The sequence below is a fragment of the Micropterus salmoides genome, unplaced genomic scaffold (assembly GCF_014851395.1).
Source record: "Micropterus salmoides isolate LMB-PRFRI ecotype aquatic unplaced genomic scaffold, ASM1485139v1 Ms_hic_scaffold_20, whole genome shotgun sequence".
Taxonomy (NCBI): Eukaryota; Metazoa; Chordata; class Actinopteri; order Centrarchiformes; family Centrarchidae; genus Micropterus; species Micropterus salmoides.
In genome coordinates, this window is record NW_024041151.1 from 23,399,550 (window position 1) to 23,543,728 (window position 144,179).

A 144,179-nucleotide genomic window follows, 5' to 3' on the forward strand; every position below is an offset into this window, starting at 1 on the left:
TAGGATGAGGATTAAAAGCCTCTTTTGGCAAATGTTACAATTTCTGAGGTCACATGTTTGGCAAGGATTGCACGGGTGTAAACTTTACCAAGTCAAAACTAAGAGCAGGACAGGACCGCTACCATTAGCTTATTTTCTGTTGCCCTTCTAAACTGCCCTTCTAAACAGTAAGGAAGTAGTGGATGTGCTAGTGAACAGTTTCTTTTACATAACCAGTAACCCCATACAATGTTAGATAATGAAATGCTCTTGGGCCCAGGAATTAACACAGGGTTACTTTGTAGTAACTTAATGCTAGTGATCTACTTATGCTAATAGTTACAGCTCACGTCAGATAGACACCACGTTTAATCCATTCCTTTAGCGTTTGGGTTTCTGTTTTTTGACACCCTCTTTCAACACTTTGTAATTTGCAAGACTAATAAAACACTTGATGAAAACGATCTGTGGATATTAATGCGAACACATGCAATGGTTGGACGTGATCAATGCATGCTCCTGTGTTTTTATTCATTAAGTGAACAATCATTTGAACAATGATTCAGAATCACGTGAAAAAAGATTGAAGTGCTTGCCTTGTTTATTCTCTTTAAGTGTCCAACCAAAAGGAATAAAATGGTGTTTGTCCCTTCAGTGTTCAATAACATATTCAGCCTCTTTCATGTGAACGCACATGGTCCAAGAGGAGGTGTGAGCACTGAGCAACACATTATGTAGAAAATCTTGTTCTGGTACAATCACAAGAGCATAGGGTCAGGGACAGGTGTAAAGACTATTGCAGCTTCCTGAATGCAGCAAGACACCGGTAATGCTGTGAAGAAATACAAACACGGAGAGTATACATGCTCTTTGTACATAGTAGTAATTCATGAATAAATAACGAGAAAACAGAATGAAACAGCATTTCAGCAGTGTTTGGAATGAAACTTGAGAATAGTGCATACAAATCTATAGGATGAGATCTTGTGCATACAGAAAGAAACCTGAGAATAGTGAATGAAACATGACCTACGCTGAATGATAAATTAATGATTATAAAGCTGGGGGAAAAAAAGTGCATCTTGACTTGGCAGTTATGCTTAAAATATATTATAAGTATTATACTCTTTTGAGACTTTCCAGGACCATCACCTGTTTTAAATGTCTTAATATATATATATTAATTAAGATTTTACTAATTTTATCCCATAAAATGATTTAATCCGAAATAAGCCAAAATTGGAGCACAGCGCAGCTCTGTCCTGGCGGACGTGTTACCTCCTCATCTTCCTTTTGTAACAGTACTTAGGATTTTATGTGAATTAGTAAATCCTGTGCAATCATTGATACCACTCTCATATTTGTAAATATGAAGTTACAGCGAATAGGTGGTTAGCTTAACTTAGCACAAAGAACGGAAGCTGTCCAAAGGTAACAAATCCACCTAGAAGCACCTCTAAGGCTTACTAATCATTAACCTTAAAGGGACCATGTGTAGTTTACAGTGGCCTATTCACAGTTTTCAGTCACGTGACATGCGCGGTGACCTGGAGGGCAAAACAACAGACCAAGATAGCGGCTCACACCGAACTAACTCGTAGAGACGCCGCAAAAGCCATTAAATTTTATTTTAATCACCTGTAAATTCAAGAAAAAGATAGATATAGCCGTATTTCTGCCATTAACAACTGCCTGGTCCCTGCAAGCGCTCGACTGTGGTAACGTGTACATTTACCTTGCAGGGAATCCCTAACCTAATACAGCTCAGACTTGTCTCCTCGTCAATTAGTGCATCCAAAAGCACAACAACCATGCAGCATTTTGGCAACGCAAAAGTAACAAACTCAAAGTAACAGTGTATCATTTGCTTCCTGGTTGGCAGGCAGCGGAAAATAATTATTAATATATTATTAATAATTTACTCCAAACTTAACTTGTACTTGTACTTGTACTTGCGAAGATGTGTAGATATTGTCCAGCGTGCTATTTATAGACAGTCCCATGATATCACATTGCTTGAATTGACCAATCAGGTGCCATCCGGTCTACTGTTCTCATTCAGGACAGTCCTTCAGGGCTGAAAAGGCAGTGATTGCAGAGATCCAAAATCCAACTCAAATCCATGGGAATGCTATTACTGAAAGTACGCAGTTGGACTGTGAATGGACTGTTAACAGTGACTGACTGCTCCACTGAGACAAATACTACTATTCTGAAAGAGAAACTGTGGCCATATTCACTTTCCCAGCTTTAAAATACGTTCCAAGCCTGGCTTTGCCTCTGCCACTTGTCTTCATTTAGCCCATTTCTGTAAAAAAAAAATGTTTTAATCATGAGCTTATTTGCCCTTTTCTCTCCTCTTAAAGACTCATTTACCCTCAAAGTGCGAGATGTTTTTAACTTTAATACTGCAGACAAAAACAGATAAAGATACGGCATGAAACATTCAGATCGTCAGAAAATGTAAAAAGAGTTTCACTGAAATATTTCATTTATAATATTTCAATGTTTTTTTTAATGTCACTCTCATCGAATAAGAAGTCTGTAGCAGTCTAAAAAAATCTAGCCAACATAGGAAACAAATACATATTTACATACATATATAAATATGCTATTTTTGTTGTAAAGCCATGCTTTAGGTGACTGCGGGCGGAAAAGTGTCACAGGCAGGTAGGTGAGGGGTCAGGTTTCTCCTACCAAAGCTGGCCATTTCTTCCTCTTCCCTCCTGCTGAGAAAAGAGGCCAAGCACCTCAAAACCAATGGGTCAGTGTGCACTTAATGTCTTCATTAATAATGCATGGCTTTCCATTTTAACCAGCAGGCTATGGAAAAACACAGTGGGACACTGGGTACATAAGGTTGTTCATACATCAACCATGTATGTCCTCCTGTGGACAGGCACTGGAGAGCCTGCCTTTCAGACTGCTGCAATCATACTGACTCAGCTTTTACCTTTGTGAACTGTCACACTACATATACATATATTTTATCAATGCTTGGATTTTTATAGCTTATGGGCATGTAGCAACACATTTATGTTGTAATGGGCTGTATGTATGGATGTCCTGTGGGAATGATTGTATTAAAAAATGCTGACATACAGATAGATGTTAGGTTTTACCTTTCTCCTTGTAGAGGATTATTTATTATTTTTGCACGAACATGTTAATATATGTATATCAGTTTCATGTGTGACTGATTCTGGAAGGAACCTCACATGTTATTTAGCGTACCAAGCAGAGGTTATTATATTATATTTTCCCCACTCATTCATTCTGCTAAAACTGAGATATATCTGTATCAAAGCTATTCTGTTGGTTTTCTGTTAATGAAAGAAAAAAACATTTCTATTTTCTTTGTTGGACCAAAAAACACTATTTTGGGCAAAATTAACCCCTCCCTGTATGTCAATAGAACTGACATAAAATATCATTTGGGTGTGAAATTCACTTGCATTTTTTTAATTACATAATAGGAGGATAATATTCAATATATTGGATATTTCCTGGAGCTTAAGGAGAACAACACAAGTAGTTATCAAAACTCATATATGGCAAAGTTTGAAATCATCTTTTATAAGATTCCCTCACCTCAGCATCATTGCAGTACATTTAATCTGTCTTGTGCTGATGCAGCTCTACATGCATATAATGTGCACGTCACATACACTCACCGGCCACTTTATTAGGTACACCTGTTCGATTGCTTGTCAAGATGCAAGCATTTAGGCAACCTGGGCCCCGATTCAGAAAGTGGGATTAGTGAAAATTCTGAGTATGTTAAGCCTGAGATGAGAGAAACTCTTCTCCGTTTCACAGAGCGAGATCAGATGATCCCTAGATCAGTAACTGTGGCCCAGCCGTCTCCCGTGCTGCTGATTACCCTGCCAATCGTATCCAGGTAGATAAATAAATCAGTCTTTGTGTTTCTGTGGTTTGTCACGATGTGCTGACTACAAAGGTCAAGTTGTTATTTTTGCGGTGAAAAAAGTCCATATTTTCTAGGTTAAGGTACTGTGACGGCCCACTCTGCTGGGTTCATACTGCTATTCATATGCTTTCTGTCTCCAGGGCTGCAGACCTGATTGGCAGGGTAATCAGCAGCATGGGACACACCTGGGCCCGGTGTGCCCCATGCATATCAGCCAGAGCGGCAGTCAGTCTTGTTTGGATCTCCTCATCTCAAGGCTTGATATGTTGTGTTTGGTTTCTTGTCTTTGTTTTTACAGCACAAAATCCATGCAGCACATGTTCACCCATCCACTCCCTGCACCATTGATTTTTCTTATTTTTCTTATCAATAAGTCAATTTGTTATTTAGTTTACCCATGTGTCTCCCGTTTTTGTTACAGTCTAAGAGCTGGGCTGTGACAGTACATACACATGTTCACTACTGTAAAATAGTATATTTATATAAAAGTATAAAAGTTGAGGTTTAGGCCTTTTTAATAATAAAAATCAAAAAGTCAACTACAGCCCATCTCTAATGTGATTGTAACGTTCCAGTACAGTCCTTCTCTTTAGCGCCCCCAGTGGACATTTGTTTTTTAAAACTGTGGCAAAATGTACCTGAGGTTACGTTTGTGGCGCTGCAAAAACTACCTACCTGAGAATTGTTGGTGACCATGTCCATCCCTTTATGACCACAATGTACCATCTTCTGATGGCTACTTCCAGCATGATACTGAACCATGTAACTAATCTCAAATCATCTCAAACTGGTTTCTTGAAAACGACAGTGCTGTACTCCAATGGCCTCCACAGTCGCCAGATCTCAATCCAACAGAGCACCTTTGGGATGTGGTGGAACGGGAGATGCGCATCATGGATGTGCAGCCGACAAATCTGCAGCAACTGTGTGATGCTGTCATGTCAATATGGACCAAAGTCTCTGAGGAATGTTTCCAACACCTTGTTGAAAGTATGCTATGCCACAAAGAATTAAGACAGTTCTGAAGGAAAAAGGGGGTCCACCTCGTTAGCCTACTAGTAAGGTGTACCTAACAAAGTGGCCAGTGAGTGTAAATTCTGACTTGCTTCCCTTGCTGTAAACCCCCCCGTTCGTGTGAAATAATTGGCTGCTGTGGAAGCATCTTTCCCAACGTCATTATTTTGGGAACTGCAGGGTGCTGGTGGTCCCGGCCAATCAAGACACTCCGGGTTCAATGATCGTGACAAACTCACGGGACTCTCGGGAGGGGGGGGGAGTGGAGCTGCCAATACGACGGTTACATCCGTGATTTAGCCTATAACTTCAGCGGCCGTCTGCGAGCCTGCATGCGCCAAGGTCTCCTCCTGCCTCAGCTGCCAGCAAGCTGCGTGCCTCCTCAGATGCTGAGGGAGTAGCTCAGGAAGGAGGGCTGGGGGGAGGAGATACAAAAAAAAAAAAAAAAAAAAAAAAAAAAAAAGGAAAACGATTTCAGCACCGGAGCTGTCCGCGGCACTTGGAGAAGTCTCTATTCCTGCCAAGGGTGAAGCTGCTTCCGACTGTAAATTTTCTCCGTGGGACTGTGAGGGGAAGGAATAAATAAACCGCCGTGCCATTCATCTGGACTGGCAGGTTAAAGGCGCACATACTTCATTCGAGCAAAGTCTTGCCATGCTGGACGGCCGGGCGTGAGACTGAAAGGATAAAGTCAGAACACCAGCCTTTACTCTTTAAGGTGAGTCCACATACAGCCTTCTTAGCTTACCGCCCTTCAAAATGTTATATAACAAAGTAAAAACCGATGGGCTATATTCATTTTTTTTTTTTGTTCATGTTGCAAACACGGGATGTGATGGGACTCCTGTAGGTGGATTTGCTGGGAAGCCTCATTACAGATTCTTGCATGGGAAGCCTATTTAGGTCAGCATCCACATGGGTGTGGATAGCAGCGGTTGTTATCAAGCTACAGGAGTTCACATTGGTATTCCCGGTTGCTTTGGCTGCTTTTGTGTCCCCTTCTTTTCCTAACTGTGGGAAAAATCAACAGAAACTGGAATGAAAAGACAAGAAGTTCTCAGACTCTTGGTGTGTGTAGGTCATTGGGAGGATAACTGTTAAAGACCTAGCTACTGCCTTTTTCTCTGACCGTATAAAATAAGTTGTATTATTGAGATATTCTGCAACTAATGGCATGTCTGGATAATTTCTCTCTGCAGCAGACATACTGGTTTGCTCCAGCTGCTCTGTCCACTTTTCTCAACACTGTCCCACAGGAGAGTGCTGCTGTACATTAAGCCCTCCATCAGTCTTTGTTTACAACCCCATGGTTTTTATCTTGTAGTCCATATGAGCCCACAAACAAGCCAGTGGTGGGCTTAATCTTTGAGTGAGTCCTGTTCCTCAGTCTGTGACAGATCCCTGCAGCCTGAGATGCTTCACTGCCGCCTGCTCTGTGGTTATTGTCACACTCTCTCAGAGCGTTTGGCTGGCACAGGCTCTCTGCCTGGCAGCGTCTGAATGCCAACGTGATGTCTCCAGTCTAACGATGCATTGAGATTTAAATTCCTCCTCCATACAGGCACTTTTTCCTTTTGGTCGGTTCACAAGCTGAATTTCAAACCCCCACATGCATTTGCTGAACCTCAAGCAAATGATGCTGTTTTGTGGAGAATGTTGTTGTGCTCCAGTACAAGTGCAGGGATGGGAGAAGAGGCAATGAAATGCCAGAGGGAGAGTTGCTGCTTTATGCACGTAGCAGTATGTTTCTTCTGCATCAGTGCAGACCAGGGGACAGCAAGAGAACCATACTTAAGCCCTTGCATTTGATTTATTTGGCTGTGTGTGTGTGTGTCCAAATGCACGTATGTCTGCATGTTTTAAATGACTGTTAATGATTCCACTCACTCGCTATTACAGGGATCTGGGTGAACTCGTTAGTGTAATTAGTTCCAGGTCTTTGCCTCCCTGGTCTGTGGGTGAGATCTTTAGCTAAAGGGGGATTCATTCCCATGAAAAGGCATGCTTTGTGGTGCTTCCATTCAAAAAATCCCCCCACCCCACCCCCATCTGAAACGAGGAATGAAAGGGAGGGCTGGTTGGGATTCTAATCAGCGCACAACAGTGATATCCAACAGCTTTGGGAAGGGACTCGTACAGTACACACAACATGCGAGTAAAGCCAGATACAGATTAGCTTCCTTGTCATACTATTCTAAAATGTATGAGAAAAATAACAGTGTGTCGGACAAATGTGGTCTTTTTATGACCTGTTGTCTAGTAGGGTAAAAAAAAAAACCCTGAAAACTGCAGATTACGCATTAAAAGACTGTTTTGTTAATCATGTAAACCCATCCAACCACAACTCAAGGAAGAAGAAAACTATTTCAGCTACTTGTGAAGAATTGGACACATTTCATTCTTGAAGACCATGAAAATACAACCCGAGAAGGACAAAACACTCCTTGGTTGAAGTGCTAGCAACATAAACAACAAATTTTCCAAGATCCACTGATGTAATTGTTGTGCTGATAGGGATTATTGAAAATAATACTCTGGAAAAAAGCAATCTTTTCACTTTTTGTCTTTGTTCTTGTTAGGCTTTTTTTGTCACATAAAAGAAGAAAACATCAATTGCCAGTGGATTATGTGTTTTTTCAATCAATTTAAGTTTTCTCTGGAGAACATTTTTCATTTGCAAAGTTCATCTTTAAAGGTGAAGTTATTTTAAGTGCATTTTTGAAGGTGCCAGTCTGTCACGTTATCACAGTGACCTGGTGCAACATCTCAAAGCAATATCCTCTCAGGTCTTCTCAGTGGCACCTGGCCGGCTAAGTGTACCTACAGTATAATGACAACAGACCTGGTTATATAAACATTTCTAACTGAAAGAATAATACATTTCGGCTTAAGAATTGACATGATTGAGTGTTGACATTGATATTTTTCTTTGCAGCCTATTTTTTCGGTAGACTGATAAATGGCTGTTATATGAGCTCCTGTAGATCTCAATAACACCCCCATGGGGACACTTGGGCAGCAGAGGACTGAATACTAATATAGACCTTAAGGTGTCCCCATTGGCCTTTAATGTACTGCTGCTTACAGGAGAAAATGGATCCAATTCCAACTAAAGATTAATTTCCTGTTTAAGCACAATATACTCAGCTCTTGTCATCAGTCAATGTGACAAAAATAGATCCACCAACATGATTTGTTCTCGTCTGTCTAGGATGCATAACACTCAAAAAATGACTTCAGCTGGATTCAAGAATTACATAAACACAGTGATGATGGAATGCCAGTCCAGTGGGCTGGATGCCATTGTTGTTGGTAACTGATATAGTAGAAGTGTGCTTTGTCCTCCATGGTCTGGTAGTGTTTAATGAACGAGTGAAGTGAAGACAGACTAAAAGACTACTCACTCAGAGGAGCAGAAAAAATCACATGGATTGGAGGACCACTTTGTTGCCACCACCCTCAAAAATGATCAATATTTGATTAAACCAAGATGCTTTCATGAGCCTCATCGTCTGAGAGCTCGTCACACTCAATTGCTGACATGAATAAAGAGCCTCAATGCGTATTGAATTTTTTGACTCAAAAAAGTCAAGACACAAAAAAGTATATAAAATGTCAGAGAAAATAGGTAAACAAAATGAAGGATTCACTTCTCTGTTTACTCATCCAAAAACTGGTGTTTTCTCTTTGGAATATATATGAATACAGGAAAATCCTAGATGTTGTCGCATAACACAAGACATAAAAATGAGTGAATTGCTGTTACACTATACCTTATCGAGAGAATTTGGTCGCAGAGCAGCTTGACAGAATAACATTTTCTCAGCCATATATGTCAGGTTCTGCCCCAAGGAGTGGCCCTGTTTTCCTTTCCTTGGTCCAGATCTTTTTTTATCCAGGGGCATTTAAATCATTCAGAGGGGTCCGGGAAGGAGAGCAGAGCAGCAGAGGCAGCTGCTCCTGCAGGAGTCTAGTGAACGTCAAGCCTGAGGGAGTTTCATCCCATCCTCCTCAGCTTGTATTGCCCTCAATGTAATATGAAAGGTGAATTTGAGTGACTGCTGAGGCTTAGTGGGATCACTTTTTTAAATACATTTAGCACTTGAAGGAAAATTTTTATCACAACACATGTCTCATTTTTGAAGTTTTGGCCATTCTGAAAGGTATGATAACACTGTGCTCACCAAAGTAATTGCTGATATCTGGGAATGTGGCAAAATCACTATAACGAAGCGTGATGGAGCAGGAAACAAGAGCAGTCAGATGATGAAACCGGTTGTAAAGAAGCAGGTAGTTCAGCTGCATTATCTAAACAACTTTATTTAGAGCTAAAACCATTCCTGGGAGAACACAAAATATCTGTAATATCCCCTTATTTCACATGAAATCTGTGCATCAGTAATTACTTAAATTACTCATTACTGTGGTTACTCAACCCAGCTCTGTCAAAGATGTCTCAGCTCCAAATCCTTTACACCCACACATCACATATTCTGGATTTTACACATTAGAAAAAACAAAACAAGCTAGCTACAGTTTTAGAGTATACTACTATGAACAACTAGCTTGACATTAGCCCCAAAGTTAGTCCTCACAGTGACCGAACACAACCAGATGATTAATGTGATTCCTGAAGGTTTACCAGTGGTCAACATGAGCAAGCTAGCTAAGAACCAATAACATATAGAGCATAACTACTTTGAACTCAGTGGGAGATTAGCGCCCTTCCCACTTTTCCAGTCCTTACACCAAGCTAACATAGTTATCCAAGGAAGATTAAAATCAAGGGCAATTGGACTTGGTTGAACATACGCAAAGATCATTTCGTCCCTCATTCAAGAGACTTGTGAACTATGACCTGGATGACTGAGAACCGTCACAGACATCTAATGTAGGATATGTAGCCTAACAGACTAGTCTTTTAACTCACTATAAACCAAACTGATCTCAACCAGACCCATAAAACAGCGCTGGTAAAACAGTATACAAGCAGAGCCCCAAATTATCGAAAATAACAGAGCATTACTGGGATTACTCACTATAATGTATTTACTAAATCAAATCATAATCCCTTACACTACACTACTCATCACTGAAACATTACTGTACTGTACCGTATCACTAAATATGGCGATTCTGCCCCTCTGTAAATTGTGATGGATGTTTGCAACGGACAGTTTGGATAATAATGTTACAGTTTGCCTTGATTGTGTCTTCCCTAATAACTTTGGCTAACATGGGGATGCGTTTTAAACCTGTATTATTCTCTGCTCTGGTTTCTTGTCCCTGAGGCATATTTTTAGCATTGTCAGATTTCAGCAATTAACTTGGTGAGTACGATGTTATCATTATAGATCGGGATAATGGCCCAAACTACAAAAATAAGATTCAGGTTGGAATAAACAGTTTGATGGATATATCTCTCTTCTTCAAAGAGTATTTAGTAGTCTTTGCTGTAGACACTCACTAGAATGCTGTCATGGATGGAAAACAAATACATCACCTATCTCTCATGTGAGCATGAAGTGCACGCAGGCGTTGAGCTGCACAAGTGTTGCTGTCAGTCAGACAGGAAAAGGGTTGAGCAGTCTGACAGGCTCGCGGTCAAAAGCTTTAAGATCTCAGACTTGTGAGGCAACCAAGTGGCAGGTTACTCAGCGCTATCTAATAAACCAAGGTATCAAAGCCAGGCACTGACCCATTTGTGTCAGAATCAACTTGTGCACAGAGAAAGAAAAAAAACACACAAGGCCCTTATTTAAAATTCATAAGTTAACCTGAAAATGACAAGGTCGTCTGTGCACTTGCAAATGTTGAGAGGTACATGCTTTTTTAGCATCCTGTCTTCATCTTCCCTCTGGCATTATAGACTATCCATTTAAATACATGAGTAAATTTCCATTTAAATCTATTTTTAAGAAATCAGTTGCGGCATAGTACTTATTAATAATGCAGGGAAAATAGGCTAGGAAAATAGTGATAAAATAGATTTTAACCTGAGTTATGAGTGCTTGACTTTCAAAGGATAATGAAGTTATATTTGTGCTATTTACTTCTGGCATTGATTTGAAAGAGTGTCCTTGGGGCTTGTAATAGCACTTAGTTTATTGTTATTGTGTCTTATTTTCTCCCTACTGTTTATGAAGCCTATTCACTTTGCTGGCCATTAAAGAACAATTTGTTTATTGTTGATGATCTCATTTGAAATGGCACGGTCCATTATCTGCACTGCACAGTATTCGAGGATCCAGCTGTGGTGGCATCATTTAACCAATATATCAACCACATCGTTGTTTTAAGAATTGTCTTCAAGCATGCAAAAGCTTTCAAACTTTCCTCAGGTTTATGTAAAAGAGGCGGCGCTTTACAAGCTGGTCCTCGCAGGCATCTCTGGCATCTAAAGACTGTCACTGTCCTGTCTAATGTCTGTGCCAGCGCTGCTCTGAGCTGGAATGAGAAGGTCACTTCAGCGGATAATTAAGTCCCTACAATAATCACTGTGCCATCCTGTTTTGTGATCACCATGCACATTGCCTGTATTTACAGTGCATGTATGAGCTACTTAGGAGCTTCTGTAAGAGCTTTTTAAAATATTCATGTGGTTTATACAAGGTTCAAGCTAGTGCTATCTTGACTTTTTAACCATGCTAGCTGCATGACCCTAGGAAGGTCAATCTGATGGTCGTCCTCACTTTGGTCCAGACAGGTGAAGTACTCAATGGCGTGCCATATAATGCTATGCAGACATTCATGGTTCTTAGAGGATGAATCCTAATGACTTTGCTGATACTCTGACTTTTCCTCTAGCACCACTGAGGTAGACATTTGTGGTGCATTTGGCAGATTATTGTTTAATCAGTGTGTTTGGAGATAGATACTTTCCAGAAAGAGATACTCCCTGAGATATGTACATTTGATTTCCGTTATTGTAAATTCTTCCTTTATTGTACATGGACATTATGATGAAACTCATTTTCATTTCCTCCTTTCCAATCGACCACTGCATTACAATAAAGGAACAGAACCTTTCAGGCTGAGCTCATCTCTGCTAAAGACAACCTACTGAGCTGACCGTCATTCCTGCAGTTATGAGAACAGTCTAGCAAGTATTCCAATAATTTCACAGACCTGCATGTGTATTTTAATCATTGTAGATTCTCATCATGCTGCTATGATTTCTTAGACTGCAGGAGGGCGTTGTTACTAGGAAGACTGACCTTTTTAAATGAAGTGGTTGTACTTGAGGAAGACAATCAGTGTCTCCCAATTTTTCCACAGAGCAAAGCTTAGCAGTTAGTATTAATGAATCTTGTTTTTTCAGTGTGGAATTACAACCTACCCAAAACATTAATCTGAGAGATGCCAGCCAAAATAGATATTCAGTGCAGTAGGGTTAGGGTTATAAATAAATATCACTTTGACTCTGTTTTGTCTGCATGAAAGGAAACCAAAATAGAACAAAGAAATCAAGGAGCTTTTAATTTAGATTTTCAGCTGTGATGTCATTTCATTGCTTGTATCTCTTCGTGTCTTTCTTTATTTTTTGGATTGGTTAAACATATGAAACCAGAGACAGTGCAGCATGTGTTGAAAGTCTGTGCAATACAAATGAGTGTTGTATCTTCTACAGTCTATGAAGTCCACCAGCAGCCATATAAAGCCTGGCAGGTTATTAGAGTCTTACCCTGGGAAGAAGAGAGAGTGAATGACTCCCATTTCACTTCAGATAAATGCGATTGAATTTCACACAAGCACTTATGTGGAGCATGGATGGATGGGATTGCATTTGAGAGCAAAAACACATGTCCCATAAGTACCATGTAATCAACTTGAACCCACGACAGGCGCCGTTGTTCAATAATGGAATTCACAGTTGTCTCGCTTAAGTGGAAACAAAAACTAAGTCAGTTTCAGAGTATTTTTTTCCTTTCTAACTTTGCTGCACAAAATCAAATTGTCTTGCTTTTTGTAGACAAATGCTCAGCAGTCTAAAGGTGTTTGTTTTAATAAGCAAAAACTCATTGAAAACCTGCAGGGAGTGAAGTAAATTTTGTCCTCCGAGATCAATAATCTTACCTACCCCGAGTCAATTTCATTTGTTGAACAGTTGGAGTTGAAGAGAAGTAATGTCAAATATCTAGCTCAGCAGGTTGGGGTGATTGATGAATATTCTACTGTGGGACCATTAAGAAGAAGCATACATATCACATGCACACACACACCGAACGTGAAATCTCTTGCAATTCTCTGAACTCCGAGCAAAATCTGGCCTCCTGACATAATTATGGATATCAATTTACTAGTCACCAAACAGGTGATGTTTCTTGTTGGCCCACAGGTTTGAAATAGGTGACTTTAGGGACCTCTGACCGTTGGAAATTGAGGGTTGAGGAAACACCTTACGCATTGATCAGAGTGAAACCTATGTAGAATAAAAAACATGGGCTTAAAGAAATGTTTCACACTTTCAATCTTAGTTTGATGTAAAGGGTTGATTCTCTTGCCACAACACAATGGAGGTGAATGGAATCTCATCTTTGCTGCTCAAAGAACTGACAATTTTATCTACAGTATTCATAGGGAGTATTTCTTCAGTGGAACGTAGCTCCAATGAAAACTCTTCCCTAGGTCTTGGGGCATTGTTACTGGAAAGACACACTGTTGGCCTTTCAAAAAAAATTCCATTCACCTATATTGTATTAGGATGAAGGCAGAAATCTCAGAGACAGATATCTCAAAACCTTTATCCCTTTATCCATAGGTCAAGATGATGGGGGATACATGACCTTTCAAAACCTTACAAATCTTAATGACTTCTGTTCGGCAGTCTTATACTGTTAAGCGTTGGATGTCTCTGAAATTTGACAATCAGTAATTTAGTGGCATCCGGAGGCATGGCATCCTTCCTATGATGAGTTGTGGAGAGCCATGGACACATTAGAGCAAAACAGATTTCTGCATCATTATGTACAATATCCCTTGAGCCCTGTTCACACTACACGAATTTTAGCCCGATTTGCCGCACGGTCAGCTCGGTGACCGTCAGACTGTGATCGGGAGTAAATCAGTGGTCGATCGGCAGTCGGCAGTCGTTATGTGTGAACTACACAATGACACATCAAAACGGCTCCCCGACACATTTCTGACACATCGCCAACGTCTGCCAGATATCTAGCATGCCAAATATCTGGAAGAGTCGGCTGACTCGACATCCACATCCAGCCAATGAGAGCAGGCAGCTGGCAGAGCAGGCAGCTACTTTTCACCGCAAAACACTTTTTACTGACCTCCAGCTCTCTCTGTAGCTCAGACAATCCCTGCTACCTGCGTGTGCTAATCCATTATTTCACCCAGATTCTTTGGCCTTATAATTGCTATCTTTATAATAACAACAGCTGTTTCGCATGTAGGTTCGCGTCATTTCCCATTTAACATTTCACGTGTGTTTTCTTGACAAAACATGGTTTGGAGACCAGCGTTGGGTGACAGAGTCTTTGTCAGCTCGTGTATTGTGACCCCCTGTCACCGATCAGACACGTAGTGTGAACACCACAACACCTTCAAGACTCCCGTCACAAGACCGCAAGTTGTGTAGTCTGCACGAGACTTTAATCACAATGATATGAAGATGAATAATTGTGTTTGAAGGAGAACCAGAAAATCCTATTCAGGTTGTCTCAGATGTCCTGCCACCAATGCAGAGGCCCTCAGGTCTTATTTTGTATATGAAATCTCATACCTGCCGTTTCAAAATATGCAATGTAGTTTTTTTCTGTGTGCTGTGAGTTGTGGGACCATACTTTCTTAGTTTGACCCTTTTATATTTGCCTTTTGAATGATGCAAACAACAGCTCAGTCTCAGTCAATATCCACATCTTGTGGAATACTAGCAGTGAGCCTACAGAAAACTTGGGAAAGGGAGCAGATGGGCAGGGTTTATTAGGAGAGGAGTTCTGGGACGTTATTGCTGATCAACAGAGATTTGGGATGTTTGAAAGGGGCCAAGCGGTTCAGTGAGTAAAAAAGGAGGAAGACACTCAGTAACAGTAAGATCTGATGTGCAAAGAGAGGGCAGATAAATATTTTCAAAGATTGATGATCTTATATCTATGTTTGACTGAAGCCGGACCTTACTATATTCATCCATCTTTTACAAGAAAAACATTTTAACACCACAGAGCCCTTCGGTTAGTTTAGTCAGTGCCAAAATTTGAAACAAAGATTTCAGGGGCTTTAATCTTAAATAATAACAGTGCAGGGTTGTAAGTCAGGGTTATGATATTTTGTAAATGCAGCATACTTGTGTAACTGTAACCATGTTTTTTTCTGTCTGCAGCCATGGGAGTGCTCATGTCAAAGAAGCAGCAGGTGGAGAAGGTGCAGAAATGCAATGCTGTCGTCTCTGCCTTCCAGGCGGGCATCAAGGACCGTCCTGCCCCAGCCAAACAGGCAGAAGAAGAAGTGGAGGAAGGTGAAGGCCCTGGCAAACCTTCAGCCAATTCTGACGAGAAGAAAACAGAGGAGGCAGCGCAAGAGGAAACGGAAAATTGTGCAGGCCCATCAACCTCCCAGCAGGCCTCAGCAACAGCCAGGGAAGACAATAAGATCAACCAGGAGGCTTGGTCCAGGTTACGGGACGGGAAAGGAGTGGAGCCTGAAGACCTTGACAAGAGCCATCAGCTCACGCCGCCAGCGTTTGTGCGGCCCAAAAGGGAAGCCAATGATGACCAGCCTTTAGAGGTGGAGCTGGACAAGAAAGAGCAGGTATAAAAAAATTATAGAGCTGTGACTAGTGATTTGAGTATGTATCATTGAGACCAGGGTTTTATTTGAATCAAGAATACATATAAAAATACTCTACATATAAAATACTCTATAAATCCCCAAGTCCTGGGATTAAAGCGATGTCTGAGAGATGTCAAACAATCTCCATGGCAACAGCAGCGTATTAACACATTTCCTCCCTCAAGTTAGGCATTATGATGAAGCAGTTCAGCCAGGCTGTAAAGGGACTCTTGAGCTTTATCTAAACACCCTTGTTGAAGGTGAGAAAGTACAAGTTCAAAGTAGTTTTCTGCAAGGCTTTTTACTTCCACACTAGCTGTGAGTTGCGTTGTTGTGCGCGAGGGCTCTTCACAGCGTGTACAGCTTGTGGGTGGGCTGCTTTGGCTGGCTCAGAGAGGCGACCATATCCAGGGCGACGCTGACTAACAGGGGATGGAGTTCACAGGAGCACTGACACCATCAGGTTTTTCTATTTTGCAAAGAGTAAACATTGCCTGGCAACTTGCTGTACCGCCGATGCTGCACTTCATCAAGAGGTACAGAAATAAAAGCATCTACTTTGCAATAATAACTGATATGTACTTGGGAATTTTGAAAGGGTGAAACTGAACACAAATGGACATAAAAGAAATGATATAGAATGGTTCTGCCACACAAATGCTTCTAATGGGTGGGTTTGTTTGGTATGGCAGTAAGTGTTTGTCCTTCTGTCACATGCAAAGTTCTGTTTCTCCATTAGAAACAATGTCTTTATTTTCTTATGCCAAGTATGTCAAGGGTCAATTTTGGGACAGATTTTTCTCCTCATACGTACTTCTCGACAACGCCCATAGACATGGTGTTAATTTTTTGTGTTATGCTGATGACACTCAGTTGTATGTCAATGTGTTGATGTTGGATGTCAAAAGAAAAATTCCACACCTCAACATTAAACTAAACAAACGGATATCTGAAATCCTTACATTATGCTGCATTGAGTTGAGTTGTATTTTATTGTAGTTGTTTTTAACAATTCTTATTTTGCCTTATTACCAGTGGATCCATTGCTCTCTCTTTTGTTGTTTGGTTTATAATACATTGTTCCTTGAACTTGAAACAATTTTCCCAACTGTATGCAAAGAAATATCAAATCTTAAGATATTTCTTAAACATTTCTGAGCGCATTTTCCCACTTTTGACAAGCAATAAGCTTTACCCTAACAGTACCCTCCGGCCAAAATATCAACCGTGCACACACTTCACAGGCAGACTGCAAGGAAAGTTGCTGAGCACAATCAACAACCATCTGGATTTTATTGACCCCGTGGCCTTTCATTTCATACAATTGTTATTATGACAAGTGCTCATTCTCTGTATGATTTAAGCACGGCTTTTGTCAGAATACTGCCAACACACAATTAGTACTGTGTGACATACTGAAAATTGAAGCCTGTGGGGCCACTTTAATTGTTAGTCTTGCTTTTTAGATACATTGCTGTGTCGTAGAAGCTGATGCTCTCCACCAGTTATAGTTATATATATATAATAAGCTGTGACTGAGGAAATTTGACAAGGTCTCATCTGTTATGTGTCTACAGCCCTGAAGCCGGTGTGTGGCACTGAAATAGAGATTTAAAAAAACCAGGAACTGACAATGTTTGTGTGGTTCATCTATTTAAGACCATGAACACAAACTACTACTACATGACACAATACCCATGCCACCATGAAACCACAATCCTGCTACTGATGGACTGATGCTGTCAGGGTGCGTGGTTGGGTGAGCAGGTTAGAGGACCCAAATGCAGGACACAAGGTTGACAGGTTCAGTTCAAAGGTTTAATTAAACAAAAGGGGAGCACACTTACTGGCAGAGTGGCTGAGACTAATCCAAAAATGAACATAGAAAACCAACAGAAAATCCAGAACGAATGTAATCCAAAATACCAGGAACTAACAGGGAACAGGCAGGTAACAGGACAAGACAGCACAAACTGCAACCATGACGAGGGACAGAGCATATACACGCGACAATAACCGAACAAAAACTGAAGAGAAACACCAAACATATATACACCAGGGACTAACGAGCAGGGCGGGAGCAACACAGGTGACAGCCATGAGACTAACGTGACACAGGCAGGCAGGGAGAGAGCAGGGGAAAACAGAGAGACAGCCAGGCAGAGGAATACTGGAGGAACAATCAGAACACAGGTTACAGATCAGAGGAATATAAATAACAAATGAATACAGACAGATAACCAAAGAACTACAACCAACAATGAAGGGGGTTAACAGAAACACAAGACCAGGAACCGAACCTCAAAACAGGAAACATGACAACTGACTAACAGAATGGAGTAGGGAACAGAGACGGAACCGACTGGGAAAAGGACAACAATAAACATGGAACAGAACAGCAAATAAGGGGAATACCCAAACACAACAGACTATATAGCAGATACTGGACAAAGGACAACAGATAGAACCGAACCAAAAACTCAACTCTAAGACAGATACTGAACAGATCAAAATAACAAACACTGAAGTACACGGACCAGGAGTAAATACTAAGACATTAACACCGGACTGGGAACTAAGACATGGAACCAAAACACAGACTAAATAACAGATACCAAACTGATAAATGAATAAACTCAGAACTAAACGGAACATGCAGATACAAAACCAACCCCAGAATCAAAAACCCAAAAACACAGCACTCAGGACAGGATTGTGACAGATGCCTAATGTTTCTTCCTGTTATTAAGAGCTTTAATGGACACAGGAGATAAAGCAGTGATTGTTTGCGTGTGTTTGTAATCCTCAAGTTGGCCCTACTAAGATGACCAAGTTTGCAACGCCAATCTGACTGACGCGCTCTGTTTTTGCCTCAGCCACCCAGTGATGAGATGTGTGACGTGTGTGAGGTATGGACAGCCGACGACCTATACCCCTGCAGGATCTGCACCCGGGTGTTCCACGATGGCTGCGTAAGGGAGCTGGGCTACCTGCGCGCCGAGGCCCTGCAGGAGATGAGAGATACAGCCCACACTGTTACTGGCTGGAGCTGCTACTATTGTGTAAGTCTGCACTGCCATCATCATTGCCACCAAACATGCAGTTTAAATAAATGCAAATGGACCAACATATACCACAAACTACATTATATAGGTTCCAGCGTTAACATTAGTTCCACTGGCCAGTGGGTTATCAAAGAATTATTATTTCAGCAAACCTCAGCCAGCGTCTTTCTTTGTTTTCTTGATTTGACTGCTGTTTGTTACCATTTCATCCTGTTTTATCACTCAAGACAATGAGACAACTACCTTGCCGGGAGCATTTGTGGCCACATCTATACATGTAAAAAGAGGATTGAGGGATTCCACGAAAACAATTAGCATCGTGAAGTGGATAAAGGCGATTCGGGACATCCTAAGGCTACAGGAAATGAGGTTTATTGTGTCAATTCACTTTGAGCATGCTGAGATGGGCAAGTATGAAAAAAATGATAAAGCTGTACCAAGCCTAATCAAAAGCTTATCTTGTTTCTACATGAAAAGAATGGGATGAATTCAAATACAGTCCTCCCAGGATTCTTATTTAAACCAGTCAATTAGAGGAAAGTTAACTTCAAGATATTTGTCATATGATCATGACATTCAAAAGTGCCACAATATTTATCGATGGTTAGCTAGTTAGCTAGTTATGGTAATAATGACATGCTGCTGACCGACGACACCTTATGTTGACAGGTCAATACTGTAACGGCTTGGATTAACCTTAGCTTCACAGAGTGGCTGTGCTGAGTCACAGCCCGCAACCCCCTGAAGTCCAAGTTCAGAACTTTAAGGGCATTAAGCATTAAAACCATGATATGATGTGTGTAATAGTTTCACTGGGAGATTCTGACAATGTGTGGACATATGTCAATCATTTACTATACACTACTGCTGAGCTATACCTGCTAGCTACCTGTCAGACAGAGCTCATCCATTTTTAAACATCAAAAATGATCCTGCCAGGTGGTTCTTCTTCAACAAAACCATCAGATATGGACACACAGAGAGCATATTAACCAGACATTTAGCTGACGTTTTAGCCAAAGCAACTTAGAATTGCTACACATGTCAGAGGTCACACACCTCTGGAGCAACTAGGAGTAAAGTGTCTTGCTCAGAGACACAATGGGGAATTGAACCCAGGTCTCTCACACCAAAGGCATGTGTCTTAGCCATTGCGCCATCACCACCCCGCCAATAGCCTTTTTTCATTGCAAAATTTTTGACATGCAGGAAAAGCACAGGTGGAACTAATATCATGGCTACTGGCTCTGTTTTCTTTAAGTGTCAGTCACAGTGAGTTAGCCGCACGAATTAACCACAGCTGAATACATTTGCCAACGACAATTGACATAGTAGAAAGCAAAATCAACTGTTGCTGCATGTGCATGTTCCAAAAGTTGTGGAAAGTCATCATAGGCTGAATGCATCAATTCTATATATAGCCCATTATGTAGGCTAACTACAGTAGGCTGTATGTTTTTCAGCACAGGGGAAATGAGGGCAGTGAGCTCTTTGCTTTCTATCAGGCAATTGTAACTGTTGAATTGCAGCACATGTTTTATGTATAACAGCATTGAACTGTAACGCTGATAAACTACTTCAACTAGAGTTTTCAGCTTTTTATAATATAATAAAACAAACGCCCAACTTCTCATCAGGAATAGAAGGCCAATACCAAATCTGATCTCTCTCTCTCTCTAGTGATCAGCCCTGTTAGAGGCATAATGCAATCTATTTTAATTCAAACAAACAGCTGAAGAGTGCTTTTTTCATGGAGAACCCTTCAGAGTAGGGGCTTTGCTGTCTTTCGCCAGCCCTGAGAACCGAAATCACCTGCCAATGTTGCGCTTAGAGGGGAATGTTTTCACACAGTGTGAGAGAGGACACTGAAAGGTCCTCTTTCTTTGGCTGGCTCCTTCTGTGTTTTGGGAATGGGTGGGGAAGAAGACAATTCAGTGAGGGAGAGAGAGTGAAAGAGAAATGTTTTATTTAAATTGTGAATTCCATTCCTCATAGCTAAAGAAAGCAGCTTATTTGTTAGCGCATCAATCAGCTGTTAAAAATCTTCACATCTGTCGCCTTCAAAACAGGCTGCTGCATGTGTGGCTCAATGGCAGCCAATCCCAGACACAGGAAGGGTTCATGAACACGAGTGACCCTTCTTTATAGCACTTTTTATACTTGCTGCTAGCTCGTTTGGGTCCGAAGGGATAAGATCCTGGGGTCATGCTTCAGTCAAAGTTGAGGAATTCCCTGTTGTGCGTTTATGGGTGCATTTATATAGCAGATATGTGGGATGTGTGAATGACATAGAAGAAGATAAGCATACATTTTTGGGTCCTTTTTGTATGATGAATGTACGTCCAATATTCTCTTGTGGCTCTGGTTCGCCTCCACCAACTCCTGAGAAAAATCTGTCACTCTTTAGCTGCATGGTTTCTGGGAAGCTAGTGTGCAGGTTTTATCAGAGCTTTTTCACTGAAAACATCTGCTTCTGCTGCAGCTGGAAATGAGATTAATGAGAGCAGAGTTTGTAAAACTCCACATACATAAGTAGAACAGCAAGGTTTGGTGCTAATTATCTTATTGTATGACATAATCTAGAAGTTGTCAAGATGTCACCTTTCACATATACAGTCATCTGAATTTTGTTCACATAGAAACAACAGCTTTGAAATCAATAAGAAGATTTTTTTTAAACTTCCTGCTCTGGTACTGAGTCTAACTTTGGGTTATTTAAAGCTGTTTGAACACACAATCAGTGCTGTCATTTTCCTGGACAGCACAGTCTCAAATTTATGCAACCTGACAAAATAAGATTAGAACGAATTGTTATTATTATACTTTCTTCCCCAGGGGCCTTTTGTGTCTTTGAGAAACTATTTTCCAAATGCTGTCATTAGGTGTTGCATAAACCCTTAAATCACTTTTAAGGTTGCTCATTTTTGACATACCAATATAAGTATAGCATCCACAGCAGATGGCCAATTTCATTGTTTTGCAGACAGTTGGTAGTACTTATTGTTATTGGGTAACGCTTGAAGAACATAATAACACTGCAGATTAGAGATACACAGAAAGGATGTCATAGATCAAACAAAGGAAGCAGTTTCCTGGTGATAGCATGATCCTTTTTTTTGTTCTTCATTGATTCTCATTTCAATTTATGAATTCCTGTGGGAATTTTAGATCAATCAGGGAATTAATAGGATGCAGCGCACACACACATGATAATTAAAAAAAATAATAATTTAAATTAAAAATAGAACAAAGGTAGGTTGGATAACACAGATGCATAATTTTGACTTTTTTCCACATGGCTTAGGAAAATCTGATTTATATTTTTGGAGGTGGAATATATACAATAATATACTCAAGTTATCCACTTGAAGATAAAAGGCAGAGATAGCTGGACTGGAACAGAAGGCATTGGAATCAACCGGTTGCTGAAAGTGATCTGCTGCATTTTGAGCTTGATATCTGACTGTGCATGAGAGATGAGAAACATAGCTGTTTCATTAAAGAGGTGGTATTATGCTTTTTGGCTTTTCCCCTCTCCTTTATTGAATTATATATCTTTTTTGTGCATACACCAGGTTTGCAAAGTGAAAAAGCCCAAAGTCCAGCCCAAAGGGAGTTCCCATCTCCCACAGAAAGCTCTGCTCTGAACCGCTTGAAAACAGCTCGTTTGTAGTCCAGCCCTTCACTTCCTTTACTTGTGACGTCACAATGAAAACGCGTCATAAAGCTTGCCAAGCGGCTAGCGGGGTCAGGCACAACGTCAAACCAAGCTAGTCTGAGCGGAGGCCCTTTGGCTCGACTCGCCTTTGTTTGGGTTTCCATTGTAGAAATTTTGCATCTGTACCTGCTTCCAGGTACTTTTTTTAGTTTCACCTCCATCAAGGTTCCAAGCGAGCTGAGGGATACTAAAATGTAACATGAAAACACGACAGACTGCACTATTCACTGCATCATCATTGCATGTGCCAGACAGAGGCCAGCAACAGAAAGTTTTATATTTTACATTTTCGTATGGAATTTCATCACTAAATCCACTTCTGAGAAGTTTTGAGGTGAGAAATCAGCTGTGTAGATACGTACTATCTCTGGGTGCTATCTGCAATGGAAAACGGAGCAGGGACGAGTAGAGTCCAGTCTATCGATTTGCGCTATGGTAGCATTTTTTGGCAAGGCAGCATAGATCATCAGAACCTAAAAGACGATGCAACTCTGACTCTGTTTGGGCCTGGAAATTCACAATCACAACCTGAAAGTATGCTTTATTGGTTGTGAATTATATTTAAAATAAACACGGCAATGTAACTTCACAGACTGTTCAAGTGCGGAGTTGTTGTAAACGTTGGCTAACACAGCTAAAGTTATAGCTATAAAGCTAATGTTACACCCGATGTGAAAGCTACTGAGCAAACGTTCAAATTGTTTGGCCAATTTTTATGTAAAATTGAGTTGAAATATGGTGACTTTTGTAGTGGTTTAAGATAAGATGTGGAACAATGATGCTGTGTGGTTGTGGACTTGTGAGTAACTTATACCATCTGTTACGGTCGCAGTCTGAAGCAGCTTTGATTTGGATCACACTACCTTGTTTCTTACGACCCGCCCTTCTCTGCTTCTGATTGGCTAGTAGTCCTTATCTGGGAACTGCGCATGTGCAACTTCCAACAAAGATTTTATACAAGTAAGATGCATCACTCTGTAGCTCAAGAGCGGAGCGTACAACACATAGGGTGAAAAGTTGAGCTGCAGCAATGTGCAGTATGAGAAAAATATGGTGATTTTTGAAAATGAAACCATGTAAACCTGTTCTGGTACAACCCCTAATTAAGATTTTGAACCTGAAAATGAGCATAATACCTCTTTAATATTATTATTAACATACATTGCCCACAATAATGACATTCAAATATATATAGCTCAGCAATACACTATAGATTTGAAGACATTGTCCCTAATGGCGCTACAGCTCTGTTTCACATACTACTGTTTATTCTGAACTGGCTTTGCTTTCTTGAAATGTATCTACATGTTGGGCTTTTAAATGGCCTTTGTAATTGTACAAAAACTGCAGAGAGCAGCCACTAGAGAGTAAGTACAAAGCAATGTGGAAGAAAGCATGTAAGGTTTTGACACCAGCAGCCCTGTGTGGCCATAGCTCTCACTCTGCTTAGGCACTTTATACTAATAGGTCCACTTTGTTAAAATGATATATATCAGAATTTTAACAAGGACACAGTGTCCCAGACTGCATCCCTACACTTTTTCAGAGTGTTGCAGACAGGACGTGAGTCTATTATCCTGGTTCAGTGTTTCATTCATTATCTTGACCTTGGAATGGCCACTAGAGGGAAATATGACGTAGGTTTAGCACAACAGCTCACTTGCACCACCCAGATATTAGTAGGAAGAACGGTAGTATTCAAGGCAGTGCAAATAAATAAATGAATAATTAGCTACACATACAGTACGCACTCTTGATCTGTAAATGCTGCAGACAGTTGGGTAGCAAAGTGTTGGCAGTTACTGTGATCTTGATGACAGGTTGAAGAAATGCAGAACATCAGACAGCTTGTTGGCGCACATGTTCAGCTTCCAGTGGCTGATATAATGAGGCCATGTGGCCTTCCCTCTCATTCTTACTTAATTCTTCAAATCTCGTTTGTTTGTGGGTGAATCAAACGTTAGAAAGGGATCTTATTTATTTCATACTTAAATATAAATTCCAGTTGTCATAGTGTCATGGTTTTGTTCATTATTACCACGTGTCATGATTGCATTGTACTCACATCTTCTGTTGTAGATATTTAGGGGAATCTTTTAAAAATTACATTTAAAAGAAATCATCTCCAACTCCAACCAACTGCTGCCTTGACTTTTCTTTTAGAGTCTAACTGGAAATAAACAAAAGAAACATCTTCATAGTGCTATAATTCTTGGTTGACACTGACATATCTGCTTATTATCCATTTCTCTATTTCATATTACATATCCCTTTCTGATTTTGCTGGGCATGAGGGTGTTTTTTTCATTTAATTTCATAATGTTATAAAGCCCTGACAGATTGCATTAGTGATTAAGAACTATGTAAACAAACTGGAATTGATTTACCTCAATAATCCCGAAGGGACCATTAAAGTTTCATCATGCCACTTATCTGATAAATAATGTACAAATAATATACAAATATAAATGTTCAAATCAGTGTCTCCTGTGATTTTCCTTGCCTGTGGATTTGCTGATGTCAACACCAGGCCGGGAAGAAATGTATATATTACACACATCTTCACATCAGACATGACTTTCATTTTCCATAACTTTAATCAAATGCCCAATATATTTTTTATCCACATTACCTTTTGATATACTTACTTTTATAATTGAAATCTGCGCTTTGTGTATTTTAACCAATCAGATGCTCACACTTAATTAAACTTTGCAGTTTGCTATGAATATAGGATTAGTGCATTATTTCTAGACATCTGGACTGAATTGTAAAAAATTGTGAATTGCGTGAAAAAACATGGTACTACGTACTAGCATGTACTGGCACAGCACATGACATATTTTTGGAAATTACAAGTTGTTTGTTGTTAAATGAAAATTTGTGAAATGTCAAGCCTCTCTGCACTCAAATGTCATACCTGACATTAACTGGAAACATACCCTCTTCCTGGGTTTCTTTTACTAACGACACAATTATGAAGAGAGTGTGAGATAAAACAGCACATCATGTGGATCACTTGAGAAACAGAATAGTTGCTGAAATTGACTCAATAATCCAGTACTTTATATGCTTGTCGCTAATTGCAGGAGACCCATCTGGGACCAACTCCATATAATTAGTGCACTCTCACTCACTTATTAAACATTAAGTAACGTACCACTTTGCTATAAAAGAAATGGGTAAGCATCACTTTTTTATTAAGTGTAATCCTCTGCCCTCATCTTGCCCTTTTCTGCAGGATAATCTGAATCTACTCCTAACGGAGGAAGAGATGTACAGCCTTATGGAGACATTCAAGCAGTGCAAGATCATCCCAGGTGAGTCACTGAATAAAGGTTAGGAAATGCAAAGTTTGGCATAAGGTGGTGACACTTTTTACATGAAACATTTGGAAGTTAGGGAACTTGGTAAAATATTTTTAAGGATGGTGATGCTGGTTGGTGGGTTGGTAAACCATTTTGGTCAAGACTGAAATGTCTGAAATGTCAACACTTTCCTTGACCAATTAACTGTAAAATAAAGACATTCCCATCAGCCTCAGCTTTACTTACTGTTTAGTGCTAGATGCTTTATTGAATCTTGTATGTTGTTCCTCAAAAGTTGCTTTGGATAAAAGTACATATGAATAAATGTAAATGTGGTAAGTGAATGTTAGCATGCTAACACACTAAACTAAGAAGATGAACATATACCTTTCCATATACCTGGTAAAGACAGTCATGTTAGCATCATCATTGTGAGCATGTTCGCTTGCTGACATTAGCATTTTTCTAAAAAAAAAAGTGCTCTTCCTGGTTCTTTTTAATCCTGACCATATGTCTTTCAGAAAAAGAAACATTTTGGGTTACCTCACTTTCTTCTTGCATTCTCTTGCCCATTGCTGTACTTCCGTTGACACCATGGCCAGATTCCCCAATTTGTTCCCTTACACAGCATAATTTTTATGTTAGTTGAGTACCTGCTTTCTTCTTCTTCTGCACACCCCTGCCTTGTCTGTCAGGCCAATAAAGTCCTACATTTAGCGGAAGAAACAAATTAAGACCCATGAGGTGAATACATTTCTGACACCTTGGTCAGAAATGTATTCACTCCCACATACACTGTTTTGTTCCCTAGATTTTTTAAATTGGATTGCTCAAATAAAAGTTATTACATTATTTGCCCGCACCCTTGTCTACTTCCAAATGTGTGGATGGAGGGCAATAAGGTGGTCCAGCCTTTGAAGAGTATGAGTCACTATACGTTAAGTATATCTGGAAGACTGCTTGGTTACTAATTGGGTCATAATGTGATTAATTTTTACTTGCCCCTGTAGAGTCATGCTTGGTGTCAGATGAGCTGCTGCAGTACCGCCACTTTGCATCCAAGCAACAATTTGATAAGGACTTGACTGATGAGCAGGAGGAGGAAGTCCTGGCCCAGTTTGCGGCGCTGGATCCTGAGAAGAAGGGTCACATCGAATGGTCGGACTTTCTCTACTTTGAGTCTCTGGTAGTTTTGAGGAAGTTTCGCACAGAGGTAAAGTATTAGAATGAGGAAGCAAGTTGACGTTATTCAACACATAATTATCAAACAGCTAATACACCCGAAAATCCCCAAATTTCCTCCTAAGTGGTAATGCCTTGAAACTGAGCCATAACCTGTGTTGCACAGCAAATTAGCAAGAGAAAACTAGGAAGAAATCCAACGAAGGTTAAAATCAAGGGCAACTGGACTTGGTTGAAGATACTGGAAGATGTTTCATCCCTCATCCAAAGGACTTCTTCAGTTCTGTTCTAGGAAGAAATATTGGGATTTTGCGGAGTAACTGTGCATTACAAAAGGTGCTGTAGGGTACTATAGAGGAGGCTAAGAACTACCTGACGCAAAGCATCACCCTTTACAATCAGGGAACGTTCAAAGTGGTACTATCCCGCTTATGCCATGCCTGCTTGCTAACAAAATGCCATTTGTAATCAAAGTAAAAATATTATATGTTTATTTAAACAACTAATTTTAATCTCTTATTTTCTGTTTTAAACACCATTAAATAGTGTTCCTTAGTCTCAGAATTTCTGAAGAATAACAACAACATCAAACTACACAGGAAGAAGTTCACAAGGCTGAGCTGGGAGTAGGTGAAGTAATTTCCACCACGGCAGTATGTTGGGGCTCAACAGTATGCGGTATTATTGCATTTTTCATCAGTGAAGTAATTTAGTGCCATATAGCAGAGTAAGAATGTCTGTATCTGTCACCTCACTGCACAGCGAGCCGCTAACAGCAGCTTTATGGTCTGAGCAAGCTAGCTGCTGCATGCTTATCAACAATATTGCTAAGCAAACACCTTTTTGTGGCTTGACCGTGTCTTTTTCAGACGTAGCTATATCATTACCTTCAGGGCATGTCTATCATGTCAATTTACATACCACAGCAGCGCGCGCGCGCGCCCACACACACTCACACACACACATGCGCCGGTGTGCAGCGGAATAGCTGTCCACAACTAAACTGCACTGTAGTAACATTGTAGTAACTAAATTTCCACAGAAAGCAACATGAAAAACAGCTGCAGGCTCGCGACACACTACGTTCCTTAGTTAGTGAAATTCAAATGAGGCTTACTGTCCACAGTTTCTCTGGACTGGCCAACGTTAGTCCAACATCGTCGAGCGTGCTAGACACAATAGAATCAACACAAAACACTTACAGCTTCAGAGTTTGAAGGCGGGTCACGTACAGCCCATGGCGATCCATCTTTGAACCGTTACAGAGGTTGTTACGGTTGTGGAACTTTTGAAGCACTCATTTATTAATTTAACACACCCTGAAGTGTACAGTATGAACATTGCGGTTGTTGTGGTGGGAGTTTTAACATCCCGACAGGTTTTTAAACCAGGAGAAAAAGAAAATCAAGACCATACTTAACATACTGTACAAGAACAGTGGATTGCACTGCAACCTGCTACACGATAATATTAAAACTGTCTTTCCAGCGGAGATATCTCTCTCTCTCTCTCTCTCTCTCACACACACACACACACACACACACACACACACACACACACACACACACACACACACAGGTTAACTAGTTTGTTGTCTCGCTTTCCCTCTCATTCTTACTTGATTCTTCAAATCTCGTAATTTTCTGTTTAGTTAACGCAAAGTTACTGTGTTTACATCCTATCATTCACTTCGTGATCTAAAGCAACTAGACCGAGTGATGAGAAGGTTTGCCTTGTCTCACTACTCAAAAATAAACTAATGTGTTGCAGTCATTCATAGGTGAAGGGTGTTCACATTCTTTCACATGTGGTGGCAGATATCCACAATTACAGTGATCACATAGTATGGTGTTACTGAAAAACAAAAGATTTCTGAGCCTTACTTAAAATTGCCTGATGTTGCTACATTGTAACATCCTTGTAAATTCTGTTCTACAAATTGAAAAAAGGTATCTTCAAGACATAGGTTGTTGGTGTGCCTAGAAAGGCTCAGGGACAAATTCAACAAAACTGTTTAAATATTGTGTCGTGTTTTTGGCTTGGGAGATTAAATTTGCTATTTATGGACTGTGTGTGACTCTGGGGTAGCATGGAGTAAAACAGTGCTAGTATATTATGTCAGAGAGTGCTATTGTAATAAAAATACCTTTTCCAGGCCCCCAAATTACAGCAATCAAAAGCATGAAATGGGAACGGAATTACTATGAGTGAATTAAAGAAACCTAATCTCAAACATTGGGTTTTATTTTTCTTAGAACTCACTGGTGCGTCTGTTGACTGCCAAGGAGAGAGACAAGGCACGGTCAGTATTCCTGGGTCTTGCTCTGGATAAAGACGGTGTGATCACGCGAGCAGAATGCCGCCAGGCCCAGCAGTCCTGGTTCAACAAGCTCAACAAAGACTCGCAGTCTTGCAATGTGAGGTGAGCACACCAAAAGAGAGTCACTATATCCAAATTTAAACATAGAACACTAGTTTGAATACTTTGAGAAACCAAAGTGTTCCATGTCTGGACTGAGATGAAAGGCGCACGTCTATGTATATGTCTGACAGAAGTTTGGGGAGTGAGGATTTCTGCATGCAAACTGCAGCTGGCAGAGGGAAAAAGATTTGGTTGCTTAGGGAATACAGGCAGTGAGAAAGAAGACTGGAAGCAAGATAACAAGCTTCTTTCTAATTACATATACGTCTTCTGGTTGACAAAATACGCAGTGTACATTTTCGTTTCTTTGCAGATGACACACTGCTTTACTTACTCAATATATCAAATGATAAAATCCTTTGAGACAGGCTTCTGTGTTTTTAGCATCAGTGTTGGACAACAGAAAACTTGTTCATGTGTTAAATAAATTTATCTCTGGTTGCAAACCTGCAAGAACCCACTTTAACAATGACTCTATATCTGTCACTCCTAGTTAAAATGTTTTGTTTAGAGCTTTGCTGCCTTTCCTTTCCTTTTATGACACAACTAATTCATTTAACAGATCCATCTTTTGGGTCTTACTACATATTATTTACATTTTTGGATGATTTACATTAATTTCTGTGTTTCAAAACAACGTTTCCAAGAACCTACTACCACTAATAGAAAAAAAACAACAATACAAATTAATAATTCATGTAATTATTTTAGCATTGTTCCAAAGAATTATGTTTGGTATTCATATAACTACCTTCTATATATATATATATATATATATATATATGTTTTTTTGTTTTGTTTTGTTTTTTACTGTAAAGCATCATGCAATAATTCAAAGCAGATATAATCAATATTTTTATAACAATGTATCAAATGACAATGTGAAAACAATGTGACAATATGAAAGCGGCCTCTCTTAGTTATCACCTGAATCTGCAGCTCCCCATGGCTTTTCAGAGCTTTAGTGTGAGTTTCAGCACAGTCTTTAGCTTTGTGGCCCACAACTTCTCTTTTGGTTCACTCTCACCTCTCTCATAGCTTCATTTCCAGCCACAGCAGGCTATTTTCAGTAAGGACACTCTAAAAATCACCTCAATAAAGTAAACTTCAGCCATCTACATTAATCAATTATAATTAGGGAACTCAAAACCTTGGTCACAGGGCTCATCTGCAACAACTGTTTGTTGTTTACATCTTTTGCATACCATCATATTTTGCTTCAGAGATAAGGAAAGATAATATTCACAAATCAAATAATTAACCAAACAGAAATACCCCCAAAACATCGCCAAATTATACTTTTAGCACAATTACACATAACATGAACTTACAGTTCAGAGTCACCTGCCTCCTGCAGTTTTTGCACTGGTGTTTGTATTTATTGTTTAACACGTCCTCTGGCTAGTGTGCCAAATCAAAAACCACAGCTATGACCGTACAGGTATCTGCAGCACAAATTCACCATATTTTGGCATCTATTGGGGATCTGGTCACCATTTCCACATTGAGTTGCACTTTTTTGTTACCTCCCTCTCATTACAAATGTATGACTAGCCAATGTGCATTGTAACAAGACAAGACAGGCGTGGCGATGTTGTTTCTCTGTCTTTCTGCAGAGACAGCAACAGATTGCTTAAGAATCAAAGCTTTGTTTTTGACTGGCATATTGACGACCAGTGCAGAACGCAGTCACACCAGTGCAGCGCTGATAAAGAAATACTAAACGGCCTTGTGATGAGCAAGGAACTGTTTCTCAAAAGTGTTTCTGCTTCTGTCAAGAAAAATATTCAAATCATGTCAATATAAATCCTATTAAAACAAGTACAAATTGGAATGTAAATGTAACCATTTCCTCCTCTCATATTAATGCCATTAATGCCAATGTAATTAAGTAATGTGTTTCATTCAATAATGTATTCTGTGCTGCTACTCATGTTGATGGCAGGCACTTAGTTCCACACAAGTTTGATGCTGAATATGACTGAATTCCAGCTATTAATAAATTGTCACGTCTTAGACTGATGAAGCTGGTAGCTTTAGCTTGGTTTTTTTAAAGACTCTTGAGTCAGACTCACCACAGAACTGTTTCTGCTTTGTGTGGCTGAGATCATATAGGTTTGGTGCCTGAAATGGCTACAGGGTATGGACACAATAACATGAACATAGTATAGGGCAATCCAATAACAACAACCGTGCAACAAATATGCTGGCTGAAAGGCAAAATATTAGCTACATTTCACAATATAATGCAATCCGGTGCAACTCCACCACAAAGTACAGCCTTAAAAAGGACCCTAGAGTTGAATGAGTACCTCTCTGACAAAGTCTTAACAAAAATCGAACATCATTACCTTGAAAAAAGCCGTCTTTACTGGATGATTATTGTGCTGGATTGAAATGAACATCTGTTGTTTTGATGGTGTCCATCCCCTGTAGTCTATACTTGAAAATGCAATAAGGAATCATACTCAATATTGCACCATATATGGGATATTAAAAAAATATCACCTCTTTTTTATTAGTTTCATACTCATAGACACACATCATCAGAGTAATAATGAATGGAAATTAAACTCCAATTGACTCTGATGAGGTTCATTTGTTTGTATACACTGTGTTTGTGTGATATTTTGTGTGCCAGTGGTTGAAAAAGTATTCAGATCCATGTAAAAGTAACAATACCACAATGCCGGAGCTCTCCATTACAAGTGACAGTCCTGCATCAAGTAGAAGTACATATTAAAAGTGCTCATTATGCAGAATGAGCCGTTTGAGAGTGCTATATTACTATTATTACTTATGCCTGCAACACATAAGCATTCAAGTGTGTATTGTATGTGTATGTATGCGTGTGCATGTGTTTGTTACTGCTCATAAACTCTTGTGCTGTCACATCTCCTGTGCTGTACCATTCCATCCCTCTCACCTATTCAACATGCGGCATTCCCCACAGACTCATGGGACTCTGCTCTCCTATGAATTGTGGGTGAGTGAGACTCTGCACTGCATGGCTTGTCTCCTTTTCCTTACTTTAACACTCTCGAGCACTCTGCAATCCTCAAATATTCCTCAGACAACCCCATGATTTAGTTTTCGTTAATTTAACCCTCGCTCTAAAGAAAGTGAGGACCCTCTTAACACCAACTTGGAACTCTTTCTGAACATTCAGCAATCAAAGACGCATGTACCCTTGAATGAAGCTTAATGTGCAGAATGTGAGCCCATCACATGATTAGGTCTTGTTATGCTGAAGCATGGATAAGATCCAGGCTGGCCTCTAATTATAGGGATCCAAAGTAAGCCTTTGTTCTCTTTAGGGGAGGCTCGTGTTAAAAGCCTCAATGTAAGAGGGCACAGTGGACCAAAAGGGTGTGAATCAGGTCCACACATAACACTTAAAGGCAACCACATTCATGCTCATTAAAAAGCAAGTATCAAATGAGTCAGAAAACTCTGCTTCCTTTGATCGCTGGATTATAGACATTACTGAGCTACAGAGTGAGAGTGAAAAGGAGTTTTTCAAGGAGCCATCAGTCAGAGAGTTAATCAGAAGCTTCTATCTGACTCTGAAAGATCAAAAACTCATGACTCATGTAGGTGTGGAAGACAGTCATTTGGGTTTCTAGTGAAATGTAAAGTGTCAGTGTCTTGCTCCATATTTTAACATAACCTTTTTGAACATCAGAATTAAAATCCAGCCAAAACAGAAGAATTTACATCGTTGAGAAAGTTCTTTGTTGACTTCGGAAACTTCAGTTGTTACAAAAATTTTTAACCCAAGGACCACTCACTGGATTTTTATTAGATCAAACTAGGTTAACTCTGCCTGCTGAGTAAGACCATGAGATGTATTTTAAAGCTCCAGAAAAGCCAGTAAGCTGACCTTGAGTAAAGATTTTTTGTCAGAAATGAAAGTGTGCTCACCCACTGATTTTGGACTGTAAAGTCTGTATCGTCAACAATTATGGTTGGAAAGAGAACGTCAAGAATAATTTAGAAATGATTATTTGATTGACAGAAGATTTACCACCAAACCTGCTGTTTATTACAGCCATGCATAATGTAGCCTATACTGCCAACTTCTGACAGAACTATACTGTAGTGTAGTTTAATCCTTACATACCAGTTTGTGGAAACACACCTTACTTTCATCTTCTTTTTTGCAACATTTTATGTTTCACTACACATTCGCTTGACAATTGGAAACATGGCAAGTGAAAGATGCTGCAGAGATGTATGGGTTAATCACGGTTGGCAGGCAAGTTATTCAGTTTAAAAACACTAGTGTGACACTGGTTATGACAGAAACAGGCTATGAACAATAACATTAAGGTACCTCTTCTGTCCAATCTCCTTAGTCTGGAAATCAAAGCAGCTAATTGCATTAAACTCAGCAGGAACCATTGCTTGCTTATAATTTAAATCAGGGGTTTTCAAAGTCTGAGACTATGGGCCTCCCCTCACACAAAACTTGGGAAACGACACCCCCCCACCACATCTTTAGTTTACTTGATAAGGTTCGCTCAATTCCTGGATGCCTATGGGATGATGATCATATTATTTGAGCCAAAATAGCCTAATATTGCTGTTTGACAGCTTCTGACCACACCAAATAGTTTTAAAAAAAGGTCTGTCCTAAATCATCAAACTCTGTGATTTCTTGCATTCAGAAGAAATACCCCATTTAATATAGATAGGCAACACACACTGTGAGAATTGAATTTCAACTAAAAAATCTCAGACTTAAACTACCAAACTAGCAAGAAATTGGAGGGGCGGTGGCTAACCATTTGCCCTGTGTTGGCATATTGCTATGTCTTTGCAATTCCTGGTCCATCCCTTGTTGGCATGCTGTTCAGAATGCAATCAACATGAGTCTTTGAGTGATGCAATTTATGAAAATACAATAACTTTTATCAAAAAAAAGCCTGTGGCTTTTAGTTTCCATTTTTTCAAAGCTAAAGTGTACTGTTGGCTGATAACAGCACAGTCCAGAAAAGACTTCTTGTTTGTTCCATCCATCGTCAACCGCTTATCCTGCGTACAGGGTCGCAGGGGGCTGGAGTCAATCCCAGCTGACATCGGGCAAAAGGCAGGGTACATCCTAGACAGGTCACCAGTCCATCACAGGGCCACACAAGAACTCACATCCACACCTAAGGACAATTTCGGAGACACCAATTAACCTAGACTTGTGAGGAAGCCAGAGCACCTGGAGAGAACCCACATGGACACGGGGAGAACATGCAAACTCCACACAGAAAGGCCATGTTTACAAGTGAGAGATGCCACCACAGTGATGATGGCTTCTCTGCCTTTTGTATTCCGTCCAAATTAGTTTTATTTGAATGTAGGAATTAAATTGGTAAAATCACCCTGTGTGAATGGAATGGTGAAACAATTTAGGGTGCATTTTCCTTCTTCATGAATTATCTTGTTTTCCCCTTTTTTTCAGTGCAAGGAAATGTCTTTTCCTTTCATTGACCTTTTTTTCAAGCCTACTATCTAACTTGTCCTTGTCTGTCTGTTTATTCTCTGTCCTTTGGTAAAGTATAAGTCATGTCGGCCCCATATGTGAGAGCAGTCCAGCCAGCTCTGGCAGTGAGAGGAGCAAGACTGATGAAAGCAGGTTTGTCCACTTACATTTTAAGTGACTGTGCGTGTGTGTGTGTGTGTGTGTGTGTGTGTGTGAGTCGGGGGAATAATTTGAAAACAGTTTAAAATAAAACCTTGCAGTAAATACCAATTTGGTGAAGCTCTGTTCCCACAAGCTCTTACCTCTAATGGGCTTTACAGGCCTTCAGACTCCCCTCAGCAGTGAAATTTACATATACTTGTTCACCCGGTTAGAATAAGCCTATACCTTTCCCACTGGACCAGCCTGCATATGGCCTTCATATGGCTGTTCGTGGGCAGCAATAGTGGGATTCATACTGAGTGAGACAATGCAGCCTAGAAGATTGCAGCCTAGACGGCAACAACCTTCCTGCTTCAGGCATCACTGCCCCAGAATATGACCTCAAAGTCAATTTTTGTCACCAGATAATGAAGACCGGTCTTCTTTGATATGTCATGACTTTTGAGGCTTTTCTTCATGCCACATTACAAAATGTTGCAATTATTTTAGCTAATACACAAGCACTTCAGCAGCGACTACAGGGAACCAAAATTACAAAGAGAGCTACCCAAGAGTCTTATTAAGTTATATACTAATTAGCAGAACATGCTTAGACATGCTTAGAGGTCTGACAAACATTGTTTTTATAATTGAATTTTCAAAGCAGCATGAGACCAGACGCTCACTATAATGATATTATCAAATGATTTGCGCTGCATGGTTACTGTTTTGTATTGTAAAGTGGTGTATGCTGTGTGGGATAATGTCTGCACATCTACATATTTAGAGTGGTTGTAATGAGCAAGACACTTACAACCCAAAAATAAAGATCCGGATTACATTTTTGAGTGTGGTCAGGAAATGACTAGTGTTATTCTGTATGTTTCTGAAAAGACCAAAACCAATAGTGTGTTAGTCCATCTATCAGTACTACCCAACTTCCATACCGTGTTTAATGGCCTATTTCTTCCAGTGAAGTCATTATTATAGTCATTATTGCAAAAAGGGATTTTTGACAAACAAATAAAACCCGGTCTCTTTCTTTCAACAGGCCAGTGACCTGGGCAGACTTTTTAAAGGAGAGTGCCATCTATGTTTTGGCTGCACGGCCCAATAGTTCTGCCATGCACATCCGTCTGCCTCTATAGTCCAGGATCCTCCACTGCACCCCAGCAGAGAGAGGGAGAGAGGTAGAGGGTGTACCCTGTAGACTACAGATGAGCGGAGGAAGAAAGACGTGATGGCACGATGGCATGAGGACGGCGACTGAGCAAACTGGATGAAGCACTGAGAGACAGCGGATCAAGCCATCGACAGAATCTCTCCTCCTCTGCATCACCTCAACCCCACAACACTGAAAACACGCATGCTGACTGACACACTCATGACGCAAGTGACAGCAGCTGACACAGGTCCCAACTCCAAAACTCAACGGCTTCCAACAAATGTGAGGGATAGGACAAGGCAGACAACCATTCAAAACCCACTCACGACCAGTCAGTCAGTCAGTCAGTGATATTTCTGAAACCTTTGAGTATACAGATCATGCACACAATCAGACAAGCTCCTAGGATGCTCACACTCTTTATTAAATTACAAATACTACACTCCACGGCCCTCCAGCAACATGATACACCTCTCCATGTGGGTATGTTAGTGTGACAGGCTGTTACTCTTTCAAGTATTCATTCCTTTGGGCCTCATGTCCTAATAATAGTTCCATGCTACTGTAATGGGATTGTGTTATTCCCCATCAAAATTGTTAATCACGCTACACAGAGGCACATGCAGATTCATTAGTGGTACTGTTTGACAAGGCTTCTGGGAGGAGATTAACCCTGCAGCTGCCATTATCAGAACATATACCAAACAGGAATGAAAGCTATCCGCGTACATAATATTATATGAGAACTGCTATTCATAACAGTATAAATTATTATTATGCATTAAAAATGCTGTATTTATTCCTGTATCCTCTGATATATCCTCTGTTTTTCCCATTTTCATCCAAGAATCTATGTTCTTCTGAAGTACTAACTATGAAAAAGGATGTGAAGTGAACATTAACGAAAGCTAACCCAGTAAGTGACGTGTACATACTGCCATATACTGTAGTACATTTTGTTCCTGCTGTGCTCAGAGCTGCTGCACAAGGTGGAAATGTCTACTCTCCTGTTCTAGTGTCTGAATTATTTGCACTGTGGGAATGAGCTGTAGATGGACTACTGTGTGACATAATCACTGTAATTAAATACTGAAAGACAATGGGTGATGTGCAAACATTTGTCTTTTGTTAATATACAGAGGCACTGGGAATTCTATAATGTTAAATTTATCCAACAATTTAAATGCACATGAAACTGCCCATAGAATCACTGGAAACATAGTGTAATGAGTTGAACTTAGGTAGTGTTTATGCCATGTAATGACGGGTCAATGCAAGGTCCTCTTAGTGAATAAAGAATTGTAATGACATGAATCTTAATTGTCTGAGGGATAAGTCACAGTGCTGAAATAAATGCATGGCATTTACTCTCCATCTTGAGAATCTTGGGGTTGTGTCTTTTCTCATTTTTTTTTTTTAAAACATGAATACCAACAAAGAACTACACAAATAAACAAACAAAAATATACATTTACCATCGGGATGCACCATATGGATGGATGGATATATATATATATATATATATATATATATATATATATATATATATATATATATATATATGTGCATATATATAGTAGTATAATAGCATAGTAGGTATTTTTATGTACATGAGGTAGGTGGAAGTACAGTATATATAGTAATGAGCAGCGACTGAAATTGCAGCAATATGAAAATAATATCATTATATATATCATTATGTAGCCAGCACTAGGGTGTTTTTGCATGCTGTTGTGACTTGATAAACATGTCTTCTTGCTTATTGTTTGCTTTACTGCAAAAGTCAATGCAGTTTGTTTGATAACTCATCCTTTTCTGTTGTGAAAGCGAAGCATCATTTTTGATTGTTTTATATATTACTATTATTATATTATATATATATCAAAAAAGAAGACAGACCCCTCACCACCCCACCCCACCCCCTTCCACACACACACGCACGCACGCACGCACACACACACACACACACACACACACACACACACACACACACACACACACACACACACACACACATATTACAACAATAATAAATTTAAAAAATATCTGTTTGGCTGATAGTGTCCTTTGTTTGTTGCTTAATGCTGTAAAATAAATAGCAGAACAAAAGTGGGGATGTTCTTTACATATTCTAATGTTTTCAACTTTTCTGACAGCTACCTTCTTTCAAATGTGTCAGATCTTTCAAAGGGTGGATTTACCATTTGTGAACAAAACTCTGTGTACATATACTAATAAGAGAGGCGGCAAAAGGAGCAATTATTCATATAGTGACATCCTTGCTCTGGCTAAATCCACATCTGTCCACTGCAGAGGCTCTACGCTTAGGCAATATTAGTGTATTCATTATTATTTCAGATAATGGTATCATATATACCTTACCTCTAGTATAATATTATATCCATTTACAGCAGTTTCATTATGGTGCGTAGTTCTTATTCAATCCTTGTGCAAGAAAAATGCTCTATATGGTGGTTAGTCTCTAATTTGTTGACGCTAAGAGCTAACTTGTCAATAATCATAACCCTTCGTGCATAACAAAATTTAACATTTTGAAAGTTTGCTGGAGCACCATGTCAACCTTTTTTAATATCCTTCCCCATTCAGACTATAATTGGTCGGTTTACAAAAAAGTGACATTGATGAGCAACATTATGCACACGCTTGGATAAAAAAGCACCCGATCTTCTCTCAACTTTGTCTGCACTGGTGGAGAGGGCAGGAAAGAGTACCGGCAGCTTGTGAGAAGTCCCGGTATGTAGAAAAAAGTCCCTGTAGTCCCAAGCCAAAGAGTAAAATGGAATAATGCCGATACTGGTCAAAGCGCACAATGAATGCAGACTGTAGAAAGAAAAAGCTGAATCATTTTGGGCAATTAAGAAATCCCGCATGTTTTAGGTCCCAAAAAGAGGACATGTCCAGGAAAATGAGGACATATGGTCACCCTAATTCAATCATAAATCAAACCACTATGTTGGCTGTGGGCATCTAAACCATCCCAGGATTATGTTGGTACAAATAACAGTTTAATTATATTTTTATACTGTACTATTAAACAAAGCTACGTAGCTGTGCCCTTCAATACACAATCAATGCTCTGTTTATTTCAGTGTCTTCAGCTGATGAAGATGTAAATCGATCTTCGGCTGATAAAGATGCTCCCTTTTTGCCTGTGACTTGTAGTTTTAGCCTGTCTTTCAGTGTTATATCATGTACTGGATGCAGCCATCATGAGCATATATTTAAGACTCTTTAGCTGGGTAAAACAAATCAGCTGGAAACATTAAAAGTCAGAGACAGAGACAGCGTTTTCAACTAACTCACAGGGTTTGAGGGTTCGCACTAGCTAGCTAAAGCTGAATCTGCTAGCATCAGGCCTCATTTCAGATGACAATCCCCTGTCACTTAGTGACAGTCAATTACAGAGGGAATAAAGAAGCATTGAATTTACACTTGTTTTATATTGAGCCAGTTATCAGCTTCCTCCTCCATGGCATGATAGAACTGTTGCTTCATCAAGTTTGATTGCACCACAGAGGGCAAAGGCTATCCCTGAAGACCATACCCATTTATTCTCACTCACTACAGTCTGAATGTCAAGAGGGCCGCAGCACAGGGATAGTTAGAAGTGGCAATTGTTTAGCAGATGGGGGCGGAGTGTCTGCTCAAGCTTACATAAAGAGGACAAAAACCTGGCTCTCACAGTATCATGGCCACTGGCCCTGTCACCTGCCTACATTTTCTCTCTCACTGCCAAGAGGTCTCTTGCAAGAGAGAGGGGTTTAAACATTGCTTTGCCTCGAAGGCTTGTCAAGCTTTAAAAAGTTAAATTGACCAAAATAAAGAAGGAAAACAAAACAATAGAGAAGGAAAACATAGTAGTCAGACAGTGTAGCTATAAAGCCTCTGCTGCCCTGAAGCTTGTGTTGTTATTTTTTTTTTTATCTGTCAGTAAGACAAAGAAGCGAACAGGAGTAGTATCTCAACAAAATGTTAAACTGAAGGTCAAACAGTAAGAGAGCTGCATGCTGTAGAAAGAGAGAGAAAGAGACAGACACACAGAGGCAAAACAGGAAACAAGGATTAAAGGACACAAAGAATAAGAGAGCGCGTGTGGGAGTGAAATCATTTAGATGAGGATATTATGTAATTGTTTCATAACAGATTCAATGATGATGTTCTTGGCCGGGCTAATTGCTACATTGAATGCTAAGTCAAATGTGAAGCTTGAGCTCTGAATTAGTCCTAGGTTGCACCACCAAACAGCTTCAGAAATTACTGAGCTAATGAGAAGGATCGTTTTAAGCCCTTTGATGCAGCCTTCGTGTCATTTGGGATATTCAGCTTATGATCAAGTCCTCATGTTGCCAAATAAAGGCCTACTACATTTTACAGGGTTGACTCGAGAAGGGTTGAAACTAAAGCAGACAGGCCACATCTCTGTCTTCTAGGTATGGAAACCACAGCACACAAAGCAGCAAAAGGCACAAAGGAGTGTCTGTTTCTTTTTGTCACTGTAAATGTTCTTTTCTCTGTTTCTTTTTATAACACCTTCATAGATATTAACAATTTACAATGAATGGCAAAGGCTAAGCAAAGTATTTAACTAAATCAGAATGTGCATTATAACTGAGTAGTATACCATTTTCATTTATACTTTAAAAATGTCCATCTAACTAGGTCATTTTTGTCCAATCATACACAGATGAACAAATATGCCAGCGTGGTGAAACAATTTTGAAGTTCTCTTACACAGATGTGTAATCAGGATGCAGTATTGTGTATGACTCAGTTTGATAGAGGGTGTCCATGGAACCCTCAATTCAGAAGAGCTGTTCCAGTAAATTTAAACTTCTAGTAGACCATAGCAAATCTTGACAAGATGGAAGGCCAACTGATTGATCAAGCAAGCAGTGTGAGTTTTTTAAATTACTGCTGTACTGTATATGCCATGTTTTCAGGATTTACCTAGAGGCCTTGCTGCTAAAGAATACATTTCACAATATTCTATATTATTGAGCAATGATCCCATTAAAAGACCAAAACCAACATTAAATTAATCCTACTAACAAGTATTGTCCATATAGCCAAAGTCGGATATAGCTTATTCTTCTGTGCCATACGTAGACCATAAACACATCACTGAGACACAGTGTTGCTCTGGCCGACATCTTCCTTCATTACCATGATCATGGGTACTATGGTTTGGAATCAGTCCCACACTGAATGTGTGTTAACCCGCCTCTAAATACATTCCCCCACAAAAATTTATAAAAGCTACAATGTCCAGAAATCTGAAGAATTCACACAGCCTTTTAAAAAAGGAATTTATATTTGTGACTTGTTTTCAAAGGTTTCTTCTGTAGGAACCAATGAGCATGGGGCCACAGACAAGGTTTGGGAGTCAGAAAGCATGGAGAGATGTACTAACATCCAAAATTTGTTTTTTATGGAATTTGTTTACAATTAGAAATGCAGAATAACATAAAATGTATTTAACGTTAAAATGTCTGCACTTTAATACAACGCATTTTCATTGAAGTGCATGAATACAAGCGTGCCAAGTGTGTTGCATGCACAGATGTCAAAGTGTGACTTTGTGAGTCATCGCCCCCCATGTGTAATCCAAAGGAGCTCAGTATAAAGGTTATCTGGCTTGTCCTACAGAGAGCGTATCAGGGCCAGCAGCTGGCTGAGGTGCTGTGGTGCGGCTGGCTGCTGTTGTGTGATGGCTTCACTCAGCAGGGATGAGTAATGGTAAACAACAGTGGCAGTGTAGTCATGGCTCTGGGGAAGTGGTGCCAGAATGGGGCCACAGTAAAATGTTAACACATCAGTCACATCACAGAGTTCATCAGCAGGTCTGTTAGCCAACGTAGGTCTATAATGAGACTTTGTTCTTTATCTTTAGTCTTTTTGGCTTTAGAGTGTAAAGTTATATCATATATAAGGCATTCAGGTTGTCTTATAATAAAAACATAGTGTAAACTTCAATTAATAGACCGAGCTTTTATTGGCTTCAATCACTGAACCCCCCCTGTCTATATTTGGGATAGGCCTTTAATTCCTTTTGCATAAAACCATTGCTCAGCAAAGAGGTTACTATCACAATGTTTATTTTAACCAGCACCAATACAACTTGTTTAAATATTAGGCTATTGGATAACATAACAATTACGAATCATTCATTTGTTCTAGCCCCAGGAGACAGCCCATTTAGGCCAACCTCAAGAACACATTGGTGCTCACTGGTTCCATAAAATGAACTGAAGGATTGAACTGTGGAGAATCTAACCGATGTCTGATGTGTAGCATGTCCACACTGACAAAAGTTTAAACATTTGTTTTGTGTGCAATCTAAGCAGCTTAGAACTCGCTCAAGTGGGGGACAGGGTGAGCTTTCAGAGGTTTTATCCATGAAAAGCACTTCTAAAAATAAAATCAGACCAGGCTTCTCATTGAGACCTGTGTTTATTTGTCAAAACATGTAGTCACTAGCGCAGTGAGAATACACTTAACTCATAAGACGATCCACAAAATTGGGTTCACAAGAACGAGACAAGACGAGATTTTATATATTTTAAGGAATCTTTAATGTCGAATTACATAGAAATTATGAGGGTTAAACACTTCATTTACTGCATTCTGGTGACTTTTTTTGCACCAATGTCAGCCTTTTTTGCTTAAATTTATGGTGGAAATGTTTTTATTTATGTGAGGGAAACACAAAATTCAGGTGGCACGTGACAACTGAAATATATAAAAATATAACAGAATATAATGCACTAAGGCTCTGACATGGTGCAGATCACAGCGAGTCAACTTTATCAGTTATACATTTGTTTTTCACTGTGTGAGAAAGCTGATGTGTGGCGTGACAGTGTGTGAAAGGTGTCAGTTGTGTGAATCTCGCAAAAAAGCTTTTTCCCTGACAAGAAATATCATCACATTTTAATATTGAAAGATCTCATGGCACAAAATCTCGTCACCCCCCTAGTAGACTCACCAGGTTAGTAAAAGGGACAGGCATCTAACTGTGACTAGGCTTTTACAGGTATAGGTACTTTATTTGTCACAAACACATACATGTAGCGAGATTCATCCTCTGCATTCAACCCATCCCTAAGGGAGCAGTGGGTAGCCACTGTACAGCGCCCGATGGACCAACTCCAGATTGAAATGCAGTTTCTGGTCAAACAACACTGAATGGAGAACCTACCTGACATGTTTTTTTAAACTGAAGTTTTACAGTATATAATATAGTAGTTTCATTTAAAAATACTGTACGTCTGCATAGACAGACAGATAGGAAGAAAGAAAGTAGGAGGTCTAATCACATTGGCTGAAACACAAGTAAAGACGGCTTTCAAAATAACAAAATGATCCAGTATCAGGGTTTACCCACTGCCACCTCAGTCCTCATTCTACCATTGCCAACTGATTTTCAACACATTAAAAACACGCCACAACATTCCATCTCCATCTCTCCAATCCATGTTTAAATCCACCTCCGCATGCAAGCACAAACATCACATCCCACCTCCTCCAGCCAGGCCAACTTTTTCCTTGGAGCCCACTCAGTTTCCGAAGCAGACGAGAGCCAACTACAGCCTGTCTGGTTCCAGGACAGTCGTCTAACATGCCTGGTTCTCGAGTTTTAAAGTGTTGCACACATCTCTCTTCTACTCTATCTGCACGATAAGCAAATTGTGTAAGTCTTATTGTTTTCACATTTGTCAATAATAATTTCTCCCAGATCAGAAGCCATCTGAGGCGAAACCAACAATATATGCTGGGTATTAAAAGGCGTAAAGGCTGCAAAGGGAAAAATTAAATCTCTGTAATTGAACACCTGGTGTGGACTGACATCTGGGTACCGCAATCAACTGTGACTGTGCCCATAGTCTGTGTCTGCAGTGACATTCTAGATAAAAGGGCCTTGTGAAATGTAGATTCTTCTGTTTTGAAACAGTCCAGTGAAATCTAACCTCCCATCAGTTCACACATCTCTGCTGGACACTTTTTATTTAGCTCCTCATTATGTGCCAAAGCCTCCAGCATTCACCCCCCTCCCCCCGCATCTGGAGGATGTTTGGGGGTGAACATCATTAGTTCTATTAAATCTGTGTCGAAGTTTGAACAAAAGAGAACTGGTGGAATGGGGACAAAACAAAGATGAATCCACACTTTGTCAGCTTTTGCTGCAGCTCAAAATGACTCTGCTAAAAGTAGATACTGTAACAGAACGTACAGAACTGTATTCCAGGAGATGAAAGATCAAAAGACTCTGGAAAGAAAATGTATCTATCATGCTATTGTTAGAACATGTAAGACAGACATTGCTGATGATGAGATGTTCAGCTTGTATTGCAACAGTAACAGCCTTAAATAAATCCAAACAACTACTGTAATATTATACAACTTAAGAATACTGACAAACAGGAGACATTTTAATTGGTCCAGTACAGGTGTTACTAATAACACTGATTATGGCTACACTACATGAGATGTGTCCTAGACATGGGCCATTAAAAGTGCTTTAATTTATATATATTCTTAAGCAAGAATAGAAATGGAAGTTATTTACTAGTTAAGTTAAGTTATGTAAGTTATGTACTATTTATTACCATTAGTAAATAGGCTACGTTCCACCACACAGTCAGCCATGACTGTACTACAGCACAATTGAGAATTCTCTCTCTCTCTTTTTATTTGTTGTCTGTGAGCTTCTGTAAAGCCCGTTAATTATCTCATTATAAAACTTCTCAGTGTTGTAGTTAGTTGTAGTAGTTAACAGTAACAGTATCCGTGTCTCAAACAATGCCATGTTTGGTCCCCTGAATTTAAGGTAGTTAAAAAGTCCTTAAATGTGGGAACCCTGTATGAGGATTTGGGACTGTCCTAGGATCAGGCATTACATCATTCAGGAGGAAACAAAGTGTGACCTTAGTTTTGAAGGTAACCTTATAAAGCATTGTTACAGCTGGACCTCCATAGTTCAAAGGCCACCTAAAGACCTTTTTGTGGGAATGGCAAGCTGCACTCACTGCACATGACAGAGGCTATTGCTGAACAGACCCATGGTAAATGCCAAGAACGGTGAATGGCACAAAGCTGCTGTAGCCTACATTTAGCTGAAAGAATCATTAATCGGTGGCAACAGATCACAACATAAAAGTCTCTTTTCTCATAACCAATAGTCTATGGTGCAATATGCCATATGAAGGCCTACATAAGAGACGATATAGCCTGCATTGTCTTTGCAGTTGACATTTTTTGTAAAGAGTTGCAAAGGTCACCTATTTAATTAAAATGGACACTATCTGTAACAGTTGGATTTTAGACATATTTCTTAGAGTACACTAGTTTTACAGAAAAATGCACTTTATAGAAATTAGAAATGAAGGCTCACCCGTTTATCAGCACACTACCTGCATACAGAACAGAAGGCTCCGGTCTTACTGTACAATTGTCACTGTAGGCTACTTGACTCACGCTTCCATCTAGTGTTGAGTATCTACAATTACAACTCCCATTCCAGACGGCTGACTAAAATATGACTGAGACTAAATAATATTACACGATTGCCAAGATGCAAACTGTTTGTACGACAATAAGCGCACGTGGGGGAAATTGTGTGTAATTATTCAGTAGTTTTTGATAAAGTACATCGCATCTTGTAATATTGGATCTACTGCGCTTGCGCAAACGAGGGGGCGGGTTTGTTTAGCGTGACCAAATGTTTTTGTTTTTTGCACCGATGAAATGGGTCTGATGAGCTAACACGGACAGCTACGACGGTACACGCTTCGCAGGTAACACGCTGTTTCTATAGTCAGTGTGTTCATTGGTGTCACACCTATGTAGCAGCCACAAGCTCTATTTGAATAAACCGGACGCCGGGGCTACACAACCCACTGATGCTAACTGCTAACTAACGTTAGCTTTAGTAAACCATGTAACGTTAACTTTAACGTTACCTCTTATTGTCACTCATTACAGTACCATTGGCTGAATCTAAATCAACTGCCGTCCAGTCAGCGCATGTGAATGAAGCTATAGTCCCGCAAGACTAAGAAATAGAGTTTATTTTCTTGCACAGCATGTTTTAAGATGTGCTAACGCTAACGTTAGCCTTTGCCCCCCCCCAGTGGTCACTAACTTACTTCTGGCTAATGTCAACATCAGTAAGTTGACATGACGTCGTGCGTGGCACTGCAGTACCGTTATGCTAGATAACTACGCTGCATAATACACATCCATTTTGTAATAAGAATCTCACTAATATTGTCGGAACACCATGGAAATAAATAAACACTTACAATCTTAATGCCGTCAACAGTAATGCTCAAAAAGCATAAAAACCCCGACTCATAGTCACAGTTACCCAAGTTATTATAAAGTGGGATTTTGCAGTAAACACTGGATTTAACTTTCATGAGCAGACACTGAGAGGAAAATTAAAGATCTTTTTATGTATTTGAACAGAAAAATCTGTAGTATTTGAGCTATTGAAAACCAGCTCTCACTCAACACCTGACTCAGACGCTGAATATTCGCAAACCTTTTGTGCCACCATTTTGCATCACCTTCAGCTGAGTTTATGTATTAGTGACACCTACACCTATAATCGCCTGATGATAATTTACCTATTTTAAACAGCTCTGGCTGACGTTGTCAATGTCACTTTTCATTCACTTAAAACATCCAGAAAACAGATAATGTATTAACGTTACAGTAAATGCTATATCTGTTTTTATTTTGTCAAGGTTATGTTATCATTGCTTGTGTATGCAGCTAGCAGTGCAGATTGGCTTATTCTGCAAATTTAATTTTATACTGTAGTGAAATTACTGCTGTTACTGAAATATTTCCAAATACTTAAACACAGTGTTACACTTTGAAAATGGTTAGTAGTAATGTAACAAATATGTGATATGTAGTAAATATGGTGTCAAACAAAACACTGGTCCTTTAATAGAGGGTGTCATGCTGAAAGAATTGTTATGTAAGTATAATTTTAAGCCTAAAATCACAAGATGCTTAAACTATAATGGTGCCGGCGCCCGGGTGGTGTGTTGAAAAATACCTTTTCACTCTTAGTTTCCAACTGTTGGGATTGTTTTATTATTATGTTTTTGTTTTCTGTAAAGAACTGCTAAATTCAGCTGTCAGATGTGAAGTCAAGCCCTTCTGCATGTTTCTGACCCACTGCTGCCTGTAATTTGCTATTTGCACATTTGAGTTAACTTATTCAGCTGTTGCAGTCATTGTAAGTCATTCTAGACCGGCACTTCAGCGCCCAAGGAGTTTAAAAAGGTTATCTTTCTCATTTGACTCACGAGGCCTTAAAAAGTAACTGTTGCTAGTATTCCAGTAACAGCTATTAATAATTAATGACCTTTTTTCTTTTTTTAAAATCTGATCTCGAGCAGCTTTTTCTGAGTTGCTGCTTGGCTTTAAAACTTTACTGTGACTAATCACAGTGACCTTGTACTAGCCTACAAGAAGACAAAGCCATGGGGAACACAAGCAGTGAGAGGGCTGCCATGGGCCAGGGGGAGAAGGCGCAGCGGAGGGACAGCCGAGGTACCAAGGAGGGAGAGAGGCCGAAAATCCTGATGGACAGCCCAGAGGACGCAGATATTTTTCATGGTGAAGACCTGAAGGTGAGTTGTGCTGCTGTCTCAGAGACAGTTGATCTGCTGGCCTCTGTTGGTACATTAGGTAAATTAATGGTGGATCTTATATGGGTATTTTAGGCTCCTTTAGAGAAAGAGGAGTTCCTTGCATGGCAGCAAGACTTAGAAGCAGACGACAAAGGGCCAACTTTAGACCGACCAACAGTCTTTCGCTGGACTGGAGATGGCAAGGAGGTCTACCTCTCTGGATCCTTCAACAACTGGGCCAACAAGATTCCCCTTATTAGAAGGTGAAGGGGAACTCTGGGATAGTGTGTTTTTTCAGAGTAGCCCGACATTTTGTCAATAAAACATTTAACACAACATAAAACATTTAAGCTAATAACAATCAAATAAAACTGTTAAGATTGTTTTTCATGGAACAGCTGGTTATATGAATGAAACAGGTGAACTGAAATTTCACTATATCTCTAATTACACTTCGTAAGAAGGTTTTTATTCTAGAAGGCTTTATTCAGTTAACTTGACAGTTGACTTGTTTAAATTCAGCTCACTAATTAGAGGGCACACATATGATTGATGAGGTTGAAGATTCAAAGAGAAATACTGTGTGTTAACTTATCTCTGTGCCAAATGCTCTCTCTTGTCAAAGTCAGAACACCTTTGTGGCCATTGTCGATCTACCCGAAGGGGAGCATCAGTACAAATTTTACGTGGATGGCCAGTGGACCCACGACCCAGCTGAGGTCAGCAGTTATTCTCACACTTGTATCGGACCTTTTTCCAGACAAGCTCTTTGATCACTGTGCGACTAGAAAAGAAATTGCTCTTGGGATTTTGCCCCACAGTTCATGTAGAGGCCTCCTCTTCTGGGAATTTTCTACCAAAATATCCTCTATAGCTTCCTGCTAACCATCAGTATCTGTAAAAGTAGTTATGTAAGAAGTTACATAACCGCAAGTGTAGGTTATGAGTTTGTAATTCTGGCTGTCTGACGGAGACCTTATCTGTTTTAATAGCTTTATTCTGTTTCTCTGTAGAAATTGAGTAACACAAATAATTCAACACATGTCCTGTGACCTTGACAAATAGTACAGTGAGGGCCAGTTTTGAGAGCAAGAGCTGGAGTTTAATGACTTTTCACCTGTAGTCTGCTTTAGGGGTTTGTTTCGTCATATGCGTTGGTGATTATTTACCTTTTAAGTTATATTGCGGCTGGCTGGTTTATACTTTGAGCTTTAGTTGTGAACTTAATCGTCTCGTGTTTCTTCATAGCCAGTTATAACCAGTCAGCTTGGGACAGTCAACAATATCATCCAGGTGAAGAAAACGGACTTTGAGGTGTTTGATGCCCTAATGGTAGACTCGCAGAAATGCTCCGACATGTCAGGTAAGTGCTGACAACCCCCCTATTTTTATTTTATTTATTAGCGCTTAATATCTTGTCAGCTCATGGATATCAAATCTCCAGTATCTCAACATGTATTAGAATTTTAGAATTTTTAAAACAGTAATGTCGAGCTGAGAAGAGCTCTAATCAGTCATAATCAACTTAAAACACTTGCAAATGTTTCTCAGTCAGGTTCTGGTGCTCACAATGATCTTTTCTACAATGGTCTGGAAATGTTCTGACTCATTCATACTAATTCCACCTTGGCTCTGCCTCTCCTCCTTTCCCTTCGTTAGACCTCTCCAGCTCTCCTCCCGGGCCATATCATCAGGATGTCTATGTTCCTAAACAGGAAGAGAAGTTTAAGTCTCCACCCATACTCCCACCTCACCTACTACAGGTCATCCTCAACAAAGACACTGGAATTTCTGTAAGTGGCTGCAATGCAATTAAATGAGGCTTATTCCCACTCAGTTATTTCCACTGTGGATTTTTCTGAAAGAATGAACTTGTTCTTTATTTTGTGCTGTAACTCTCACATTGTTAAAACACATTAACTTGAAATATAGTCAAAATATTTCTCTCTCATAGACCCTGTGAGCATTTCATAAACTACGTGTCGACCAATAATTGGTCTGGCCGATTATCGTGGCCTATATTCAGCATTTTTCAAATAATCTGCATCGGTCGTTTTAAAAACAGATTGTAATTAATTAAATTAAAAAATGCGCCTTTGGCTCTGATGCACCCGCTCTCTGAGTCTGCTCGAGCCCACAGAGTGGTGAGTACAATGTCCTGCCCACAGTACAAGCTGATTGATTACAAGTCACGAGTAACAGCCTATGAACACTGAATATTGTGAGGAAGTAGCCAATGTAGAACGAGCGAGCCATCACCCTGCAGCCCCTCTCCTTCTCTCTCAGCAGAGTTCAGTGTAGATTACACCAGTTAACTATAACTACGCTTGCTGTAAGTAAGTGCAGCAAAACCAGCAGTACTAGTAAAAGGCTGATACTGCATCAGTACAATAAGCAGGAACATGCACAAAGCGATATTTTTATCTGCTCTGTCTCCTCCACCGTAGCTGTGTTTTGGTTTTACACAAGCACATGTGCTAGCTTGGCTAATGGTTAGTTTGTTATAAACAAGCTAAAACAAAACCTCTCTGTCTCTAGCCTGTGTAGCTGAGATGCAAATCTTTGTAAACCAATAACAACCAAAAACCAATAAGATTTTATGTTTATTTATCACTCATAGTTAACAAGTCCATCTTTGTGATGGATCTCTAATTCATTTAATTTACTATTTATAAAGATTAAACATGACAATTAACTTTAATCTTGTTATTTTTAACACAATTTTGTGTTGGAGTGGACACCAAGATAAAAATTTTATAAAAAATGTCATCGGTCTAATTGGTTAATAATAATCATTATCGGGATCAGCCTGGAAAAAAATATGTTGGTCGATCACTACATTCCCTACAACTGATTAAAAATGAGTCAAATTGCAAACACCTGAGACAATCACACCCTCACTAATCGATAAATCACATACATAAAATTTGACAAGCAAGATCTACAAAAGAAATCTGGAAATAAAAAACAAAAAACAATTTTTTCTGTTTCTTTTCATATCCAGTGTGACCCTGCATTACTCCCGGAACCCAACCATGTCATGCTCAACCACCTCTACGCTCTTTCCATTAAGGTAAGGTCTCAAGTTTTTCGGCACCTTGTGGGTCCTGTTATGTGGGGAAACATTCTGTGGTGATGCTTGAGAAATGACCAGCTTTGTTAGCATTTTTAATAGAAACTGTGAGCTGCTGCAGCTGCTAGCAAGCTTACACGTAGTGTGCACAGCAGATTGTATCTGTTGAGTGCTGACAGTGATAACAAGCTGCTAATAGTAGAGCTGAAGGACAGATGATTGCCCCTTTTTTCCCACATTGCGACAGGAAAAACAAACTAAACGTGCATATGAAGATATAAATACCAACACCAGTGTCAGCATAAAAAGAAGTAGAGTTCACACTTGTACCCTGCACGTGGGTACGAAACCATTCGCAGTATTTTCCATATCAGTTGGCACATAGTCACATAGTCAGTTATCGACCTTTTCCTAGTTGGCTTCATCTGTAATGGTAAGTTGTGTTGTTAGTATGTGCCTTCTCTTGAATGCCACTTGGGTGTCAGGAGCTCTGCAGCTGTGATCAGGGGACAGATAAACTGCAGCAATGTATTAATGGAAAATCTTTTCTTAACTTTGAAGTTAATAAATGAGACCGTTGTTTTGTTATTTCCCAGATTTTTTCATTGACAGGAGCAATCGGGGAAAAGCAGATCTGGTCCATCTGAAGCTTTGTTAGTTGTCCCATGATGCTCTAAAAATACAGAAAAGAGCATGTTGACTGTCAGTCCGCTTTTCATGGCTGCTAAATGATGCTAAGTGGCATGCTTATTGGATAATTTCATAACTACTCAACTTAACTAAGCTCTAATAGAAAGCCATATTAAAGCCACATCAAAATACGCAAACACGTGAAGCAAAAGCATACCGGATCGCTTTGTCAAGATGGCAGTGGCAGCTCTGCATGTTCTGTTTACTTTTTGTCCCCACACAAGCACCATGTATTAATTAGGATTATCAATATGATGAACATGTTTCTGTTAGTAGTAGTCACTTAAAATTGATTTTCTAAATGTTTCTTTATCGCCCCCATGCTAAAAGTCATTTCTGCAACACTGCTGTCATGGTTACGTGCCATCTGATGTTTGGCCATTTATATTTTCTGTTTATTTTAATGGCCACACCAGAATCAGAATCAGCTTTATTGCCAGGTATGTGTACACATACGAGGAAATTGACTCCGGACTGTACAATGCTCACGATGTGCTTACTTATTCAATAATACAATAAGACAATAATAATCAAACACAGGCTACAGTATAGAGAACACATATATACACACTATGAACAAAAACAGACAGATTGAGACAATAGTACAATGAGCAGAGTGCAAAGTATGCAGGAGAAAATTATTATTACCATTAATGTTATTATTATGTATGTTGAAATGATATTGTTGTGACACCTAAGAAATATTCTCAACAATGTACATGTCGGAGGTGGATGTGATATACAGGTGCACATACATATACAAGCATACATGTACACAGTGTGGGTGTGTATTATGTAAGTATTATGTGTGGTGTCATGTACATGAGGTAGGTGGATTTGGTTTACAGTATAAACAATATACAATATGAACAGCATGAACAGCTCTGAAATAGATAATGATGAATAACTGGTAAGTGGTAGCCAGTAAACAGGTAGCAGAGTTACTGGGTTATTGCACAGGAATGGTTCCTGACATTGTGAGTCAGAGTCAGCTGTTCATCAGAGTGATGGCTTGTGGGAAGAGTAAAACAAACGTTTCTTACACTCTGAGTATGTCTATACAGTCTGTATATTATTTCAGTTATTGTCTTTGCTCCACACTGATGCAACAATACATTTGCCAGTGATTTTCTTACATGCATACAACTCAAGTGATCCATGTCAGAACCATTTTAAGTTTTAAAAATCAAGTACTTCAGTAAAAATACTGATTCTCCAGTTCACAAGAAGGTTGACATAAATAGATATTTATGTGTCACAGCAATACTTTTGAATTTGAGGTCCAGTATTTTTGTGATCTAGCATCTGAAAAATAAGGTCTTTTATTCCTAATATTATAATACATCAATGACTGGGAAATTAGACCTTATTATTCTAATGTGCTTTATGTGTCTCTTTTCAGGGTGATTGAATAAAATGTTGAGATATTAATGAGACAAGTTTTTGATATTTATTTTGGATAAATTCTTTGTTATATAAACTGAGAAGTAAAAAAAAATATGTTTAGAATGATAAATTAGTTTACTAATTGAAAAAATGTTAGACTAGACTAGATTAATCAATTTAAAAACTAATCATTAGATGCAGCCCTACATTCATACATTCAAACATAGACGTCCTAAAGTGCTTTGTCTGCTACATTCATTTCATGGTGCTTATTGCTCTATGCTGCTGCCACCTACCTATTTTTAAACATCTAGTTGGCTTGCTTGCTCTACTTGTGCGTCAGAGTTCAAGTATCAAACAGCCTCAGGATATGTGCTGTTCCTGAGGTGAGATGTGCAGCACTTAAGACTCAGGAATCTCCTTCCCGAGGTTAGGGGTTTTGAGAGGGTGAGAGGGGCCGGCGATCACCTTCTGCGCCTTGCATGTGATATGTGTGGCATATATGGAGGAGACAGCAGGAAGGTGACAGCCAGTGTTCTTAGACACTGTGCATACCATTGTTTCAAAATGCCCCCTCTCAAGGGCAGTTGTGTTGCCATACCACGCTGTGACTGATAAGGCGAGGATGGTCTCCCTATGAAAGTGCAGCATCACCTCCTCAGTCACGCCAAACTTTTGAAGCAAGAGTTAATAACATGTCGGAAAGTTTAAGGTTCATCACGTCACCTGTAGCGCTTCATATAATCATTAATTGGCAGTTGCAATGCACAGAAAATGCCATATTTCAGAGTAGATCATTTTCTCAAACAATTTACTTTTCAACTATCAATAAGGCCACACCTTCTGCAGCTGCTTCACAATTAAAGCCCTCCAGTGGTTCACTGGTGAAAGATCTTTTAAAGGATAGGTTTGCATTTTTTTTTCAAGTCTCGCTTTAAAATAACACTCCCATACACAACTGTACAGTCAAACAATGTTTGCTTTCTGTAACCCTTCCTCCTGTTCATCCTGCTGGCTGTTAAAAGATCTCTTCCTAAAAGGTTGCAATACAAGAGGTGGGGACAAAAACTACAGTCCTTGTTTTCTGCTAAAAAGTATTTGAAGTTTAAATGAGACTTGCCAACCCATCCTTCACTGTAAAGCAGCAACAGGAAGTCTTTGGTATACATTTATGGTTGCTTAACAGCAGCAGACTCTATTGCAGCATTCACAGCACAACAGACGAGTCTCTCTGAAAATAACAGTAGTATAGTAGTGGAGATTGTGCATGAGGATTAGTGAGTGGAGCTGGTCGTTGAGATTAATGTGTGGCCCTCCCACTAATCTCTATGGATTACAGTATGGTGACACAGCACATGGTATGATACCACTGTTCCCATTGGCCCACATGTACAGTATCTCACAAAAGTACAACCCTCACATTTTTGTAAATATTTGATTATATCTTTTCATGTGACACTGAAGAAATGACACTTTGCTACAATGTAAAGTAGTGAGAGTACAGCTTGTATAACTGTGTAAATTTGCTTTGCTGTCTCCTCAAAAAAAACACATCACACAGCCATTAATGTCTAAACCTCTGACAACAAATGTGAGAACACCCCCTAAGTGAAAATGTCCAAACTGGGCCCAAAGTGTCAATATTTTGTGTGGCCACCATTATTTTCCAGAACTGCCTTAACCCTGTTCACCAGAATTTCACAGGTTGCCCCTGGAGTCCTCTTCCTCTCCTCCATGATGACATCACAGTGCTGGGGGATGTTAGAGACCTTGCGCTCCTCCCCCTTCTGTTTGAGGATGCCTCACAGATGCTTAATAGGGTTTAGGTCTGGAGACATGCTTGGCCAGACCATCAGCTTTACCCTCAGCTTCTTTAGCAAGGCAGTGGTTGTCTTGGAGGTGTGTTTGAGGTTGTTGTCATGTAGGAATACTGAAGGGAGGGGATCATGCTCTGCTTCAGTATGTCACAGTACATGTTGGCATTCATGGTTCCCTCAATGAACTCTAGCTCTCTACCACTCATGCAGCCCCAGACCATGGCACTCCCACCACTATGTTTGACTGTAGGCAGGACACACTTGTCTTTGTACTCCTCACCTGGTTGCTGCCACACATGCTTGACACCATCTGAACCAAATAAGTTTATCTTGGTTTCATCAGACCACAGGACATGGTTCCAGTAATCCATGTCCTTAGTCTGCTTGTCTTCAGCCAACTGTTTGCGGGCTGTCTGGTGCATCATCTTTAGAAGAAGCCTCCTTCTGGGCCGACAGCCGTGCAGACTAATTTGATGCAGTGTGCGGTGTATGGTCTTCAACCTCTGCAGCAATGCTGGCAGCACTCGTAGATACCTCTAGATATGACGCTGAGCATGTGCACTCAAATTTTTTGGTTGACCATGGCGAGGCCTGTTCTGAGTGGAACCTGTCCTGTTGAACCACTGTATGGTCTTGGCCACGGTGCTGCAGCTCAGTTTCAGGGTCTTGGCAATCTTCTTATAGCCTAGGCCGTCTTTATGAAGAGCAACCGTTCTTTTTTTCAGATCTTCAGAGAGTTCTTTGCCATGAGGTGCCATGTGGGAGTGTGAGAGCGATAACGCCAAATTTAACATACCTGCTCCCCATTCACACCTGAGACCTTGTTACACTAACGAGTCAGACATTAATGGCTGTGTGATGTGTTTTTTTTGAGGAGACAGCAAATTTACACAGTTATACAAGCTGTACTCTCACTACTTTACATTGTAGCAAAGTCATTTCTTAAGTGTTGTCACATGAAAAGATATAATCAAATATTTACAAAAATGTGAGGGGTGTACTCACTTTTGTGAGATACTGTATCTTAAGCTGTAAGCATGCCTTTCACTGTTTAGAAAGGGTGAGATTTTTAAGTGAATTTTTCCTTTTTCTGCCACAGGATGGAGTGATGGTGCTCAGTGCGACACATCGCTACAAGAAGAAGTATGTCACCACCTTACTATATAAGCCCATCTGAGCGAAGACTTGACTTTTTAATCCTGTCTGAGTGTGTTAACTGGACACTGGGGGCACAACATATCTTTTCCATAACAGAGTTTCACCTGTTATTCCATTTCAAGTGGTACAAAGGTCCTTTAAACATTACTTTATCCATCCTGAACCTTTAACACACAGGGCCCAAGTCAATGCGTGGCCACTTGTATTCTTTACCCAAACTCGAGAAAAACCAGCAGTCACCTGAGTGAGAATCTTAGATTAACCTAAGGCTAATAAGAGGCTAACAGCTCTGAAATTATATCGTGTACGCTCACTGTTTATCCAGTTAGTGTACACTTCTGTTTAGGATGATAAATGTCACTCAGTCACTCCAATCCTACATAATCTGCCTTTATTTGTTCACCGATTGCCCTCTAGTAGTTTTCAACAACACTAGCTTTGCTTAGTAGACATAGAGAGGCAATAATAATGAGGTAGGACACTATGACGTGTGTGATCAAAACAGAGGATTGGTAATCGTGGGAAAATCTGACTGAAAGTCCTCAGATATGTGATGTTGCTGTAGGGTTTTCCATTAAGAAGACAACAGCGGTACAATCAAGAATGTGAATGTTAAGGTCAAAGAAGGAAAAAAATAAAATGCACTGCAGTAGTTTCCACTGATTTCATTTGCCTGTTTATCTTGAGAAAATGTTAAGTTTTATTTAGCGATCAAGGTAGTTTATTTATCAAGTAATCACACAGAACACAGTAGAAATTTTCTGTAATTTGTGAAGTCTTCAGTAATGTCTTTTTTTTTTTCTACTTTGGTTCATGATGTGGTTTGTTTTGTTCTCAAAAAAGCTCTTCTGTAGTTAGTTGCAGTGTTGTGGTCAAGACTTAGACAAAAGCAGATTGTTAGTCAGGATTAAGACAATGTAGTTATGACCAAAACCATAACAATTTATTCTTTTTTGAGAAATGAACTTTAGTTTTGCACTACGATAATAAACATTTATATTTAAAGTAGGCTATGCATACAATGTATGTACACTTAGAGCACGACAATGTATCAGAAGAGTAATGCGTACCCTTTTCAACGTCTCAGTTGGTTTAGTGGTCTTCATACTGACATACCTTTGCACAACATAGTTCTCTTTCTTTCTTAGGGTGAATATTAAGAGTTACACCAGATAGTTTTTCCCGGTTGGTTCAGTCAGTATGGCGTCATTGGTTTGTGCTGTGGGACATTGCCAATCTTTAGTAGAAGCGCCAGTTTCTTTAAAGTGATTCAGAAGAATTCATGGTTGATGAAAAAAGACATTATAGGAAACAAAATGTTGACAATAGGGATGTACCGAATGTTCGGCCACCGAAATTAACTGGTCCAAAAATCGCCGTTTGCAGACACTGTTCTGCTGAATTGTCTCCTAGCACATCCACCTTATCTGTGGCTGACTTCTTAGAAAAGCCAACAAACGGTCTGGACCAGTTTGAGTGTTTGTCACTCGTTTCTGAGAAGGCAATTAAGCTAGCTGCACCTAAAATTGGAGTGCACACATATTCAAGACTTTATGGTAAATCCACTGAAACGGACCAGTGCCAGCATTTTCTCTCTTTACAAAGACAGGTGTTGCAAGAGAGGCTATTAAGTCTTCATTTTACGCGTTACGTTAAGAACCACATACAACATTATGTATCAAATTTATGTGTCCAATAAAAGAAATCGGACACATGTAATTTACTTTACCGGACCCACCACCATAGTCTCTCCAAATCCTGTGGGAAACACTGAGTAAAAAGCACATGTTGACTATTTAATTTATGCAATGGTAAAAAAAGACAAAATAAATGGAAAAATTGTAAATTTACTTGTTCGGTATTTGGCAAATTTTTTCATTATATTAAGTTTCGGCTTCGGCCAAGAATTTTCATTTCGGCGCATCCCTAGTTGACAATATTTGAGAGTGAAAAAAACAGTCATGTGACCAGCACTGGCTTGAAGAACCACAACACTGATGAAGGGACCAGCATAGCATTCATGTGACTACTAGTGATGTTTGTTATGTTTAACGTATGTGTCTGTACTGTTACTGGTCTGTATCTGTTTAATGAAGCCTGAAGGATTGGTATGTGTTTTAAGATAAAAATGACTTGTAGCATCTATTTACATCAATGTGTCATTGTCAAATATGGTATTTTGGTATAATTGTACAATTGAACAAATGAGGCCATTTTTTGTGTTCTATGCTACGGGCCAGTAGAGGCTGACAATCTCCTCAGTGACGGTCTCATTTGTTTGTGTTACTTATGCTGTTGTGTAATTAACATGGTAATGATTTATCGATGCGGAAATGCTGGACTTTCAAATAAATTGCAGTGTCTTTAGGAAATGCTGTTGACCCTTTGACCCATTTTGTGTGTACACATTTTCCATTTTGAGACATTTGTATTAAAGATTAAGTTACAAATTCCTATGTAGTTTGTTTGATTTTTGATCATACCATGGCTCTAGGGTAATGGTTCTGAAACAAAGACCGAAATCGCAACAAAAGTCTACAGCCCCGTGTCGCGGATCTGCAGTGGTGCGTTTACTGTCGCTCCATAATGTAAAATTTCTACCATGTCTGCTTAATGTAGGCTAATATCAGATAACATCTCTCGCTGTATTTCTCTGCAAAATGCTTAAGTGTGTTGCCAAATATACTTTGGCAGGTGCTAATATACCTGGCTGGCTACCCAAGTAAAGTATATATCGAAAACACTAAAGTTGGTGCAAGTTGAAGGCCTATATGCTTTAACGTGCGTCAGGTGACAATTGAATGATCATGCCTGCAACCTCGGCTCTATTAATTAACCCAAGATGGAATATAATAATGATAATAAAATCGATTTGCAAATGTTGATTGGTGGAGTCTAAAGTCATATTTGTGTCTCGTGTGATTCGAGTCCATACCTCTCATTCCAGATATCTCTTATTTACCAGTAACTGTAAAATCTTGAGTAAATTTAGAATTCAACAAACAAATAATTATGAAATACACAAAAGCATGTGGAAATGCAAACATTACACCCATAGGAGGTTGTTAAACATTGCAAAAGAAGCTGCTGCTATATCGGCCTCCACTCTTCTGAGCAGACTTTACACAAGATCTGCATGTACCATCCCACCTCTGCATCTCATCCAGAATGCAGCGCCTCGGCTGGTCAAGCTACTCAAGTTCTCCCACGCTACACCACTCCTCCGCTCCATGCATTGGCTACCGGCCGCTACTCAAACCTGATTCAACACACTGATACTTGCCTACTGTGATGCAAATGGATCAGGCCCATCCCACATCCCCAGCCTGTCCACTACGCTCTGCTACTGCCAATCGGCTTGCTATTCCTTCACTATGAGGGGGCCCAGCTACTGTTTGCAGTCCTGGCTTCACAACGGTGGAACGAGCTCCCCATTGACATCAGGACAGCAGAAACTCTACACCTCTTCTGACAGACTGCACCTTGGCCCATAAAGGTTTCTTTATTTAGCACTTTAAACAGTTAGCATGTTTGATGAAGTTGATGCAAGTTTGGTTGAATGTACTTAAGTCACTTTTGGATAAAAGCTAAATAATTGCAATGCAATGTAAGATTTTGGAACCTGGCTGCAGAGATTTTGTCCCATTCAGGCATAAGAGCATTAGTGAGGTCGGTCACGCTAGCTTGCAGTCAGCATTCCAGTTCATTCCCAAGGCGTTGGATACGGATGAGTTCGAGGCTGTGCGCAGGCCAGTTGAGGTCACTAAACTCAGAAGAACACCTGTTGGTGATCTGGATAGGTCATGATTCATTCATACATTCTCAGGTGATGAAATAAACCTTGTCCAGTTTGTTTCAGATTTTGTCTTGTCTGACTTTTTGACCCGTAGGTGCTGGCAAGTGCATGACCAGTGTTACGTTGATGCTACGCAACACCCTGAATGCTGGCCCATCTTCGACAATCCTTACATCGAATTCTATGACTACAGCTGTTCTATGAATTCTATGACTACAACAAGGAAAATAGGAAGGTCACCTGTGGCAGTAAGTACACCCAAACAAAGGAATTTTCCTGCTCACTTGATCTTATAAACTTGTCCGTAAACCTTCAGTAAGATAGTATAATAAAATTGATAATATTCTCAGTTATTATAATAAGTTATTTATAGGAATGGTGGTTGGCCTTTTGGTAAAAAGAGTTCTCTCTGCTTTATCATCTTCAGACAAAAATGACACATGTGAGATGTTCATCTGTGAGTATGACAGGAAGGCCGCGGAGTGTTTTGCCAGTTCACCGTGGATCCCTGAGCACGAGCACCTGTCCAGCAATCGCTGTCGGTAAAGACCAAATAACTATATAAACTTGGCTTACTAGAGGTCCATCCGGTTATGTTGAGTCACTCAAGGCCTATATGCAGCCTAGTACAGGTGTTGTTGTCACCATCTTGTCATCCAATGCCCTGACTTGACCAATATGTTCATGACCAAAGTGAACAATAGCACTGAAAGGATGCATCCAGTGATAATGCCCTTCTCCAGATGATGCCATTCAGGTGTTCCAGAGGTGACTCTTAGGCTGATAGTCCTGATCTGTTCCTGGAACATGCTGTCGGTCCAGTGGAGTTTCCAATAGTTTGTGCGGGATTGACCAGTAGGCGTGGTCCAGCCACTGAACTGCCAGGTCTTCTCTTCTGCATGGAGTTGTCATTGTATGCATTCCTCAGGATAAACTCTGAGGCCCCATCCACACTACTCCGTTTTTGTTTAAAAACAGTTTTAAAACGAATACGATCTCCATCCACACCAGCGTTTTAGCTGCGTGTCAGAGTTGAACTCCATCTACATTAAAACAACTTTAAACGCAGCTAGTGGCCGTTCACATACACTGGGCATGCGTGTGCCGGTGTAAACATGAAGCAGACTGTCTCTCTCTTCCGTAGTTACAGAAGATTTGATGAAAGAATAAAGTACTACAGACAAAGAACCGTTCCAGATATTTTTTTGTCATGGACCCATAACAAGCTTGGACTGTTACTGAGTGTAACATGGGAGTTAAAAGCGACTGGCAGCGGAAAACAGACTGGGAGTCGTCGCAAAGTAAATACACAGACATACACAGTAGTATACAAAGTGTAGGCTATAAAATATTTTAATAAAAATACCAAATCAAAAACTCTGTCAGTGGCATTGTGTTTCTGCTTTGCATAACTAATAAGACCCAATCAGAGAACCAAATGTGAGTGTCTGCGTCATCGTTTCTAAAGTCCTCCATTTTTGCCCATCCCCACTGAAATGCTACCTGGGGTTTTAAAAAGAAAAAATAGGGTCGGCAGCATTTTCAAACTTCTGCGTTTTAGGTCTTCGTTTTTTCCCTTTTAGTCTGGACAGGAGGTGCAAACGTAGCAAAAGGTCTCCGTTTTAAAACGAAAACGCAGTCGTGTGAATGGGGCTTGAGGTAGGGTGACCAGACGTCCCCAGTTTTGGTGCCCTGTCCTCGTCTGGAGCTGTCCACGGAAATGTTCCCGTTTTTAACTGTGTGCTAATCATAGACTGTTTAAGATATTAACAGACTAAATAAACATCACTTTATGTCCGTGGTATTGCAAAGGTATATCTGTGAAACTTTAACGTTTCTTTTAATGGAATAATCACAATTCAGTAGCCATATAAGTGTTTGCTAGCGTAACCAGGCTGGACGTTTACGTGATTATAGGCAATAATAGAAGCCTGTTTTTGCCGATGGAATATGTTTGGTAGGCTTACGTCTAATATCCTTGTTTATATTTGGAAAACGGACTGTAGCCTATAATTAACATGACTTACTGCTGAGTTATATATCTAATAAAGACATGATCTCTTTTGCGATGCCTTATGACTATACATTATTTAACTTGCTGTGTACTGAGCAATCCAGTCCTTTTTACCTGTTGAAATACCTTTAAACAACTCATAAAATGCAATATTTCACTTGCCAAAAAATGATTGCAGCTTCTACTTATTGACTGAAAGGTATATTCTGGCTCAAAATGACTTGAATTTCATTCAGAAGAGTTATATTTGACAGATTATAAAACTGAACAATTATATTACAATTACATATGCATTACATTTTTAATGACATACTGACCACCAAACCAAAAACGTCCCCGGTTTTCATTTCAGAAATCTGGTCACCTTAGCTTGAGGTAGCCAGTGACATACAGGTTCCAGCCCCCGCTGGCAATTTTAATATTACTACTACTACTACTGTTACCACTAATGATAATAGTACTAATAATATTTTGTTTATTTTTATTTGCTAAAAACAACTAGCAATGTATGAAGACATAAAATCAAAGCAGTAATATAGTGTACATCAATTTAAATCAATAACAAGATATAAAATCTTTATCAGTGCAAAACTCAATGTGGTTGTAGCCTTTAGAGAGAGAATCTGAAATCTGAATTTTCTTGTTTCGTGTGTCCTTTGTATTTTCTTTTTCCCCCAGTCTTTACTAATATTTGCAAATATTTACACTTGGGAGGAAGCTGTCTGTTGGAGGTCACACCCCCAGCACCCATCCAGAGCAAGTAGGAGAGGGCCTGTTCATGTGGAGAGAGAAAGTTTATTTTATTTATAAATTCCATTTACAAATTCTTATGTCCGACAGGCGCAAGAATGATTCAGTTAAAAACAAAAATTGACAAAACATTTGTATATGTAATACCCCCTCCCCTGTTAATCCAGCAATGAGTAGCAATAATATCCTAATTGAGTTGAATATTTTAATCTTTGAATGACGTTTGTAGTTTGAAAGATGTGGAACGAGTTACGTTGCAAAAAAAATGAGTGAAAGAATAATAATAACTGGAAAAGCAGTTTCTGAAGAGATTGCGGTGTGAATGCTGGCTGTTGAAGGGCTTGCGCTAAATTGAATTGCTGTCTTGAAAAAAGTTAAATAGTAAAAAAGGTATGAAAGATGTGCATTGTTTTAAGGATTTTTGAAAGGCTTGCGCTAAACTGAATTGCTGTCTTGAACAAATTTGAATAGTACTAATGTATGAAAGATTGGGAAGGTTTTGTTCAAAAGCTGACGCTAAACTGAACTGCTAGCTTGAAAAAGGGTGAATCGAACAAATGTATGAGAGATGTGCAATGTTTTAAGGATTGTTGAAAAGCTGACGCTAAACTGCATTGCTGGCTTTAATTTGCATGAAGTAGCTGAAGGACCATGAAAACTTGGAAACATGGGAAATGTTCTAAATATGAATCAGATTTTAAAGTTGAATAAACTTCAAATTGCACTAATAAATGTAGAACATTTTAAGGTTTGAATGTAGTTTTTAGCTGAAAGACACAAAGAGGTTGAAGATCAGTGTGTTTGAAGGATTTTCTCATTGACGGTCATTATAATGAGGTTTCACAGACAGTTGAATAGCTTGAAAAGTTTTAATAGGATTTGAAAGTTGAATAATAAGACGAAAGATGTGGAAAGTTTTCATATTTGAATGGAGCAGCAGCCTATTGGACTGAACTATGCTGCAACGGTGACAAGAGCCACTAATATTAAACTGTATCTAGTTTAATATTATTTTTTTAAAGAGCAGAAATTCAGATTTAAAGACTCTGACGTCATTGTTTTACAGGAGACAAGGTGCAGAGAAGATGCTTCTACTGGTCGTCCTCACGGGTACACTGAGTTTATTATACCATCAACAAAAAATCCCACAATAATAATAACCCAAGGCAAAGATTCAGGAGGCACGAAAACGATGATTTGTGCTGAGCAACATGTCTACAAGTGTGCCATCTATATGCCTCCATCTCTGGGTCGCCACACTTACAGCTCAGCTCTTGGCAGTAGTACGGTAGATTATATCATTACAGATCTAGATCCAACGTCTCTCAGAGCTTTCACAGTCAGCCCCCTCACACCCCTCTCAGACCACAGCAAAATCACAATTTATCTGAAAATGGCACAGTTCGACTCTGGAGCCGCTAGTGCCTGTGAACTGTTTAACAGCACATACTCATATAGATGGACCCCAGAAAGCATGGGGACGTACCAAAAGACAAATCAATCAAAACATACATGATTTAACTAATTTGTTTCTAACTGAAACATTTCCCCATAATATTTCTGGTATAAATTATGCTATGGACAAATTCAATTAAATGTTTCATCATTTGGCTCTAATGTCTAATTTGAAAGTCTCCAAACTGACCAATAATAAATGGTTTGACACTGAATATAAAAACCTCAAATGAAAAGCATAGGGACCCAGAAAACAAAGAAAGAACAACACAACAAGAAGCAGCTCTGTGAAACTGAGGAATCTTTAGAATTCAACTAGTTCTGGGAGGAATGGAACAACCTGAAAAACCCAGCAGGATGAATTGGCAATCTAAGATGGAAATACTTTATACAGTAATATTACAAAAAATGATGATCAGTGCAAGATATTCACCAAATGGAAAACTCTGGAGGCGGTGATAAAAAACAACCAAAAGCCTCTAGATTACCCTGTAACAGAACAAGAATTAACAGAAGTCATCCAGTCCCTGAAAGGAAAAAAGGCTTTTGGTATTGATGGAATCCTCAGTGAAATGATCAAATACTCAATAAATCAGATTGGCTATACTAAAACTATTCAATAGAGGAATATGTGTCTCCAGTAACCTGGGAAAAATATCCTGCAACATCATTAATAAACTGTCAACTTTATTGATGACCACAATATTTTGCATAAATGCTAAATTGGTTTCTTGCAAATTGCCGCACGACGGACCATATATTTAACCTCCAGACTTTAATTGATCAAGAATTAAACATTAAGAAAAGGAAGGTACATGCCTGTTTTGTTGACTTCCAAAAAAGCCTTTGATTCCATCTGGCCTTTTCTATATGCTATGTGAAAGTGGCATTGGGGGGAAAAACATATGATTTAATTAAGAACATGTATACAAAAAGTGAATGTGCCATAAAGACTGGAAACAAACAAACAGTGTTCTTCTCCCAGGGCCGGGGAGTGAGGCAGGGGTGCAATCTCAGTCCAATTCTCTTTAATCCATTTATCAATGAATTAGTGATGTATCAATGCTGTATGCAGATGACTTAGTGTTGCTTTCACCTACTAAAGAAGGTTTGCAACAGCATCTTAATCTCCTGCAGAGATTCTGTCAGACCTGGGGCCTGACTGTAAACACAGCAAAGACTAAGATAATGATCTTTCAGAAACAATACAGAAATCAGGTTTCACACAATTTCTATTTAAACACCACTAAACTATAGAGCTGCACTTTCTAACCTCATGCCCTAAATATAAAACATTAGGAGAAAAACAATTCACAAACATTTCCCAAATATACCCCAAATTCAAATTTCTATCAGACACACTTAGGAGAAATGCCAAAATGCCAAATCATTGCAGCAAAGAATGTCTCCTCATGCCATGAACTGAGGACAACCAGTGGAAACTCAGAATAGACTAAATATATTAAATAATTGTACTTATTATTATTTTCATTGTTTGTAATTTTAATAATTGTTCCTTTACTTGTTTTTTTTTTATTTCACAATTGACACAGATGTTTTAGTTTTGTGTTTTGTCTATTAATAAATATATATGTACACACACACACACACACACACACACACACACACACACGTTTACTGTTTTATTTACGTGATGAACCATATGAATTGAATTCACAACACACACACACACGCTTACAGTTTTATTTATTTTTATTTTTAATGTTTGTCTTACTACGTTCATGCCAATAAAGCTGAATTGAATTGAAATTGAATTGAATTTAATTGGAATGATCTACAACTTCAAGGCTGAGCAACTTTAGTTTAGGCAGAACATCAAACACATTAACAACAAGGCAAAGACTTCAGAAATGTTCACAGAGCGTGGGAATTTTTACTTTCTTTTACATATGGTTGTTTCGGTTTGAATCTCAGAGTCTGGGACATGTGATCCTAAATAGTATGAACAGCTGATAGGGTAGAACCCAAGGTCCCATACTTCATATATAAAGCCTGATGTTAGTGAGAGATCCTATGTGACTTCTGACTTGACAGAATGAATACCTTCCAGGTTCTATTTCTCTTGGCTGCAAGCCTCTCTGCTGGTGAGTACAACTTAACAAATCTGCTCATCTGCACGCATGATGGTCGTGGACAGATCCATCTTCTAGTAGAGTTTAAATATAATCACGATTGTGCTTGTTGCGTTTTAGCCCAGTCCCTGGACTACAAGGCACTCACCCAGTTTAGAAGGATGATCCTGTGTGTGATGCCTGATAGCTGGCCTGTTTTTGACTACTCCGACTATGGCTGCTACTGTGGAAAAGGAGGCTCTGGCACACCTGTTGATGATCTGGATAGGTCATGATCAAGTCATGATTGATTCTCAGACTACCTAAACAAAAACCTTGTCCAGTCTGTTTCAAAATGTGTCTTTTCTGACTTTTTGGCCTGTAGGTGCTGTGAAGTGCACGACAAGTGTTACAATGATGCTATGCAACACCCTGAGTGCTGGCCCATCCTCGACAACCCTTACACTGAGTTCTATGACTACAGCTGTGACAAGGAAAATAAGAAGGTCACCTGTGGCAGTGAGTACACCAAAACAAAGGAATAATTCTGCTCACTTCATCTTATAAACGTCGCAGATAAATGTAGAAGGAATGAAATTCAACATCAATACAGAGAAAATTGTTACTTTTAAAATCAAATTAATATTATTGCTTCTAGTATTTTTTAATTCACAGTGGTTCGTAGCAATTTGGTAAAGATTTCTACTACTATTTCTACTAATCTACTTTATCATCTTCAGACAAAAACAACGAATGTGAGATGTTCATCTGTGAGTGTGACAGGAAGGCCGCAGAGTGTTTTGCCGTATCACCTTGGATCCCTGAGCACGAGCACCTGCCCAGCGACCGCTGTCAGTAAAGTCCAAAGAGCTGTATCAAATAAGGAATTTATGCTTCAACATGAAACATCCATGACAAGTGACGGATCATTTTGTCATTTTGCAGTAGATCCTTGGCTTATTAGTTATATTCACCCTCTCTCATTTTGCGTAAGTTACCATAGAGGGCACTATGGTCCAACTTTTCAAATTTCCAAGTTTGCAGGGTGAAATCAGTAGTGCAGCGTGGTTTAGACACAGACGAGATGTTTTGTGTGTGTCAGCTGTCCCAGTATACTTTCTGTGAATGTCCTGTTATGTAATATTTGCATATAATCAGATAATAAAAATGCATTTGCTTAGAAATGACCACTTCTGTTTCATTTCTAGTAAATTAATGAGAACATTATATTGTATTACAGTGTTTTTTGTTTTGTTTTATAAAACAGTCACTGACTTGTTCTGAAGGCTCTTACTTTGTAGAGCCTTTCATAATGTGGACCATACATTAACAGTTTGTAATATTACTTTTATCATTTATTTGTACATAAACGTAAGCAAGTCGATAGCCTTTTTATTTCTTTTTAATACTTATTTTGAAAATTTGAAACCTTATAAACTGTAATTAGTGTGTCAATATTAACACAACTCATTTGCTATCTATAACTGAACTTAGCTAAATATGTAGACCATATAACATTTACCCTGTAGTATACAAATGATCTAAACTTGGCTCCACATTGACAATATTAAAGTGCTCATACATGTATTTGTTAGTGTTAAAAACAGAATAATTTAATACGATTTTCTGCGTAATGAGGTTTTATTTATTTTTACTTTTGATACTAAAAGTCCCTTTTGCTGACAATACTTCTGTACCTTTACTGAAGTAACATTCTGAATTTGGGACTTTTGCTTCTAATGGAGTATCATTAGACCAAGGCATTTCTACTTTTACTTAAGTAAAGGATCGGAGTACTTCTTCTACAGCTTTGGTTGCATCTCCCCCTAAATGACAAACTTGTTGAGCTAAACTTGTCCTATGATTTTGTTCAGTTCATCTTTCATTGGATGTTTAGAGGGGAAAGATCTAACACCTGACACCAGCCCAACACTGTTGAGTCTTATAAATAAATGAGTGCTTTTAGGTATAAGGTGTGTATACCAACTACATGTGCGAACCGCTCACATGCTACATTCCAGATAATATCACTCAGCTGTGGCAATTTACAATGGCAGTAGTCCTGGGAGGACATTAGCCTGAGAGAAAAGACAGTAAAGGACAAAGAAACAAGTTTAACAGAGAGGTGACTAAGAAGGAGCGGAACAAGAGAAGCAGAGGGAGAGAATCTAATGATGACTCCACCCTAGTTCTGTATGTAAACAAAAGCCCACACATTATCCAAAGTACATGCTGGCCCTGGTGCTGCCATGGTTACTTGCTGTTTGCCATACCAATCATGTACAGTACAAGAAGTAACAATTCCCAGCATGTTATTCCACTTTCCACAGCAGGTAGGGGAGTGTCTAGAACAGGCTCTCCCATGCAAACCATGCGGGCCACTTTGCCAAGAAGATCTTTCAGTTAGTTGACTTACTCTGTTTGGCATGCCGATGACACATCAGAAATCTGAGCCTGAGCCAAGAGACATGATGTCTGTGTGAAAGTATATCATGAGCATAAGACATTGATGTGTTCATTCACGTGGAGAAAATGGGTTGGTAGCTGTAAGTTCAAAGGGGTCTTAGAACAACATAATCATAATATCTTTTCTTTCAGACAAGTGTGAGTCTCATGTTTTCACTTTCCCTCCAGGGCCCCGGTATCTTACTCAAGGCTTATGTGTCGTGCTACAATGCACAAATTCACATCGTAGTGCAGTAAATCTTAAGCTACATAAAGTAAACAGGCTCGTGCTAAATGATTTATCTTCTACAGTGGGAAGAAAAGAGAGAGCTTTAAAAGATTTAATTAGAACATTAATGCAGTATATATTATTCACATATCAGCAGGGTAGTTGAGCTCAGGTGGGCGAGCTGTTATTGAACAACTGGTCTGAGAACATCCAACACTGGAGATTTCAGAAAGTCCATACATCAATAAAAGCACTAACTCTCGCTTAAATATTTGTTCATTAAGATTCACATTATTTACATATTTTCACACCTCTGTTAAGAGGTTAAGGGCTCATTTCATGTCTACTAAGTTGAACACAGTGTTCATCTCTGCTCTGACTCCGCTTGACAAACTCCTCTGAAGATACTGTAGATCAGCAGAGTTCTGCATACTGAAGGGCACATGTGAAGGCCAGGAGGTTAGCCGATGCTTTGAAAGTGTGGAGTAAAATTTTTTAGCATTGCCTTGGTTAGCGTTTGTGCCATCTTTTTCCACGCACACCCTGTAGTTCTGCCCCTTGTTGTTGTCCCAGTGTGTCATTGCGCCAGGTCCAGGCCTGAGGGACACACAAAACTCAACTCCATTCTTTGGATCTATGTTCTTTGGTAAGCTTAAGTCAAAGGCGAAAACATCCATATCAGAACCCCCACAGCGCTGCTGCTGCAGGAATGTGCAGGGAATGTCATGATGGCTCCGCCAAGAGTCAAAGGTCACCCTTATCTGCACAGTGTTTTCCATACTGACATGGGAGACACGCACTTTGCCACTCAAAGAGTGCTCTGATATGTTGCAGCTTTCCAACTGTACGCGCATCTCTCGCAGACGAGCAAGGAAGGCATTAAAGTCCAGCGTTGGCGGAGGGAAGCCCAGACGCATCTTGTAGCGCTGCAGTTTGTTTGAGGTTGACTGCTGACTTTGCAGTTTGGTTGGGGAGGGATTCATCACCAGAGTAGAAGCAGGGGAACAGGGCTCAGGGATAAATAGACGCACAGCAGTGAGAGCCAGTCCCTTGGCATCTGCAAACACCACACGCTTCTTGTTCAGACCTCCGCTGTCCCTGCGGAAACAGCTCCGAGGCCCAGAGGGCACAAGGGAGTATGGCAGCAATGAGGATGAGTAGGGGGAAGAAGAGGAGTGATTCGGAGAGCAAAGGCTGGCCCTCCGCGGACAGTCAGTGGGCTGACAACGACGCTGTGTGGGTTTCAGAGGAGACATGGACAGCAGTTGATAAAGAGGCTGAGTCTGGCTGAGGCTCAGACACATAGCAAGGTCGACCGGCATCACAGCTGGCTGGGGGTGACTACCAAATGCATGAAGAACTCTGAGAATGAAGACATGATGGGGTTAAAATGAGATGTAGCGTTAGAAGGAATGGTTGCACATATTTATTGTTTAGCATAATTATACTTTTACATTCTCTGATAACTGACAAGTAATATTAACGTGATTGCCAAAAGATCAGTAAAGTTGCAGTAAAATTAGTTGAATGAAAGCACAGTAGCTTACCTTGCACAATTCATTTTCAGACTGTAGACATCATACTGTAAAGGAGGAGAAGATCGTGATTCTAGTGTGTCTCTGCTCGCTCACTGGAGCTTGTGTGGAGTTTAGAAATGAGGCTGCCTCTTCTCTGACATCACATTTGCATGTGACTACAGTTAAGCCAATGAAATGAGGTTCCATTGTTTATGTCCTGCCCCTAAAAAACTGTTGAATGGAAGGTAAAGCCTCAGACCCTCGAAGTGTTAATTTCATGGCATTCTGCCATTTGCTCAAACTTTGAACATGTGTGTTTTTGTGTCTTTTATGTTTCAGTTTTAACTTTTAACTGTAGACAAACACAATTCTACCAATCATTTTATTTACCATATATCAGACTCTCAAGATGTACAGATTATGGTAGAACATGAGAAAAATAATAAAATGAAACATACTGACAGATATGGTTAAAGTTTGGGACATGCATTTTTACACATGTCCCGTAGGCCAAACATATTGAGAATAAAGCCATGATATTTTGACGAAAATGCATAATAATTAAAGAATAAAGCTGTAATTTAATGAGAATAAATTATAATACTTATAATACTTATTATAAAAAATCTTCCCTGCCCTATAGGCCTACTCTGCTGTGCATTAGCCTATGTTATTGCTCTGCTGATATGGTACTGTCCACTTCACAGCATTGGACATGGTGCAAGTTTTATCATTAGTATAATATTAGCATTCACGATATTGTAGGTGGAACTCTATATACATAAGTCAAACATGTTTTCTACTGGCCCACTATTATTTTCACAGTAACAAAGAAATAAATATCTAAATTACTTTCAACAGTTTCAAGCTAAGACCAGTCTGGGAGTATTCACCATTCTGCCCCAGGCAGCTGTAAGAAAACATTCCAGGGTTTGAACACTGGATAAGGTTCAACAGCTAACTGACTGACACTTAAAAGAATATGTAAGACGTGCTGCTGGGTAAAAACTGGGGTTCCAGCTGGAAACCTGGGTCCACACAGTTCTTGGCTCCGGCACTCTCATACAAACAGGATAAGTACCTTTTGTACATCTGTTCAGGACACAGACATAGTTTTATTATTATTATTTGTACCAATCACCAATCTATAGACTATAGTCTATGTAATAAAAATGACAAACAAATAAGTAAATTTTATAAATGATCCGGCAATGATCCGGTAAAGATAAATCAATATCTTGTGCCTTTCCTTATATGCCTAAAGTATAGCCAGCTTTTCACTTCGAAGAGGCAGAGTCATGAAGGCTGCATACTTTATACACATTGCAAATACTTGGATTGTGATGGTATATATAATATAAGATCTATTTCATCATTTTTATTTAAAAAAAAATAAATAATTTTTTAAGGCCAGAGTCTCTCAAAAATTGGACCCTCTGACCATTATTATGCTCGTCTTCTTGCCTCACAAACATAAAACTATAGTATTGCATGTAGGTCCACAGTATGCAAAGCGACCATGTAGTGGCTACTTTTGTGAAGTTGGGAAGGGCAACTCTAAAGCCCGTCTTAATTCTGCCAGCAGTGATTATTAGCCACTTTTAGCAGTAACAATATTTATGTATTACAAACCCAGCATTGGGTAACAAACAATCCCCTTTTGAACTGCTTCTAGTTATTTCTAAAATGGCTTCCTCTTTTTAGTTATAACACAAATGTAGCCAATGTAATACAAATGTCAAACAAATAAGTAAATTACATATATTTTATGTGTAAGATCCCTTGTGCCTTTCCTTATATGCCTAATATACAGCCAGTTTTTATTTTCTCAGAGACAGCAGAGCAAAGAGACATGAAGGCTGCTTACTTTATACACACTGTGCATACTTGCATGGTGATAGCCTGCTGTGCCCTTCATTCATACTTTCACACATGAGGTGAGGTCACACGATAAAGCAGTGAGTAATGATTTACACACACCTTGAACAACAGTCACCTTATCTGTCTTCAGTCTCAGTTTATGTCTGTCTGTCTTCGAGCGTCGGTGATGTCAAGATAAACAACCACGGATTCACATAAACATGTGTGTATGGGAAGTTAATGGATCTTTCTTTTGGTTGTTTAGTCCTACTTACTTTTTCTGATGAGGTGTGTATTAATTGCCTATTTAGGAGATGAAAAACACAAACTGTGTCCACAAATCCAATGTCCTCTACGTCCTTTGCAATTATTTGTAAGTAATAGTCATTTTATATATTCTTTTTTTTGAAATTATTATTATTATTATTATTAATTATTAATTTTTAATTTGTCTATTAATACACACACAATCATTTACGGTATTATATTTATTTTAATGTTTAATATATATATGTACACACACGCTTACTGTTGTATTTATTTATTTTATTTTTAATATATATTTATTTTTTTAACACACACACACACACACTTACTGTTTTATTTATTTATTTTATTTTATTTTTAATATATTTTTATTTTTTAACACACACACACTTACTGTTGTATTTATTTATTTTATTTTTAATCAAGTTTTATTTTTTTAACACACACACACGCATACTGTTTTATTTATTTAATTTTATTATTTAATTTTTTTTAACACACACACACACACGCTTACTGTTGTATTTATTTATTTTATTTTTAATCTAGTTTTATTTTTTTAACACACACACACGCATACTGTTTTATTTATTTATTTTACTTAAATTATGTATGTATGGGGTTGATTGTTCTTATGTAGTTTGTATGATGCTTTGGCAATATTGTTGTTACACATTCATGCCAATAAAGCTAATTTGAATTTGAATTTGAATTATAGCATTTTTAAATTGACCACCAAGTTTTCTACCTTTCGTTGTGACATATTGACACGAATGGGTAGTCTTAATAGTCATGTAAATTACAAACCCAAGCCACTCAGTAAAGCTTTCTTAGGTCTCATAGACTGTACTGGCTTTACTAAACATGTCAATGTGCCTACTCATCGCTATGACCTCTCTTTCTCTGACCTAGCTATCTCACCACTATTTGTCCTTTCAGATCACTACTCCTTAACTTTTAAGGTCACACACTCATTATATTAGCCACTCTGAAACCTACACTACCCATCATGCTTACTCAACTACCACTCATAAACTTGTATGAGAAACTCAAGTCTCCGGTAACCACCATAGATCAGCCCCACTGCCTGAAGTTCACTGACAATTTCATTAGGATACTGCTGAAAATGTTAAATTCAGGTTGATTCCCTGTCCACTATAAAAACTAGACCAGAACCATCCTCCTGGTACTATCGAGGCACTCCCTTAAACAAAAATGCAAAAAACACGAATGCAGAACAACCAAGCAAGAAACTTTATGGCTTGCGTGGTCAAATAGCCTGCTTGAATATAAACATCCTGTTCCTGTTGCTGGCCTGATACAAAATAATAAAAATAACCCAACATTTCTTTGCTAGACTGTCACTAAACTCAATTGTCAACTCCCTTCTTTTAAATACTGTGTATCTATAGTGTATATAATGCCTCCCTTACTGCAACTGACTTTATAGATTTTTTCACCACCATAAATAACTAAATCAGAATAACCATATCCTCCACTTCCTCAATTCCCACCCAGGGTGGGGCAACAGTGTCCATCTTGCATACTCACCTGCATTAAAGGAGACCTATTATACTGCATTTCCAGCCCTATATTGCTGTTCTGACACTCCTCTATGGCAGCTTTGCATGATTCAAAGTAAAAAAAAAAAAATTCTATCTTATACTGACTCTTCATGCAGGCCCTCATTTCAGCATCTGTCTGAAACAAGCTGTAATCTCCCTTGACACACTCTCTAAATTGGTACTCTTCTCCAAGCCTACTACTGGATCCAATCCTATCTTTTATGAAGGTCCTATTTACAATTCTCAGCCCACTATTACCACATATGATAAACAGCTCCCTTTTTAGTGGAATTGTGCCTATATCTTTTAAAAGAGGGTTTATATGGCCACTCATAACCTGGAGTTTTAATATTGGTGCACCTAGACCTCAGTGCAGCTTTCGATGATTGATCACCATCGCCTAGAAAGTTATATTGGTCTCAGTGATATTGTTCTCTCCCGGTTTAGATCATACTTTCTGAAAGATCTAACTTTGTTTGACACAAGGAGGTCTGTTATGGTGTACCACAGGGATTTGTGTCTCTTGGTACATTATTAACTAGTTACAAACTAAGTTTCCATTTCTATGCAGTCGATACTGAGCTCTACATTTCCATTAAGCCCGATGCCTGTCATCAGCTGGTGAAACTGGAAGAATGCATATCAGATATCATGATAGCAATGATGGATGCCATCTAACTTCCTTTTTTTTAAATGCGTGAAAACTGAAATGCTAATTCTCACTCCAAAGCAGATTAGAAATCAATTCTGTGATCTCATCCTGAATATAAAGCCCTTGTATTAATAACATATTTGATCCCAATCTCTCCATTCAAGAACATTTTACAAATACTCCATATTTCCACTCACGAAACACTGCCAAGATTTGTCCTATTCTTTCCATGGCTGATGCTTAAACACTTGTTCATGCTTTTGTCGCATGTAGGCTTGATTACTGTAATTCACTTTTCTCTAGCCTACCTAAATCAACTATTAGCAAACTACAACTCTGTTTCCAAAAAAGTTGGCACTCAGTGTAAAAAGTAAATAAAAACAAAATGTTATGATGTGCAAATCAATGAAACTTCTTATTTAATTGAAAATAGTACAAAGACAACTAATTAAATGTTTAAAATTGAAAATTTTATTGTTTTTGGAAAATTACAGTATAATTTGTTGAAACAGGGCCGTAAGACTTGTATAAAATACTGCTGCTATTGGATATTAAAACTAGAACATTTGATCATTCTACCCCTGTTATTATTTCATTACATTGGCTCCCTGTACATGCTAGATCTAAATGCAAGATTCTCCTTTTAACTTAAAAAATATTACCCAGACGTGCACCATATACTAAGACATGGTTTTAGAATATCTCTATGTGTGTCATTCTCTACATCTCCTTTTTCTATGTTTAAATAATATATTTCACATTGTGGCCACGTGTCATATTAATCTATAATTCCTCCAGTCATATTACTTATGCAGTATGTATGGAAGGCAGATACTGGAGTGTCAGTGTCCTTTTTTCCACTTCAGTACATGACGATCTCGCCACTTGTCTTGACAAGTCTTGTAAATTGACCAATGAATGAACGCTTCCATTATCATCATATCTATTAAAAAGATACACCACAATATATGGGTAATTCACATATCTATTCTCTAGCCATCATTTCACCACTACATAAATTCAGCAATACTTTATGGACTACTGTGGTTGTGTGTAGACTCACTCTGACGACTGATTTCGATTTACTCACCTCACATGTATATTATATTATAATATGCACCGGTCATGAATACGGCATAGTACCTGATAAAATAAACAGATCTATAATGACATCTCCCAGCTTTCCCCTGGATGCTAAGAAAACGCTGCCAACGGTCATGATGCATACCATTTGACTGGTGTCTGATGCTGCAGCTGTTCAATGAGCTCATATAGAGTCATACGACGATCATTAATCTTAGTTTTTAAAGCATATGTCTGTCTGTCTGTCTGTCTAGACTTCTTCTTGTGACATGTTATCACTATGGGCTACAATGGATTTAAAGTGGACATTGTAATTTGTGTTGTTTTTTTAAACATTAGTGGGATCAAGTACAGTACACTCTCTCTACCTCATAAACAAACCTCCTGTCACTAATTGCCACTAATGTCTCTATAACACATTAGGAGTACGTGTTAGCTGAGCTGAGTTGTTTGTTCTAATACAGCTGTTTATACACATTAGGCCCTTATTTGCATGTTTTGAAAGACGTTTAAATTACAGTATGCAAAAATCTTTGCTTATGAAGACAGCAATGATTCAGCCTTGTCTCTGCATTTTTGCTTATGAAAGAAAGGAAGAAAGAAAGAAAGAAAATAATGTTTAGTGCGTTAATACAGTATAATACATACATTGGATTAACTATAACATATTTATAACATTAAGCACATGGTCAACATTTCATTCAGTATACAGGTGAATCAACAGTATCTAGTGAGATGCATGCAGCTGATGAGCTCACTGCAAAGTCACCACCCACAGCTATGCCTTTATGGCTGTCTTTTTACTTTATTCCTTGTTTACGCGGCCTCGTCAGTTCTGTGCTACACTATGTATGATGAACTAATGCTTGAGGATTTGAGGACAGAATGCCCCACTGTGCCTTTCAAGCCTTGACATGAATTTGAAAATTTGCTTACACAACACCATAATTTTATCTTACAGTTACATCCGCATTGATGTAGTTGTTCCCAAGAGAGCTAAATAAACCAAACCAAACCTGGAAGCAATGAAGGAAAAAAAGTTCACAAATTGCCACATTTGTTATGTCTCTGTGGTTAATGATAACACAATTTCTTTAAAATGTGTGTGTTGCTATTATTAACCTTTTGTTGACATCAAATGCTTTATTCTTATAACACTGGATTTCATTATATACAAATGCGTTGCTAAATTACTGTTTTATTATGATATGATTCATGACAATAATCATGTCAGCTGTTTGTGCTCTATGATTCTTACAGTTAAATGTAAAGCAAAAGTCATTTAGCGGGAGTCTATATGTGCATTGTGTGTGTGGTAACCAACAATTTAGATTTCCTGTTTTGGTTCACTGCACTATATGAATGCAAACTACAACAGTCATTTTAGAAGACATAAAAATAGCCAAGAACTTATTTAAATGGAAGACACAGACATAGAAACAGAAATAAAAAGAGAATGTTCATTATAAGTGAAAGATTAATGTATTTCATGCAGAGAACGCTCCCTCTGCCAACCTTTTGCTGCTTTGTGGCCCAACACAGTGGAAAACAATGAACAGACAGTATAGCAGAATTTTCACAATTCAAATTATTGTTTAGTTATTTATGTTTACATTTATTTATACCATGTTTCCATACTAAACTAAAACTTATTTTCTAGGAGTACACTGTTGCAAACCAATTTGTCAGATTTGCTGCTTAAAACACTTTTGAAGTTTTAATTTTAAATTTCAAATGCCTCAGACCCCTTTTAAGACTCAAGTTCATTCTGGGGAAATAAATAAATATATCTACAATAATAGTATCTTCAAAGCCAAAACTTTATTTCTTTTGGGGGGAAAAATAACATCTTCAAAGCCAAAACTGTATTTCTGCTGGCAGAACGATTAGGATTCCGCTTTTAAGAAGAATGATGAGAGAGGCTGATGTAAGCTTGCAGGGGTAGAGCAGCAAATTGCACACTGTAACCCCATTACCACCCTTGGCTGACTGAAGATAGCACCCTGCAGGACCTCCATCATCATTTGTGCTGACTCCCAATACAGCCAGAAGGGATAAGGGAGGAGCACCCTCCTGTGGGAAGAGAAGGGAGTACTCCTCTTCAGTGTGAGGGGCAGGCTCACTCTAGTGTTGTAACAGGACAAGGAATATGTCTCCAATTAATACTCCTTGAGATGTTGGCGGGACAAAAGTAAAGCTTGATCTTTATGAGTTATATATTTTTTCTTGTGAAAAATTATTCAGTTGACACGGCAATATAAAATAAAGTATAGTCAGACCTTTATAGTATTCTTAATTGTAAATAATAAAATAATGACCACACATTTTGATAAAAACACTCAATCTATTAAACCGAATGCCTTATCAGCTTTAACTGACATGAGGGCAAATTCAATAAATAAATTCTAGGCATGTTCTGATTTTTGCAATTCTTCACAAGAAAACATTTATATTTGTTAATTTAGCTAACGCTTTTTATCCAAAGCAACTTAAAATTGCTATATATGTCAGAGGCCGCAAACCTCTGGAGCAACTTGGGGTTAAGGGTCTTGCTCAGGGACACACTGGTGGATATGCCGCAGTGGGAATCGAACCCAAAGGCATATGTCTTACCTACAATCGCCTTAGTTCATAGTTCTGTAAATTATACTAAATCCTTTTCTGCCTGTTTTGAAATCACTGATATTCCTGTATTGTGTATAGTATGCATTTTAAATCCAGTTGTTTTTTAAAGCTCTAAATGGCACAGCACGTGACTACATGTGAGTGTCTGGCCTCTTATGTCTTGGATTTCTACTGTGCTAAAAGACCTATGGTCCTATTAATAACCTATGCATTTCACGCAGATGCAGCCCTATATAGGGTTTTGAATGGTGGGATTGGTTGTTTGGGTTGGGACCATGGATGGTATGAGTAGGGTATTCAAAGGGACAGTATTTAAATTTTTATTTATTTTTTTTATTCCACACATGCTGCTTTCTTGTCAAAGCATTACCCACAATTCAACTCGACTTCTGACAAGTGACATAACTTGAGGAAATGTATCAGACTTTGTGCAGCTCGCTCTGTACCCACCAAAAAGTTCTTCCAAATTTGCAGTACGGTACACACGTGATGTGTTTGATTTGTAAAATAGGTTTGTTTGTTTTGAATGATGACGTATACGATCATGGATGGTCCTTAATGTACTCTCATGTCCTAGTATAATGCGTATTGTCCTTTCTCCTTTTAGGGTTATGGTCATGGTTATGTGTCTTTTGTTTTTCCTCTAAATGATGACTATAAAGATAATAATTTGTTGTTTTGGGGTATATATATATATTTTTTTTTCTCGTGTCTTATTTTTTTTTTTTTACTCATATTCCTATATTTTGGATGTTGTCGTTTTCCACACACACAGGAAAGCACCAAAAAGTAAAAGTCTCAGATCATCCCTGCATTTCTATGTATTCAGTGACAATGTTACACGTACTCTGTCATAAAATATTGCTAAATATTTACTGTGATGTTTCACTTATGTCAAGCAAGCCTTTGGAAGCTGAGTTTCACATCATACTGACATGCAATGTAAGAAATGTCTCCCTGGAGGTTAGGGCATCTGAAATCTAAGATCTTGTTTTATGATTCTGTCAAAAAATTTAAAGCTTAGTTGTGATCATTAAAAGCTGACAGATGTAATCTGTGTATGGCACGTTATGTTCAGAAGACTGAATGTACCAGTGAATGCCAGCACATCATTTTTAGCTGAATGAGTTCAGGGGAAGCAAGATTAACTGGTGAGATTTGCATTACTGCCATGCCATAATAGCTGAGTGGCCTGTTCTCAACTATTAATGAAATCAATTGTTGATCTGGAATATTAAATCTACTTTGCATACTTTGCAAACAGCTTTAGGGGGATAGTGGAGCAAGAGATCTGTGCTTGCTGCCGTGTTTACCCGTACAGACTGCAGTCTAAGGATTAGGAAGAGGTGAGGTAGAGATAAGCACAGCGGTGGGTTTAGCTCCTGGCTTTTGCCAAGGGTCCTCAGCATGGGTCAAGGCAGTAGCTTGGGACACCTGAGTCTAACTCGCAGCAGGATGTAATAGCAGGACCAGGGAGTCAAGCTGCTCGCCCTCCTTATTTTGGTACAGTAGTTTCCCATCTAGCTCTTTTATCATCTTCATGTTGGGTGCGGGGCCATAGTGAGACCCCATGTGCTACAAGAGCCTATTAATGACAGTGTCATCCACCTATAGGGCATTAAGCATTGTGTACAGTATTGCACAGGGTAATTCATCAGAAACTGCAAGGTGAAACAGACAAGTTTGCAGAGAAAGGTTCGGAAATCTAAACCTTCTTCTGCCTGTTTGTCTAAGTCAATTTGTACAAATCAAACATATGTGAAATGTGAATAAAGGTATGCTGCTATGCTGTGGGCCAACCTCCCACATCATCTCACATTGTGTGTGACCTTCCACCAGGAGCTCCTTATTTGCACAGAGAAGCGCAAACAGCCATGTGTTGAAAAATTGCCAAAATAGGTTTTGAATGAGATTAAAAGTATTGTATTAGTCATGAGGCAGTTATGCCAAATGGAGTGGTTTCGACACAAGTCAGAATGCTGCCACTGTTGGAAGACTCCTAACAATGGAAATACTATGTGCATATAAAAATAAAGTCAGTGGCGCACAAAGGAAATATGGTAGATTGATTTTCTGACAGCTGTCCTCAATAAAATGCTATGATGTTTCCTTTTAAAATGATTAAACTAAAACTGACATGATAAAATTCTGAACAATTTAATTGTAACCCAATGATTGTGATGTTAACATAAGAAATAAAATATAAGATGCATGTAATACCCATAGAGACAATCATGAATCACTACACAAGCTTAATATGTTAATGAGTTTCAATGGAATGTAATCTTTGTTGCCCTGCTGTAAAATACATTCTTTTGTACATTTGTACCATCTACTCAAGTCCCATGTATGCTGCCACACAGGGCATATATGGAATAATGAATACTTGCATGAAATAAAATTCCCTAGAGGTATAACTGAAAGATTATGAATGTATGATGTGTTGTATCTCCAGTATAATAATGTACCTTCACTCTTTTCAGTACTGAAATTGGCAACATTTCTTACCTTTACATGTGGTATTTTAGGTGAGGGACATGCCTTAATGTCATACAATTTTAAATTAAATTTACATTTATTTGTAATGCAATGTAGTTGTAATAAATGAATTCAACAGATTTTTCACATAAAGCTGAAAAACCTTACTTACACCAATATGGGAGATATGAGACACTTTTAGCATATGGTGCATTATTCTTTCATTCTATGGTGTATTTTTGGCTAGTCCAAGAAAGGGAAGTGACCAGGTTAGCCCTTTTCATAAGTGATCAATTCCTACTTTTGTCTATCTATCTATTTACTTTTATTCTGATGCTTATTCTAACTCCTAACATCTAACATGCATTTCCTGTGCTCTTCTTCCTCTATCCCCTACAATTACCTTGTATTGATTGCACTTTTTGTTAACTCTAACTCCTAGGTATTTACCCCACTGATGCGATATGTGCCATTAGCGCTTACTAGCATTTATTGTTGCTTTTATTAATATGTATTGTCGGTTTTAGATCTTGTGCTGTATTTAATGCTCTGTTAATGATTGTATGTTGTTCCTCAAATGTAAGTTGCTTTGGATAAAAGCGTCTGCCAAATGAGTAAATGTAAATGTAATGTAGATACACACAACCAGGACCAGATTTGGCTTCAGAGCAGGATGTGCATGCTTGTTCAACAGTATCACTCAGTTCCTGTTGACTTCCTTTTTGTAATCACAAAAGTGTTACCTTTAGCTTTAAGTCTTGGAATAGGAAAGACTTGAGAAACTGACACCATAGAAAACCAAAACCACTGTACACATACATTAGGATGAAAAAATGGAGATGGCCTTGAAGGGATGCACCGTTATTTACACATGCCATTGAAATGATGCTCCACCAGTGCTAAAGGCCCAATATGTATCAAAACACCCCCACATTCCACAAAATCATGAATTTATTTTGCTGATGCTGCATCCTCACCTTCCTGTAAGTGTGTCACAGCAGACACTGGGATTTGTCAGAACAGTTGGCATCCGTCCTGGAAAAATTCAACTTCTTTCGGCGATTATATGCTCACTTTCTGTACCTTTTTATTATCTGATGGAATTGAAATCTAGCATGGTCTCTATCTGGTTCAAGGTTTGATGAGGTGACCTTTTGCTTATCGCATTACTAAAATTGTGCCTGGACACCTGTGGTGTCTAAACAGGTTTTTCAGTTCTCCTGTTTTAGAAACACAGCCGAATTGATGTCTTTTAATGATAATACAGGATGGAAAAACTGCAGCCATTTGAAAATTGATGTAAAATCTGGGGCCAACCACCTCACATTCTTGGTCACTAAGACAATGCCTTGCCCATTCTAGTAGTTAGTTAAACAGTAAGAGTCTGAAAACTGCATTTTTAGAGGTCAGTGAAATTCCAAAACCAGATGTGTCCTAATTTACAGACCGCAGGACCATTTTGCTTAACAGCTGTGAGTAGCGAAACATTTTCTATTGGGTGTACTTTCACATCTGGAGAGGAAATGGACCGGTCAGGTGAATCCAGGTGAAAGTTACAAACCTTTAAGGCTTTCATCTATTAAATCCAAATTTATCTTGACGGAAGATATTTGAAGAACAGGGAGGGCAGATTTTGTACAATGTGCTCACTTGCATGCAGTCATTTGCAGCTCCACTTGATGGCAGTGGAGCATCAGTCAAACAAATTACAAAAGCCTCCTTCTTATTCTGCATCATTAAGTCCCTACACAAAACATGAGCACAATAAAAACTGTGCTGTACCTTCTTCATTACGAATAGCACGACCACGCTGGCCTGTAGCCCACAGGTGTGTCTGTGACTTTGGCTTTGGCTCAATCAGCCTGATAGAACCTCATGAAACACTTTCCACAAACGCAAGCAGTTCTGTAACCTTGGACAGAATATCAGCAAATGATGTATGTTGTTGAGAACTTTAACAACTGGAGTAGGTTCTATGCCAGGCCGTTAACTGCACGTAGCTGTGGTCTGGCACGTTGGCCGTTCACAAACATTAAGTTCTCAGAAATGATCTCAAATCAAAACTATCAGTGTTCTGTTTCATTTTTATTTTTTCCTAACGACCTATCGATATTGTTGTGCTGGCTGTGCCATATGAGAAAATATTAATTTAGCATGAAAGCATAATTAATACATCATGCAAATAGAAAAGGATGCACCTCAGAGTACGTCTCATTTATGCTAGTGAGGTAGTATGAGACATAGCCCCTGGTGCTACAATGCACAGCCTCAAGTGCGTTTGTATCATGCTCCACTGCTGCTTCACAGTGCATAGGTACAGCAGTGAATGTACATTCAGTATTTATTGCGCGAAAGAAAGTTTCCATGTGGTGCAAACAACTGGAAGTAAATAATGGATTATTATCCCACGGACCACCAGGAGGAAGTCTCAGGTGTTATTGCTCTTTTCGACCCATTTTGCAATTGCATGATACATTATGTTGACCTTGGATAGAGCAAATTGGGATAGCTTATTTCCTATAATGCATGTCATGATCCCATAGGCATTGCGTGGTGGACTCTTGTAGCGATTCAGTGGATTTCTGCATAATTGAGAAGGCCTTGCATCACCAGAGCCTCAGTCTGGAGGAACAGCGAACGCTGTTAATTAAACACTGCATCAACTCCCAGGAGCTTTATATTGTACAAGAGGCTAGCATGCAAAGATAGACAATAGAAGTGATTTTGAATACTAATCAAAGCTCAGAAAAGTAATTACCATAGATTGTTAATCCAGAATTATTTAAACTATATGTTTGTCTATGATTAGGTGTTTTCTTACAAAAAGGAAATTATAAGCTAATTAAGAGTGTTGTTATTCTCTGCAAGAAAAAAACAAACAAGTATCCTAAAAAGACTTCTCTCAATCATCTCAAGACTGTATTTCTTGTAATATAACCCTGGGTAGGAAGGATGGATGCTGCAGAGAGATGTAAGCAGCTGGGCACAAGTATGTTCTGAGCAGTAATGCAATCTGTTGAACTAATATATTTGATGTTACCGTTCTCCATGTCAGTGTGTGTAAGTCATCCTTGGCCTTGAAAAGGTACAGTCGGAATCGAGCTGCTTTCAGCCGAAAGAGACTGCGAGAGAATTAGCCACGCGGGTAGACAGGACTGTATTAAAAATTCTTCCTTACTTCCTCATTCCCTGTGATGCCGTTTGATCTCGCCCTTTTATTCTTTGTCCCCTCGATCATCACCCATCCCTCTCATTTTCTCCTTATATCTAAACCCCCTCCACAGAATGATTGTGCAGTTCCAGGGTTCTCAAATGGACTTTAATCATCTGAGGATCACATCTCAGAGGTGAATTCCAGTCATATCTAGGCTCCTTTTGTTTGGTAATGGACAGGTTGTTCATTCTTTGGATGTGTGGAGAGAAAATGTAATTGCATTCTTGCCTGCCCTTTAAAAATTCCAGAAAGTGATGCTGATATTAGTATAATACTATGCTTCCAATTTAAAGAAGTTATATTATATCTAGTTAGTTTAGGAGTCTAACTCATTAATTATAGTTAAATTAACAATAATTAACTGATCAATTTTTTTTTAATTATAGAGTGAAACAATAATATGAGCTTTGACTCTAGTAAAGTTATAAGGAAAGGGTAAACCATTGTCTTATATTCATTTTTGATTTCCACTTTTTATCTTTGATAAAAGAGAGAAAGCACTTATTTTGTGAACTTTTTCTAAAAATGATGAACTGCAGACAGTGTTTCTGACCTGGAGGTGTTTTTATAAGATAACACTGTTATTTTCTGAAAAACCTTTGTTGTGCCCGCTCTCATGTTTGCTCAATCCAAACAAATTAACTGTGAACATCTGCATTTACTGCCATCAAAGGATGGGTAATATTAAATCCACCTCTGTCTGGCCTTGGACAACACACATATGCACTGACAATGATGTGAAACACACGAGATTGGGAAGTGGAATTTTGATTCACTAACTCTAATGTGAAAAGAAGTCAATGTTCAGCAAAGTGACGTTTAACTTTTAGATGTAACTTTTTGACTTTGTAACCTCGTTGCCAAGCCCTAACCTAAACCAGAGCCCAGGATTATGATGATATGATCTGAAATATTGTAAGAAATACCTACAATAACATAACATAACTTATAATATAAGTTTGATGAGAGTCAATTGATGTGCTATGTGCAGTGAACGTACAGGAATAAGCCTTTGTGATAGCTTATAAAATTTTATGACATTAAGCAGAATTATTTCACATTTATGGAATCAGCATCTTGGCTCTCTTTCTGAGCATTTGTCTCACAAAGAGTGACAACAAGGGAAACAGCTAGCCTGTCCAAAGGTAACCAGCACCTCCAAGTGCTAAACAAAGCTAACTGGTTAATGAAATGTCAAACTGTTGCTTTAATGTGCCACAGATAGCAACATATAATATAATAAAATATAATATAATATAATATTATTTTAGCCATTGAAGAGCTTTGCTATACTAATTCTGGTATAATAATAAATTTACCTAGCCTAATCTTTTTAATAATTACTAATAATAAAATAATAATTTACCTTTTTTTATATGTTTTTTTTGTTTGTTTTTTGTAACTCAGATGTCAGCTGGGATTATCTACAGACCCCCTTCTGTGACCCTCAATTCATTTGATAATTTAGGCTCTGCCAGTGTGTGTTGAACATTCTCTCTTGGAAACATTATGCAGGAGCAAAGTTTATGTTTTGAAATTAATTCAGGTTTATAAGGTGATAAGTAAGATTTTTCACCCTAAACTCCCTAAACCCCTTTTAAATGTCATTGTATAATACTGAAATACAAGCTAAAGTAGCCTTTTGTCATTTCTGATTAATCTCATCTTTATTTGAACAGCCTAGTGTTGATACCTAACCTTTTATCAAGAGACGATAATGAATAATGTATAAAGCTCTGAGTTGCATGCGGTTTCATCTTGGGGTTAGAAACGGGGTCAGGTTGCTGTTACCTGAGGTCGGGGATAAGGGTTAGTGTCGAGGGATGCAGAAAATAGTAAAGTGATAACTTGCTGAATATTTGAATGTTTATCATGTAATACTTGACAATTAAACACTTGTATATAAAATGCATTGGCTAATTGTGATTCATAACAATTTATTCCACTTGTCTGGTTGATAAAAGCTGAAGGACTCATTAAAAATAATGTTACCTATGGGTTTGATGCACATGCACTTGATCTTGTATTACTCTATGCAGCAAATTGGCCTGATATAATAAAATAGGGCAAGCCGTCTTTTATATAGGGGCTTTCCCTGGATCATAGAATCACATCTGAAAATCTTATCTCACTTTCAATTTTTCCATGGCATATTGGCATAAGTTAATTCCATGCCTCCTTCTTTTCTCCATCTGAATTTCATTGTGTCAGTCTAATCAGCCAGAAGCAGAAATGATCTGCTAACATTTCATTTCTCCATGAATATTTGATTGTCAAAAATTGCCCTAAGGGAATGAACTGGGCCCAAGGTTCGGTTTTGATTTGCGATTAAACTATCAAGAAATCAATTTCATCTGCTTTGAATAATTCAGGATTTAATGGAATGAAAAATGGCAAAAGGGGCATGGGTTATAAGATGGTCTGAAGGGCGTGTATGTGTGTGCTGGGGGTTGGTGGTGGTGTGTGTGTGTGTGTGTGTGTGTGTGGGGGGGGGGGGGGGGGGGGGGGGGTCACGTCACTCAAAATGAAAGCAGGGCCCTGCAAATGTGGTATAAAGTGGCTGTGGAGCTACTGTCACTTCACCTGCTGCTGGTGGGGCATGTCAATGAAGTGTTTGTGTCAGTAATTTGATTATTAACTTGGACAGAGCGTTATCACACTCCTGATTTCTAGCCTTTTCTTCTAGGAATTGGAACAGATCACAGATGTGCAAAAATGCAAAGGGAACATTTTGTGTTAAATTTGTGCTGTAATTGCTCTGAGAAAAGCTTTCATGTTCTGCAGTCCTACAGTCCACTGAACATTTTTTACTCCCCTTGATGAATCGTAACTGGTAATATTAGCCCCAAGTTAAGACTCTAATAATTAAAACAAGAATGAAAGAAATAAGGGAGCAGATGAAAGAAATGGGTCGAGTTACTTCAGGTACTGAAAGAGGTTCTTCACAGAGAAAGGGCAAATTTTGCTCATCTCCCAAAAGAGCACCTAATGGCAAAGGTTCAGACACAGTTTTTGATGTCATCTAGTTGCTCTGAATCCTCAGAACCATCCCGCAGTGACGTGCACGAATATGTCATCATCTGCTCTTGTCAGTTAAAAAAGAATGGCGGCACTGGTGTTTCTTAACATGACACAAATAAATGAAGATGCACTGACTGCGTGCAGCCCGACCTGACAGTTATTGAATTAAAGAGGTGGCTGTGTTATCTAAAGGTTAAGATGACTGGTGCCAAACTGGAGCCAACAACCTTCACTCTGGTGGAGCTTGTCAAAATGTTCTGTTTTATTTGAAAAAAGTTAGCAAGCTAACTCTAACAAGCTAAGTTGCTGTTCGTCAGTCATCTTTACATTCGACTCATCTTTTGCTCATCTTTATTTTAGGATCTCACCTCCTGAATCTTTTTTTTTCCAGAGGACCGGTGAATTATGAGATGTTGGGAGAAGGAGGACGCTTTGAAAGAAAAATTCCCAGAGCATCCTATTTCAGGGCTAATCATTTGCTAGCTAGATAGCATGTCAACAGAATTTGACATAGCCTGTTGAAATATTTTTAAAACATCATCATTAGTGGGTTTCACTTGCAATACAGAAAACACAACAGTTCTCAGTACGTTTGCAAGCTCTACACCAGACAAGGTTTTCGACAGAAAGCAGGTCACAGTCAACATGTGTCATGTGATGTGGAGAGGTGGTGGTCACCTCATTGAGGAGTGGGCTTATAGTACTTGAGGCAAACCCGATGATGTTCAACTGTGTCATTAGAGATGGCTGGAGCAGCGGACAAATAGACTTACCACTGACAGGAAAATACACTTTACTGTGGTCAAGAAGCCAAAAAAAAGCAAAACATTTTCTAACAGAGTATACATTTTCATTAATATTTTACTATTTAAAGTATTTTCAGTACTGTACTCTAGATGCATATAAATATATTTACAGCCCAGGGAAGAAGAAACAGGACTGAGAGTCTGTAGCAGGTTTGATATTCCCATGTTCACCATCCTATTTTAGCTTGTTAGCATGCTAAAAATTTAGTAATTAGCACTAAACACATAAAGGCTATACTAAAGCTAAATATCGCTGAGGCTATAACATTGATTGTCAACCTTCTGGTGATGCAAGAAGAAAAGTCAGAGGATCAAGCAATTAGGCTTCATCCTCTGGCAATTATGAATGTCTGTAAAATCCATCCAATAGTTCTGTCAACAAAAAAACCCAACGAAGAATATCACAAGAACCTCGATCCTCGAAAGGCATAGATTTTATTATTCATTTCACACTCATTCAATAAAGTATCACAAAAAGCTCATTGTTGTGGTACAGCTTCATAAACCCAATAGTTCTAATGCTCTCTGAAGTCATAGAGGGATGTATGACTGTTTTAAGTATTAAAGCTGTTAAAATTAAAAGTTCCAAAGGTTTCGGCTGCCAGAATTAACTAATTGCTCAACACGTTTGTTTGTGTGGAATTTATTTGGAAAATTCTGCCTATAGCTGTAATTATATGAATAGGAATGATATCATACTAATACAACCTTAATGGTAGTAATTATGATATTACCTTAGATAGTTAAACATTACAAATAAGGATCGAATAAATCCTAACAAACAATTAGTCGGCACACAGTATGTGTGTACTTTCAACACTATTTCACTTTCTCTGCCCACTTTCCACATTCTATTTTTAAAATGATTTTGCTGTTTGACAGGTATATTACTGTACATACTCTATAGTCCATTTCCTTCTTCCGAGGTCTTATCCACATCTGTCTCTGTCTCCAAAATTTCTACCCTGTTTTTAAATTGCTCTGCCTCCTCACCCGTCGCGATAAGGCGGCAATATACATTTAAGTGGTCCATTTTAGGCATTTACTGTGGGAGGATAAGTAGCAGAGTGGCTCATTTAAATTCACACTTTTGTAATATTTCATAACTCGACTTCTGACCTCTTGTCAACAGTTTCCTCGCTCTTGATTGCCGAGACTACAATGATTAAAATTGAGGAGAGAGTGCGAGCTTTTATGGACGCTGAGTATGAATACAAAATTAGTGATGCAGCTCAAGAACAGTTTGGGAAATAGGACTGACAAGGAGTGTTGACACATCATCAAACTGAGACTGATTGCTTGAATAATTGGTTTGTACCTAATTATATTAGAGTGCCCTCTTGTGTGTGTGTATGATTATGTGTGCAGAGCATTCTGTGTTCCTTTGCTGCCTCTGCACTGGGATAGGCGCTGGCCGTGGGGAGCTTTGCTCCATGGAAACTGGCGGATTCGCTTTCTAGCGGGGGCTTCGATCAAATTCACAGAGCGAATCTCCAGAACCACAATTAAATTTTAAAAGTTTACAATCACGTTAGGGAACTGCAGAGAAAGAGGGAAGAGCTGGAAGGGCGACCTGGTGTTTTTGTTCTGAGCCTGTGATAAGAAGACAGCCTCTAAGTGAGTTAAATGAGAAATAGCGTCGGCACAGCTGTTGTTCCATTAAACACCCCCCGAGGAGGCTTTAGAGGGGGTCCGAGAGGATCTGATACAGGCAGTGTGCCAGCAAGCATCACTGCATCTGTTGCTGATTCTTCGTTTGGTGGCAGAACTCTCATTTGGTGTGTGACCATGACCTAATCATTTAAAGATCTGTAATCCTTGCAAAGTCATTCACCTTTGTATGGGGCCAACAGTTAAAATCATAGCTGATTTCTGAATCAGCACATTCCTTCACCTGGTTGACCACCCTGGTTTCTTATCCTTCTAAGCATTTTGGTGACAACTTTAGCACTGCTCTTTGAGTTTCACTGGACGTAATACCTGAATAAGTAAGCAAGCCAAGTAATGGAACATTGTCGAAGAAGAAGTAAAGAAAATCCTGAGAGATTTCTATCTGGCATATTTTGCACTAGAACAGGTGGCTCCTGTTTCCTAGCCTGTATGGAACTGTTGATCCAATATAAGTGCAAGCTCCTGCAGGAAAATGGGGAGCTTTGCATTGCTTAGACAAGAGCTAAACTGCAGAATGTGACTTGAATGGTTGTGTTTAGTTTTATGTCCATTTTCCCCACACTGTTCTAATACTGAGGTGGCTATAATTAATCTTATTATAATATTACTGGATCAGATAACTATGTCTAATGTGAAAGGGGTCGCTCAGATAGTTATAATTAGATAAATGTCACCTAACTCTGCAGTTCCCCTCAGTTCTACAGAGCCGTTGTGTATTTTGGCCCATTGTTTTGGTCTTACAACTTTACTGTTTACTCTCACCGCTCTTACACTTTTTTCAGCAAAAAAATTCTAAAAACTGACTGTAAATGTTTTTTCAGAACAAATCTTCACCTTGGGTTATTCACACAAATTTAACTGCTGGACCATTTTGCTCACCCCATTGAGCCAATGTACTGACTTTACAGTTGTTAGCTGTAACCTGGATTAAAACGGACTCACCGACTGCGTGTGTGGGAGTGTGCCTGCATGTTCAGCCCAGCCTCTGACTGAACTCAGTGCTCACCAGAAGCTCTCTGTCCTCACTGTTATTTTCCTCCAGTCTCTCTCTTTTCCTCTCCTCCCTGTACGTTTATGTAGAAGATTCATAAAGCCCTGGGATTCGCAAATGTTTTTTTTGCTTAAAGCTGGGTTAGGCGACATTGGAGAAACTAGCAAGAGAGAGCTAGATTGTGAAAGTATCCAATCAAAAAAACCCCACCCCTCTCTTAGGGCTTCCCTCCAAAGCCACTCCAGCCAATCATTACATTCTGACCGAATGTAATGATTGGCCATGCTTATTACAGTGCTGCAACAGATAACTGATTTTTTTCTTCTTCTTCTTTTCCCCCAGAATATTTGATTTATTGATTGCTGTAAGAATGTAAGAGGAACTTTGAGAAATTCAACAAACTATACTTCTGATATAAATTGCCAACTCCAGATAAAGATGAAAAACTTTCAATTAATTTCCATTGACTTTCCATACACAACATACTCAACGCCCAGCTCCGAACAGCAAAATTTAGCTAAGCATTTAGCAGGTAATGACACGAGCCTATTAAAGGAGACCTGCATTTCCAGTCCTATACTGTAGTTCTGTGACTCCTATATGGCAGCTTTGCATGATTCAAAGTTCAAGAAAATCATTTTCTTCTTGGCCCTTCATGTAGGCCTTCATTCAGCGTCTGTCTGAAACAAGCTGTAGATGCTCCTGTCTCATTAACCTGATGGAATACTTGCTCCGTTTAGCCATTTGTAGAAAAAGCTGTTCAAAACAGAATGTTCCGAACAGGAGGAAATCAGAGGTTTTGACTCACAGGCAGGGACGTTACTAGACATAAAGCTCTACTGGGGCACAGGCCCCCACATCCCCCATGTATATTTTTGATTTATTTTTGATTGAAGTGTATGAAATGTGTCAGTGTGCCTCACTTCCCTTGCTTAGCCCATTACAATTGGTCATGTCAGAAAGGGATTTTACCCGAGCATAAGCACACAAGCTGAAAAGAAACCTCTTCTAGAAAAATCCTCATAAAGTCTGTTAAGACTGCTGCTGGCTGTACATCTCTGGCTGTGCTTTTATTGGCTGAGGCTGCCTGTATTTCACCTGGGTCTGTGTGACCCGCTAAAGAAGTCTGGACTGGGTCTGCGCTAGTATTGGATTTGAATCAACTGTGCTCGTACTGGCTTATGATTCAGCATCTACTCTTCTGACAAATTTAAGCATAGCCCCTCTAAATAATAGATATCAATACTTGCTAGATATTAATGTTATCAGCTGCATCAGGCCCATTCAAACTGGCTCCCAAGGTTTCCTTTAACATTTTAAAAGCTAAAATACTATTTATACTAAAAATGGTTTTATGATAAAAAAATTCATCTCATTTGATATCGGTAATTATGAGGATAAATGTCAAATCATTATTTCTACCCAGTTTAAAGGCAGATTTTTGCTCCTTAGTGAAAGCTAAAGAAACCAGATAGGTTTCTGAAGTAGAACATTCAAAACAATTACGATAAATCTTTTTTCAACAAATATGCATGAGTAAAATTAGTTAATCTTAATCCTTTTTTCAGTCCCCTTTTCCTTCCCAAAATAAATATCTTAATAGAAAAGTAAGTGCTAAGTGCTTTGTTCATGATTCAAATGAATAAGAGATGAACATTTTTTATATTGTTATTGAGGAAAATAAGTTATAATTATTGTTATTCTTTTACTCTCCAGCCCTAATTTATTCTAGGACTTGACTGAATAAGTGATGTTTATTATTTACTGAGATGTGCATCCATATTGCCCACTCTGCTCAACTAATCAACATTTTAATAGTCAATGTGATTCCAATGCTTTCCACCTTGCATTAGTCCACAGTTGTAACTAAACCTTCACTGAGAGACAGATAATTAATGTCTTGTTTTAAAATGATGTGGGCCTGTTAAGAGTGCCCTCACAACTGTCTGCTGTCTGGACTGGACCCACTAATGTTGCTGCTGGAATGCAATAAGCCGGATGCACAAGTTTCATTTCGTGTGTGCACTTATGCAAGTGGTTATCATTTTCCATGCTGCAGTTTATAAACATCATTGCATCATTGTTTATCAAACATAATAAATTGTTGTATTTCACTCTAATATTGTTCACAGTCTGGCAAGCAACCAAGACAAAAACAGACCTAGTTGCGCTGACCAGCTGGTTTAACAAGACAGCTACACATGAACCTGCTCACATCAGACTTTCAGAGGAGAGAACACAAGTTTACCTGACTGCTGTTCCCGAAAGTCACTCTCATTGAGTTATTTTCTCTTCTTGTTCCCGAACGGATAGTCCCTCTTTGCTCTGTCATCAACACTGTAAACACTTGCTTTCAGCATAGACTCATTTTTTGCGACATTTCATATCATTAACAACATGCCTTTAAACAAGTAGTTATATATTATTGCTGACTTGACCAGACGTTGCTGATGTTGCCAATTGTTGCTAACTTGACCGCGGAGCCCTACACGTCCAAAAAAAAGGGGTCTTGACAATTTTACTGGGGCACAGTACATGGATACAGGGGCACGTGCCCCAGTAAAAAGGGTCTAGCGACGCCTTTGCTCACCGGGATTTCTTTTAAATACTATTACCTCATTATATGAAGCTTTGTCCATGTTTAACATATCCGAAAGGGCTTATATTTTTCGCATCTCACTTGTGCACTTACTGCAGTTTGTGATAGTGGAAGAAGTCCATTCTCAAAGTGTCGCTGCTGAACTGCACAATCTGGCACAGTTTATTGCTCTTACAGTGTAATTGGTGTCACGTATTGTCCTAAACAGCTTTTTAAACAGAACTTTGTCACTGGCATCAGTTTGTTTACTACCAATCACATGTATATGGTGTATAGAATGCATTGAGTCACAGTTGTCGCAGTGCTGAGGCAAAATCAGGGCGAAAAAGTCTGAAACTTTGATTCTGAAAACATAAAAAGTGGACCTGTAAAAAAATAAGTCCTCAAATATCAAAATTTTAAAAGTGAAAAATGAAAATTAATAATTTATTCAAAATAATTCCATAATTAAATCAACATTTTATTCAAACTGAAAACAAAACACGTAAACACTTGTTATTTTGAGTTGAGAACAAAACTTAAATGTTCAAGTACAAGGTTTAGTTTTTGTATTACAGTTTTTTTTTTTCAGATTAACAAAACATTTGGCCCTGATTTAGCTCCATAAATTTCTAACAAGCATGCCTTATTTTAAGTCCAGCATGTAGCCGCATGAAGTCAAGCGCACCTGATGTAGAAGGTGACAATCAATTTCTGCTGACCCCAAGTGGCCAATCTTAAATAAATCTTTTTCCTCTCCCTTATTTAGTTATATCTCTTTTTTGTGCATGTAACAGGTTTGCAAAGTGAAAAAGCCCAAAGGGAGTTGCCATCTCCCACAGAAAGCTCTGCTCTGAACCGCTTGAAAACAGGTCGTTTGTAGTCCAGCCCTTCACTTCCTTTACTTGTGACGTCACAATGAAAACGCGTCATAAAGCTTGTCAAGCGGCTAGCGGGGTCAGGCACGCCCTCAAACCAAGCTAGTCTGAGCGGAGGCCCTTTGACTCGACTCGCCTTTGTTTGGTTTCCATTGTAGAAATGTTGTACCTGTACCTTTCCTGTAGAAAAATGTTTTTGGTAAAATACTGAAAAGACAAATGTTGTGATCTGCTGAGTCCCTCAGGACTGGTTAAATGGTTAAACTAGTGTTTAAAATAAAATATAACAGAAAAATAAATATAGATCAAATCCTTTAGCCTATATAAAATAAGAATCAATAATAATGAGCACTATGAACACTACAGTATTTCTGTGCGAAAAGGAAAGTGAATGTTTTGAATAGTTAGAACTAACTACTTTAGTTCTGTGTTCATGCACAGCATTCTCCCCTCGGGCCAGCTGCACAGAGAAAGCCTTAAATCCAGCTCTTAGTCAGACTGCTAAAGATATCTATGTCAGGAGACACATTTATTTTTCCACATACACATTCATATCTTGAGCCCCTGTGACCATAAAACTATTCCAGCATGTAAACGGAATCTCGCCGCCTTCTTCTTTGTGGGCTACTTATCTTGATTTCCTCTCATGTCTGAGTACAACATTGAGCCTTGTATATAACATATCCTAATTGTGGAAATTATATCTGACTTTGCTGTCGGAACTCAACTCCTCCACTTATCCTTAAGCCTATTTCTGAAAGTGATAAATATTTTTTTTGGCTATTCCTCTCTATTTCTGGTTCACTTTCATTATTTCAATTGCTTTATTAAATCCAAAAGCATTGTCCTGTTGTGCCATGTAAAAGAGTACAAAGCCCACATCTGAGTGCAGTCTTGTCTGCAATGATAATTTGTTTTCCAGGTTTGGCATTGCTTCTGACAACACCGTTTTGGGCAAATACTGGATCCCTCCTTTCATCTACAGACTTGCTTTCAGCCACAACAAGTCCACATTTTTGTTTTTAGGGTCACATTCTTGTCATGCATACTGTAGTTCTATGTTCCCATTACACAGTTTTAAAGCAAGACAAGATCCATTTAGATATATCTGGCAGAAATGAGTCACCATCATTCAATCTTTTCCTTTATTCGCTTCCTCTCTGTAGAAAACCTCAAGAATATCATGTTCTCATTATAATGTTTGTTGTCTGTACTTTTGCTACCACTGTTACCCACGCTTATAGCAATTGGAGCCACAAATTGCATCCTGCAATTCCATAAAGCCAAGCAAACCAGCAAAATGAGCTTGTCTGTGACAAGACCTGTAATTTATATAGCCACGTGTACTAAATCTAAGACTAAAGAATAAAGACAGAATGTGTGCTCGGAAATATTTGACGCGACGAATATTTGCATTGGTTCAGTGGAATTGAAAGTGCTCAGTCTAACCATAATGCCTCCCTGAGCGAGGGCCGTAGAGTGTGCACGGCTGGGGATTAGCGTCTGTAATGGAGTTTTGAGGATAGTCAGGATTTTAGATCCGGAGCGATATGGTGACAGGGGTAAACACCAGGCAGCAGACTAGAGGATTTAGCCAGCAAAGGCTTTCCCCTCCACGTGGACCTAGTATCACTGTATTCTAAAGTACACCCATTTCCCACGGTCATTTACTCAAGCATCTCCAGTGGGGATTTTGGTTATCCTCCATGAAAGAGCGATGTAGTCTTATAATACTGTCCATGCACGAGCTGGGGTGAGAGGGAGGGAGATAGACAATGATTCATGGGGAGTGAGAGATGAACAGAGAGTCACTGAGAAAGCCAGTTAGAAAAAGAAAAAAGAAGAAGAAAGAGTCCTCACGTGGCCTCTTTGTGTGGAGGTTTTAAAAAAAGCAGTAATTTAAATGTTGACGTCGTCACTCTTTACTTGGGTATTCTAATTTAATGCTACGTTCTACTATAAAAACAAAGGAGAAGTTTAGCAGCATTTTAGTATGGGTCAAGCTCCAAAAATGCTGGATACTTCATTACCCATGATGCACTTCCATGTAGTGTCATTACATTACCACCCCTGCCTCCTAAATGCCCATTTCTTTCAAACTCCATGCCTCCATGTTTTCTTTACATGTCTTGACATGTTTTAACTCTAAAGCCCAAGCCAATCTAATTTTCTTTAGATTTTGGAGACCTCCATCTAGCATTATACAACTGTTTTCACAGGCAACTAAACATTGTGTTTTAAATCAGGTCAGTACCAGTTACTTTGCATATATGTTTCATGCAAAACATATGCTCAGTTTATAAAACATGATTTATTGTTATAGATTAAACTGCTGAACAGTAATTAAATCCACCTCGACCAACTACACCATCAACATTTTCCTAATATGTTAATACGTTAATAACAATATTATAGCATTTCATTTATTCATTTTATAATATAACACTCTGAAAGAGGCCATTCTTCAAGGGTTGTCCTTTTACTTTACTATTGATGTTAAGCATATTTTATTTCATTGATAATCCTTCTGTACTTCTTTACTTTTGAATGCAGGACTTACACTTCTTTATATTATTAATTTTATTTATTTATTTATTTTTCCTTTTATTACAGAGTATTTTGACATTCCCAGACAAACTTACACGGTCCTACTTCATGGAGCTCATCTAAGCTACACATTTCTGAAAACACTTCTATGTAAGCCTTGAGTGAAGAGTGCAAACCCTTTCACATGGTTTACTTTGACTTAAACAACTTTAGTACTTCTTTCACCACTGTTTGTACACTGATCACTTTAGTTTCCTCAGCAGGGGGCACACTCCTACCCCTCGCCCTGGAGTTGCTGATGCTGTGCTTCATCCTCTGATTGGCTCACGCTCACTAAAACCACAGCTCGCTCTTACAGCTCTACAGCGGCTCACCAAGCAGACATGTTTGGAGACAGATGGAGTCAGAGAGCGTGTCAGGACTGTCTGAGATGAGCTTCACATCTGCCGCTCAAAAGGAATCGGGGCACAGACGGCCAGGGATTACACGGTGGAAAAGAGGGAGTCAGTAAGAATCTGAGTACAACTTTAACCTCCCTGACCCAGAGGTAAAAAAAAGCCGAGCGAGAGGGCAGAAAAGGCAGAGAGACAGGTCAGGTTGTGAAGTCAATTAATGCAACCATGCAAGAAAGGTGAAATGAAATTTGCGCAGTCCGACCCAGATACAGATACACTGCAGTTGTTTCTAACAAGTGCGTATTTAGTTAATCAAATGAACAAAACACAAACTCAACCATTGTAAATGACACATTTTTCAAACACATCCACCATAATTACATTTAATTAACACACTGCACTTGATTAGCTGGAAAGTGTTGGGTTTTAAAGCAGGCAAGCGAACACATTTGTGCAAATTGGCTGGAATGTGCTCAGTGTTCATCAACAGAACAGTGATGTTAGACACGGAGGAAAACAACACACTTTGTTTTTTATTATAAATATCTTGGACTTTGATTTAGTAGGAAAATGTATGGTAGGGTGACATGTACGAGTTCACTAAGCAGAAGCTAGTCTAATCAGGCATATTGACAGGATGTTGTTAAATTTAAAAAGCCAATAAGCTATCACTTTGTGACAGACATCGCCACAGACAGAACACCTATATTAAGAATGTGAATATTCATATTCATTGATGTGATTCTTGAAGCTTTTTAGGGACTAAAGTAAAGGAGCGCTTGCCTATTGAATGTGGCAGCCCAGGGGAGATGTTTGATGCTTGCTGAAGTGTCAGAGCATAACAGAGCAAGAGAAAGAGAACAAGAGCAAAGTGTCATATATCCTTTAAGCGATATTAATATGATCATTGCTGCCTGAGTTGCTGTTCCAAGCTACAGTGACTAATATTCTGTTCTAAATGTTGCTTCTTGTTGTATGCAATATGGCTGCTATATGATTATTCTATAAGGTTCATCTAAACTATCAAGCTAACATACCTTTTATAAAGAATTTTTCAAAACTTTTTCAAGGTTTACAAAGTGTTTAGATTTGAAACAAATGGAGACACTACAAAAATAAAAAATCAAGAAGAGCAAAATATAGTAACTATTGTATAACTGAATTAAATTTAGTATATAGCAAAAGATGAAAATATAAGAAACATGATAAGGAGTGTGTATATATGATCGAGCAATTGGTGTGCTGGTGATACTGTTCCACTATGCAACATAGAAATGTTTGACACAAGAATGTAAAGTGTGCCTGAGTTATGGAGTTTATATTTGGGGCACCTGTGATCAAAAATGAAAGGGAATTAATCTTTTCCCTCTGCTTTTGTGAACAGGATGCTTTCCTGGTGTTCAGCACGAAAGCGACTCATTTCACTTTGAATTTAAAATTGCCCCACATGCAGAGCCTCCCCTCAAAGCTATTTATGGTAACAACTGAAGCAGGCAACTTTACGGCAGGAGCAGTTGTTTGATAGAATGAACAGAATACCACGCTGCAGATTTTCACACCTAAACACATCCGGCCAATCACTGCTGAAAGCAGTTGAAATTACCTTTTGAAGATTATTCTGTTTTTCTTGTATAGTGTGGTTTCTGATAATTTCAGAAATACCTGATAACCAAATGAGATTTCATTATATGTTTAATTTGCATGTTTTTCCTATTAACACATTTAAATAAACTCAAAGACATTTCTTCCAGTTTTCCAACTTCTTGTGTAGCTAGGCTGCATGCTGGAGTGAAAAAAAAAGGTTACTCAGACTCTGTATCTCTTAAGACTCTGCTCCACTAAGCTTTTGAACAGATCTTGGTCTCAAGGGAGTTATCGCTCAGGACTAATACATAGCGAGCAGAGTGAAGGTCACCTCTGTATATCTCACCAGTGGCAGAAATGAGAACAAGAAATAAGAAATAAGCAGAATTAGCTGCCAGTGCAGCAAGCCATAAATACCTCTGATCTCCCTGTCCATATATCTTAACCCTTGGACAAACACACTCATTACTGGATTTGAAAGATCCTGATGGTTCATTAACAACAGCATTAATAAGTAGTTTGTAGGTCAAGCGTTTGAAGCACTTCATCTTCTTAGATCAGACCTCTGATTTGTCTAGTCACGGTCACAAAGACCCAGGCTTTTACACTCCGTGCGGCTCATATGGATTGGTACGTTGCCATAAGAGCAAGTTCGGGACAACGAGCTACGCTGTGACCCCTCACCCCAAAGCTCTCTGACCAGAGCTCCCTAATTGGCTGCTTTCCCCCCTCAGACTGCGTTACCCATTCCAATTACAGCCTAGTGTTTGCATGCTGCTGAGCACAGTGGAGAGCTGCAGACAGATCAGGCAGAAATGGGGGGGATCAGACACTGGAGCAAAGACATCAAGATAGATGGCGAGAAATAAAGAGAAGGAGTGCATTTACTCAAGTAGTCTGCTTAAGTAGCCTATCACAAGTTTTTATGCTACTTTAGACTTCCATGTGCTCTCTCTCCGGGTTCCTCCCACCGTCCAAGGACATGCAGGTTAGGTTAATTAGTAGTGATGGGCAAAGTAAAGTTTAAGTTGTTTCAAGAATGATAGGCTAATGAAAAGTGGAACAATGTCTCACATTTGTTATATGTCAAGAATTGTATTCAGAAATATTCAGCTGTTTTGTGGCTGAGTCCCCAGCCTTGGAAAAATTTGGTGACATGGAACATTTGTTGCTGGCAAAGATAAATATTTTTTTTGCCATCATAGGCCTACAGGTGCGGATATAGGCTACTACAGCACGTCGCTCCAATAAATCAAATGATTGTGGGTCCTTGGAACAAATCTGTCAAATGAGTTAGAGCCCTGATGTGTGGTTTGTTCCAAACACTATGAATCAAGCATAGAAGCGGCAGGTGTGCCACTTGTTGAAACAGGGGTGAAACGCACCGAAGCCTCGCTTCACTGTGGTCATGTGACATTGACATTTTGAACCACGCTTTGGAGCAGTGTTTCGAAACGTCTGTGCTTTGGGATCTCGACACAGCGTCGACACGTCAGTATCGAGCATCCCATCCCTATTAATTGGTGAAATTTTAGTATTATAAGCAAAATGCACTTCCAAGAAATATAATGAATTATTTCGTGTGCGTGTAATTCATCGCTGTCATAAATAACAATAGCTTTACAAATGCATTTGATATGATTACATAGCTTATGATCAAAAACTAGCAAGTCAACAACGTTGCTAACACAGCAAAGCAAGTGCACAGGACAGCAAAGCAGCAAATAAGTTAATACTTACTAGTCCAACAAGGAATCCCAGCAATCTTGCAGCCTTTTATTTCATGAAGCTCTCGCCAACGTCCGGCACCGTCTTGCTTGGTCACTCGCGTTTTCTCTTCTTAGTTTCCTGCTTTAGCATCCTCTTTGGCCTCTTTTCCTCTGCCATTAGCTAACGTTATGTCCATAGAGGCTGCTGAGCCCAGTTATGTTGCCTATTATTTTATGGTACAAAAGTTGAGAAATGTTGTTCACTAGGTCATTCACTGCTAGCTATGAATCTTGAATCGATGTTAGCAAAATCACTGGATAACACACTGTGAAATCGGTAACGTTACTGAAAGTGCTCTTGCGGTGGTTGCTGTCTAACTTTGTTGGTTAGCTTGTCAACCAGTGCTTGGTCATTCTCTCTTTTTCTCTTCCTCGCTTCCTAAGACAATGTCTTTGACCTCTTAGCAGCCTCTGCCATGATATCCATACTGACAATACTGAGCTAGCTTCTTCAAAAGAACTCACAGTGTACATTCTATACTTTTTGCTTCTGATAACTTGCTTGCTGAAGAGTTGCGCTAACCCATAGGAAAGCAAAATCCAAGACGAGATCTCATAGTTGTTTACTTCTTTTCTCCTAGACACAAATGAGCTGCTTTTAATACCAAGGTGACGCAAAAGGCCTTTTCTCCCACTTCTCAAATTCATCTCAGGAGAAACAACCATATAAAATCTCATTTATGTCTGACTCTGATCAAAACAAGAGATCTCTAACTGATCTTAAATAAGTCTAATTTAAGTCTCCTGAACATTGGACCATGAGATCAGAGAAAGAGCTCAAAGAAAACTCAGCTATGTCTCCTGGGATCTCATGATTCTTCTCAAATATGTCTCAGTTTTCTCATATTGGCCTCAGGAGCAAAAAACTCATCTCTGTCTTACTCTGATCAAAAGATGAGATCTCTACAGTATCTTAAATAACTGTAATTTCAGTCTCCAGAATGTGGATCAGAAAAAAAGCTCCAAGATATTTCTCAGTTTTGTCTTAGTGACCCCACTTTTATCATTATTATTATTAGTACTATTATTTTACTCAAGTACTTACGTCAAATGTTGAGATTGAGTATTTTCTTTTTTATGGGAGTTTGTACTTTTACTCCCCTTAATTTCAAAATCCTTATTGTATTTATTGTTAATTATCTGTTACAAGTTAGTGAGAAAAATAAAATAAATTTTGACATTGAAAATAATGCACTTTCAAATGTCATGTTTTCCAATTTGTTAAGGTAGTCACAGCCAGCATAACTGGAACACCCAATACGTTGACATGATGTTTAGAGATTAATTCATTAAGGACCGAATGCACGCATGAACTGAGATACAACATGTATCTGTCATACAGAATGAGCACTTTTACTTTTGATACTTCATTCACTATGGAATACTTTTATACCATTTACTTGAGAAGAATTTTGAGGACTTTAAATGTGGATATGGTATTTCTCTTCTTTTAAGTAAAGGAAAATTACTCTATTTAAAGACAATAAGTCCTTCATTATTAATTTTTGCTGGATAGCGCAGCAGCAGCGTTGTTGCCCTTTGAACAGGAGGAGCAGGGTTCACATCCAGCTCAGGGCCTCTAGCACGGTTCTCCAAGCACAGACAGTAATGTAATACAATCAAGCTCACAAACATCTCCCCAGAGCTCCCAACTGCTTTTTAGAAGCAATAAGCAAGACATTAATGAACTCAAAAAGAGACAATGATGAGATCTCATCTGTTACTTTCATTTATCCTATTGTAACCTCAATTCAGTATCCATTTGTCTTACCTAAGTCTCAAAACCTCAATCTCTCTTCATCTCATCCTTTTCTCCTAAGGGGTTTTAGGAGCAACAATTCAGATTGGAGTGATCTCAGACACAATGATGAGATCGCATCTGTGACTTCCAATCTCAAAAAAATATATACTATTGAGATCTTAGTGTTTTCTCAAGAGTTAAGACTATTCTGAGCAAAAGATTCTACCTCTGGGAACTGCTCTGGCCCTGATAACAAAAAATATAAACCAACCTTAAATTTAAGTTATGGATTTTGCTTTCTTAATGACAGCTCGCTAAGGTTAATGTTACTGTCTTTGTGATATCAAATGTCAGCTAAGAAGGCTTAACATAAGAGTTATGGCTTTGTAATGGGACAAATGGAGCTAGCTTAAATCATTACATTTATTACTGATGTTCTCCTTACACCAGATTAAAAACATATATATATAAGTGGTTCTTACATTTACATTCCTGCTTTTGTTTACTTCAACTCTGCAAAACTGGAAACTGGCTAATTTTGGTCTACCACACTGCAAAATAAATCGATTTAACAGTTAATGCATACTACTATGAAACGCAGTACTGCATACTGTGGTCACCATGAATGAATAATGAACCATTATGTTTTTAGTACCTTAGAATGAGCCATTTCTATCTACATACACCGTGGGCAAGGTTGGGAGGGTTACTTTAAAAATGTAATCCGGTACTATTACTAATTACTTGTTTAAAAATGTTAATCAGTAATGTAATCCAAGTACACCAAATTAAATTATGTAATCTGATTCCTTTAGTTACTTTTGAATTACAGAATGCCAATTAGGCAAATGAAGACAAGAGAAGTATCAATGATAAGTTGTCTGCTTAGTGTATTTTTAGAGAAACATAGAATAACAAAATCTCTCATTCCCTTTGCACTATGTACCACTATGGCAGTATTTGGCCCATCAATGACAAAAAAATGATATTTAAGAGTTTGTCACTTGGAAAACCATTTTAAGATGTTGATGACTCATTCTGCACTTGCTGTATTCATTTAGCTTCCAATGAAGATGCCTTAACTCTGTGATTCACAGAGTTTCCTGATGGAAAGATAGCCTTGTGGCTTAAGTTAGTTATCAGCTAACTTAATTAGCTGCTGTTATTAGCTCAGTTTGCTATGCAACCACAGGTCATGTTAGCTCTGCCCATACTGGGAGTTCGGAGCGCAGGGGTATTGTTAGTGTTTACCATAGACTGTATAAAGGTGCTACCACATTTACTCAAGCACTGTAGGTTTTCAGGACATGGGCGGGGTCCAGCAGGGAGTGATGGCGGGGTGCAGTACTCGGGTGCAGTGCCTGATTGGGAACCGGAGCTGGCCGAGTGGGCAACAAAACCTTGCTCAGCAGCTTCACAGTGAACAAGGCATCTACAGGACCGAACAGAGCCTCAGAGACCAACAGGGAAACCAGTAACTTAACGTTACTGACATGATTTACACAGCACTTCTTGATAGATAGCATTACTTTTTGCTAAACCGCTAACTGTAGCCTATCTGTCTGTATCTGTGGCTGGTTAGCTCGGTCGGTTAGCCGTGCTGCTAGCGGTTCTATTAGCTTACTCAACCCCAGGGTGCCAAGAGCCAAACCCGGCAAGAAAACCACCTCCTGTATTCCCTGTACTGTATTCCCAGTGGTCAAATTGGCCTCTGTCGGTCTCGGAGGTTATGTTCGATCCAGGTCCAGTTGCCGCGTTCACTCACTGATAGCTGGAACCAGTCTCACGGGGTGGTAGCCTTAACACGCACTACTACTGTTCGCTACAGCCAAATGTAAACGCCAATCAGTATCTGCGACACATCCCTTCCTAGCTTTGGGTTTTTACAGAAACACGTACAGTACATACACCATAGACCAGGGGTCAGCAACCTTTTCTGTGATGATACAAGATACAAAGATGAAGACATCCAGTGTGCCAGCAGCGTTTGTTAATGTAATTTATTTTTAATGTATGCACTGATAGTTATTAAACTATAAATTAAAGTTTGAACTTGTTAATAATAACAATAGACACATAATAATTGGGGCTGTCAAGCAATTAAAAAAATGTATCAAATTAACTGAAAGTTTATTTACTTGTTTGTTTTTGTAATTAACTCATCGAATTAATTGAAACAAATCACATTAATATTTTTGATATTTGTCATGATGAGCATTAAAAATATTTACTGTAAATTCAAATAGATTTTGGTAGATGAGTGCATCAGTGATAATAAACCAACTTATTTATCTAAGCATCTTTATTTCCCAATACATTCATAACCTTTCTTTAACTGTTCATATGCAATAATAATGCACAACAATTTTTATTTAAATACCAATAGTTTTTTTGTGGTATTGAAGACCTTCAAGAAACTTTAGCATGACACAGTTTGTATAAGCAAGTCACCACTGTACTGAACAAGACCAGGTCAAGCCTGAGCTGGAACACTTACTTCAGTCACACTATACTGCTAACTTCCAAGATGTCATGGGTAAAGTCAGTTAAGGCTAAAATAGTTACAAATGCCTCTTACCATTTTTTCTTCTAAATTCATCTTTTTTTTTTGCCATATTTCCCATCCCTGCTGCACTTATCACACAAACCAGATGGAAAGTAAACTCCTTTGATCAGCACCGATGAACTAATCAGATTACATACAGCGAAAACGCGGATTGGTCCAAGTTGGGAGGGGCTACGCATATCCCCCCTCAAAATCGAATGTTTTAGTTTGGCCCACTCTTATAGACAAACAGACAGAGTTCTGCTGCAGCTGACCAGCTGGTCGAAGTACTGGGATAAATCTGCATTAAAATTTTAAGGTGTTATTTTTTTCTATTCTATTATTTTGACAACCCAAATAATGTCAACATTAATTCATTATGGTGGTTGATCATCTGTTTTTTCACTAATGTAATATTAAAAAACGTAGCGGCATTGCTTTCTCATGTGCCACTTAAAGGGTGTTTCACGGACTTTTGTTCTTGGGGAGAATGTTCTTCCTAGTCGTTCTTGGAAGAATGAACTTGGAATGTCACAAGCAGGCAAAATGCTGCTGACAGTTGAGACGATGCGTTCTTGCTGGTGTTGCGCCATACCCCAAACACAGAAGCTGCCTGCAAATACTGTGACCACAACTCTGCTGTACAATGTAATGTCTAATATAATAATAATATAATAATAATATTAATAATAATAATAAAGCAAAGACAGTCGCCTTTTTCTGTACATCACCATTTTTCCGGACATCATCCAGATGTCTCTTGCTTTAAGTTAAAACCTTACAAAAATACTCACAATGTAATGACAGAATAACAGCGGTACAAACGTTAAAACCATCTTACAGCTATGGCTCTTACGCTGCCGTTGTTGCTGGACTCTGTTGTGTGGGCTGCAGTGGTCTGCATGTCTGTTGAGGGCTCTGTGAGCTGACTGGGCGGCCGGCTGTGTGAAAATGTTTGAGCACATTTTAGTAAAACTGCCAATATTCGAAATCTACACTGTTGATTTCTTGCCTCAAAACCTCTGAGAAGTGGATTTAGAGAATAACGTACGAAAATAGTTGCTGTTGTTGGCCTCTCTCACAGCTTCTTTCCGCCCCTCGCTTGAATGCCGAAATGAATGCTGGGATATCTCTGCTGTCAAGTTCACACAAGTTACCAACTTATGCATCCTCGGTAAAATGGGCGTGTCAAGAACACCTCCGGCATTTTGCAGCTAATCCAAGGTTTGTGGGGCACTTCATTTCAGGAGCTACTGTGACTGTGACAATTCTGCTCTGCGCTAAACTCATCGTGTTACTGTGACAGTTGGCTAATATAAAAATACTATTTCATCATCGTGTCTGTATTCATAGAAGTGAGTCAACAGTTCTATCATGAGGCCAAAAAAGAAAAAAAATATATAACATGCTCACTTGCATCCAGCATACCCTAAATATTTTTTTGGCATCAGCTGCTCAATTCATGCTTTACCAGCTGCTGGGCTACCAGCTGACTAGTAATGTCCAATCATATTCATGCAGGTGCACAGAGCAGCCATTATAACTACTTCTCACTATTAATCCGCTAATACACTCATGCTGTCATTTGCAGCTGCAGCTCCCTCCACCACCCTAGCCTGCTCCTTAAGTGCTAAGTGGGTATTAATTTTACTAAGACCTTATGCTCATGTATGTGTTAATTAAGGGGTAATTAATTTTCCCAGCAGAATCCTTGTTGTTGTTCCCATTATTTGGGAGCTCCCTCAAAGGCTTTTTTGCAATAAGGCTCCACTTAACATTTGTCATTTCAAGTGTCTCATATCAATTTACTACAATAGTATAGCCACATATTTACATCTCCATTGGCCAGATACCATATCTGTTTGCAATCTATTTGTAATTTCCTGGGCTACATGAAAATCAACATAAGTTAGCTAGCTAACTAATAGCTATCCATGAACTAACACAAACTACATATGTCAGTAGGCTCCATTTTGGTAGCCTTGCTAGTTTGTCTAAGTGTTCTGTAAGAAGTTAATGCGTGACAAAGTGCATGACACTGCAGTCTCTTAAAACCTACCCTACAGTAACAGAAAAGCAAAGTAAAGCTTTTTGATGAATTTGCCACATTACTTTTTTTCCCACCTCTTTTTACTTTTGATAAATGGGCTATCCACTGTGATCTGAATCCACTCAATGCAAAAAGGTTTGAATGTAAAACTATTGTGAGATATACAAACTAGTAAGGAGAAGACATTCTCCTTTTCTGTATTACTGTTTTATCACTTCACTTCAAACCTGGGGATTGCGCACTTGTGGTCTATAAATTGTAGTATAAGTTAGCACAATTGGCTAGTAAAATGCTAGCAGATTGGCTCACTAGCGGTAGCACTAGCCCAGCTAACGCCATCAGCACTTTAATAGCCAAACATTTCTTGCATTTGCAGTTGGGAGACTGATCTTATTTTTAAGTGTATATGAGTACCTATTACTTTTGATACCTTTTACAATTAATGATACATTTCTATTACTTCTACTTTGAAATGTTGTGTTGCTATTTTTACTACTGTAAAAGATCTGAATACTTTTCACACCACTGGCGAGATAGGCGACACATAAGGGAATGAAATGAAACAGAGAAGAAACAGCAGGGTTCAGAATCCATTCAGAGCTGGGTAACATCTGGACCCCCCTAAAAAAAAATTTGGCTGACAGAGAAATGAAGGACAAAGGTGGGGGGGGGGTAGAGAGGACCTTACAAACACTGAGAGAGGGAGAGAGAGAGAGAGAGGGAGAGTGCAAATAAGAAATCTTAACACACAAAGGGGAAGATGGAAGTGGAAATGAATTAGTGCAGGCAGTCAGTGAGTCATCTGATCAGGAGGACGGGCTCCTATCACACACATGCTGTCAGTGCAGGAAGGAGACAAGCCTGATGGATTTGTATGATAGATGTGTGGACGCATGGAGCCACGGCCCCAGCTGCTGGGCTTAATGAAATGTGTCCCACTACAAGATAGAGCGCTCTGATTTAAACACATCCTGCCACACTATTCCTCTTCTCCCTAATACAGCCAGAAAGAGCCGAAGCCACCACCAAGCCCCTCTCTCTGTTTGTCTTCCTATTTGAAAGTCGGCTTTTTCATTTGGAACCAATCCGCTGTCTCTCGTCTCGCCGTGAAATGAATCATGCTTCTATTCTGTGCACCTGTAGATCATTGGCAAGTCAAACTTGATCTAAAATGTGGTTTGTTGTTTTTGTTTAAAGCCCGAGCCTCATCTTCTGCTCCAGTGCACCTTTAGCATGTGTCAGGTTTAAAACTGTTTATTCTAAATCAACTTTTGAATGAATTAGGGCCATAAAATAAAATACTAGACTTTATGGGATTTCTTTTTTAAATGCAGTTGTAACAAGAGAGAAAGAAAGAGTGTTTTTTTTTCTGCTTTTATCATTGGCTCTCATGTCTTCTCCCTGTGGCGTCTTTTCCCTGTTGCCTGCTCTCCTTTCCTGCTCATGTCCCTCTCTGTCACTTCGCCCTCACTCCTCCTGCCTTTCTTTCTCTCGGTGTCTCTCCTCCCTCGGGGCTCAGTAGTCGTGTTTTTCTGCAGGAGTTCAGGGCGTAAGGCCAAGGAGAGTCCTCATCAGCCAAGTGTTTATAAAGCTTTCTGCCATGTCAACAAGGACAAACTGTTTCTCTCTCTTACTTCCCAGATCCCAAATTCCAACATCACTGTCCACCTTTTCACTTGAAGGCCGGTCCGCCTCTCTACAATCACTGTCCTTCGCTGCCTCATCTGTGCGTACATGTCTGTGTGCGTGAGCGTGTTTATGTGTGTTTGTGTGGACGGGCTCGCCTAAAGCCCCGCTTCCTCCCCGGAATAATTGATTTAACAAATTGCCAGCCATGTTTCATTCTGAGGAAGTGACAAGAGCAAAGCGGGGAGACAGAGCCAGGAGATTAATTAGGAAACAAAGTCATCTTTATGGAAATGAAATGCATCCTCTGATGATAGTCTTCCTTTCCCATCAGTCTGCTGGATTTCGTCCCTTGTGCATGATAAAGGACTGGGAGCCTCCAGAACATCACAGAGATGACTGTCGACGCCAGAGCCCGGCGCCTACACAGCACCCTGTGGCAAATTCCAGCTCCCGCTTTCATGGGTGATGTCTTTTGGGCTACACCATTGGAAAGCATTGAATCCAGAAAAAACAGCTGCTCTTGAAAACAATGCAGTATTCCCTTCCGTAGGGGGAAAAAGCAGTAAAACATAGTTCTGCATAAACATCAACCTCATATCTCGCACCAACACAGCCAGTCCCTGCATGTGTGCTTGGCTCTCTATACAGCATTTGGTATAACAAGCTCCCAAGAGACAGCGTATCAACTGCATGAGTGCACATGGTAAAACTAGTATCCATTAAGTTTAGTGCACACTTTCATGTGACACTGTGCCCTTATGATTGTAGGTGTGGGATTAACTGCTCAGCGCTCAGCTCTTCAACAACCAGTCCTCCTGCTTTCTTTCAGCTGCATATCTAAGTGGGATTTTTTGTGCTTGGTTGAGAGAATTCTAAATATGCATAACATACCTTTCTGCACTGGTTGACCACAACGTCAGTATGAGACATGGTTGAATTTAATTTGTCCGAAAAGGGAGACACAAACAACATAACCAACAGAAAGCCCAGAAGACCAATATGTATCTTTCTGTGTGAATTGATCTGCAGGATCTTAGTATTTTCCTTTTCTTTCATTTTTTCATGACATGGTTTGATAACAGCAGTCATCCACCTCCTCTCAGATTTCATAATAGATGACTCGAGGTAGGCCATTACCAGAGACAAAATCAATGGACAATAGGGTACATTCAGGCTTGCCTGCAAGTGGGTCATCAAGCTACATTTGCTAGGATGACCATTTGACACAGAGGAGTGCAAGACACACAACATAAAAAATTCAGCAGAAGATTATGGAAACACACAACGGGCCATCCTGAAACTTGGAGGAATAAACAGGGCAGAAAAATTAAACATGAATTGGTTGGAAACATCGGTCAAAAGCTGCATGTAGTAAAGCATTCATCAACTGCATATTCCTTCCTGAAAAAAGCAAAACAAATAAAAATGTTCTTTGAATAAATATCACTTCACTTCAAAAAGACTGTTTTAAAAATAATGACCAAAATAATACTTCATTCAGCAAGCTTTTTGGCAGAAATGCGTCAGACACACAGTATTTTACCAGTCAGGTGATAACTTTGGATGTTTTACACAGGAGGTGGAGAAAAAAACCCACCAAAATGATTGCTTTGACCTGGTAGAAGTGTTCATTGGAAAAAAATAACTATGCAACTACACTAAAGCATTTGTCAATTGTAAAACATTTTTAAAAATTGTTATATGACCCTGGCCTCGTCTGAGTGGTTTTCACAGTGGACCCAAAAACCTGCGGCTGAAATTTTTACAATTTCCAAAATGAAAACCATAGATTGTTTCATTTGAGTTTTCCCTTGAGAAACATTTTCCTGACAATGCGCTATGCATGACATCTTGACCTCAAGGGTGTGAGAGCCTATAGTAATGTTTGCATTATCAGTGCAAAGTGTCCGTTTATGTGTGTAGGAGCTCATGTGATCATGCAAAACTGGGGAAGCAAAGGGCCAATTAGAATAACCATCATTACGCCCTAATCATCTGGGGTTGCACACCGAGAAATGAAAATTAGGATGGTGCTGAGTTTGCCCATCCCCAGGGGTCTTGGAGCATCTCCGCTGCACTGCCTCCCAAGCTGTTTTTGTGTCTCACTGTGCCATTTCTGCTCCTGCTTTCTCCTCCCCATCCCTCCTGCTCCCTCTCTCTGTATCTATTTCATTTTTAACCCCACTTTTTATTGTCCCTGGCCACCCATGGGCTCTTTTGTGGTTTTGTTTTGGAAGATCTTTCAGGTACAATTTCTCCCCCAGTAAATAAGTGTTGTGACAGGAGACAGGCTGGAGAAATGCTCGAGCCCTGATGAGGAGAGACACACATTGGAAATCCTCCTGCAGCAGTGTCCCAAGACATATTTTCCTCTGTCGCTGCTTCTGTGTGTGTGTGTGCATCAATGTGTGTGTGTCTCTGTTTGTCAGCATGCATAAAATTTAATTTGATGGAAATAATCACTCAAAAAATAATCTGATTAATCTAATGTATAACTATTGCTGTTATGACTCTCACATAATCAGAAAATGCAAACAGAGAACACAGGTCAACGGAGTATTTTCAGCCCTGGGACAATGGACACACAGGCATATCTATACAGCATCAGGTAATGACGTTTCCTGATATCAGTGTAACAGCTGAGATGGAGGCAAAAGAGATTTCCTCCACTGAGTCAGGACACCTCATAGTGTATTATTGCTCTAGTGTTCCAATATTGAATCCGAGTTTTAGAGTTTGTAGCAAGTTCAACCCATAATTTGCTGTTGCTATGGTTACAAACAATTTAGTATTGTTTGCGAGCTGATTTGTGGAGTGGTGGTTAACGCTTCTCCTTTTCTATTTTTAGACAAGTTTGAAACAGTTTAAAATACTTTAGGATAACACATTTTTCTAACAATATATTCAAACAGAATATTTTAATTATAATATACTAATAATTAACTGAAATACATTTTTACATACAAAATGTGATTTATTTAAGCTTTATTATGTCATGAAGAACAATGTGCTCCTTAAGTACCACAGAAAACTCTGAGATGTCCCGGGCCAGCCCCTCTTGGTCAATTTCAATGACGATAAGTAAGCTAACACCCACTCCATTCCCAGCCAAAACAGGCAACAATTTTCCTTCTTTTCTAGTTCACAAGACCCAGTTACTGACCTAGATTCTCATCTTCCTGCTGTAGGTACTGACTGGCTGTGGCTGATAAATGATCTAATACAATCACGTTTCCGTGTGTTGATTAAGAATTATTACATTTTCTGGTTGTGTTAAAAATGCCCTCTTTCAGTTATTTCTTCACTCCCTGCCCTTTTTGTTGTTGCTAGGTTAAAAGCTACCAAGATGTAAAAACAGATCAGAGTCTAGGGGGAAGATCAAAAGAAGAGGTCTTTTGACACAAGTTCAATCCTCAAAGTTAGGATGTGAAGTCTCGTTTTAACTTTGGAGTCCAACAGGAAACGTCTCACCGGGGGAGAGACAAACATCTGAACAACTATGAATTTCCAGAACAAGACAGCCATAAAATAAAGAAAAAGAACACTAAATGAAAGACAACTTTTAGTGAATAACAGCCGCTCCAATGCGCACACTCAAACTTGCAAGCACACCCAGGGAGAGAGATAAAGAGACAGGAGGAGATGGACATATGCTGAACCAGAAACAAGCTAAATAAGTGATGAAATGGTCTGCTCTCAGAGAAGAGATGAAATGGAAAATGTGTACAGCAGCAGACTCAAAACTACACACCCATGTCCTGGTCAATACAGTCCCTTTTCATTTACAGCCAAATGTCTGTTAAAGCTAATGTGGTCCTTTGCTGGTTAGCTTATGTACACAGCTTGCATATTCTTGTTACTCATTAATCAATCTTGGAACCCATCAGCTATCGTCTGATGAAGATTTAGCCTCTAGGGGCAACTGCCAGTGGTCCGGGGCTTCCAGTGTAACCAGCGGAGATCCACATAATGGATATCTTGGACTTTCCCTTCCATGCATGTCATTGTTTACAGCAATCTGGGAACCCATCAGCTATCGTCTGACGATGATTTGATTGCAGATATATTTTTTAAAATGTCAGCAATCTGATCAGAGACCTCTCTTTTAGCTAGTGGACATTTTGAGTATCTCTCTTGAGTATCTGTTACTATCAGTCCTATCTCAGAGCACAACAGACACTTCTAACTTGAATTGATTGAGTCAGTAATTTGATTTCTTTAGTAAAAAAGAGGAAACAACTTGAAAATATCAACCTAGTGATGGATATTAGGGTTTAAATGGTTTCAGTATTAATTTTAAATAATATAATAATTAAGGATGAGCATATCTGTATCTGTATCTGTTCAACGTATTAAGTGATCTGTAGCCATACTTGCCATACAACATAATGTTTCTCATTTAAGCCTGAAATAGAGTGCTTAAGTCCCTCCCTTCCGTTCAGCAACTTGGAACCTTATTTTGTACGGTAGTCAATGGCGAGAGACAACTAATGTTTTGATCCTTTTTGAATTGTGTCCTGAATTACACATTAGATGTTTGTCAATTAAGATAATTTAGTGACAGTTTATCATTATACCATTACTGAACTACATATCTCGTCTTTCACAATCATCATCACCAACATGTTAACCCGGTAATGCTAGCTAACGTTCATTGCTTGGTTGCTACTAGCAAGGTAAGTGTGTTTAATCCAACAACTCCTGGACCTTTAATCACATCAGCTACACATGTAAGTTCTTTGACGTTAGCTTCAGTCATTGAGAGAATAAGTTACAATGTCACATACGTGACATTTATATTTTCACAGTCTTATACTTCCACAGTTTTTTTGACAACTGTGACTTTCTTGACTTGAAAAAATTGACTTTTAAATTAACAAGCATCATATGTGTAATTCAGGGCATAATTCAAACCTGATCAAAACTTTTTTGTCTCTTGCATTGACTACTGTACATATTTCTTTTCCAAAATAAGGTCCCATGGTGGTCCACCAGAAGGGGAGGGACTTTATTGTTCTCTCTTGGTATGTGTTGAACCGAAGTTGCATAATTATCTGAAAACTACTTACAAAACAGCTTCAGAATGTTTTAGATTACAATAGTAAGAGAAAAATTAAAAAAAGGTTCCTATACTTATACTTTATTAGAAAACAGATATTGACACATTTTACTCTGATGATAGACATACTCGGAAAAGTACATTATCTGTACCGGATACTCAATTCAACAGAGTCCTCGCTCAACCCTTACCCTTTGGAGTCTTGTGCTATTTTAGCCTAGCTTTTAAATAATTTTGATGTTGCCTTTATATACCCTACCACATTAAAACATTAAAACAATGTTTGCTCAATCAAGCATATTGAAGGGTGTAAATGTAAACTTGCAAATATGAATATAAAAATGTAAAATTGAGATCAGGCACTCCAGGGGGCTAATAACCACCGCTCTTAAAAAGAGAAAATTGATAGTCAGTTACCTAATTCAGACTCATTAAGATATACAAACTTTCAATTTGGAATAATAATTAATAATTCAATTAACTAACTTAAATTACTATAAATAGCTAGTCATTTGAAGGATTTGGAATTCTACATAGAAGAGAATGGCAATATATTCACTCTCATACAATATTAAAAGAAACCAGCAAACCAGCAAAGCAAAAACACACCAGATAATGGTTTGACTGTGGTTCCAATCTTGAGTCCTGTGTGTGTGGACAGGTTTAGGCATACACTAAATGTGCTTCAAGTCACTAACGTTATAATCCTTAAAACTTTGGGTTAGGTGTGTTAGGATTTGTAATTTTATCTCATTACTGACAGCCTCACTGTTTACCGGACACACAGCTATGTCAGAGCTGTATTAATTTACTGCTAATGCAAACTAAAGATTTTTATTTTTTCATGTAAAGCAGTCTCAGGGAACACAAACACTCAGGTTTGTTTGTCAGAGAAGTCAGCACTGGCAGCCATCCTTCATCAAAAGTACGTCAGCAAAAAAAGACAACAAAAGTACAGAAAATTGCTTGTGCATTTTTCATTAGCAGATTCTTTTTTTTATTATTTCAAGGGAGTAATAGAACAAGAAGGAGCAGCCACAGTGAGCTGTTAGATGAAGAGCTGCAGGCGACAGGCTACACATCTCCAGTTCTTCCGCAAGGTGGCTGTAATTATTATCCAATGACCTTTTATTAAAACAATTGATGAATGAATTTGTTTGGCTGCACTGTAAACATATATACCAATTTCTCCTCTGTTGTATTTCTGACAGAGTAGCTGCTTGAGGATTGTTTGCTGTATTACACAGGCCTCGCTGTTACCATGGTAATCACGAGTGACCAATCGACCAGGACTGAAATCTTGAGGATTACAAATTTCTGTAAGTGCAAACATAGTTTAATAATGCCTCAGAGCAGAATATGACAAGGGATGACTGAAGTCATGGTTAAGGTTAGCAAAACAGTGTTTTCATAGTTAAAAGAAACTAGTTTTTACTTTTGGTATGTGATGAGACGTGAACTGCTGACTTGCCCTTTTTCACCCAACCATCCACCCTGCCATCCTTCCTAAAAACAATACAATGTATGTTCTGCCTTTTCCCCTTACAGGTCGCTAGTCTGGAAAGTGTATAGATTATTTTTTATAGAAGTATTTGAACAAACAACTTGGTTTTTCTAGTGAGAACAGTCTCAAAGCTAAAGTTAAATAGCAGGTAAATCTTTTGTACTTTATAAACAGAACACTTCTATCACATTGTCAGAAATCCACAATTACCACATGCATGTATAAGCCAGACATGCTCTTACTGGTGGCCAATCCTCCTTAGTCCTCTGGAATTCAGTTTCTAGTAGTGTTGTAGTCAAGACCGCCTAAACCGAGACCAAGTAAAGACCTAGACCAGAGTTTATCAAGACCGAGACAAGACCAAGACTTTTAGGGGCTGAGACCAAGTCGAGACTAAGACCGAGGGAGGGCGAGACCGAGTCAAGACCAAGACCAGTTCCCCACATTACATGACAAACAATAAAATGTGGAGTGACATCATAGGTCATTCTCAAAGTGATCTGAAAGATCCACATTCCCATTAAAACACCCACATACAAACACTAAGAGCTGAAATCAACGTAAGCATCTTTATTCAACACTCCTTTTCCATGCTTACCATCGCAGGGAGGGTTGTTAACGGAAACACATTTTTAATTAGGGTTATTGGTTGCATTTAAAGCAATACATTTTACATCTATCAAAGTTAGGATGTTAAGAAATACATCAGACAATGTAAAAATCACCGAGACCGAGACAAGACCGAGTACAAATGGGGTCGAGTCCGAGACGACACCAAGACCATCAAAAAGTGGTCTTAAGACTGGTCTCGAGTACTACAACACTAGTCTCTAGTAGACTAGTTCACTATGACATCATTTAATCATGTCAATATAACAAACACTGAGAGTCAGGTAAAGCAACATAGTATTTGAAAAAACCTTCAGAAAAAGAATAAATTGTGAACTAGAAGGAAAGCTGTCTCATTACCGTAAAAAACCTCTCTAACAGTTTTTCTCATACTCTTCTTTGCTAATGAAAACTCTGCCGGACAAATCTGGGAGAAAGAATGTCCTCTATTAATTTCATCCTGCTCCCTCTTTATTGGTCCACCCACAGAACCCAAATGAAATAACCCTGTCAGGTCTCATTCTTGTAAGACATTGCTTTTCCAGCACGAAGGACACACAATCGTATGTTACCGAGGTGCACGAATAACCAATCAGGATTTGTGTTGCAAAGCTTCACAGTATAAACCATAATCCTTAGAAAACTTATCTTAACAGAGAGTCTTCACAGAGATTCTAATTATTGGTTACATAATGCCATAATCAAAGGCATCAGCACTACACCTAAAGGTATATTTTGTGTAAGTGAATGATTTTTTTGGATCTGACAATCCAAACATTTATGAGCTATGTACGTATGTATACCATAGATAGTATTAAAGAAGTGGACGTAGCAACCGCAACGTCACCCACTGCTTGGTGGACTACCGTTTTGAAGCCTGGCAACTGAGACCATAAACGCATTAGGAAAGTATTTACTGAGGTAATAAATCTGGTTAGAAGTAAGGTCATCTAGGGGACTCCAGTGCAATCTGAATTCTTTTTGCAAACAGTGAAGTTGCCCCCAGCTGGCCATTAGAAAGAATGCAAATTTAAGCCACTAGCGCATTTGCATCACGTTTTAGAACCGGATGTTCCCGCTTGATGTATACCTACCTACTAGTGGATGGAATGTGAGCACTCCAAATGACAAGTGTTTCTCAGTCCAACTGCTGTACTGAAGTGCATTTGTTACTGGTGGCTTTCATGTTTTTATTGACTAGTTATTAAAGCATGCTTGTTTCCCTCCTTCTGTAAATGCAACATAGCACATGCGGTGTGCAGTGGTTGGTGTGTGTTTAGCGATTCACTAGGGAATGTATGGCAGCTTCACTTTCTCATCCTTGGAAAAATAACCTATAGTGGTGAGAGCTAATGATGATTATGATATGACTATTCATTCTACTCTTCATCTCTCTTATTACCTTGTGCTGCAGCATGTGCCAAAATGGCTGGCACGTGGAACTCCAGGTGAGGGGTTGGCTTCACTGAAATACCACTGCACGACTAGCCTTGCAATTACCAGGTGATTGTAGCTGGTAATATCCCCTTCCACTCTCTCTTCAGACCGGAATGAGGGCAATCCTTATTATTGTTAGGAAAGTGCCACCTCCTTTTGCAAAGCCCAGGGGTGGGTGCAAATCTCCTTTAGGCAGCTCTTGTGTGCCATTGTAACAGGACAGACAGGAAGGTAAGTAGTTAGAAAAACTGGGTCAGATTAGTTACTGGAAAAATGTTAGTCAAACATTTTCTCCTTCAGCTGGATAATGTCAGTGTAAGGCCAGGTCTCCTTCATGTCATGAGTGTGGACGTGTATATTTGTGTGGTTTGTCATTTTTGATTCATTCTTCTGATTTTCTGTAAGTAAGGAATAATTTCTATAATACTTTAAATTTCAAATTTGTGTAAACTGAAAAGGTCACTCGCCTTGCGATGGACTGGGTGTCCAGGGTGTACCCCGCCTTTCGCCCAATGTCAGCTGGGATTGGATCCAGCCCCCCGCGACCCTGTACGCAGGATAAACGGTTGACAATGGATGGATGAAAAGGTCACTCATAGTTCAAAGTCTGAAAATCAACATGCAACTCTGCATCTCTTTGGCACTGGTAGCTGCTTTCAACCTATTGTCTTGTTTCACCGGCCTGTATTTGCTTTTTGGTTACCTCCCAAATGCTCCCGCCAACCTCTGTAGACAGCTGTTTCTAGCAAACAAGCTCAGACAAACTGACAGTTGACTGACTGCTACACTACATGCCCAGCATGAAATGGCAGAGAACATCCGTAAATAAGTGCTTAGTGAAGTCAACCATCTAAAGCAATACGAAGAGTTAGAGGTAAAAACTGAATCATTGTTAGATGAGCCTTTGTCAGGTGAGCAGACAAAGCAGACAGACTGCTAGATTTGTATGAAGTTGTTGTTTACTCATACATAAATGAAAGATCACTCTTTTAAGAAGACTCACTAAACATGATTATGTCTGTATGTTCTATATGTTAGTTTTTTTTTCTCATTCTGGATGCCAGGCCTTTTATTTTCCAGTGTATATATGACTTTTGGGCAATGCTTTATACTATGTTGTTGTATGGATGCAATGTTTCTGGTCTTTTGTACTCCCTTATTTGTGTTCTGGTGATTGCATTGTGTTGGGAGTGGCTGTGTTTGCACATCAGTCAGGAGCTGGCTGCCCTTTTCTGGGGACTTCGGTGTACGTTTTACATCATAATTTACTTCTGCATCCTATGAACTCTACAGCTTGCTGCTGTAAGATATTATGAGCACAGAGCAGGGGCGTTGCTAGACATAAAGCTCTACTGGGGCACAGACCCCCTTATTCCCCATATAAATTTTTGATATAAATTGATTGAAGTGTATGAAATGTGTTGATGTGCCTCACCGGCTTCCCTTACTTAGCCCATTAATATTGGCACTGTCATGTCAGAAAGGGCTTTGACCAGAGCATAAGCACACACACCTATGGTACCACCTTAAAACAAAATCTGCTATGGGGCCGTCATACCTGACTTGTGAAGCATGTAAACAATTTGCCACTGCTGCACAGTCAAGCCTGACATTGCAGTGCTCTCACTATTACCTCTCCTTTAAAACAGTCTGCCTCTGTAATAAGCCTGAATGGAAACCTCTTCTAGAAAATACCACTGCTGATTTGAATGGACCTCTGTGCACTACCTCAATCCTCCATTAGGCTCTGAGCTGCTTTTACTGATGCTGCCTGTAGACCTCTGGCTGTGCTTTTATTGGCTGAGGCTACCTGTATTTCACCTGGGTCTGTGTGACCTAAAAACGTCTGGACTGGGTCTGTGCTAGTATTGGATTTGGACCATCTGTGCTTGTACTGGCTTATGATCCAGCATCTACTCTACTGACAAACTTCAGGATAGCCCCTGTAAATTATAAATATCAATACTTGCAAGATATTAATGTTAAACTGCAACCCCATTCAAACTGGCTCCCCAGGTTTCCTTTAATACATTTTCAAAAGGAAAATACTATTTATATTCTGACATGACTGAGTAGGCTATGTGATGTTTATTATTTACTGAAAGATGTTCATCTTTCAACACCATCATCCCAGCCCTGCTGCAGGACAAGCTCTCCCAGCTGAACATGCCTTACTCCACCTGCAGGTGGATCACGGACTTCCTGACGGACAGGAAGCAGAATGTTAAGCTGGGAAAACATGTGTCTGACTCCAGGACCATCAGCACCGGATCCCCTTAGGGCTGCATTCTTTTCCCTCTGCTCTTCTCCCTGTATATCAACAGCTGCACCTCCAGTCACCAGTCCGTCAAGCTCCTGAAGTTGGCGGATGACACCACCCTCATTGGGCTCATCTCTGGGTGGGATGAATCTGCCTACAGGTGGCAGATTGACCATCTACGCTGAAAAGCTAGGATACAGCTTCACAGCCAGCAACCCTCCGTCAGTGTGGAGAGGCTCTCAGGCACTCACTAATTACAGGAGACCATCCCCCAGTACTGCTGGTACTCAACTTCTATTGTAGGTTTGAGAAGCCCACAGTCACACCTCACCCCCGCTCCAACACCATCTTCAAACAATCACCTTCCCCCACTGCCACGCTGTCACCCCCCTCTCTGACCCCTCACCTGCACTCACAATCTGTGAGGTCAATGTGTGCCAGCTCTTCAAGAGGCAGAAGATCAGGAAGGCTCCTGGCCCAGACGGTGTGTCACCATCCTGTCTGAAAATCTGAGCAGACCAGCTGGCCCCCATCTTCACACAGATCTTCAACAGATCACTGGAGATGTTTGAAGTTCCCTCTTGCTTTAAAGCCTCTACAATCATCCCGGTCCCCAAAAAAACCTTCATCTCTGGTGAGGTGATTGGTCGTCATCTTCCATCACTTCAGGACCTGTACACCTCCAGGACTCTGGGGCGTGCAGGAAAGATTGTGGCTGACCCCTCCCATCCCGGACACAAACTGTTTCAAACTGTCCACTCTGGCAGGAGGCTAAGGTCCATCAGGACCAAAACCTCCACAAGAACAGTTTCTTTCCGAATGCAGTGGGCTTCCTCAACAAGGCCCGGGTCCCCACTGTCACTGACTCTCATGCCCCCTTTCCCAAACACACACACACACACACACACACACACTCTGACCCTACACTTTACACCAACGCTCCACTGTGCTTTATGCTCATGTTGTAAATTTTTGCACATACTTGTTCAGCATTGTATTATAGTGTTATTGTAATTTTTGTATGCTTGTACATTTTTTGATCTCCTTATTTTTTTAATATATTTATATATCTATTTATGTTGTATGTGTACTGTAAGCACCAATCTATACCAAGGCAAATTCCTCGTATGTATGTGGACCTGTACCTGACAATAAAACTGATTCTGATCTATTTTGCCCAGTCTGCCATGCTAATCAACATTTTAATAGTCAATGTGAATCCACTGCTTTCCACCTTGCATTAGTCCAGAGTTGTAACTAAACCGTCACTGAGAGACAGATAATTATTGTCTCGTTTTAAAATGATGTGGGCCTATGAAAAGTGCCATCACACATCGGTGTCTGGACTGGTCCCACTAATATTGCTGCTGGAATTCAAGGTCCGGCTGCAGACTGTAGCACCGCTCAGCCGGATGTGCGAGTTTCATTTTGTGCACGTGCACGAAATGAAACTCGACATGCGTATGACCGCATGTTCTTGCGTAGTTTTCTTTTCAGTGCTGCATGTTGGCTGCTCAGCTGGGTTAGCAAGACAGACAGAGAGAGATTCACTGCAGCTACACATGCTGCTCACATTGGACTTTGAGAGGAACACAAGTTTACCTGACCTACCTGAAAATGTAGACAATGTGGCAGAACCAGATTCATAGCTAAAACATGTTTTTGAGCTGAAACGGCCTGAAATGGATTTCAGTGGAGAATTACACCAGATAACTTCCAGTCAGTGTAACATATATCTATATCTAATGTTCAATATTAAATTAATCAAAAATAGATTATGAAATAAATTGTCCCATGAATAAATTGTGTAACATATATCCACTACTCAAAATAATAAAGGTAACACTTAAATTACACATCAGATCAAGACAGAAAAAATAGTTAGAAGTTCAAAATATTTACTGTACATTGTATGAGAGAGAGGATGGGCTGACATGCAGCAAATTAGCCACAGGTTGGAATCCAACATGGGCCTCTGTGGTGACTTTAGCCTTTCTATATGGTACACATGTTCTACCTGGGATCTCACCAATACGCCACAGCAGCTCTTTTAAATGATTGACACATAATGGATTATGGAATACTGATGGCTGCACAGAATACACCAGCAGTGTTCTCCAAACAACAGAAGGCAGGATTTCTCAGATGCATTTGAAACACTCTTTGAAATGGGACACACTGGACTTTTTGGTCCAGAAATACAGACTTTGGAGAATCCAGCAGCAGGATTGGGACACAGTGTCTCTCTATGGTCCTGAAACATTCAAACACAGTCTGTCTGTTTATCTCTCTCCGTCATAGTAAAACAGTCAAGCCTATTCCAGTCTCCCTTTATGTCTCTCTCCATGGTTCTGAAACATGTAAACCCAGTTTTGCGTTTCCAAGGTTAACCCAGTAGCTCATTGGGTCTCTGTCTGTGGTGCTGAAAAAGTTAAATACCGCCTCTCTCCTTTGTGTCTTCCTGTTTGTCTCCTGCTGTTTATATGTCAGCTGGAAACATACATAGTAACACACCTTCAATGCATACCAAGCTATTTTTCACTTTAAAAAAAAATAATAATTTTAATGAATAATAATGCAATTTCTTTACTATGCCTCTGTGACAGATGCAAACATTTCATACTACTAGCAACTACTAAAAATCCAAACTCCAAAAGTTCAATTTGTTAATACATTATACTTTTTGTCATATTCCCCAATGAGCATAAATTACAACCCAAAAGTTCTTTCATTTGTTGAATTTGCATACAACTTTAATGCAAAGCACCTCAACATGATACTATTCTGGCTTTTTCCTTGTCTCCTACTTTTTTTTGTCTCCCCCTGATGTTTCATTTTCTGAACCCAATGGAACCAGAATGTAAATTATCTAGTAAGACCACCTTTTTATCAATTTTTGAATAAATTTACAAGGTGAGTACACTGCATTTGAGTGGTGCAGTTAAATTGGCCCTGTTTCAGAATGAAAGGTTTTTAAATTATTTGACTAAAAATAAAGAAAAGTAAAGAAACTACAATCCTTTTCTTGCATTTAATGCACACGCAGATGCATTTTGAGTGAATGAATATGTGGATAATTGTCTGATGACTGGGAGTTCTTTGAGCTGCTTCATGTTGCCTTTCGATGTTAATAGCTATTGCATAAGCAAGATGAAGTGTATTTTTTAATGAGGAGAGCCACACGATAAGCCCTCTGGGTTTTGCTGCTCTGTGAACACCCGCACTGGATATAAAACACTTTGAACATATAACTTATCACCATGGTGAGTCAAAACATTAGCGAAAGAAGTGAGTCTGTTGATAATGGTAGATGTGTTGCCTCATTATGCATGAAGTGTATAGCTTCAAGAATGTTTGGATTTGACTTTGATGGCATTTGATGGAGAATGTTGCAAGTGCAGCTACAAGTAAAGATATACTTACAAGTACAGTTGTTAAACTGGTGGCAACGTTAGATATTGCTTTGATTCATAGGACAAGGGCAAGATCAGGATATTGTTATTTGTTGTGTGCATTAGAAAGTAAAGAACACAATTGTGAGAATGCATCATAAAATCTTCATCATGCCTAAAGTGCAACTTCATGTGAAAATACTTAGTATAGCCTAGGTTATGCTTTGTAAATGTGGAAATGTCATTTACCCAGAGATTAAATTGACCAAGGCAAAAATGACAAATCTCCCTGCCTGTGAAGCATAAGCATCCTTGTACTTGGCAAGCTTGTAGCTGTGCTCTGCCATGCTGTAGTAAGATTTCACCTGCAGTGTCCCTTCGTCCCCAGTCAAACCATCAGGTGACCCTCCAGACATCCCAGATGGATGCAGCCGCACAGTCTTCTCTGCACCTGGAGGACTCCCTTTTGCATTCTTCTCATGTGCGATGCCCCACTGAACTGCCACTTGCTACTTGATAAATCATTCAGCAATCATTCAGCACAGACATAGGTGAAACTGCTTTGCCTGCTGCTTTGAGCACCAGGTTGAAATTACTTGCAGCGAGTCGGCTCGGCTGAAAAGCATCCTCATATGGATTTGTTCCCTGGCCAGCTGTGAGTGGTGCCTCTTTTTCAATCTGAACTCTGTTGTTGATCTTTTGCTCATTAGAATGTTTTTTTCCAAGTGAGTTGTCTTACAACTTCTGGAGAATGGAGACAAATGTGCGCTTGTGTACCTGTAACCATACCCTGTACCGTTATCTTTTCCTTTAACAGGTAAGTCCTTTGGGAACAAAAACAAATAATGACGGAAGTGGTACAAATAAATGTAATTTATTAGAAGTCCAGTGTCCATTTACTCAACCCAACTGAGTATAAAGGGGTTCTGTGTAAGAATGTTTTTGGTCCGAATAACTAGAGCTCCACTGAAAAGTAAAAAAAAAGGTAAAAAGAAAACAAACCATCTTCCTTGTTGGTGCACATAAGTAAAACTATACTATGTTGAGAAAACTGTCAAATTCACATTAATCTTTTCACAGCTTCTTTTAACTGTAGCTGTGGTTACATGCTGGCATGCGCAGTGTTTGATGAATTTGTGTCAAGGGTTTAATAATCACAATCTATCCTTTAATGACAGGCAATTGCAACATAGAAGCTGTGTCTACAATAGTCTTTATTCATAAATCACCCAGTTATAGAGCAAACAACAATCAGCAACATAGAATTGCATTAAATTCCTCTGAGGGACTTTATGATGTCCCTTGCTGATATTTTCATACATCTGTCACTGTTTCAAAAGGTGTGTGTATCATGATTCATACACAATCAAGATTGTTTGTTATATATACACACACACACACACACACACACACACACACACATATATATATTGCAAAAGAGATTTTGATCTTGGTGAGACCTCCAACTTAAATAAAGCTTAACACACTAATTAACTGAAATTGATGTGGTGTTGCGACTGTGCAGAATTATTGACTTTTTTTGTCTATAACTTTTTAATGAAATGCTAGGGGGTAACACTGCAAAAAAGCCTCATTGTGTGTGAGCGAGGCAATCAAACGGACAGTTGCACTAGTCTCAGAGGGAAAATAAGCACAGTAAATGACTTAAATGCATTTTGTTGATCACTTAGTTGAAAAAATGACATTTCAAAACAGCCAGAGCTTTAGTTCAGGTCATTATTTGAAAAGGCTAATTAATATTGAAACTATAGAAGATCGATGGAACCAACATTGTACACTGTGGAAACTACATTAAAGTGTGACGTTTTAGTCATTAAGATCTTAATCAGACACACAAAGGAGTAATAAAATGAATTATAGTTATCAGAGCAAATACTAATTAGGGCACACCATACATGGCAATAGCTACAAGGTGGATGAAAGATATTAATGAAAAGTTTTTCTGTATAATGCCTGGTGCACACTAGAGGATTTTCAAATCTTAACTGATTTTAAAAACGGGGGATACCAGAGACATAATGACAGAATTAATCAAGATGCAGGATCACACACTTGCCGTTTATACTAAATGATTTCAGAGTGACATTTCCAGGGTCTTTGGATCTCACAGAAACTTGCGTGAACAAACGTGACTTCAGACATGACTTCAGACTGTTTTGCACAGAAAAACCAAACAAGAGAATGAAACTGTGGATGAACTCTGAGCTGAGAAGAGGGCATCAGCATGGTTTTGGTTTAGCACGATCAAGTACACAACACGTTGGTGAAGCTTCCCGGTCATCTCGCTCTTACTGGCTGTAGCTGGTTTCTGTTTGGAGGCAGCACAATTTCAAATCATAAATATCAGACATGTTTTAAATATAATATAATGATATTTAAATTGGGGATCCACTGTCAGCGACCTTAAGATAATGTTTTAAACCCATCACACTACAGGATAATTTGGACCAATAATCTGTTCCGGGCAGACTCGGCTAGGGAATGCCCTCGCGATTGTTGGAAGGGGCGAATCAAACCCAAAATCCGACCAATTATCCTGTAGTGTGCAGCCAGCATAAGGCTTCTGAATGCCCATCTCAAGGTTTTTACTGATGGCTGGGTAGAGCTTATTCTCTGTGTATTAGAAAAACACAGTTAATATCAACCCTTTTACAAGAGAAAAACATTCTCTATGGTTGCTCAGGCAACTGCTGGTTACCAAGGCCAGTTTTCATGATATTCACATCTTCCCCATGTGCACCTCCACAGCGGGATCACAAGATGAGAGACAGGCTACAACTTTCACAATCTGCAGCTCAACCAAAGTCCGTTTTCTCCTGTTCTAATTTTGACGTAAAATAAATAAATAATAATAAATAAAGCTTTTTTTGTCCAAAGTCTTGCCCCTGGATGCTTTTTTTAATTGGAATTATCTTTTATCTAGTGCCTTGAGGTCTGTATTACGTTTGACATAAGTGAGGGTGACAGAGGTCCATTCTGTTACAAAATCTTTGTCTTATAACAAGGAGGGTGAGTCTGTGGTCAACCGTGTGTACAGCTAACTGTCACTCATTATAGGCCAATTTACAAGCTACCCCCCCCCCCCCCCCCCCACACACACACATACACACACACACACACACACACTTCTCATATCCACTTCAAAGGGTTCTTGTAATGCCTCAGGGTCCTAAGTGTTCAAACCTGTTATCACATTAGCATTAATATCCCACTTGATGACTATCAAGATGACAATATGCAACCTGCACCGTTATTACACTGGCTCCTCCTAAAAGCCAACAGGCAGCAACATGTGAAACTGGTTCTGTGTAGCAGAGACATGTTATGAACACTGGTCCAGGTTAATAAATCCACTGTGCTTCCTTCTGTTTTATGTTCAGTATTCAGTAGTCTTCAGCTTTCTGATTACAAATTAAAGTTCTGTCCTTAGGATAATAAAGGAGAAAAAACTGAATTGAAGCCAGGTGCAGGCTTTTGATTACTTTTGAAAAGGCACCTATAGCAGACGCTTATAAGGCTGTACGGGGTCTTTTTTCTGATGGAAAAACAAACATTAGTTATCTAACAATAGGTCTATCTTAATGCCACTCTTAAACTTGGTTTCAAATCTTTAGCATTTCTCTATACCACTTGAAATCTGGGACTAAATAAGAAAAAAATCTGAGTTAAAGTTAAAGTTCATAGCATGAAGCTAATTGAGAAAAAAATATTTTCAAGGCCTTTAATAAAATGTATGTACATTGAAAGGACTTCTGGTCTCTAGTCACACACATCTCTTACATTGGAGTCACAACAGGAATTGATGTCTTCAGGTCCAGTAGCAGGAATGGTGACAGCAACCAATAACATTTTCAATGTATATATGGGAATGTGAGTATTGTATTAGGACTGAATCTCAACATATCCTTAAAGGCAGAATATAATTAAGTGTACACATTATCAACAGACGGTGAAGAAGTAACAATTCTGATGTTATGTCAAAGATGTCACTGTATTGTGTTGCAGACATAACTGCCCTGGCCTGTCCTGTGTCATAATACCACTTGCTCCTTGAAATGTGATAGTCTGATAGTTTAGCTCAGGTCTGACCCCCTTGTTTCAGCTGAGACTACGGCACACAATATTTTTGTTTAATAAATAAACAAAGTAAACAACAAAGGAATTATTCTTACACTTATTTTCCTTATCAAACAGAAATATACAACCGTACACATTCTGAATTTCAAGTTTCTCTAATTCACAGAACTTATTGCCTTGGTAACTCATGTTGAAACACTAGAAACAAATGAAACCCACCAAAACCACTTTGGTTTCACTTAATACACAGAGTTACATATAAAAATATTGCATGCTGTCGCTGCCTTTCTGGTGCCCAATCTACCTTTTGCTCTTCTCCCCGCTAGACGCCTCTCCTGTCCCCGCCGTGTTTTTCGCAGTCCCCACAGTCAGAGTCCTGGTTGGAGCCACTGGAGCTGTTTTTGGTCCCAGTCCAGCCGAGATCACTGGGAGGCAGCTGAGTAGGTTCTGTTGCCTATTCCTGGACTCAGTCAGCTAGTAGGACCGCTAAGTTAGCTGCACTAGCTAATGGCAGTTAGCAGCAGTTATGTTGTTAATTAGTTGACAATTCTTACACACTGTGCCTTTAAACCCCAAATTCTTCGTGCATTATTGGAGTTGCTGATTGAATGTTTCATCATTGTTTTGGGTAGTCAAGCAACTCAATGAACAATCTCATAAGCCCCCATACCTCAGTCATTTTACCTTACACATTGGACAAACAATAGTACAGTGTAGAGAGACACATTGATAAATCAAATGTGTAAATATAAAGCAATTAGTTACTTGAGTTAAAAGACTTTCATAGACATCCGTTGCAATTATCTTTGGATTTGGTGGACAATTCTAACTATAACCAAACCATTTCTAATAATATAAAACTCAAATCTTGTACATTTACCTGGCATCCCAACCTTGGTTTTGCGTTTGGATGGGTACGTTAAGCTTAGTTGACTTCAACAAAAAGAGATGCTACCTGAATATTACCCTACTCAGCTGCTAATCAGCAGCACCTTTTGTCTCTTTCACAAGAAGGACTTTGTTGGCCATTACATGAAGTGAAATACCACACTGCAATAGCTTTTGTCAGCCCTGAGGTTATCTTGAGAATAAGTAGGCAGGTTGAGAATACCAGTGCAGAGACTATGAATGTGATAACATGAAGCGACAGTTTATCTGCACATATTAATACTATCAGCCTTGTTGGTGGCAGAAAGGAAACAGACTGTCAGACCGTTTTGAATATCCTTTACAAATCTGATGAGACTTCTTTTTTAAATTGCACAGTTATACCGTGCTTATGTTTTGTTTATACAGTGCATCAACAAAATGCCCATCATTGTGATCATAATAATGTGATCAGAAATAATAGCTCATAATCTAGAAGGTTGGACTGAAATAAATAAAGATAAAATAGTACAGAAACACACAATGAATTGATTAAACCAGAGGGATTTTCTACTTTAATTGTTTTAAATGACAGGAGACATTACCCTTCATTGCCATAATGACACAAACTATTTTAATCGTTGAACACAACATTTAAATCTCTGTGAGCATGCGGTAGGGGCTTTAAAGTATGCATGTGTGCCTTTGTGTTTGTTTGTGTGTGAGAGAGCTGAGGGGCCAAAACAGTGTGTGCTGGTGCTAGGAGGTGGGGCTGTTAAAACAGCATTGGTGAAAGTAGCGAATTAGTCCTATACTGTATTTACATGGAAATGTTGCAGATTATGAAAATCCTATTGCTTTAGGATCTTAACTCATTCATGCGCTAACATTGGTTGTAAGTTGGTAAATACTGTTAACATGCTAGCCCCTCTCTTTTCATAATCTCATCATGTTTCAATTAACATTTTTATGACAAAATAGAAAAAAAAAACTTAAGCTTATTATAAAAATCTTTCTTGGTGTTACAAGGACAAACACAATTAACACGCTCAAATACACACTGGCAATTGAGGACAAGTTATTTTTAAAATGATACACATGTACAACTCCCTTCTCTATCGATCTCTCTGTAGATAAAAAAAAAGTCTGTCAACAGAAATGGCAGGCGCCCTGGAGATGGGTTATAAGAATATTTCTGATGTGCTTCCCAAACTCAGAGGTAAACAGCAGCACATCTCGATACAGGCAACTTCATTTCGGATGTTTCATCTGAGGAAAGTACCCGTGTGAGCTAAGTTTGCCAACTCTGATCAAAATCCGAAGTGCAAGGATGAAAGGGACACAACGCAGACGTGTTGGGGGCGTGTTGGTGCAAGAGGGGGAAGTGAGAGCCTCCCCCATTCTGAACTGTGGAGTGTCAGACACTAATGCCCCAGGATAGAAGCTCTACTCTAGGGTATTAACTCAAACATGGACGACTAATGCCACGGGATAAAGCGTTCAGCCTCACTTACAGGGGCACAGGCACTCCCGCAGGATCACAGGGCCTGGGCGGCAAGCATTAAATTACCACAGACTTTCTTGTGACTGTGCCAAGGGATAGACTGGAGGCAGAGGTGCACAGCTCGAACCAGTGTCCACAGTCTGGACTTTGATTTTCAGATATGTAACACGGGCAGGGTGCCAATACAAATATATAACAGAGAAGAGAGAATATATTGAGTCTGTGGTTTTGGTGACCAATGCAGATCAGAGTGAGCCAGATAATCACCAAACATAATGTTTACACAAATAATCAAATAACTGTATAGGCCACAATGAGCTGTATCACTTTTTGGCTTCAAATCACAGATGGGTTTAGCAGGTTTTAGCTCATTAATCACAAAACATGTATACTTCATGTACCCGCTAAAAGCGGGTCACATATTTATAGTATCATGTTTGAAAAGGGCTCAGTAATTTCCTACAGGTGGGCACAGTAGTTTTTTGACATAATGTCAAAAGGGCTGGATTTACTATCATCCCAAATAAAGAGTATTAAATTGCATGTGCATTATAATATATTGCACGTGAAATTGTTGTACTTGTTATGGATGATCAACTAAGAATTATTGTGTAGATGACAACAGGTGCAAAAACACAATGGCGGTGGCAGTATTTAAATGAGGCTTTTTGTCTTTTAATGGTTTCTGCCTCTCAGAGTCGGGAGGGAAAGCAGCCACTGCGTAAAAACCCAGGTTTTTCATTCAGTGCGTCCAGAGTATGTGGAAATCGTATGTACCAGCCCATCCTGCCTAAAATTACAGTTAGTACTTGGGACAGCACAGCTGAAAAATTGCTTTGGGAAACCCCAGCAGAAACAGATACAGTATGCTGGAATGACCTAGACTCAAGGAAATGCCAGCAGATCATCCAGCCAGAGGGAACAATCACTGTCCGCACCGTGCCTGGTCATACCGCGATCTCCTGGCCCTGGCCCTGTACACACCAACTCCCCAGTCCCTCTCCGATACCTACAATGGGCTGTGTCGCTATTACGACCGGCGCGCTGTGAACAGTTGGTGATCGTTCCCTCTGGTTGGATGAATTTTACGCACTTCTGCAGCTGGGGGCTCTCCGCAGCGCCGCGCAACTTTCTAAATTCCTCCATCTCACGGAGAAAAGAAGTCAGGTAGAAACGAAATTTGCTTTATTGGCATGAATGTTAATACAACAGTATTGCCAAAGTTTCAAGGAAAATACAAAAAACCCCCAATTCAATTAATATAGTTAATGGAATAAATAAAATAATATAATTTTATTTCTATATATTGGATATGGAATAATATTATCTAATATTGTTAATTTCTCTACATCTTCTTCCATTACGGCTGTTTCTCCTTTTGGCAACGATAACAGCAGCCATCTCTGCGCAACACTTGGCGGTTTGTACCTTCCTTTCAAACGTATTAAATACAGATGCTGTTGCACTCACGTGAAATTGCTTTTATGCTGTTTAGATCACATTGCGTGTAGTAAATAAATGTATTTACGTTACCCTTCTATTACTTTGCACAATAAAATTGAAATGCCCCAAATTGCATATTCATTAAGGCAAAAGTAGTAAATGATGGTGCTACCTTCCACTTTTGGAAGACGTCATTCTCCGTGCACACCATTAGTAGATCAGCTTAAGTCTTAATTTGCTATCAAGTTTGCACACGTTTTTACTCTGGCAAGCCTCAAGCAATTGGTTGGGGACTATTTTCAGCTGTGAATGAATACACATTTGGTGCACACTAGTGAGTATTCATGGACAGTGAAAAGTACATTTTTAATTTACAATATTTTTTCAGTGAGACTCATCTATCAAACCCTCCATTGCGAAATCCTGGGAAAATATATTCACCAACCAGAATCAGTTGCTATCAACACAAATTATTGAAGATGGTCTCCCATTATTTCATTTTATTTTCATAATTACTTTTGATTTGAGTCACTAGGTGTCCTTATTAATGGTAAGATTATTCTGCTCTGCTGTGTGTCCTGGTAGATAAACCCCCACAGCTACATCATAAAATCATTCATGATTTGTCTGAACTTCTGGCTTTGATTATCCCCAAATCTGATAATATTTTAATAGTGGGGGACTTTTATCATCAATCTCTGCAGCCTGTCTAGTGGTTCCGCGTCAGATTTGACAATCTTATTGAGCTTTTTTATTTATTTTTATTTATAGTATTCATAAAGTAGACTTAGCAATGTCTGCTGATGCTTTCCCCTTTTCTCAGTGTTTCTGCCTGCTCCTGCATCTTCCACAATGACCAACCAACCCCAAATCTATGCCACTGCTTCCTTGTAGAGGAGCTAGTTATTCATTTAATGGTTGATTGTTTTTGTTACTTTACTTTGGAATCAATATAATAATAAATCAAGAAATGTCAGCTGTAAGGGTGTAGCGCAAAATTCTGGACCTGGTACATGGGCATTCTCTACAGGCCTCTCCTCACACCCACGGCTATTCATTCTAGTTTGTGGGCCCTCGACACATAGGGGCCCTGTACAGTCAATCCCACTTTCCCATCCCCAGTCATACGCCCCTAGTCAGATGATAATACTTGGGCTGTTAAGAGAGAATGCTGAAAAGCTGCACAAGCAACACAATGCAAGGCTGATAAAGTGTCATCCAGTGTTATGAATTACTTATTGCTGAAATGTCAGAAAGAGATTAAAGATGTGAGAGCAGCTTATTTCTGTGGCTTATTTTGAAGAACCATGGTCTGCTGTTATTCTCTAATTTTTATGCACTCATTGCACTTTAATAACTTCAGTAATTCAGTATGTTTTTTTGGCTGACAATGGAAAACTGCTGCTTTTCTCGCCACTAGGGGCGGGAGTAGATGGTGGGTGTAGTCAAAATCAACTTGACAGCGTGAAAGAAGTGCTGCTGTTGAGGCTAATTTGTTAATGTGCAAATCAGATGTACACTCTCCTGGAAAATATTGAATACTTGAAATGGCAGCTTGACTAGAACCATTAAATAGGCATTATCCCAGTTCTATCTCACACAGGCTCCGCCCTCTACTGGACTCTATGGGTACTACCTCCTCCAATCACACGCATGCACTTGCCCACTAAAATTTTATCATGCACGTAGCCGCACCAATAGGATGTCACTACCGATACGTGCTTGACGTATAAATAGCAGTGTCCCTACTGCCTCAGCATACTTTTTTCTTCAGCAAACGGCAAACTGCACACTGAATTCTTTGCACCCGGGTGAGGTGACCCATGTCCTGCCCGGATGAGTCTCCCCCCCCGGGAAGGGAGCGACTGGCCAAGTGACCGTTATGGAGGGAGAGAGGCCTGCTGACGCTGCCACAATCCCCTGTCTGGTGTTCAAGACACCATTGTTTTACATGTGCTGCTTGTGTACACTACAGTAAGGCTTTTGAGAATGTGGAAACTGTTTTTTGAGTAAAACATGTTAATTACATTCGTCAAAGAGCTAAGTTAACTTCTCTCATCAAAGAGCTAACTCCTGGGGTGAGGCTAAGGGTTCGCCCTGCGGCCTTGTGTTCACGAAGCCACTGTTCTAACATGTGCTGCTTGTGTATACTGTGGTGATGCTTGTGAATGTTAAACTGTTTATTAGAAACACATTACATTCTTAAAAGTGCTAATTCCACACCACCAACCCCATGTCATTGAGCTAGCCATGTCGAACACGCCGCTGCGCTCACCGACACTAAGCTAACAGCTCGCCCCGCGGCCCACGCTGCTCTCCCGGTCAGAACCGAGTGAGAGGGTGGGTGAGGCCCGGGCATCCACTTCGCTAGCCTGACCGCCGAGTGCACACGGCCATAATGGTCCGCTTCCACGATGTGACAGCCCAGAAACAAGCTGTTCTTACCGTGGAAACGTGGGCAATGCAGCAGTCTACTGTAACACTACATTCCCAGCGCGCCAATGAGGACATGCACGGGCGTGTTTCTTGCTCACTGGCAGTGAAAGCGTGTTGCATAAACAGACACACCGCCCTGCCGACATCTCTTTCGCCGAGCGTTCACAGCGCAGCTAGGCTAGTCCGCTATAGCCGGAGAGAGACAGCCAAAGTCAGGTCTCTCTCGGTATAGCGGGACAAAAGAGATCACTAGCTGCTTCGGTTGGTTTTGTTTCCTCCACGAGCAGCTCGTAGTGCCTGTTGCAGCAGGCGAGGCTGTCTACCCTGCCGCTGCTTCACATGGAAGCTGTGAGCTTGACGCGTCTTTGAACGCACCTTTTCGAAAAATGGCCCATGGTGTGTTCAAGGACACCACGGCCTTTTCGATTACAGCCCTTGGAAAAACTCTAAGCCTTATTATTAAAAAAGAACAAAAAAAAGGGTGACAGAGGAACAGAGGCTGATGCACACCACTAGACCTCCTCCCTCCGTTATGTGTCCAGAATGCAATTATTTGTGTTTCATGTGCTGCTGGTACACACTGAAAATGCTGTGAATGTTCAACTGATTAAATACAGTACATTCCTAGAGCAAGAGCATTCTCCTCCCCACCGAACCCCCTACATCTTCGGCTCGGTGCGTAACGCGCTTCAGTCTCCACAAAACTGCACGTTCACCAATGCTAAGCTATGATCCGACCTGCAGCCCACACTGCTCTCCTTGCTAAGCTCGAGAGAGACAGTGGGAGATTTTCTGCGCTAGTCAAACCACTGGGACAGAAGCCCATGTCCACGTCGCTCTCATGGTGGCATCCAAGCAAGACGGCAGTAAGACCTGGGCTTCCTCCTTGCTGGCCGGCTGTCCGGCCCGCGCAACAGGTCGCCTACATCGCCTGGCAGCCGAATGAAGGGCTGCTGCTATGACGGTGACACAATGCAGCAACGCAAGGTAACTCTGCGTTCCCCGTGCGCTCACAACTGTGTCCACGGGAACACTCCTAGCTCACTGACAGTGTGTGTGTGTTCCTAAAACACACAACCACCTTGTCGACACATGCTCAACCGAACCAGCGCAGCGTTTAGCTGACTAGCTGCGATGGCATGATTCGAGCTAACGCCAATCTAGGTCAGATATAGCCAGACAACACGTCTCTTCCAGCGGTGCGGCCTGTGGCACTTTATCACAGTGAACAGCGGCTCATTCTCCCAACGGCAGCTCGCTACAATGGAGAGGAGGATGCCCTGTCCTGACTCGGCTTCACTAGGCAGCTGTGTTGATATTGACTGCTTCACTGACGACGCGCTCACGGTGACACTGTTGCACATTGGTCCGTCATTGGAGCAGCGAGCTGTTGTGCGTTCAAGGACACCACGGATCAACAGACCGTGGGGTATTCAAGGACACCACAGAGCAGCAAGCTGTGGTGCGTTTAAAGACACCAGGGAGCAACCGGCTGCTGAAGATGCGTTGTACGATCACGTGTACACATTTTCATGCAAAATGGCGACACCGCATTCTGAGACGAGGCTACTCTCTTCAGTTCTGCTGCATACCACCAGTTTTCCTGGACATAATGGAAGCCAGTCTATCCTCTCAAGAGGAAGTGGACTTCCTGGCTGCCGAGATCCAGCAACTTCTGCTAAAGCAGGCTGTCTTAGGGCATCTCTTCGCATGACATGCACAGAGGTCTTGCACCATGTACTTTTGGTCCCCAAAAAGAGGCTTCTGAGCCATTTTGGATCTCCGTCACCTGAACCAGCATAATGGACAAAAGGGCGTTTCCACATGCTGATGATCAAGAAACTGCTGGAGCCAGAGCAGCCCTGCAACTGGTTCACCGCCATCGACCTGAAAGACGCCTATTTCAAGTTGAGGTGACGCAGTAACAGGGTATTTCTGTGCTTCTCCTCTCAGGGGGTAGCCTACAAATACATTAGGCTCACCGTCAACTACTCGCTAGCCCCCCACACGCTCAGCAGATGCATAGCACTGCAATCGTTGCGCGAGAAGGGCATGAGGGTTCTTTTCTACTCACGACCTCATGGTCACGGAGAGATTAAGAGAGCCTTGAGTGATCTCCACACAGCCCAGTTGATTTTGCACCTCAGCAGCCTGGGGTTGCGATCAAGGGAAGAGAAATTCCCCCCAGCTGCTGCAGCGAGCGGAGTGTCAGGGGATTGTGCTCAACTGCAACACTCCAAGAGCGTATCTGTTGAGACAGGTGCGTCGCTTGGTGGTCCACAGGCTGCAGCAGGGGACAGCTACAGTGATGCTGCTGTTGGGCCTTGGGGCAGTAGTCCATCATGTGGTCCCTCTGGGATTGCTGCACAGGCGACGGCTACAATGTTGGTATGCCAGCCTGCATCTGGACCTCAAGAGGCAAAGGTAATGCATGGTGACCCCCCCTCCCCTTCAACTCTAGTTCAGGAGGACCTGCAGTTCTGGGGGTCTCTCACTGTCTGCTCGGCAGGGTGTCTTCATCCGTGTCAGTCTTCATAGATAAGTCTCTCACTGGATGGGGAGGGACCTGCCAGGGGAGTGCAGTGTGTGTGGCTCCCTGAGGAGAGCCGAGGGGGCCACACACCTCACATCCACAATCCACTCCAGGTTGTGTTTCTAGTGTGGTGGTGCGTTTCCTCCAGCGCGTACATCAACAGACAGGGCGGAGTCCAATCCATGGCTCTGTTGGCACTGGCAGGGAACCTATAGATATGGGCATCAGAACACTTGCTGTCTCTGAAAGCCCTTCACATCCCAGGCTTGGAGAACGGGGGTGGCTGACCTCATGTTGAGGGCTGGCCCCCAACCGAGCGGGTGGAGACTGCACAACAATGTGGTTAAGCAGATCTGAGCTCGCTTCGGGAGAGTGGACTTGGATCTGTTTGCCAACACCCACTGCCCGCTGTGGTTCTCAATTCAGCCACAGGACAGAGAGTTACACACGCATGGAACGGTCATTCATCATTCTGGTAGAAGTGACGCAGCCTACAGTGAGTGAGGCTTCATATGCACAATGCTGGTGTTGGACCAGCCTCTTCAGGTTTTGCTCCTAAAAGGGGGGAGAGGCATACTCAGGTTGGTCTATCTGCTGAGGCCGTACTGACCATCCAAGCGGCGGGCCACCATGTCTTGCTGTAAACTTAAGTGGTTGGGCTTTCAGCATTGATGAATTGAAAGAGAGACGGATCTGCCTACCTGTTCGGTGGGATCCGTTTTCTCTTTCCTGCGAGGTCTGATGTCGCCCTGCAGCTATCTCTCCTGTCACTGGGGGGTTTGGTGACAGGACAGTCTTCACCAACCCCCTCATGATACGCTTTCTGCAGGGTGTGAGAAGACAGCGACGTGGACTCGGCATTTCAGTAGGACTTGCTGCTTGTGTCGGTGGCTCAAAAAACTGCACCTTATGAGCTGGAGCAGTCCTCATTGAAAATGCTATGTCTTGAACAGCCCTGCGCCTTGCTCTCACCTCTGCTAAGAAGATGAGTGAGCTGTGTGCCTGTCGGTTCACCCCCAGCTGCATGCTGGTTCTTGGTGTCCACAGTGCAGCTGGATTGAGACAACACACCTCCTTTGTTCTTAAGAACATAAGGAGCATGTTCAGGTCCAGGACAATAAATCTGGATGCTTTCTACCCCCCTACCCCACGGTGCAGGGGGGGTGAGAGTGCATCTATTGTGTCCATGTGTGCTATGCTAACGTCATATGTAGAGCACACAGCCCCCATTCGATGCACTGTTCAGCTGTTTGTCTGTTTCAGTGATAGTGCAGTCAGTAAAACCCTGTCCAAGAAGAGCCTGGCCAGCTGGCTTTGTGACTGAATCTCCCAAGCCTGTACATGGGCGGGAATAGAACCACCCTTAGCGGTTCATGCACATTCCACTCGGGAGTGTGGAAGTGTCTACGACCCTTTTTCAGCGGGGTGTGTGTCGCAGAGATCTGCACAATGGCATCTTGGCCCTTACTGTGCCCGTTTGTGTGTTTCTATCTCTTGGATATGTCGGGCTCCTTCTCGGGATCCTGCTCGCAAGTGCGACCTGGATCTGAAAAGTGAGGATCTGGTGACTACTGGGTGTAGAGGGGGAACATACCCTGGCAGTGCCTGACATTCCAGTGACAAGTCTGGGCAGTCCAGGTGTTAATGGTCAGGTCAAGCCCCTATCGGTCCAGCAACCTTCTCAGGGGTGTCCCACCATTCTGTCACTAGGTGATGTGGTGGTCGGGGCTTTGGCCGGCCTGTGGCCGACCGGGTTGGCGTGGTGGACTTTGGCTTGTTGGCTAGGGCGGACAGTCATTGTGCCTGTGTGAGATAGAACAAAGGTTATGATATGGTAACCCTAGTTCTATAAGCACAGGCGGAGCCCTCTACCGATGAGCCCTGCCGCTCTGACGGCATCTGCTGAAGAGGCGGTCGGATGCTGAGGCAGCAGGGACACTGCTATTTATACACGTATCGGTAGCGACGTCCTATTGGTCAGCTACGTGCACGATAAAATTCCAGTGGGCAAGTGCGTGCGTGTGATTGGAGGAGGTAGTACCCATAGAATCCAGTAGAGGGCTCCGCCTGTGCTTATAGAACTAGGGTTACCATATCGTAACCTTCGTTACAACAAATTAAAAGTGATTGTCTTTTAGATAGATATAAGCATTCACTGATATGACGCCCCTATCGGCAGGATGACATTTTTCAAAGCTTTCTAAAACAGTTTTTACCAATCACCAAACAGTTTTCTGATCAGAGACCGCTATGATATCATGGTTTGGGTTCGAATAACTACACATTCTCATTCTTCATCAGATTTTTATTTGTACTGACAAAAAGAAAGGATGGACCAAATGTACTTTTTCAAGATGAAATATTTCTTTACCTTTCTTTAAGCCAGTAAAAGGTTTTCTTTGGTTTATTTTGAGAGTAATGTGGCAAACACTGAGACCTTGGAGGAAATAGTAATTAGTACAGTGCACACTGTTCTGTTTCTGTACACCTTATCATCAAAGGGTTGCAAATACAAAGATAAAACACAGAAAGCCTGGTGCAATGTTGGGATGATTATTAGTTTTTCAGGTCATTGTTTTATTAACTTGATAAGTTATCCTTTGTCTGTAAAGCAGAACTGCTATTTCCAACACTCCTCTCACATGTTCCTTACTGTACGTCTGTGAAACCTGTCAAAAGTAAATTTTCTGATGGTCTTTGACCATTTTTAAAAACTGGTCTGTGTTCATTTGTAGTTGCACTATAGAGCAGAGCTCAACTCAAAGTAAGGATTTTAAAATTTGATTTAGGAACACATTTTCACTGGTTACAGAGTTATCTATCCAAAAGAGTCTTCTGTCACCATTCCCATGTGAGATTCCACGCCATCTGGAGTCCTGAAAGGTTCAGTTTTTGGCCTCTCTTATTCTTAATGTACATGATTCCACTTGGACTTTCACTAACTTACTATAAATTTTCATTATTATGCTGACAACACAGTTATGTCTGCCTATAAAAGCTCAAGGCTCCAGCAGGCTCACGATGCTCACTCTCAAACTGCACCTCAGATAAAAAATAATGGATGTCACAGAGTTTTCTGCAACTACATGAGACCAAATCAAAAACAGTTCTTGAGGTACCCAACTCCATTTTATTGATTCACCATGAATTTCTGTCTGCCAAAGTAAAACCAGTAGCAATTAATAGGTGCAATTTTGGACAGCCATTTGATGTTTGATGTTCTGGGTTGGACCATGCTGTTTCTTTCAACTGTGGAACATTCCTAGACCATTTGTCATCTAAAATAATCTGGAAAAGGTCACTGAGGCTTTGATTTCCTCTCTCACCCACAACTACAACTCATATTTCTGTCTCAGTCAGAAGTCCTGCAAAATGCAGCAAGAGCAGAACAACATCAAGCACTTTATTACATTTCTGCAGGTGAAACGGGGGGGGGGGGGGGGGGGGGGGGCATGCAACAAAGGTCCCATAAAGCCAGAATAAAACTAAGACATTGCAATTATATGGTATGCATCTCAGACCACTTTAGGCGCCTGCATCTATTATTTTGTACCTCTCAGTGGGTCTTTTGTGAAGCTACTGTAAATATTAAAGATAATTTCAATAATTCTGAGACGTGACATGAATATCAGTTTACTAGTCATGGGGAGTGCTACTCAGCCTGTGAAAACATGTATAGTGTCTTGTGGTTCTGGAGGAAGTGTGAGAAAATAACCCCTGACATTTTCATCAGGGTTATCTTGGCTTAGGCTTTGAGACTTTAAAACCTGGGGGCATTACGTTTGAAAGACATTACGAAGTAAGGTATTTGAGTTGTACTATGGGAAATACAGGATCCAGCATTTTTGGAGCGTGACCTAGGCTCTATTAATGTCTACAGGTCTAGAAAGTCTGTTTCTTCAATTGTGACCATTTCAAAAAACTAAATAAATAAATTAATCCCTCAACTTTATGGAAGTCTAACACCAAACCATCCTTTTAAGTCCATATAGATAGATCCCTTAGGTGCTGCATTGTGGGACTGGTACCCATCAGTCCCTTATGAGGAGTGATATGGTGCTTTCCATAATGTGTTAATGTGTTTTTTCTCTGTATTTCCCCACGTGAGTGTTGACAGTAACAATGCTATGATTAATAAATTAATTAAAACCAGATTCTACAGTGATGCTGCAGACAAGTGATCTGCATAGCCCCTCAACTTTTGAAAGCCATATGTTACTTCTTTAGTTTCACCAAATGACTAATAAAAACAAAATAATACCAAAAAAAATAAATGAAACCACTCGAGGGAAAAAGTTTAGAGGGATAGAGAAATGTCTGTCCAAGTTTGCTGTTGCCAGGTTACAAAGCTGCAAATGAAGTGGGCCTCCAAATGAAAAGATGGCCTCCTCTTTCTCCTCAAGTCTAAATTGTTGTAGGACATTGCCATGGATTTAAAGCCAAATATTGTGGCTTGACAGAGCAGGAGGGACTTACTTAAAACCTCCTGAGCACTGACGCCCCCGGTGACGCACGCGATCTTTACTTTTGCCATTTTCAGTCCAAAAATCAGCTGATTTGTTGCTAAAAATATCGCTGGGCGCCATCTTGACTATTGCGCAATACCTGGGATCTGTGCCTGTCGTCTCTCGCCTTTTTCTGCAAAGCAGGAGAAGTGTTTCTTTGGAATACATGGCCTTTTTTGCAGCCTGGCAGCCAACCTGTAGTAGCTACATAGACATCCAGGGTATCAAATGAAAGATCAGCTCAATCCGGATCAACTGTGTTCCGCTCTCCAGTTACACACCTGTAAAGCATAGGAGCGCTTTTGGTCACAGGAATGTTGATGAATATTCACTGTTTTTATGAATATATCTTATGTTTTAGTTATTCGGAACGTGGCTGTATGGAGAGAAATAGTGTTTTAAAGATAACTCCCAATAAAAGTCAACATTTAAACAGTAAACATTGACAAAATATGGATATTCGCATGGTATATTTTGAAAAAATTGTGGATTCTGTTGTATTTTAGTTTATTTTCATCAAATCTACAGTTACAATTGCATTCCAGGTGTATTAGAAGGTATTCAGTTGTATTATCTAATGATGGTTTTGATGGTTTATTGCATTAAAAATAAAGCTTTTTTATCACATTTTTCTTTATTGCATCTCCATTTACTCTGCAGTGGTAAAATAAATATGTTAATTTACAATGGATTTATATTCCTTAGCTTCTGACCATTCAGAGGAGACCAGAATTATGCATCTAAGCCAAATGCTTGAGGAGTTATTCCTGATTAATTTTGGGTATGTTATTTTATGCGTTTTTCCTGGAAATAGGGGCAAATAGCTGGTGGTTTCCAACAGGATATTATTAATAAAACACACTTTTCCTCAACATCAATCCTGAATCTTAATACAACTGTTGTTTATTTGATACACATATTATAGCAGTGAGTGCAGCGGTAACATCAGATGCTATTTACGCTGGGGGAAGAGGGTAGTTTGTCCGAAAGCTTTTGTTAGTGACTGTTACTTGCTGAACTTAAGCTACGTTTACTTGAGATAAAGGAAAGGGGATATTTGGAAAACACTAGTGTTGATAAAGTGAAAGTCATTAAAATTGCGATTAATATCTCTAGTAGCGTATTTCAAAACAATGTCAGTCCCCATGGAACAGCAGTTGGCAAATAAGTCTGGCATCAGGCATTGTTGCATCAGGCATTGTTGCAAGTGAAAACTAAATGTCATAGTGTTCCTGTTAAAGCTGTTGTATATCCTTCCATTCATTGACCAAATGGATTTTGAAGATATTTTAGGAGAGCGAGAGAGAGAGAGAGAGAGAGAGAGAGAGAGAGAGAGAGAGAGAGATTTGATACGCTTTAATTACTTGTTTAATGAAATGTATGGGGTTGATTGTTATTATGTAGTATGTATGATGCTTTGGCAATATTGTTGTTACACATTCATGCCAATAAAGCTGAATTGAATTGAATTGAATTGAGAGAGAGAGAGGCTGGAGAATGGCAGGGCAGCTGATTCTGAGGTCAGTAGTGGTCTACAGGTCTAAGGAATTGTGGGCTGTTTTGTTTTCTTCTAACAACAGACAGGCAAAGGCAAGGCCTAAACTGAATTATTTCATGATATTTATTATATTTATATATACTGACCAATTTAACTTTCTGCATTTATTGGCTGTAATAAATTTAATAAATATGTAGATGTTGCCTAAATGGCTAGGCTATACATGAGCATATATCCACAGATCTACACACAGGAAAATATAATAAACTAAAAGCAATCATACATACTACCTGTATCCATACATATAGTAATCATTACTCCAAATTGTTTATTCCTTCCACCATCAGGTTATTAAATTCAGACAGTACCACTTTAAATAGGATCCTTATCAACAGCTTACGTATGTTTGTATGCAGCCAAACTACAGAGAAAAATCACACTCTTATTGAACCAATCCATAGTGCAATAACAGTAATTAGTGTAATTAAATAGCATTCTTTGGACCTGCAACTTATCTAATAGAGTTAGAGAATTAGATATGGTATTACTTTATCACACAGTCACAGTCTGCAGAAGAACTCAGTCTGTCCTAAGTGAATTCCCCCCATGCAGCGTTGATGTGTCTAAAAGCTAACATTATGTGGGTGTCTGAATCATTGTATGTGGGTGGGACAAGACCCACCCAGTTTTTAAGACCAACATTATTGGACCCACTCACTTTTACTGTCTGTAATTCAGTGCATCTGTTTTTCACCCTTCATCGTCAATCAAATCCATTCCACTTGAGGAATGCACTAATAAATTACCTCCATTCTTCAGCCGTCACTTTCACGCTGCTGCTTCTTCAAATCCCTTCCACTCGGCTCATTCAGAGTCCATATAATTTAAACTCCATTCCTTGTTTTCACTGCCCGCGCCTGCAGGACTTTATTGTCATTGCAAATGCAGTTTAGAGTAAAACATTGAACTTAGCAGCTTTAAAATGGCATATAAGCAATAAGCAAATTTCTTTTGCTTCCGACGCCCATGTAACATTACAGTAACTTTTGTTCAACAGAGTAGAAATGGAAGAATAGAGTATGTCTGTCGCTTTACATTTGTTAACATCTTGGTGTCTCTTTACTGGTTGTTGACATAAGTGTAGTTCTAATACAGTAAAAAAACGATGCTAGTGCAAAGATTTTGCCAGCGCAAGTTACACATACCCTGGGGGCTAAGCCCCCCCTGTCTTTCAATCCTAATGATGTCCCTTGTGTGCTTCATGAAGCTCAGGAAGATTCCAGCAGATGTTTTGTTTGTTTGACATTGTTTTACATATTAAACTTTATTCCTTACTGAAATTAATCAGTGTCATAATACATTTTTTTTACATTACATATTTTACATATGATTCCTTTTGTGTTTTGATCATTGCTGTTGTATATAAATAGTAAGACGATGGTGAGTCAGAGTTGGAGAGAGGAGTTAATAAAGTTTTGCTAGCAGCTCCTGTATGTGCACAAGAAACTCCTCTCCCTCGGTTTCCACTGGCGTTTCCTGTGACAACTAACCTCTCACTAGATTTCAGAGAGAGAATTGTCCTTGAGCGAGACTTCTGTTTCTTGTTAAAACCAAAGCGTGTCACCGGGAGTCACTCGTATGATCCTTTCCATGATGTTCACCTCGTATAACAGTCTGAGCCTGTCGGTGGCAAAAAGAAACACTTTTTGTGAAGGTAATTTTGACAGGCACAATTGCCCCACTGCAGTCGATTCGCGGCTGCTGGCTGAAACTTGCAAAACCTTTTGTGAGGTTAAGAATTATCACTTAAGGAGGAGTATAATTGAATGGGGTCCATTATAGAAAGTTTCACTGTATATTGTACATATGAAAAGAGAAAAAAATACATTACAATAATGTACAAAATGAGTCATGGCAGCTGTAGAGTTAAACCGTCCATGCTGTAGCCATCTTGGCGTGGCCTCTTGAAGGCCCTCAGTGATTAGATGATGATTGACATTCTGAAAGTGACACTTTCATGCTACTTGAGAAACACATTGTATCACTCTCTTGTTATTATCTTTCCCCTTCACTGCTCTCTGACTGAAACAGGCCTCATTATATTTATTTTGCACAGAAGGTGAAATTTGAGAAAATAAGGTTTTTCTTAAAGCAGGGTATGTTTTAGAAAGTTGCCCCTGACTTTCTTGAACAAAGGCATGGATGGGATCAATGTAACCACTTGGTTATATAAAAGTGGTATTTTCTTTGTTTTATCTTGAAGGGTTTTTTTTATTGTGAAGTGTTGAAACACAGTACTTTTGGTTGTACAGGATAGTTCACTTGAACTTAATGACATGTTCACTGTTGAGCCAAACTCTCCTGCAATGAGGTGATTCACATTCTGATGTGACACTTTAATGTCACTTGACTAGCCTTTCCATTTGCTGTCTTGTTGTTATTCACTCCATCCACCTCACCCTGTCGTCATCAGCCTAATAACACGGTGCTGTGGAATGATCGTGTTCCCTACATCTCATCCTAATACCTTAGCAGAGGTATTCCAGGAGGGCTGGGGACTGTGGGAAAAATGTAACCAAGCATTACTCACTGCTGTTTAAAGTCATGCCCACAAAAATAGATAAAGGATATTTTTCTCCAGAAAGTGACCTCCTTTGAGTAAGTTTCTTTTCAATATCAGAACCCATCGGCTTTTCCTCTGGGGGCAACAGCTTATGTTTCAGGCCTTCTGGTGTAGCCAACACACTTCTTCTTGTTGGTGCTCGTCAACGTTTTAAGTCTGATTAGCAATCTCGGAACACATAAGCTATCGTCTGATGACCATTTGA

The 144,179-nt window shown here is 39.6% G+C and overlaps 5 protein-coding genes across 8 annotated transcripts; 4 read left to right on the forward strand and 1 right to left on the reverse strand.

The window, feature by feature from the left end:
* Positions 1 to 4,959: 4,959 nt before the first annotated feature.
* On the forward strand, positions 4,960 to 37,566 carry phf24 (PHD finger protein 24). Of its 2 annotated transcripts, XM_038734674.1 has the most exons (9): positions 4,960 to 5,642; positions 15,261 to 15,688; positions 18,586 to 18,771; positions 25,734 to 25,812; positions 26,811 to 27,013; positions 29,238 to 29,404; positions 32,358 to 32,390; positions 34,956 to 35,033; positions 36,073 to 37,566. In XM_038734674.1, the coding sequence occupies exons 2-9, from the start codon at positions 15,263 to 15,265 to the stop codon at positions 36,167 to 36,169; spliced, it is 1,269 nt and encodes a 422-aa protein (XP_038590602.1). In that variant the 5' UTR covers positions 4,960 to 5,642; positions 15,261 to 15,262; the 3' UTR covers positions 36,170 to 37,566. The 2 variants fall into 2 exon arrangements, with proteins under 2 accessions (XP_038590602.1, XP_038590603.1); XM_038734675.1 differs by lacking the exon at positions 32,358 to 32,390 and having other exon boundaries at positions 4,963 to 5,642.
* An 8,300-nt stretch (positions 37,567 to 45,866) lies between these two features.
* Positions 45,867 to 58,432, forward strand: prkab1a (protein kinase, AMP-activated, beta 1 non-catalytic subunit, a). 3 transcript variants are annotated; one of them, XM_038733519.1, is made up of 8 exons: positions 45,867 to 46,001; positions 47,673 to 47,855; positions 47,949 to 48,118; positions 48,481 to 48,574; positions 49,104 to 49,218; positions 49,515 to 49,648; positions 50,860 to 50,928; positions 55,921 to 58,432. In XM_038733519.1, the coding sequence occupies exons 2-8, from the start codon at positions 47,706 to 47,708 to the stop codon at positions 55,996 to 55,998; spliced, it is 810 nt and encodes a 269-aa protein (XP_038589447.1). In that variant the 5' UTR covers positions 45,867 to 46,001; positions 47,673 to 47,705; the 3' UTR covers positions 55,999 to 58,432. The 3 variants fall into 3 exon arrangements, with proteins under 3 accessions (XP_038589447.1, XP_038589446.1, XP_038589448.1); XM_038733518.1 differs by having other exon boundaries at positions 45,873 to 46,001; positions 47,687 to 47,855; XM_038733520.1 differs by having other exon boundaries at positions 45,894 to 46,001; positions 47,622 to 47,855.
* A 1,363-nt stretch (positions 58,433 to 59,795) lies between these two features.
* Positions 59,796 to 60,812, forward strand: LOC119915001 (phospholipase A2-like; the record flags this gene model as incomplete). Its single annotated transcript, XM_038734544.1, has 2 exons — positions 59,796 to 60,027; positions 60,149 to 60,812. Coding segments are annotated over 2 exons (405 nt in total), but the record flags the coding sequence as incomplete, so codon positions are not given.
* Positions 60,813 to 65,953: 5,141 nt separating this feature from the next.
* On the forward strand, positions 65,954 to 67,254 carry LOC119915071 (phospholipase A2, minor isoenzyme-like). Its single transcript, XM_038734645.1, has 4 exons — positions 65,954 to 66,099; positions 66,208 to 66,355; positions 66,452 to 66,585; positions 66,807 to 67,254. The coding sequence occupies exons 1-4, from the start codon at positions 66,051 to 66,053 to the stop codon at positions 66,923 to 66,925; spliced, it is 450 nt and encodes a 149-aa protein (XP_038590573.1). The 5' UTR covers positions 65,954 to 66,050; the 3' UTR covers positions 66,926 to 67,254.
* Positions 67,255 to 68,836: 1,582 nt separating this feature from the next.
* si:dkey-242g16.2 (uncharacterized protein LOC336380 homolog) lies at positions 68,837 to 70,405 on the reverse strand. The gene is made up of 2 exons (XM_038734644.1): positions 70,288 to 70,405; positions 68,837 to 70,102 (listed from the first exon to the last, which is right to left on the reverse strand). The coding sequence occupies exons 1-2, from the start codon at positions 70,299 to 70,301 to the stop codon at positions 69,073 to 69,075; spliced, it is 1,044 nt and encodes a 347-aa protein (XP_038590572.1). The 5' UTR covers positions 70,302 to 70,405; the 3' UTR covers positions 68,837 to 69,072.
* Between the last annotated feature and the right edge of the window lie 73,774 nt (positions 70,406 to 144,179).

What these genes read in the sequence shown, in the direction of transcription:
- prkab1a (XM_038733519.1), top strand. Translation starts at nt 47,706, where the DNA reads ATGGGGAACACAAGCAGTGAGAGGGCTGCCATGGGCCAGGGGGAGAAG. An exon ending in TTCATGGTGAAGACCTGAAG is followed by an intron (nt 47,856 to 47,948) that starts GTGAGTTGTGCT and finishes TGGGTATTTTAG; the next exon opens with GCTCCTTTAGAGAAAGAGGA. An exon ending in ACAAAGACACTGGAATTTCT is followed by an intron (nt 49,649 to 50,859) that starts GTAAGTGGCTGC and finishes TTTCATATCCAG; the next exon opens with TGTGACCCTGCATTACTCCC.
- phf24 (XM_038734674.1), top strand. Translation starts at nt 15,263, where the DNA reads ATGGGAGTGCTCATGTCAAAGAAGCAGCAGGTGGAGAAGGTGCAGAAA. An exon ending in AGCTGGACAAGAAAGAGCAG is followed by an intron (nt 15,689 to 18,585) that starts GTATAAAAAAAT and finishes TTTTTGCCTCAG; the next exon opens with CCACCCAGTGATGAGATGTG. An exon ending in TCGCAGTCTTGCAATGTGAG is followed by an intron (nt 29,405 to 32,357) that starts GTGAGCACACCA and finishes CATTCCCCACAG; the next exon opens with ACTCATGGGACTCTGCTCTC.
- LOC119915071 (XM_038734645.1), top strand. Translation starts at nt 66,051, where the DNA reads ATGAATACCTTCCAGGTTCTATTTCTCTTGGCTGCAAGCCTCTCTGCT. An exon ending in GGCTGCAAGCCTCTCTGCTG is followed by an intron (nt 66,100 to 66,207) that starts GTGAGTACAACT and finishes GTTGCGTTTTAG; the next exon opens with CCCAGTCCCTGGACTACAAG. An exon ending in TAAGAAGGTCACCTGTGGCA is followed by an intron (nt 66,586 to 66,806) that starts GTGAGTACACCA and finishes TATCATCTTCAG; the next exon opens with ACAAAAACAACGAATGTGAG.